Source organism: Nelumbo lutea, chromosome 5 (assembly GCF_056320005.1).
Source record: "Nelumbo lutea isolate HS-2025 chromosome 5, American lotus-T2T, whole genome shotgun sequence".
NCBI classification, from domain to species: Eukaryota; Viridiplantae; Streptophyta; class Magnoliopsida; order Proteales; family Nelumbonaceae; genus Nelumbo; species Nelumbo lutea.
The window spans coordinates 53,240,743-53,384,921 of NC_142688.1; the positions used below are offsets into that span (position 1 = coordinate 53,240,743).

The 144,179-nt window shown below is 38.9% G+C and overlaps 3 protein-coding genes and 1 long non-coding RNA gene across 5 annotated transcripts; 2 read left to right on the top strand and 2 right to left on the bottom strand.

Moving 5' to 3' along the window:
• Nucleotides 1–16,710: 16,710 nt before the first annotated feature.
• On the top strand, nucleotides 16,711–49,507 carry LOC148852439 (uncharacterized). The gene is made up of 2 exons (XM_088947327.1): nucleotides 16,711–16,850; nucleotides 48,955–49,507. The coding sequence occupies exon 2, from the start codon at nucleotides 48,957–48,959 to the stop codon at nucleotides 49,299–49,301; it is 345 nt and encodes a 114-aa protein (XP_088803453.1). The 5' UTR covers nucleotides 16,711–16,850; nucleotides 48,955–48,956; the 3' UTR covers nucleotides 49,302–49,507.
• A 1,410-nt stretch (nucleotides 49,508–50,917) lies between these two features.
• Nucleotides 50,918–77,975, bottom strand: LOC148852440 (uncharacterized protein At5g49945-like). Its single transcript, XM_088945124.1, has 3 exons — nucleotides 76,627–77,975; nucleotides 51,519–51,722; nucleotides 50,918–51,389 (listed from the first exon to the last, which is right to left on the bottom strand). Exons 1-3 carry the CDS (start codon nucleotides 77,671–77,673, stop codon nucleotides 51,159–51,161), a joined length of 1,482 nt encoding a protein of 493 aa, XP_088801250.1. The 5' UTR covers nucleotides 77,674–77,975; the 3' UTR covers nucleotides 50,918–51,158.
• A 23,099-nt stretch (nucleotides 77,976–101,074) lies between these two features.
• Nucleotides 101,075–130,718, top strand: LOC148852441 (Tmem18). Of its 2 annotated transcripts, XM_088944676.1 has the most exons (5): nucleotides 101,121–101,650; nucleotides 119,779–119,884; nucleotides 130,112–130,260; nucleotides 130,348–130,481; nucleotides 130,637–130,718. In XM_088944676.1, exons 1-4 carry the CDS (start codon nucleotides 101,510–101,512, stop codon nucleotides 130,441–130,443), a joined length of 492 nt encoding a protein of 163 aa, XP_088800802.1. In that variant the 5' UTR covers nucleotides 101,121–101,509; the 3' UTR covers nucleotides 130,444–130,481; nucleotides 130,637–130,718. The 2 variants fall into 2 exon arrangements, with proteins under 2 accessions (XP_088800801.1, XP_088800802.1); XM_088944675.1 differs by having other exon boundaries at nucleotides 101,075–101,650; nucleotides 130,348–130,718.
• Nucleotides 130,719–134,081: 3,363 nt separating this feature from the next.
• On the bottom strand, nucleotides 134,082–134,765 carry LOC148852442 (uncharacterized). The gene is made up of 2 exons (XR_016099237.1): nucleotides 134,629–134,765; nucleotides 134,082–134,546 (listed from the first exon to the last, which is right to left on the bottom strand). It is a non-coding gene; the product is annotated as an uncharacterized LOC148852442 (long non-coding RNA).
• Between the last annotated feature and the right edge of the window lie 9,414 nt (nucleotides 134,766–144,179).

Consider the following 144,179-nt stretch of genomic DNA (forward strand, 5'->3'; position numbering starts at 1 on the left):
CAATGACGGCCCCGCGCGTGCCACCTCAGCCTTGCCTATAACTGCTACGGCAGGCTGACAATGGTGGTTATACCTGCCCTGTCAGAGGCCAGTGGACCTGATGCAACAGAATTATGTTATACAGAGCCTATTCTCAAAGAACAGAGGTATCTTCTATCACTCGCGCTATCTGCACTCTTAGCCTTCATCCTCTCCTTGCTTCTTCCACAGAATACTAACTTAAGCGTCGGAGTGTTCCTGCCAGGCAAGCCCCTGGGATTCTTCATCTTCTCCATCTTAGGTACCTGTCAAGAGCCATGCCAGTGCCAGCTAGGAGTGACTGGATTGTGCACCATCATTTGGCGTTGTCTGTGGGAAACGCTTCTAAAAGCCTTCCTCTAAACCTTCACAGTTCTTTCTTCTATGAAAACTCAGCACTTATGGCTTCCTCAAGCAATGTCGAACGTAGCATGGAGATGGATAACACTAGGGAACAACCCCAGGTTCCCACGGTCTGCATCGGGCAGTTCACCATTCCCCTCTCGGTGGACGGAGTTCCCAGCCTGAACGTACTGCGAGCAATGACGCCTGTGGATGTTCCCCTTCCCTCTTCTGTTGAAACGACCTTTGCTGAACCAACTGTCATCCCTCTGGCGACCAGCCAGAACCAGCTCAACGACCTGATGCAGTGCATGCGATCCATGCAAGCCCAAGTGCAACAGCTCCAGCAACACCAGCTTTACTAGCAGCAAGTGCTGCACCACGTCTCCCAATAGCACTACTAGCAGCAATTCCCTCAGTTGCCTCAACCTCAGCTTCAGCAGCCGCAGCTCCCTCCTCGGCACCCAGCCTCACAGCGAGCTAGGTTTCGCCGCCAGGACGAACGCCCTTCTCGCCAGGGAGAAGCCTCCCAAAACCCCCCTAAGAGCCAGGCCTCCTCCCACGGCAAACAAGAAAGACTGGTCACCTTGGTCTCACCGCGGGGGGTCAGGTCGGGAGGACCCCAGCTCGCCAGGTCTACATCACCTCGGCAGTCAAAGTTCGAAACCCCGCTTCTGGAGAACCAGTTCGAGATCCTAGCTGCAAACTCCAAGTAGGATCCCTCTGTCCGCAGCCATCACCAGTGGCCCGAGCTACTTTCTACACAAACCATTCCTGACAGCATGGAGGTGAGCAACACAAATGCGAAGCCCGCCAAGAAGCAGAGACGCCACCGCAGAGCTCGCCAATCTGCTACCCACAACCTACCCGAGCTCGAAGGCAAAGAAGAGGTAAGCTCGGGCAAAGCTAAGGCTCCCCTGCTTTCAGTTCCATCCCCTTGTCTCCCGAGTTCCTGGCTGTTCCAATGATTAAGGACTTCAAGCTCCCCCCTTTCGACAAGTATGACAGGTTGTTTGACCCAAATGATCACGTAGACGCCTTCCAGTCGCAGATGCACCTGGCAAGAGCCAGTGAGTCATGCATGTGCGTGGCCTTCTCCACCACTTTCAAAGGAGTGGCCCACACATGGTACCAAAACCTGGCACTCGGATCGATAAGAAGTTGGGCACAGTTCATGCAAGCCTTCACGTCCCACTTCGTTACCAGCAAGCGGTGCCCGCGGACTGAAGAAAACCTCCTCAACATAGTGCAAAGAGAGGGAGAGTCCATCCGGAGCTATATCAAGCGTTTCAACGACACATGCATGTAGATACCGCGCTTGGACCCCGTCATGCGTCATGCACATGGTCGTCAACCAACCATCGACCATAACCGAATTCCTTAAGCTCGCGGACAGATTTATAGCCACGGAGGAAGAAATCAACCAGAAGGGCGAAGGTGTGCCCGAGAAGAGGAAAAGAGATGGAGAGCCTTCCAGCCAAGGGGACAGCTGAAAGAAAAAGGATGCAGCTCGGGGGGCGAAGCCGGGTCAGTTGTTTCGAGTCCCTGTAGCGGACCAAACTAATTACACCTCACTAAACACGATGCGGGCCAAAATCCTAATGGCGATCAAGGACGCCTCGTATGTGAAGTGGATCGCCCCGTCTGAAGGGGAATCCCAATGAGAGAAATAAGAATTTGTATTGTAGTTTTCACAGAGATCACGGTCATAGTACCAAGAACTGTAAAAACCTCTGCGACGAGATAGAGGAGCTCATCCGTCGTAGATATTTAAGGAACTTTGTACAAAATAATAATAATAATAATAATAATAATAATAATAATAATAAGGTAGGTCGGCAAGGGGAGCACGGTTAGGATGCTCTCGAGTCTAGTAGCAGGTCGGCCGAACAGTCACAGAGGCAGCCTCCGGAAGAGAGGCCGGTTCGGGGCACCATCCACGTGATAGTGGGAGGCTCGATCGCTACATGTTGTACTTCAGCAACAGTTCGGATGTCAGTTCGTGAAGCTGCTCGGGAAGAGCAAAATCTTCTGAAGTGGCCGAAGACAGAAGAACCAATTTTCTTCATAGAGGACGATGCGCGAAGGGTCCACTAACCCCATGACAATGCGCTTGTCATAAAGCTAAGGATCAACGACTTCGAGGTCAGGCGCGTCCTCGTTGACTCAGGCAGCTAGGCAGATATTCTCTTCAAAGCTGCGTCCGACCAGCTTCAGTTGCAGGGAAGTGACTTGAGGCCCGCGAACACTCCTTTGGTGGAAGTCGACACATGGCCTTGCGTAGTCAGACTCAACCACAACTTCCTAGTGGTCGTGACCCCCTCCTCATACAACGCCATAATAGGTCGACCGATCACCCATGTCCTACGGGCGGTGGTCTCCACTTATCATTTGGCAATGAAGTTCCCTACAAACTTTGGTGTGGGGGTAGCACGGGGTGACCAACTCGAGTCCCGCAAGTGCTATGTCGCTGCCCTAAAGGGAAAGACCAAGGTGGCCGATGATCTCGAATTGGAGCGGCCTACGGAGCAAGGCGAAGAACGAGCTGCACCCATGGAAGAAACAGTCGTTGTTCCGACCTCAGCAGCAGACCCAGCTCGGATGCTTCAGATCGGTGCTTCCGTCCAGGAACCTCTACGATCCGAACTGGTAAGTTTCTTATTTCAAAATTTATATGTTCTTTCATGGTCCGCGGTAGAGATGCCCTGGATAGACCCTGACCTTATAACTCACAAGCTCAATACCAACCCTGTAGTTAGGCCCGTTAGACAGAAGAAGGCAACCCCATTCTGGTAAAGAAGGCTAACAACAAGTGGCACATGTGCGTCAACTACACCGACCTAAACCGAGCCTGCCCAAAAGACTGCTTCCCGCTCCCCAGAATCGACTGCTTGGTGGGCACGACATCAGGGCATGAGTTGCTGAGTTTCTTAGACGCCTATTCGGGCTATAACCAAATCAAGATGGACCCGGCGGACGAAGAAAAGACTACCTTCATCACAGAGTTCGGCCTATACTGTTACAAGGTTATGCCCTTCGGGTTGAAAAACGCAGGGGTGACCTTTCAAAGGCTTGTAAATAAATTGTTTGAGCCATTAATTGGCAGAAAAGTAGAATGTTATGTAGATGACATGGTCGTCAAAACTCAATTTTAAAACGAATTAATACAAGACTTACAATATGTTTTTCAAATTCTGAGATGATTTAACATGAAATTGGATCCAAACAAGTGTGTCTTCGGTGTTACCTCGGGTAAATTCCTAGGATACATCGTTAACCGGCGCGGCATTGAGGCCAATCCAGATAAGATTAAGGCCACATAGCCGCCTTGAGCCGCTTCATGTCCAAGTCGGCGGACCGCTGCCTGCCATTCTTTAAGGCAATTAAGGGCAAAGAGTTCGAATGGACCCAGACTGCCAGCTCATGTTTGACGAGCTCAAGAAATACCTCGCTAGTGTGTCGATTTTAACCTGGCCCGAGGAGGGCGATGTCTTAGAACTATACCTCTCGGCAAGCGACGAAGTGGTTAGTTTGGCACTAACAAAGGAAGTAGACCGGGTCCAACGACCCATCCATTATGTTAGTAAAGTATTGTAGGGAGCAGAGACGAGATATCCGGAGATAGAAAAGCTAGCATACGCACTGGTAATTGCAGCTCGGAAGCTCCGCCCATACTTCCAGGCTCATATTGTTATCGTCCTCACCGACAAACCTCTGAGGCAAGTCTTACTTAAGCCCGAGGTATCTGGTCGGTTGACGAAGTGGGCCGTTGAGCTCAGCGAGTACGACCTCTAGTACAAGCCATGAACTGCTATTAAGGCCCAAACCTTAGCAGATTTCATCGTCGAGTGCACATTCAGCTCCGAAGTTCCTAGGCCGGTTGAGCATGAGGTCCCCAGTTCGGATGAGCCTGAAGCTCCTAGGCCGATTGGGTCCGAGCTCCGTGAGGTAGCAGCCAGTGTGGCATCTCTCCTAGTTAGGCCAAGCGCAAACTGGGATGAGGAGCACAGGATCCTTCACATAGATGGCTCCTCGAACCAACAGGGCATCGGAGCCGGAATAGTTCTGCACGGCCCAAGAGGCACAAAATTGGAGTACACGCTATGCTTTGAGTTTGCGGCATCTAACAATAAAGCGGAATATGAGGCGTTGATAGCTAGGCTAGCTTTAGCCAGAGAAGTAAAAGCCAAGCACATCGTTATCTACAACAACTCCCAACTCATGGTCAATCAGGTCACTGGAGAGTACGAAACTCGCGAGCCAACCATGGTCGCCTACTTAGCCAAAGTCAGAGAGGCCCTGCTCAACTTCCAGTCACACTTCATCAGGCAAATCTCGAGGTCGGAGAACGCTGAGGCCGACGCCCTGTCCAGGTTAGCCAGCACCAGCGACATCACCATGAGAACCGTGTACATAGAGGACCTGCCTTGGCCTAGCATTCTCGAGGGGGGGCAGAGGAGGTCGCTTCTGTCGTTCAAGCAGAGCCAAGCTGGATCGACCCGCTCGCGAGCTTTTTGCTACACGTGACCCTCCCTACAGGTTGCAATGCAACCAAAAGGGTGTAGCGCCAGGCAGCCAAATACGTCATGATAGACGAATGGCTATACCAGAGATCCTACACGCTCCCCTACCTACGTTGCTTGTGACCTACCGAAGTCGAGCTCGTACTCCGCGATACTCATGAAGGTTTGTGCGGCGGACACTTGCGGGGTAGGGCCCTTGCCCAAAAGGCACTTCGATAGGAGTATTATTGGCCAACAATGAAGGCAGATGCCATTGAGCTCGTTAGAAAATGTGACAAATGCCAGAAGCAAGCCAACATCCACCACCAACCCGCTGCCGACCTCAAGTATCTCACCAGCCCGTGGCCTTTCGCACAGTGGGGCATTGACATACTTGGACCGTTCCCGCCAGTAGTAGGCCAGAGGAAATTCTTAGTAGTAGCAGTGGATTACTTCACCAAGTGGGTAGAAGTCGAACCTCTTGTAACGATCACAACCCGGAATGTCCAAAACTTCTTTTGGAAGAACGTTGTGTTCCGCTTCGGGTACTGATTTCTGACAACGGCAAGCTGTTCGAGAACATCAAATTCCAGAACTGGTGCCATGACATGGGAATCCGACAGAATTTTACTTCGGTCGCACACCCTCAAGCAAATGGTCAGGCAGAAGTCACAAACATAGTCATCCTCTACGAACTGAAGGCACAGTTGGACCAAGCTAAAGAGTTGTGATCAGATGAGCTACCCAATGTCCTATGGGCTTACCGAACCACAGAGAAGACTACCACAGGAGAAACTCCCTTCAACCTCACCTATGGCACCATCACACCGAAGCAGTTATCCCCGCAGAGATTGAAGTACCTACGCTGCGACTGGAAGCATACAGTGACCAGACGAATGAAGATGAGCTGCGTACCAACCTCGATCTACTCAACGAAGTAAGGGACCTCGCGTACATCAGGACTGCAACTTACCAGCAGAGAGTAGCTCGGTACTATAACACTAGGGTCAAGAAGCGGAACCTCCGCGTCAATGACCTGGTCCTTCGTAAAGTTATGGTACCTGAGCCCGGTGTTGGCAAGCTCGGGTCCAACTGGGAAGGACCTTACCGAGTGAAACGAGTGCTCGGAGAAGGAACGTACGAGCTCGAGACCCTCGAAGGGAAACAAGTACCTCGAGCATGGAATATTGTCAACTTAAGACAATACTATCTGTAACAACTGAGTAGGCTACAAGCCACTCCCCGAGCCTAAGGGCCAAAATGCCGAGCTAACATGGTCTCGGCACTATAAGACCCTGTTGCCTCTTCGGCACAGGCGGACTCTAGGAGAATGGATTATAAGCCGCTCCTCCAGCCAAAGGGCTAAAACGCCGAGCTAATGAAAGACCTCGACACCATATAAGACCTAGTCGCCTCATTGGCATAGGCTAAGTACTTGTAATGCCTAAGGCCAGGCAGTTCGGGCACGAACCTTGTGACGTATAGCCCGCCCCGGCATGCAACAAGTTGAACTCGTTAAGGACAATTGATGTCAACTTAACTCGGGTGCAGACAGGTCGGGCATGTAGCCTACTATGTCACTCACCTTGGCGTACATAAGGCTACCCCTACTAAGTATTGGAACACAGTTCAGGGTCACGACAGTTGAGGAACCCTCACTTCGGGTAATTAGCCTGATAGCCTAATAGTTTAGGATAAAATGATCACTTCAGCAAGTAAAGAAAAATTGCATAAGTGTTTGGAGAAGTGAATATTTTATTATGAAAATTTCATTACAAAAGGCTTTGTTACAAGAAAAAGAAAAAGAGAAGATTAAGCTCGCAAATACAAGGACCGAGCTATTTTGGAGGCTCGTTGTCTTTACCAGGGACCTCTTTGGGGGCAGTAACTGGGCTAGTAGCCTCTGCTTCATCGTCGACGCTTTCGTGCTCAGAGTTCGGATCATCCACCGATTGACACACTATGTCATCGGTGATCCAGGAAGTGGTGATGGCGCTTGTGTCCAGATCGGGGTAGTGGTGCCTAATCAGTCACCGGCTGAGCTTGAAGCCCTTGCGGTAGACCTCGTTCATCACGTCATCAAACTTTGACGACTGGACATAAACAATAACAACTTGCACCTTGGTCTCCTGGAGGGCGTCCTCGAAGATTTCTGTCTTCTCTTTGATGTCAGCTCGGAGGAACTCCACCTTGTGCTCTAGCTTTCCTTTGGCCTCCTTAAGGCCCTGCACCTCAAGCTTCAGGGCATCCCAGTCTGCCCTGATCCTATCCCGATCTGCCTTGAGACTGTCTACCTCGAGCCTCAAAGCTTCTTGGCCGACTTTGAATCCATTCACTTCAGCCCTTAGTTTGTCCTTGTCTCGGGCCTACTTGTTCTTCTCCGCCAACAGCACCTCAATAAAGCTCTTCTGAGCTGAGGCGTCGTTTTGTAGGCGGTGGATCTGACCCCGAGCTGCCCTCAATTTAGTATGGGCTGCGCGGGATGACTTCTCGGCTTCCAGAGCCCGTCTCAGGTGCCAGTCAGACTGGAAGGTCAAGGCACGCACGACGGAGTTCACCTACAAAAAGGCAAGACCAATCAGTAAAAAAAAAAGAAAAAAAAAGAAGGGGGAAAGAGAACCCTTCACGAGGAACTCACCACCATGGTATGCGTGGCAGCTCGGGCACCGAGCTGACCGGGAGTGAGATCGGCCCATTCGGTGACCTCCGGATAAGCAGCCTCCTTGCTCTTCTGAAGACTGCACTGGGGGTTCATAATACTTTCATCCCCTAGCTATTCGAGCTCGATACGGTCACCTCCGTCGCATGGGCGGACTCCTCGGAAGCCTTGGCATTGGTATTAGCAGGGCAGGCCCCGACTGTAGCCTCTGTAGGGCGTGCCTCAGAGGTGGCTCCTATATCACCTCCGGCAACGGTCTCGGCAGGTTCTGTGGTGGGCTCTGTCGCTATCTCGGGACCCTAAGGCACCGTGTCCCCCTCCAGGTTGATGACAGGTTGAGGACAGGGGAGCTCGGGCTCCGGAGCGGGAGCCTGTGAAGGCTGAGCCTCGGCGGAGGCCTGCGGAGACTCAACACATGCCTTCTTAGCCACATTGTCAGACAAAAAAGGAAAGAGTACTCGGAAAAGAAAGAGAAGCTCGAGGACTCACCACAGGAAATGTGAACTAACTAGGGGAACAAATTGAGCTAGAAGACCCGAGATGGAAACCTCAGACGTGAGCTCAACACTAACGCTGGAGACTTTGTGGCGAAGAAATGGCCAAGGGTCCCCCACTATTTATAGCAGCTGCACCCGAGCATTAACGGTCAAGCTGGAAATGATCCAACAACTCTAAAAAAAGTAGCTACGGGTTCCTTGAGGTGAAATCAGTTTAGCGCGTTTTTTGGCGTTCGTGAAGTCCAAATCGCGTGACGTCCGCGCGTAAACTGAACGCGACCCGGGTTCCTTTTGATTGAGCCGAGAACTAGACCGGTCTAGCTGGGCAAAGCGCGTGTTGAAGTGGCATGAGTACCGAAGCCAAATCCACTCGGTGCAACATGAACTCCCCACGTTGGGTCAACACCGCCAACACAGGGAGTGGGGGCAATTGATGGAGGGTGATTTGACCCGATCTCGTAGCACGGGTACACGTGGGCGTGACCTTGCTCAAGCGATGACTCAGCGTGACAGCACAGCGAGCGCAGCCGCAACTCGGAGGGAAGGTCCCACCGAGTTCAACCCGACAACTTGGCAGGATAGGCTACTCATCGGGAGTTGCCTGGCTTGCACCTCCTCCCTGAGGCTAAGGCACCCCGAGCTACCTTCGAGCTCGGGGCCCCCCTGACCTTCTCTAATGCCCAAGCTCCTCCTAGTGAATCTCAGGCCACTCCCAGACAGGAACACCCCAATCCACCTCTAGGTACCCCGAGGTGAAGACACCTCGAGCCAGACAGCTCGACACAGCTTACCACTGATAGCTCATCGCTTGCGGGATAGCGCCGCACAGGGTAACTCGCAAAAGGGTAGTTCGGCATATCGCTGAAAGATCTCCTTCCTGACCACCGTACCCGACAAATCTGGGGACAACAGCCATGTCCCTCGTCAGACAGTGTCGTGCCTGCCACCTTTTAGAGGGTGACTTACACCTGATAGGCACGTACCCTGCAATGGCGGCCCCGCACGTGCCACCTCAGCCCTGCTTGTAACGGTTGCGGCAGGCTAACAGTGGCGGTTATACCTGCCCTGTCAGAGGCTAGTGGGCTTGATGCAACGGAATTATGTTATACAGAGCCTATTCTCAAAGAACAGAGGTTATCTTCTATCACTTGTGCTATCTGCACTCTTAGCCTTCATCCTCTCCTTGCTTCTTCCACAGAATACTAACTTAAGCTTCGGAGTGTTCCCACCGGGCAAGCCCCTGGGGATTCTTCATCTTCTCCATCTCAGGTACCTTTTAGGAGCCACGCCAGTGCCAGATAGGAGTGACCGGATTGCGCACCATCATTATTTAATGCCTCTATCAAGTTAATGTACTAGACTACTAGTCAATAGATACCAAGATGGTTCCTAAGTGGTGCCTTGTCTCGTGGTTTTGTTCACCAGGATCTCTATTGCTCCTTAATAGACCTACTCATCTACCCCGATGAGCCTGTCTTGACTTCAATGAATAATTATGTTTGTATTTACAACACAGTGCAAGATATGAATATCTAGGGTCAGGATAGGAGATGCGAATCTAGATCATGAGCCAACGGGTACGATTATGGCAAATGTGTGCCTTCAATGCTATAGGAGACAATGAAGCTTCATAGAACAAATGTGTGTCTTCAATGCTATAAGCCTCATTCTATGATGTAATCTTATTACACATTTTTGGTAGATATAGACTGCCAGGATGACATTGTTTTCCCTATTTGTTTTAAAAATGTCCTAGAGGTTTGCTTTGTTTCCTTGGGATTTCTAAGCCCATATATTTGGTGGAAAATGATGAACGTGGTTATAACACCAGCCTTGTACTTACTATTCACGCTGAGAAATGGACCTTAAGTGTCCTTTTACAAGTACATCCTTGATTATACCTGCTCCAAGACCAACCAATCGACTCAAGGTACTATTATACCAGCCCAAGAATTTTTAGCCCGATTCTTGCAACCATAATTATTTTGTTCATTATATATCATATATGAACAATAATTAAACTTGCCCAACAAACACAATTTCATGAAAGAATATTAAAATTCAGTGTGACACACAACTTACATGGAATCTTCTTTTTCCAGGCATTGGCAAGAATTTGTATATTGGAGAGACTAGCTCATCAAATAAACGGGGCAAGAACATTCTTTAAAAACTCCCTCTTTGCTTCAATTCTTGCAGATGAATCAGCTGTGATTGAAGCATTATCACCATAACGCATCTGTAGTTATTAAGCACGTTACAATATCTTTATGAACTTTAGAACTATTGCTTTGTTTTTTTCCTTTTTGGCTTATGTATCACACCTTAAACTACTTTTTCTATCCCTGCTTAATCATCCAATACGGTTACAGACTTACAATTTCTCTATTAATTTCTTCATTTCCAGTTTTTTCTTTTGAATTTATCATCATGTTTTTCCCCTACATAGCAGGGGCCCCTTGCTAGTTACAATCTAACAAACTTTGTAAGCATCGGTCCTTCCTCATTTATTTTACGAGAAAGATATATCTGACATCCATGGACGTTTTGTCCATCATGTTGATGAGGTCATTGCCAACCAAAACTTCTGTATTTATTTCTAGGCGAATATACGCAAGATTTTATCCACGTTATCCTTGCGTCAGAGAGAGAGAGAATTAATCATAGATTGAGTGCTTACATGCCAAAAAAAAGTAAAATGGAGGGCCTGTTTGCAAGAACTAAGCTAAAGATTCTGTTAAACTAGTTCAACTGTTTTCGAAAACTGTGGATAAAATATTCAAAAGTTTGAAACGAATCGACCTTAAAATGGTTGATTGGCAATCAGTTTGAGCTCTTTGGACTTTTTAAGCCAATAACAGTTGTCTCTGTGGAGTCCATCTAAAATAAAGTTTTGTTTTTTTTTTAAGCCAATAACAGTCTTAGCAACTTATGAAACTTATAATGAAGGGCACACTGCAGAAACTTATACCCTCTAAGCTATATGTTTACTGTGAGAAAGGAATTATGGAAGTATTCACTAATAAGGATGGCAATTTTTACTTTACCCAGTGGGTATCCGCCCCTACCCTCCTCTATGGGGTGGGTTTTTTTGCTTAAATGATGGGTTTGGGGATTTTACAATCTATATAGGTACGAGTAGGGTATGATATTAGGCTAAATCTAACTTGCATATTATTGAAAAGCATATAAATTTTATGTACTATGTGTTGAATTTAATAATATTTTAAATTTTATGTGAAGGATAATTGTTAGTTTATGTTTTTTTACACGTCTTAATCAAATAATTAGAAATCTTGATGTTTATTTGTGCTTTTTTACTTATTTATTACTTATAAATGATAATAAATAATAAAAAATTAGAGCAGGTTTTAAACCCAACCCACCCTTACCCTTGAATGCGGTGAGGTCGGGGAGGGCTTAAATTTGCAAAATCCAACCCGCTACAGGTTTTGGGGCGGATACAGGCTAGGAGCTTTAGGGAGATGGGTAAGGTCTAGAATTTACTAAACCCTCCCCGAACCCGCCTTACTGCCATCCCTACTCACTAATTACTTTTGTGTTTTTGAAGAGAAAACAAAAAATAAATAAAAAAAAGAGAGGAGGGGTTATGGTGGCAATTTGCATGGTATTCGGAAGATAAAAGTGACTAATAAAAAATAGTATGGTTGTGGTAATGGCAAAGGAAAAGGTTGAAGAGGAGGTAATTGGAGTGGTATTTGGCGAGAAGAAAGTAGGGGTTAAAGGGAGAGACGAAACAAGTGGTATATTGGCAATGGTGGAGGTCGTGTCTGAAGAAATTGATGAAAATAAATAACGATGACATAATGTGGTGAAGGTGAGTTGAATGATCTTAGGGAATGGCTAATATTAGAGGAGAAAGTTGTAAAGTAAACAGATGAAAATAAGAGTTAGTAAATAGTAATGATGGAAATGGTTGCTAGTTGAAGAGTTAATCAAAGGTAATGGTGGTAATGTCTGGTTTCAGTTACTTTGTGTTTGGTAGGGAATTCCTTCCCTTACCTTTTCATTCAAACTAAAATGGGAAAATCTATGATGCGGGAAAAATATGGTATTGTAAGGGTTTTGACCAATCAAAATTCATCCACGAATTTTGATAAATAACACCTGATTGACTACAATGTTTGTAATTCCAATTGACTGATGAGAAGGTTTTCAAATATCATATCTTTCCCATATTATAGTTGAACCTAACTAAAATACAACCTTATTGTTAGAACCTGGAAGATTCTACTAGATATGTGAAAACACCAATTTGACCAATTGGCTCAGTGGTTTAATTTGTCATATGACTTGGGGATGAGAATAGGAATGATAACGGTGTACAGTGCAGGGCCGGGTTTTGCCTACTCCATTCCTGTCCCAAACCCTGGCGGGGCTAAAAATCCTAATCTCATCTCCGTGTTGAGAGAAAATAGGAAGTACGAATAGATTGAATGCATTAAAACATAGAAGAAAAAAACTATTAGAATAAATCCCAGGTGGAAGGAAACATAAATCAGATTGGATATCTAGCTATTATCCAATTCGATACTAGGTTTAATTTCTTGTTGTAATCTCCCACTTTCGATTAAATCTGTGCTAAGTGGTAGATTTGAAAAGAGAATGGACGTTTTAGTATTTAGGAGAAATCTAAGGGGATGTATAAGTACCCTTTAAATTATTAAAATTATTTATTTTTATTAATGACTGGTTGCTAGGTACCCAACAACAACACTTACTGTTAACAACCGCTAAATAGAATTATATAGTGGTGGTTCTACACCGTCACTAAATCATTTGACGCCATAACAATTTTATATAGCCACCACTAAAACATAATTTATAGTGGAGTCTACATTTACTCCTTTATTACTTCTTTTAGTACATAGTCCTTACCGTGACAATAATGCTTGAGTTAGACTTGAACCAACTTGAAAATTTAGAGTTGTAGGACTCCTCCTTTAGTTTTGTTTAACAAATCCTATGCATCACACAAAGTGTTTTGTGCCTTTTGAAAATTAACTCCAGTCAATTCACATGGTGGCATTAAGGAAGATTCTTATCTCTAGATGGGCTCTAGATAAACCATAACAACAAACGTGTGATTGTCTTAGTTGAACGATTGGTATGACTGGTGGTAATTTTGGGTTTTGGTTACTGAACAGAAAAAACAAGGAAAGAAGAAGTAGAGAGAGAGAGAGAGAGAGGGAGGGAAGGGGGAAAAGAAGAGGAATAAAATAGAGGGTGATGATGAGAACAAAAAAGGAAGTGGGAATATAATGAGAAAAACAACACCCTCATTGTAAGCTTGAAGCTAGAACAGAGAAGACTAATGAACAGGGCTCTCCATTTTTCGGCTCTTCGGTTAGGGTTTTCATTTGTGTAGAAAAGAAATGATGTCAACATTCAAAATCTCTTTCATTTCAAATTTCAAACTGTAAAGAGAAATTTAATGAATGGATCTTTTTTCAATTTTTGATAAAATTACAAGACACAAGCAAAACAAACACCTAGAATATCTACAAGAACTATATAATGGTCCATTTGGTTGTGAAAAAGAATAGGACCGGAAAGGAAAATTTATTTTCTCATTTTGGCATCCTATGTTTGGTTGTTGAAACCAATTATCCTGAAATTTTTTTCTAGTGTTTGATTGTCGAGAAAATTTTGTAGGATACTTTATATCATTCACCTTCTATAAATCTATACATTCTCTGACTCCACTGCACAAACTTAAAAACCTTGAACATTACTAATCAAAACCTACCACATGACATGTTACTGATCGAAACTTGCCACGTTGCATGCTAACATGGCAAACTTAAAAACTCTTAACAAATAAGATTTTCAGATTAAGGAGCCATTAGGTTGGGTTAGTTGGATTTGAACTAAGAACTAATTATCCAACCACAAATTTGTAGAATATATAGAATTTCCATCCACATCTAGATCTGTTTCCATACTGAATAACATTAAGCACAAGAGGTGAAAATTCTAGAATAACAAATAGCAATTTAACATTAAATATAGTTCTACTGAATCTAATGCCCAAACAATTTAAATAGAAAGTAGAGAAAAGAGAAAGAGATGGAATAAACCCACTCTTCAAATAAATAAAAAAAATATCTACAAAGCATCATTCATATTGAAAATAGCCTCATCAAAGAGTTTACAAGTATTCAAAGTCCCTAATCATAAAAAAGCAATGAACAAATGGAACAAACTCACTACTTGAAGTATATGTACTCTACAAAGCATCATTCATAGTTTAAAATATTTCCATCTAAGAGTTTACAAGTACTCAAGTTTCATAATCATAAAAACAAATAACAATATGAAAATATAAAGCTATAGGTTAGAACATTAAGAAGAATAAAAAAAGATTTTAGAGAAACTTTACAAGTAAAGGGTGTTAACTAAATTGTTATCATGAACTGCTTCTTTCTTGATGGACTCAAAAAGACATTGAGAATCTGGAATGATACATACAGTCAAAGGAAAGAGGTTCTAATGGATTTAAGTAGACGGGCTAGCCTAAACTAAATTGTGAGGTGTCTGCACAACTTGTCTAGTATCTATTACCTATTCTTTTACAAATTAATAAAGATTTTGTTGTGTTAAAAATAAAAAAAAAATGTTACAAATGTTGGATAGTGAGAAATGTCTATTCATTCAAGTTAGGAAGGATAAAAGATTGGTTTGAAGTTCAAAATCATTTGCACCTTATGACATTTTAGATAATACAATCTTGCTATCCTATGTGCCTACCCAAAACAGAAAAGATCCTTGAAATATGGTCTGGATGATAAAGTTAGATTACTAGACAAGGTTATCTCCCATTTGTATCTTAAGCAACCACTATGTATTTGAATATCTATGGGGTCTGGTTGAAGAAATCAACCAACTTTTACAAGTTGGCTTTTTTTAAAATGTGTAAATGTAAGACATTTCTTTCTTTCAATGCCATAACATGGAACCGTGTCTACTGAAAACAAAGAAAATATATGGAGAGAATAAGATATTCAAACAAAAAAAAAAAAAAAAGTGAAGGGTAGGATACTTTTGAGGAAGAAAAAATAAACCATGGGTACTAGTTTAAGCATAAGACTTTTTTGAGTGCTTAATTTAATGGAAGATCATCCACCTTTAACAAGAAATATGCTAGCCTTCAGAATATCTAAAGCAGTCTATAGTCCTCCTACACATGACTATACCTAAGGATGAAAGAATATTTTAAGTGCCCAGAACATTTGAACTTCTTAACAAGAAAGATGAACCTAAGAATACATATGGGGAGAGAGGCTAATGTAATTGCTGATTATCTAGCAATGAAAATGATAAATAGGGATCAATTTGAAGGTTGTTTTCATTCCCATGTGGTCCTTTTAGCTCGATGGGTTTTGTTTAAATTGGTTTAAATTGTCCTTTTATATGCCACTTTTATATCGGAATCAAAAGGCCTCAAAACTGGATACACCAGTCGTAGCGTATCAGTTTGATACACCACCGATGCATATCGTATAGTATTATTGGCCAATACGGTCCGATGCTTAGCAATATGGTCCAAACAATTAAACACATCATTAACCACTAAGACCATTTTATGATAATACGTGAAATACATTAACTTTTATTAAATTTAATGTCCATAACCAATTCAAATAAATAACATATATTATATTCAATCACCCCAACTATAAATTTAAAAGAATAATATTAAAAAGTAATATTTTATAAACTAATAGAACAAATAATCTATCAAATCCACATTTATATTAAAATATGATTTTTAACCTTAAGGAATTTATACAAATAAAAATATTAGTACTAAAATAATTATTTTAGTACTTAAAATTTATAAATTTTCATATGATATGTATCTAAAAAAATTTATAAATTATTAATTAATATTTTAATTTGTATTGAATAACAATGTATTTGTTGTTTACAAAATAAAAATATTATTAACAAATTATTTGAGAATATAATATAAATTGAATCTATCAAATCTACTAATCTACGTTTATATAAAAAATTATAATTAAAAAAATAAAAAATATTAATAATTGAATAATTATTTTAGTAATTAAAAATTATGAATTTATATGTGATATGTATCTTCAAAGTTTTAATAGATTATATATTTTTGTTAATTATTAATTGGTATTTTAATTTACATATTATAATAACAAATTTGTTGTTTACAAAAATAAAAATATTATTTACCAAGCATTTGAGAATTAAATTTTAATTTGACATTTTTGTTAATGTTAAAAATGAAAAAAAAATAAATATAAAATAATTGATATAATAATTTAAATTTAATAGTTACATATATTTTTTTCCTTAGACTTATAGAAATTAAAATAATAATGGTTGTGTATGCATTAATTTATAAAAATCTATATAATATATGTCTTGAACTCTTAACTAATGTATTATCGATAAAATTGTATGATATTTATACATCCTATTATAATAAATTTAGTGATACTAATATACTATTTATATGTATTTTTCTAATATATTCATGCATTTCTATAATTTTCATCTGTACCCATGCTTTTCCAAAATATATGCTTATAGCCGATACCGACAGTAACCCTTGCCCCTAAATTAATTTTCCCTCTAAATAATGAACGCGTATGAGAAAAAAGGGTATGATTGTATTTTCGCATAAATTATCCCTCACTCCTCTCTCTATTCTTGCCGCCGCACTTCTCTTTCTGTTACTGCTAAAGCTTCCTGCATAACGGTTTGATTACATAACTCCAATTTTCTTCTCCGGCGACGACCACCTGGTTACAGTCGTCCTCAGCTTATTTATCGGTATGTAGATTAACTCCAATCGTCTTCTCTACATGTTTTGTGTGTTTCTTACCTGATTTTCCACTTTTTTTATTTTTATTTTATTTACATTTTACAAGATTAACTCCAAAACGGGTTCTACAAAGATATCAAAGCCGGAAACTTTCAAGGGTTCTGGTGAAATATACCCACTGTTAGGTCAATCAGTACACGCCGGTATCTGTTCTCTGTTTGTTTTGCGAACAGAGGACGCATCCTTGAATAATTCAAAATGTATATATGTTAAAACCATGGATACCCAATGTTTTCTAAAGTATAGCAGAACACCAGAAAACTTATTATTGCCTTGGTTTTCTGTGGATACCATCTCTAGCATATATAGAAGCCCTACATTGGCAAGAAAGAAATTGCTATGCCGACCCTAAGATCTAACTCATTCAGACATGCTTTAGGACATACTTTGTTCAGTACAGCTATGTCGAGTCCTGCCTTGGGACACATTTTGGTTAGCCTATTTTGGATCAAACCAGATTGTTCAATCTAGATTCCGGATTGCTTCCTATAAATAGATGTCTAATATTTTGAATAAGTCCCTCACCACACCGTAGTCAGGCTGGTTCTATTGTTTTTGTTCCGCAAAGGACCCCAAAGGGATGGCAAGTTTCCCCATTTCCCACCGGGGATGGGGATGATTTTCCCCGCAGGATGGGCATGGAGAAATTTATCCCCACCGGCAGGATGGGACGGGGCGGGGACGGGGAGAACACTTCTCGCGCCATGGGCCCAAAGGGATGGCAAGTTTCCCCATTTCCCACCGGGGATGGGGATGATTTTCCCCGCAGGATGGGCATGGAGAAATTTATCCCCACCGGCAGGATGGGACGGGGCGGGGACGGGGAGAACACTTCTCGCGCCATGGGCCCAAAGGGATGGCAAGTTTCCCCATTTCCCACCGGGGATGGGGATGATTTTCCCCGCAGGATGGGCATGGAGAAATTTATCCCCACCGGCAGGATGGGACGGGGCGGGGACGGGGAGAACACTTCTCGCGCCATGGGGTCTTCACTTAAATATCTGTAAAATATTTTTTAAATGTGGTTGAATATGTTTTGATATGTTTGGATCCATTTTAATAAGAGTGTAAATTGTAACTGAACAAGTATTTAAATATTCAAACAGAAAAGACAATTTGAGAAAGATCACCCGTTGCATTTCTGGGTTGATCAAGAATTGAATTTATAACTTACAAGATAGTTACAGTTACAACAGTCACAGTACATGTGTTTTGAAAATAATTAAAGTGGCAGTTACAGTATAACGGATAGAATTGAATGGATGAGAAGAAGCCAAGTAGGACTATGTTATCATCCCCCCTCAAGCTGAACAGGGGGTGGACCAATGTTCAGCTTGGACAGCAAACTTTGCAGGCGATTTGAGCCGAGGCGTAAATCAGCAGCCTGATCTATAGAAGACACATGATGAAACCTGGAGAAAGTTACAAAGCACTTGTTCTCGTACAAAGTGATAGTTGACTTCGATGTGCTTTGTGTGAGCATGAAACACAGGATTAGAGGTGAGTACAATTGCTGAAATGTTGTCACACCAAATAGTAGGACAAGAGAGGGTGAGAATGTGTAACTCCTTGAAGAGAGTGCAGAGCCATCGGCCATGTGATTTCAGCAGCAGCTTGGGCAAGACATTGGTAATCTGCTTCAGTGGAGGAACGAGCCAACGTGGGCTGCTTCTTAGCACACCATGAAATAGGATTTGGGCTGAGAAGAACACAGAAGCCACTAGTGGACCACCGGTCAAGTGGGCAACCAGCCCAATCAGCAATAACAGGCACTTAACTTCAGTGGGCCAGGTTGAAGATGTAGTCCAGTGGTGATGGTGCCTTTTAGATACCACAGAATTCTTTTCACAGCAGTATAATGAGCCTCAGTGGGTGAGTGTAAATACTGGCATGCCTGATTAACAGTGAAAGCAATACCAGGTCTAGTTAGGGTGATTTATTGAAGAGCTCCAACCAGGCTTCAATATGTAGAGGGATCATGCAACAATGGACTATCGTCATGTGTGATTGGGGAGGAAGAAGTGGGCGAGGATGCAGGTTCACAACCCCCCATATTTGCACGATCCAAGAGATCCATAACATATTTGGACTGATTAAGAAAGAGCCCGGTGTGAGTACAATGAACATGAACACCCAAAAAATAGGACAATGGACCTAAGTCTTTCATCTTGAAGTTGGTGTTAAGAAACACAATGGGTGTAGAAATTAGTGTGGAGTTGCTGCCTGTGATGATGATATCATCAACATACAATAAGAGGAGAGGAGGAGGATATTGTGTCCACGATGGTAAATAAAGAGGGAAGAATCAGAAGTAGAGATGGTGAACCCAAAATCTAAAAGTGTAGAACTGAATTTCTCATACCAGGCCCGTGGTGCTTGGCATAAGCCATATATGGACTTGCGCATCTTGCAAACATGTGTGGGTCGTAAAGGATTTGTGTAGCCTGGAGGTTGAGCCATAGACTTTTTCCTGAACATCACCGTGGAAAAATGCACATTCAACGTCCAACTGGTGAAGTGGCCATTGAAGAGTGACGGCTAGAGAAAGAACAACCCATATAGTGGTGTGTTTGACAACTGGGATGAAAGTTTCAATGAAGTCAATACCTGGTTGTTGATGAAAACCTTTAGCAACCAGTCTTGCTTTGAACCTGCTAACAGAGCCATCTGGGTTGCATTTAACTCGATACACCCATTTACAGCCAACAACATTCATGGTGGGTTGAAAAGGCACCAGTGTCCAGGTACCTTGGTGTTGAAGAGACGTGTATTCCTGATCCATGGCGTGATGCCATTCTGGGCTTTTGGATGCTTGTGTATAAGAACGGGGTTCCATGACGGTGGTGGCCCCAAGGGTAGTGGGGAGTGGGTATTTGGTAGAATATAGTTTGGGTTTAAAGATTCCTGATTGAGAGCAAGTTTTCATGGGATGGGTGTGCAAGGGCTGAGAGGACTTTTGGGATTGGTGATTACTAGAAGGCTGGACAGGGGAAGGTGATGACGGTGGGGTGAGACACGGTGGAGAGGATGATGCAAGCAGAAGATTATTGTCGGGTGCATGCATTGAGGAAGGAGAAAGGTGAACATCAGTAGAATCCTTTGACAATGGTGGTTCACCTGAAGAAATACATGCAGTAGCATCCTTTGAGATCGAAGTAACTAAGGGTATGGAGCCAGATTATGTCAGTGGGCTGTTGTTGGAGTGGTAGACATGGATAGCATAGGCAACCGAAGGACTTAAGATGACTATAATCTGGTGGAGAGTGAAAGAGTTTTTCATATGGGGAGAGAGTGGGGAGAGAGTGTGAGAGTGAAGAATAGGCATGCGATTAACTAAATAAAGTGATGTTTGAAAGGCTTCCAACTAGTATGTTGGTGGCATGGAAGCATGAGAAAGAAGAGATAATCCGGTTTCTACGATATGCCGGTGTTTCCTTTCCACCACACCATTCTGTTTGGGTGTGTGAGGACAAGAATGCTGGTGGGAGATACCATGGGTAGTGAGAGAAGTTGTAAATGGTGTGCTTGAAAATTCTCCCCCACTATCAGTTCTAAGAGTTTTGATTTTGCAGTCATAAAGATTTTCAACTAGTGCTATGCATCTTCATTTTTCTTAATATAAAGAAAAATGAGATTTTTCTTTGTTAAAAATAAAGAATAATGAGATTTTTCTTCCCTCTTCCTCCTCATCCCCCCCTCCTCTTAAGGAGGCTTACGCGTCTTACATTCTGAATTATGCCTCATGCCTCGAGGTGGTGGAATGCCTCGTGTCACGGCTCCATGTTTTAAAACATTGGTTGTGTCTGGGAAATAATTAGTCATTTTTTCATAGAAGACCAAGTATATGCCTGAAAATCTGATGAGCATAACTTTGTGCTTCCTATTTGGTAAAGCCTGATCCTTTGCACTTTGCTTCTTTTAATGGGCAGACAAAACTCTCCTTCCAGTGCTTCCTAGCAATGCACTAATGCAGTTGTAGGCCTTAGTGCTGTGAGAATGAGTTCCTCCTTTATATTACCAAAGGTCGAAGAGTCCTTCTCCTGCCCATATCTCGAACCCAAAGTCCTTAACATAAAACTCAATTTCTAATCCCTACTAAGAAACTCAGTGTTTTTTGCAGTATATCGTAACAGTTATTTTTAAGGTGTACCTTTCTATATCTCTGGTATTAGGAAATTTGTGACAGTCCAAAGTTTTTTGGTATCCCAAACAATGTTATACCTTAACAGTTATTTTTAGTTAATGAACAGGTGCATAAGAGATGTTGGATATGCCTAATCATATATGCAAATGCTGCCTGTGTGGGAACTTTAGTGGAGTGCTACTTCTCAAAACATATGTTCTATCATGAGGATAGCTTTAAGAAAAACAAGGGCTTCTTTGATTCCTCATTACTTCAAACTACAATGGCAATTTTACCGTTCTGCTTCATTTCTAATGAGTACCTTATCTCCCATTCTATGAAAAGGAGAGAAGATTCCTCCCATAAATAGATTCAATAGCGTGGTAAATCAGGCATCATTTGATATCCAAATGAGTGAATTCTATTTCTTGTTATCTAGATGAGTCGGTAATCATCGAAGTACTGAGAAAGCTGATGTTGTTTCCTATCATTTGCAGCTGTGAAAAGTTAGGGTTTCTTTCTCAAATGATGACATCTCTATATTGCTGATATCTAGGCTTGTGTTTTCTAAGGAGGAAGAATAAATATAGGAGAACAATCCCTAACCTTCATTAGATAAACCCCTCCCCTCCCCACTTTGTCAATTTTTATGGTATTATTCTCATACCATAATTTAGATGGTATTCTTCTGTTTTAATGGTATTTTTTATTTTGACATTTCTGGTTTATCTTTAATGGAATCACTCTTTATCTATTAGAAAAAATATTTCAAATTTAATATTAATTTTCATATTTTGCAATTCTTTAATTTGTGCTTAGCTACTGACTTCCTGCTAAGAAAGAAAGATTTTCACTGTTTTGAAGTGCTAGTAAATAAACAGTATGTCAGTATAATGTTTTTATCAATTTCTCTGTTTATCTAGAATTTCTGTTTTTTGAATGCAATATTTTTATTTTTAATAAATTTCTCTGTTTTTTCCAAGGTTCTATTTTTTGTCTGAATCATATTTTTTTTTTATCAATTCCTCTGTTTTCTGCAATTTCTGTTATTTTTTGTCTGAAATATACATTTATTATTTTTTATTAATTTCTGTATTTTTCTGAATTTTTCTTTTTTGGATGAAATATATGTTTTTTATTTTCCAATAATTTATGCGTTTTTCTGCAATTTCTTCTGTTTTTAGATTATTTATAATTTTTTATAGTCAACAATAAATTCATTAAGAAGGCAGCATGCTCAAACAGAAGCATTTGGAAGAAAGTAAGAAGCTTGCTCGAAGGCTTGGAGCTCAATAAACAATGCAACTAATGAATAGGAAAACAAAGCAGCTCAAAAAAAAGTTACAAATTGAAACCCAGTCCTGGACATTCCCAATCAAGAAGGTTTTTTCCCACCCCCACCGTTGCAAGAGAATCTGTAAACATTGGCACACCTAGGCACCCAATTGAATGAGCAGTTCGACTAGGATGCCGAAACTTGTACTTGTCTTTGTCTCACCAACACTTTGAAAACCCAAGGAATTTGGTCTTCGTTATTCATCCAGAAATTTCCAGTTTGGCAATCTCTCCTTCCACCTTTACTTCTTTCAGACAGTAGATGTTCAAGACTGCTATCAGCCTTGAACCCTAATAGATTTCAGGTTCGAAAATAGGAGAAAAGGTATAGAGGAGAGAGGAGAAAGAGTAGAGAGAGAGAGAGCAGTAGAACACAAGAATTGAAAGGAAGGACAAAATCTAAAATGTTCTACCGCCACCACTTCTATTTAGTATTTATGGGTTATGCTAATTACATGGAAAGGACAGATCTGCCCTTAGTATTTACATAACAAATAGAACAAGATAAAGCTGAAATAAATAATTACTGAAATAACAGATTGGCCACTAGCTAACCCTAGGATGAATAGAACACATTCTACCCTACGAACACAGTGGGACCATAGCTGTGGGGCCCACATCAGTGTTCTCTACACTCCCCCTCAAGTTGGGAATAAATGTTTATCATTCCCAACTTGGATAGATCCGCCTCTAACTTCTTCCTTGGTACAACTTTGGTGAGGATATCTGCGAGCTGCATGTCGGATGTGATGTACGGGAGACACACTTCTTGTGATGAGACCCTCTCTCGTACAAAATGTCGATAAACTTCAATATGTTTAGTTCTGTCATGCTGCACCGGGTTGTGTGCTATACTAATAGCCGCTTGATTATCACAATATAGCATCAGAGGCTTCTCATACTCAATACCCAATTCCTCAAGTAGTGATCTCAGCCATAGGATTTCAGCCACTTCGTTAGCCATTGACCTGTATTCAGCTTCAGCACTGGATCGAGAGACAATACTCTATTTTTTACTCCTCCAAGAGACGAGGTTACCTCCCACAAGGGCACAATATCCAAAGGTATACCTTCTGTCATCAACACTCCCAGCCCAATCGACATTTGTATAGACCTCCACCTTCATGTGTTTATTGTTCTTGAACAGTATACCTCTACTCGGGCATCTCTTCAAGTATGCTAATATTCTTTCTGCTGCAAGAAGATGTGTGGTCCTAGGAGAATGCATGTACTGACTGACAATACTAACTGCATAACTGATATCTGGCTGAGTGAGGCAGAGATATAGTAGCTTTCCCACTAATCGCTGGAACATAACCTTGTCTTCAAGAGGCTTTCCACTCTCTGCACTAATCCTGTGGTTCTGTTCAATGGGTGTATCCGCAGACTTGACACCTAACTTTCCAGTTTCCGCCAATAGATCTAGGACATATTTCCTCTGAGAGACAAATATCCCCTGTTTAGATCTAGCAACCTCAATACCCAAAAAATACTGAAGTGCACCAAGATCTTTCACCTCAAACTATTGATGAAGGAGCTGTTTGAGGGACTCAATCTCATGGCTATCATTTCCTGTCACAACAATATCATCAACGTATACTGCAAGTAGTGTCAGAGAAGACTCCACCCTCTTGATGAATAGGGTATGATCTGACTGGGCCTGTACATAACCGAACTTCCCAAGGGCTAGTCTGAATCTATCGAACCAAGCTCTAGGTGACTGCTTCAAACCGTACAATGCCGTATTGAGCCGACAGACCTTCTTACCTGCCTCTGTATCATAGAATCCAGGAGGCAATTGCATGTAAACCTCTTCCTGCAAGTCCCCATTCAGGAAGGCATTTTTAACATCCATTTGGTACAAAGGCCAAGTGTAGCTTGCTGCAAGAGATAATAGAACCCGAATGGTGGTCATCTTGGCTACCGGGGCAAAGGTCTCCAAGTAATCTATACCATAAGTCTGGGTGAACCCTTTTGCAACTAGCCGAGCTTTATACCTCTCAATGGAGCCGTCCACCTTGTGCTTCACAGTAAATACCCATCTGCAACCAACTGGTTTCTTTCCTTTGGGCAGATCAACTATCTCCCAGGTGTTATTTTTTAACAGGGCATCCATTTCAACCTGCATTGCATCTTTCCACTCCAGGACGGATAGGGCTTCTTGCATTGTTCTTGGAATAGGGACATTGGCAACGTAAGTAAGATAGGACCTGTAGGTGGGAGATAGGCGACCATAGGATAAAAATTGGGAAATACAGTGGGCTGTAGATGTGGTACAATGCCGTCTCCTCTTATGGACGACAATGGGAAGGTCAAGGTCATCTGCGGGAGGTGAAGTGGCAATAGTGGAAGAAGTCTTTGTGGACTCTGGGACTGTAATACCTGGACTTGGAGCCGCAGAAGAGATTGGAGCTGGCTTAGACTGTTGATGACTGGGATCAACCTGCCTGCATCGCCTGTGATAGACCTTCAACTCCTGATCCCTCTGACCACCCTCACTATGGTAGCCCTCATCACCCAATGGAATAGGTAAGGGAACAGCCCCAAAAGTATGAACCCTACCCTCATTGCGCTCCCCCTGAAGAAAGTGACCCAAATCCCGACTTGCACTGCTCTCCCCCTGAAGAAAGTGACCCAAATCCCGACTCGCACTGCTCTCCCCCTGAGGAGAAACCCGAGAATAATAGGGTGTCTCCTCAAAGAAAGTGACATCCATGGAGACAAATCTTTTCCCTGAGACAGGATCGTAGTAGCAATAACCCTTTTGAGTTTGTGCATAACCAAGAAAAATGCATTTGGAGGCTTTTGGTTCGAACTTGGAGTGATGGGGTCCGAGAAGCTGAACAAAACAGGTACAACCAAAAGTTTCAAGCGGAGCAATGAACAACTCCTCATCTGGGTATAGAAGGTAAAAAGGAGATGACATATCAAGAACCCGATTAATAAGATATACCGCCATGAGGATAGCATCACCCTAGAAGCGAATAGGGACATTGGAGGTAAACATAATACTTCTAGCTACCTCCAAGATGTGCCTATTTTTCCTTTCTGCAACCCCATTCTGCTGAGGTGTATGAGGGCAAGTGCTCTGGTGGATAACCCCATGATTAAGAAGGTAAAATGCCAATGGCTTAGCAAAGTATTCATTTGCATTATCAGATTTTAGAACTTTGATATTGGCATCAAAATGGGTTAGGATCACTTGGTGAAAGTTTTGGGTTAGGGCGGGAACCTCATCTCGTGAACGCATAAGATAAACCCAAGAAAACCGGGTATGGTCATCAACAAATAACAAAAAATATCTGTACCCATCCATAGAAGGGATGTGATATGGCCCCCAAACATCTGTATGCACAAGATCAAAAGGACGATTACTCCTTTTTATTACTCAATGAATAAGAGTTTCTACAATGTTTAGCAAGCTCACAGCATTCACATTACAACTGGGACAACTCAACAGACTCAAACAAATTAGGAAACATACTCTTTAAGGACCGAAAAGACAAATGACCCAATCGGTTATGCCAAAGCATAACCGAACTCACACTCTGGGAAATAAGTGACTTCTTATCCACTGGCTCTTCTCGACGAGAACTCTCCCTGAGCAGATAGATCCCATTCATCTCACGGCCAGTCCCAATCACCTTCTTCGTCTTCAGGTCTTGAAAAACACACCGGTCAGGGAAGAAGGTTACTGAGCAGTTCATGTGTTTGGTAATACTACTGACTGAAAGAAGGTTAGTATCAAGCTTAGGAATATGTAATACAGAAGACAAGGAGATGGTATCCGATAGTTTGATGTCACCCTTGCCAGAAATGGGGACAAGAGAGCTATCAACAATAGATACTTTATCCCTACCAGAAGATTAATGATAAGTGGTAAACAATGAAGGTAAGCTAGCCATATGGTCGGATGCACCTGAACCTATTACCCAACAGGGTTCAGTAGTACCTGGAGCTGAGGCATGGTAGGTTGAGGCTCGAGTACCTGAATGTGCGAAAGCAGATGTGGCAGGGGCTAATGGTGACTGCGGTGGCTGAGCTGAGTTCCCAACTTCCTTTTCCAACTGTATAAGGGCAGCCCGAACTGCGGCTAAGGTCTTTAAGAAAGTGCCTCTTGTGCCAGATGAGGATGCTGAATCAGTATTCAGGGCCACATGAGCATTACCCTTCTTGCTTCTCAACTTTGCCGGGACCAAACAAAGATGCAGCTTCCAACATGTTTCTTTTGTGTGTTTGGGTTTCTTAGAATGCTCACATACCACATAACTGTTGTTTCCAAAACTGCCTTTGGCCTGATTTTTAAACTCCATTTCAGTCAAGAACCAGTAGTCTCAAAATTAGTGTTACTACAATCAAAGAACAACACTTGGACTATCAATCACAACCAAAAATCAGTATAGAACCAATCTGTATTCACGGTATATGTGCATGAAACAGGTATAGCTGATGATCTGAAACCAACTAGCAAGCACAACAGCAACAGTCCGTACAGTTCTCACCCCTTAAGAGAGTTCGAAAACCCCCCAAAAAAATCTGAAAACAGCTTGGAAGCAGGTTTGATATGCTTAGCAGAATTAGGGTTTTAATCAGTCCTTAAAGAAAACATTTCAGTAGCACATTCCAATCAGTACCGTACAGATAGACTTACAGTAGGGTTAATATGAAACCCTAAAAGCTGATCAATGCTGGAAAAAACTTGAGAAGAGCTCTAGGTAAATCGCAAGGTTCAGCCTAACATTAGGGCTTGCCGCAAGCTTATTAGGGTTTGCCGCAAGATCACTTTCAATCCCTAGAGTAGGAGAAAAGTACCCTAAGCCAGTTTGGCCCAACAATAGGGTTTGCTATAAAACCCTAGAGAATAGAAGGGAGAAAACCCTAGAATGGTTCGGCCGCCCTTTCCAGATAGGTCCAACCTATCCTCTCTGTTAGTACTTCTCTTAGAAAATAAATAACTTACAAGAAAAACTGTTCGCTGCCTTCCAAGGTTACCTGAACCCTAGCCTTCTCTGATTCTTCCTGATCACCAACACTCTGCAACCGTGACAAGTCTTCAACAGCTGCTAAACCCTCTGGCGATCTCCAAGAATCAGGCCACGAGCTCCACTTTCTCAGCTTCCAGCCGTAGGATATTCTCATGTTGTCGGCTGGACTAGACTCACATGAGAAACCCTAACCTTGCTCTGATACCAAGTAGATGTTCAAGACCTTGAACCCTAATAGATTTCAGGTTCGAAAATAGGAGAAAAGGTATAGAGGAGAGAGAGAGCAGTAGAACACAAGAATTGAAAGGAAGGACAGAATCTAAAATGTTCTACCGCCACCACTTCTATTTAGTATTTATAGGTTATGCTAATTACATGGAAAGGACAGATTTGCCCTTAGTATTTACATAACAAATAGAACAAGATAAGGCTGAAATAAATAACTGAAATAACAGATTGGCCACTAGCTAACCCTAGGATGGATAGAACACATTCTACCCTACGAACACAGTGGGACCATAGCTGTGGGGCCCACATCAGTGTTCTCTACACAGACCTTGCAAATTCATTAAAATTAGCCCCTGAAGTAAATCCTGCAACTCAGCTTTTAAAGAAGTACCAGAGCCAATTGCGCCGGAAAATCTAAGCAGTATTAGTCCATTATAGTCCCTAACTACACCCCCAATGCCAGAATCCCCTGAATTCCCATGACGACATCCATCAAAATTAAATATTATTTTTCCTAACTGCCAGTGCACCCCACTCAACCAAACTTTCAGGCTTCCTAAGTTCCTAACTTGGAAATCAGCTACAATTTTTCATCCTCTTAACAGATAATTCATGGCAATGCTTCTGAAATCTTCACAAACCAATGCCCAATGAGCTCAATCAAATCCTCAGCCCTTATTACCTCTTTTCCTCAAAAATTCTAGCATTTCTTTCCATCCACAAACCTCACAGGACTGCTCCACGCATAAATTGCGAAGGATTCTCTCTCTTTGTAGTGCATCTCACTTTGTTGCTACCGAAAAGTTCCTTCTGAAATCTGAAGGTGCCATCCAAACACAACCAAACAAAGATGAGAAATGTTCCAAACCTGAGCCGCAAAAGAGCAATCCAAGAGCAGATGATTGGTACTTTCCCCAGTTCACAAACAAAGGATGCATACATGAAGTGAGACACCAGTTTTTTTTGCTTCCTTTGCAATCTATCAGAGGTATTACTAATGTAATTGTCTGCTTCCCAACAAAAAAGTTTACCTTGGGAGGGATAGGCCCACACCATAGTTCTTTACCGGGAAAAGGTTTCTATCAAAAGGTTGATAGAAAGTTTGGAATAAGGAAGCATAAGAAAAGGCACCATTAACATTTGGGACCTACACTCTCTCTCTCAGGACACAAGTTCACCTCTTGAAGGGTAGAAAGTAGGGAAGACATCTCATGCATCTCTTAACCCTCCCCCCCAATGGACACCAATTCTGCAATAGATTTGTTTTTGGATAGAGAAAGGTTGTAAGTTCTGAGAAAAGCTTGACGAAAGGTAGTCACCCCACCAAAGGTCTTCCCACAACTTCACCTTGGAACCCGAATTCACGTCATAAGGATGTGTTGCATGAAGTTAGGTAGAATGGTCAAAATTGTTTTCCATGGACATTGAGATGTAAAGTTTCTACCAGGACCCATATCCCACCGATTTGAATGCAGCCCATACATACTTTTAATAACCAAATTCTACATGCCTCCTCTCTAGGGAACCTCCACAACCATTTACATAATAGAGCCATATTCTTTTCCTTCACCCTCCCAATTGCAAGCCCACAGCCTCCTTAGATTTGCACACGTCCCCCTAGATCATAAAGTGATCTTTTATCTTACTTCTAGGGTCCCAAAGAAAATCCCTAATAATCTTCTCAATTCTTTCCACAACTCCCACTGGGGCCTTAAACACTAACAATAAGTAAACTGGGAGACTAGCGAAAGTATATTTAATTAAGGTAAGCCTCCCACCCTTAGAGATGTAGTTCTTCTTCCAGCTGTCAAATTTCCTTGTGAGCCTCTCAATAATCACCTCCCAGAAAGAACCATCTTGAGGATTACCCCCCAAAGGAAGCCCTAGATACTTAATTGGTCATTGCTTAACCTCACAACCCAAAATTTCCACACTCTTCCAACACTTTATCCCCCATTTGTATTCCCACCAAGCTACACTTAGCCAAGTTTATTCTCAACCCTTTTATTTTTTCCACAAACTCCAAAATTCTTTTAAGAGCCCTCACACCATGAGTCTCCCTGAATTCTCCAAAAATTAAAGTGCTATCCGCAAGTGCCTAAGAATAAAATATTTTTCTGAAATAGGTCATATTTGGGCATATGGGTTAACCTGGCCCAGTTTTGCCACATAGTAGTAGCTACAAGTGCCACACAATAAGATGCTATTTTCCTTGAAATAGATCATTTTCATTTTTGGGTTTACAGGTTCACCCAACCCAGTTCAAGTGTTCAGCTGATTCACACACACATACACACAGATGTCACTTTTGGCTAAACAGGTCAAAGTGTGTCGGTTAGGTTTGGGTTGCAACCTCAAAAATGCCTGTTTTCGGTAGCCTCAGTGCTATTCTACAAGGTATATGCCTCCTGCCTTTAACCTCTTGAAGTGTGAGGTAGGCACCTCAAATTAGTGCAATGGCAGCTACTGATTTGGAATTTTGCATCAAGCTTTCAAGAGCAAATATGAAAATTTCTTTTTAAATAAACAAAAGGACCAAAAGATTAGGGCTTTTGGTCAACATTGAGTTTCCTTTCTCCCTCAATCTCGTCTATTCTCCCTTGGACTCTTGGTCAGCCACTGAACTCTCTCAACCCTTCTCCTTAAAGCAAGCATTCAAGGTCAGGTCTCCAGCTTTCTAGAATCTTTACCATTGATTGGTCAAGGACTCAAGAAGTGGGGTTTGTACTTTGCAGGTATGTAAGCAATCATTCACCACAGGTGGATTTTGAATTGGCAATTATCTTGTTTTTTTTTTTTTTTTTGCTTTTTATTTTATCCAATGCATCTTGAGGAAATTTTGAACTTTATCCCATGGATTTTCTACTTTCAAGATTCCTTTTGCTTTGCTACTGGTGAGGAGGGTTAGGTTTTGTGCAGATTGTGGAAACATGTAGGGATATGTAGACCATGTCTGGGCGGAAATGGGAATTTTGATCAACCTGTTGAAATGTCTTGTAGATTATTTTTTGGTATGTGTTGAAGGCAACAAAATTTGTTGAGTGTTGTAATTGGATTATATGTTACTTGATAATTTGCACCAGAGTTGCTGACTTCGGTGAATCTTAGATCTTGCAGTTTTTTAGTGATCATGATTTGTTTGGTCAGCACTTTTCATTGGAATTTATGGGTTTGATCTGTATGGGATCTTTGATAGATTAGATGACATTTATTGTAGAGAGTAATTTATGGGTTTTGATCCGTATTCTTCGATCATTGATTATAATAGTGGAAAAAATCCACCTAAAAAGCAGGGAAAAGGCAGTACTTCTTTAGTGTATGTGTATACATAGTGTTGACACCAAAACAATCTGTTAGCTTGGTTAAATTTTGTCATAATAGCCACTGGCCTAACTTATATTCAATCACTAGCCAACTGCCATCCCATTCCGAAAGTTCCATAAAAGATACTCTTAAATTGAAATAGGTTAACATTGCAAAATAACGAGTATTGACTTCGCTTTTTATTTAGTGATTAAATTTGACACTGCTATATTCTATTTTTTTTATAAGTAAATAAAAGTTTCATGAAAAGGAAGAGTACAAATTTGTGGTGATAAGGCATCAACCATTTACATCAAAAAGAGAAAACAAGATACCCAGATTCAATACAAATTTTCCAAATTACATATTTGAAAACCCAGCACTTCCCCTAAGTTTTCCCCCAAGTTCTCCCTTGCGCATTTGATTGAATTCTGGGTGAACCAATTCCCAGTCAGCTACTGATTTGCTTACTGCAGCTACTATCCTGTCCAAATTACAGCTTTTGTCATAAAAAATTCTTCTGTTTCCCTCCTTTCAAATGTTCCAACAAATTGCAAACGGGATGCAGCTCCAAACCACCCTCACCTTCTTGCTACCTCTTAAGTTTGGCCATGAAGAAAATATTTCTGAGACTAAATTTGGATGAAAATCAGATACCCTAAACAATGCTGTGAACAATCTCCATAGAAAACTAGCAATCTTGCATTCGAAAAATAAGTGTTTGACATTTTCCTCCTGCTCTTTGCATAAGCAGAACCTATTGGCCAAGTGGAAGCCTCTTGATTTCAAAGGATCCACAGTCAGAACACTGTCCATAACCACCAGCCATGCAAAAGCTTCTACTCTTGGGGAAACCGGATTTCCCCACATACCTTCTAGTTGATCTGATTCTGAACTGCTGCTGCTGTGGGCTAAATAACAGGATTTTACAGTAAATTTTCCATCTGAGCATTCCTTCCACCACAGCTCATCCCTCCTCTGAGAAGATATTTTCACATCCTCTAATTTCCCCAACAGAGAGATGATTTCATCAACCTCTCTATCCAGCAAAGGCCTTCTGAATTTTGGGCTTCATATCAACTGATCTCCCCTTCTTTCAAGTTAAAGTAGTCGAGAAGAAGAAGAAGAAGAAAGGTTTATTGAAGAACTCAGGTGTGTTACCGTTCACACCCTGAAGAGGCTTTCTTAACATATGAAGAAAATTACAAATGGGCCCTTGAATAGGCGCCCAAATACAAAAAGGATGAAAGGACATAAATGCCCTTACATTCTTAACACTCCCCCTCAAGCTGAGCATAGGTATTTGTCATGCCCAGCTTGTTCAAATTGTTGTCAAGCTTTGATTTGGAGACACCTTTAGTAAGACAATCAGCCAATTGATCTTCAAACCTGACAAAAGGTAAACAAATCTCTCCACTAGCAACTCTTTCTCTAATGAAATGTCAATCAACCTCTATATGCTTTGTACAATCATGTTGAACAGGATTGTGGGCTATGTTTATGGCTGCTTGATTGTCACAATATAATATCATTGAAGTATCAATCTGCACTCCCATTTCTGTCAACAAGTTCTTCAGCCATAACAATTCGGAAAATCCATGAGCCATAGCTCTGTACTCTGCCTCTGCACTAGATCGAGCCGCAACTGATTGTTTCTTACTTCTCCAAGATACAATAATACCATCCACCAAGGTACAATAGCTAGAAGTAAACCGTCTACAATAGAACCTGCCCAGTCAGCATCAGAATAAGCATCTACCTCATAGTTTTCAAGGTGCCAAGGCTAGACTAGTCGCCTAGGCGATGGATTTTTTTTTAATTAAAACCATATATCCCTAAGGTAGTTCCCTAGGTTCCATAACCATATTTCCTTAATAATTATTTATAATTTTCATAAGAGAATTATAAATTTCATGTTTAAGTCTAGAAAGTCAACATTTTATGAGAAGAAAAACAACAAAGGAAAGAAAATTCAAAAAAATATAGGGGCTGAACCCCTACTATTATTATAGGAAAGAAGAAAAGAAAAGGTGGAAGAAGAAGAAAATGTGTTGATTAGACCAAATTTTAAGTTCTTCCCTTGCTTATTGGTTCGGGTTTTGAAAATTTGGAGGGTTCAATCAAGGATCAAAATTTCAATACGACACGCCCCATATCGGGTGTGTTGTATTGTATTGGGGTCCCGATACCTATTTACAGGTGTTTTCGGGGACCAATTTTTTTAAATAATGTATATATTTAAAAATGAAATTGAAAACCAAAGAAATAAAAAAAATAGGGGGAGTAACGTTATAAGTACTGATACACCTGTGCCAATACATAGAGGTGTATCAATACAAATGATACTTTGAACCATGGGTTCAATACAATAGTTAGCAATGTTTGCATTGATTAAATCCTAACAAATAAGAAAATAATAAAAAGAAATTAGTATATAAACACATAAAATGAATATTCTAGTTTAATAATGTCTATTTTATAATTATAATGTCAAAATATATAAAATATAAAAGTATTTTATAACCTAGTGCACAAAACTACTTGGCAACTAGGCGAGGCAAGCCTCCAAGGGTGCCTTGTCGCCTAGGCATCGCCTTGACAGCTATGATCTACCTTGAGATGCCCATGATTAAAATATAACATCCCTATTCCTGGGTATCCTTTTAAGTATGCTAGTATTCTATTCACTGCTTGCATATGAGATGATCTAGGCTTGTGCATATATTGGCTAACCACACTCACAATATGATATATCGGGTCCGGTCAAACACAAGTAGAGAAGGCGACCGACAAGTCTTTGATACACAAATTTGTTAGGAAGGACATCTCCATCATCAACTCCCAACTTATGATTGGGATCAATTGGAGTTTCAGTTGGTTTACAATCCAATTTCCCTACTTCCTGAAGCAAATTAAGGACATATTTCCTTTGAGAAATATAAATGCCCCTCTTTGACCTTGCAACCTCAATCCCTAGGAAATACCGAAGATTTCCAAAATCTTTAATTTCAAATTCAGTAGCAAGAAAAGACTTTAGTTCAGCAATTCCAAAGATATCACCCCCTGTAATAACAATGTCATCAACATATACTATCAACATAGTCACTTTTCCATTCGCTCTCCTGATAAACAAGGTATGGTTAGCTTGAGATTGAGAAAAGCCAATTTTTAAGATAGTTTTTCCGAATCTGTCAAACCAAGCTCTAGGGTACTGTTTAAGGCCATAAAGGGATTTCTTCAAATGACAAACCTTTCCTTCACTCCCAGGGATGTTCACTCTAGGAGGAAATTCCATGTAAACTTCTTGAAGGTCGCCATTAAGGAAGGCATTTTTAGCATCTTTGATACAAGGGCCAAGAATAATGGGCAACAAGAGACATGATAACTCGAATTGAGTTCATCTTGGCCATTGGGGCAAAGGTTTCCTGATAATCAATGCCGTAAGATTGAGTGTACCCTTTTGCCACGAGTTAAGATTTACCTTTCAATTGAGCCATTAGCTTTATGCTTCACTGTGTAAACCCAGTTACATCCAATAGGAACTTTGCCTACTAGAAGAGAAACATTTTCCCATGTCTGATTTTTCTCAAGTGCCTCCATTTCCTGGTTCATAGCATCCTTCCAATGAGGGAACTGGTTCATAGCATCCTTCCAATAGGAACTTTGCCGTAAGATTGATTTTTCTCAAGTGCCTCCATTTCCTGGTTCATAGCATCCCATGTCTGATTTTTCTCAAGTGCCTTAGTAACATTGTGACAGATAAAAATAGAAGCAATTGAAGAGATATAGGCACAATAAGAGGGAGATAAGGTATTATAAGAGACATAATTTGAGATATGATATTTGACACATGTCTTTTTTGCTTTACGAACCGCAATAGGAAGGTTAAGGTTAGAAACCACATTAGGAAGCTGAGTAACAGGTTCACTGCAAGTATCAGAAACAAGAAGAGGTTCAGAATCCAGATTACCTAAGTCCAGAAAGTCAGATTGTAACGGACATTCAATCTCTGGAGTCATCCTCTTTTTCCGTCTAACGAACCACTGGTGCCAAGACCGAGGAATAGGAGGCACAGGAGGAGTATTACTACCACCACAAGGAGGAAGAGGAGAAGGAAAAGGATTGACAATACCAGTTACAACTAGAACAAGAATAGACATACAAAAAGGAGTCCGGCCTTCACTAGCATTCTCCCCTTGAAGAGAAGGACGAGAAGAGGAAAAGAAGGGAGTAGACTCAAAGAATGTAACATCTTTGAACACATACCTTTTTCTAGAGCGAGGGTCATAACAACGGTACCCTTTTTGGACTGAAGAATATCCCAAGAAGACACACTTAATAGACTTTGGATCAAGTTTCAACCTAGAAGGACTCAGACTGACACATTAACCCAAACTTTGGAGACTGATCAAGAAGATAAACTCCATCGGCTTCATGTCCACTGCTAATTGTCTTCCCCATACTCAGATCCTAGAAGACACAATAAGATGGAAAGAATGTTGCAAAACAATTATGAAACTTTGTAAGAGAGCTAACAGATAAGAGATTTCTATGCAATTGTGGGACATGGAGAACTGATTTCAAATAAAGGTTGTTGGTAAGTTTAACTTCACCCAAATCCGAGATTGGGGTTTGAGATCCATCAACAACAATAATCTTACCTTTTCCTGAAAAAAGTTAATACGTGGTAAAGTAGGAAGGCATACCAGTCATATGATCATGGGCTCCTGTGTCAATTATCCAAGAGCCAGAGGATGAGGCATGACACGCAAGTGCAGTACCTGATTTTGCAAAGGCACTAGAAGGTGTATGTGAACCAGCAGATGTAGGTAACCCACTCTTTTCAAGATGGAGCGAGATGCCTCTCAATTTTTCCATCACATCAGAGGTGTCATGAGTAGAAGAATTTCCCTCAACCATGTGAGTTTGAGAATCATGACTAACTGTAGCAACATGAGCATATACCTTTTTTCCAGTTTTAAACTTCTCAGGCTTTAAGTGGGGATTTAGTTTCCAACACCTATCCTTGGTGTGCTTTGGCTTCTTGCAATATTCACAAACTACATCTTCAGGTTTACCAGAACTCAATTTGGGTTTTGTAGACACAAGAGTTGTGTGCTCACTGACAGGAACTTGCATTAATGGCAATCCTCCTACTCTCTTCATTCTGCACCAAAGAATATGTTGTAGAGAGTGACAAAGCACTAAGGATGTGTTGCTTGGTGAAATCATAATCGGCATTCAGTCCAGCAAGAAAATCAAAGCCTTGAGTTTTTTCAATGCACTTCCTGTATTGTTTAGCATCAATAGGATCCTTCCACTCCAAAGCTTCTAAATGATCAATTTCTTCCCAAACTGATTTGTAAGGAAGAGAAATACATGGCCATTGAGTTCTTCTCCTGTCGCATATTACATGCTTCTCTTCACAACTGATAGATTCTAGTCGTGTTCTTCATTTGAGAATAAGTTGAAGTTACCCTATCCCAAATGTCCTTAGTTGTTGGAAGGAACATATACTTGTGGGCAATGTGAGGCTGCATAGAGCATACCAGCCAGACATAACCAGCAAATTATCCTACTCCCATTTGGAATAATTTGGATCTTCAGGCTTCGGCTTAGCTTCCTTACCAGTAATAAACCCAAGCTTACCTCTTCCTCCGATTGTGAGCTTAGCTGATTGAGACCACTCAAGAAAATTTGTTCCATCAAGTTTTATAGTAGTAATTTGTTCTCCAGCATTGTCATTACTTCCCGGGAGGACATGTATGTACACATCCTTGCATGAGTCCATTGATCACCGCCCCTCTAAAAACACTTTTCTCACCAACAACACAATCTCCCAACACTAGCTGAACACCCAAACACTTTTCCTTGAAGGTTAAACACGGGCTACAACAATAAACAAAAGAAAAGAAGGTGCTAGTGGCAAAATAGGGGAAGAAAAAAATTCCCACAAAAAGTTTTAGGGCTCCAAAAAATCTGAGCTTCCTGTAATCTCAGAAATTTACCACACTTCAAACACAAGTGGGTTTAACAGCAACCAACCCACCATGCTAGCATGCAAGCCCTAAACTCAAAATCTGTAATTTTCGCCAATTTTCATCTAAAAAACCCAAGAAAAATGTAAAAGAGCTTCAAATCTCCATGAAATGTATATCAAAATTCCTCTAAAAATGAGGTGCACCAAGGGGTTCCAAAACTGCAAATGAACGCTGCCGACTGTATGGGCTGCTGACGTCAACCGGCGGTGTGCTGACATCAGCAGGTTCGTCTGTGAGTCACGACCAGCGGCAGATGCTCTCCTTGATCTTCCGATGCTCTGATACCAGGTTAAAGTAGTCGAGAAGAAGAAGAAGAAGAAGAAGAAGAAGAAGAAGAAGAAGAAGATGGTTTGTTGATCAGGTGTGTTACTGTTCACACCCTGAAGAGGCTTTCTTAACATTTGAAGAAAATTACATATGGGCCCTTGAATAGGCACCAAAATACAAAAAGGATGAATGGATATAAATGCCCTTACTTTCTCAACCTTTCATAACAGCAGCTAATAGGCACTTCAGCCTCTGGTAGCCTGTATAGTCTTGGACATACCTCACTTAGCTTGCCAAACCTGCACCAATCATCCTCCCAAAACATCACTTTTGAACCATCTCCTACCGCAAAACTTGTTAGACTTCTAAACTCCCTATTGAAATTCACAATCCCTTTCCACACACTCGCTCCATAAGAAGACCTGACCTCTCTAGGTTCCCATCCAAACCTTACCACCCCATACTTTCCCACCACCCCTCCACAAAGAACCTTCCTCTGTCCCTAACCCAAACTTCCACAACTATTTTCCCATTAAGGTCCTATTAAAACTCTCGCTTTTCTAAGCCCCAGTCCTCCCTTCTCCTTCAGACTTTGTCCCAATTCACCAAATGAAATTTCTTTTACCCTCCCCCTACACCCACACCCTCCCATAAAAAATCCCTCTGAAGCTTCTCAGTCCTTTGAGCCACTTGAGATGGGATCTTCAGCAAGGACATATAGTAGGTTGGTAGACTTGAGAGAACACTTTTAATTGAAGTTACCCCCCCAGCTCACCAATCCTGCATTCAAAAGCATTGGCACATATCAATATTTTCAACTCCAATCCGTAGACTCTTTGAAAGGTTAACTTTTAGACCTGATAACAGTTCAAAATTTGCCAATACTGCCCTCAAATTTAACACTTGCTCAGCCGAGGCATTCAGAAAAATCTAAGTATCATCTGCACATTGCAAATGAGATATACAAGGACCATCCCTTCCCACTTTAAAACCCTCAATTAACCCCATTTTCCCAGTTCTCATTAAAAGAAGGTTCAGCATCTCCATAACCAAGACAAAAAGCATAGGAGATAATTGGATCTCCTTGTCTCAACCCCTTGGATGCTTGAAAGAACTCTGAGGATACGCCATTTAGCAGAATAGAGAAGGAAGCAGTAGACATACATGCATACATCCAAGATCTCCATGAAGGAAGGTAAGATCCATCATATGGATAGCCGAACCATGCTAGATGGTTTGGTGAAATTTCAAAAATTTCTTTCTACCTTCTGGGAATCGCATTCCCTGGTTTCAAAAAAATTGCATTTTCTAGAATCATTCTTGCACCAAAACCGGGTCAGATTTGAAACCAAAAGGAGGGAGATGTATACATGATACGGATTCCACAAATGTAGTTCCCAAAGTGGTAGTTCACACCCAAACTAAATCCCAAAACCAGCTTCCATTGAAGATGGTGCAGCTTGGAATGAAGTCGGTTCAGCAACGCAGTTTTCAGAAAAACTGCAATCCAACTATATGGATCAAACAAGGGAGGTGACCACGATTTTTCTCTACAATTTTCTTGCAAAATTCAGAGAAGGAACTGATCAAAATTAGTCCAAGAATAGGAGATCAAACTAGGGTTTTTGGGCGGCAAGAGCAGAGAGAGAAAGAACTGATAGTAGAGTTATTTGTAGTTCGATCTCTCTTTCTTAAACCTTAAGAAGCACCACTCCTAATTGAATTAAGAGGTTTGTAATCCAAATCTTTATTTGGATCTGGACTCTATCAGTGGATAAGTCTTGTCCTCTTATGAGAATGGGTGCTCCAAACTCATATTCGCCCAAGTCACATGACAGCTTAATAAGTCATGTGACAGGTTGATTAATCTCATTAATCATGGGCTTTAGGCCTATTAAGCAAGTGGCTCACGTCCCAAGATAGTTGCTGGCCCATTTAGGTTCAATTTGTATGGCGTGGGACCCCAACATCGACACTCAGTGCAGTACCATAATCAAGTCTAGGGATTATGTGTAACTTTTCAGTTTTTGCCCATCAGTCTCCTAGGTCCAGGGCATAACTGGAAAATGGTTCGGATTCAGTGCTTCAAACGAACACACATTGCATGTACTTCGAGTCTAACCCTAGTAGCCGAGACAGGCTGCCCCATCTTCTTTGGCAGCACATTAGTGTCAGCCTTGGTAGAATAAACTCCCCAAATCTATCCAACGGCTTATTCATAAAAAAGAAAGTCTATCCAACGGCTGAGAACATTCTAAGCTAACATGAGTCTCATAAGTGTCCAATTTAAGGGGTAATTACACAGAAACACACCAATGATAACATGAAACAATTATGTACTTTTATTCATTTACAATAAATGTATTTGTATGGCAATCTGATTGGAGCTAAGGGCATACATTGTCTAACACTCCATTTCTCACCGAAGCCCATCAGCCTTCGAATTTCTTCTACAAAACCACACTCCACATGATCGTAGGCTTTCTTGATATCAATCTTACATACCAAACCTGGTTTACCACTCCTTAATTTGGAATCAAGACATTCACTTGCCACTAAGACTCTATCCCAAATTTGCCTCCCTTCCACAAACGCCATTTGGGAATCCCCAACAACCTCATGCGGAACTTTCCTCAACCTTTTTGATAAAACTTTAGCCATCAACTTGTACGGGATACTAATCAAGCTTATGGGTCTAAAATCCTTCAGATCCACTGCTCCCTCCGTCTTTGGATTCAAAGAGATGAAAGTAGCATTCACCATCTTTTCCAAGATTTTTCTCTATGAAATTCCTTAAACAGCAAATCAAAATTGTAGAGAACACCGATATGGGCCCCACAGCTACGGTCCCACTGTGTTCGTAGGGTAGAAGGTGTTCTAGTCTTCCTAGGGTTAGCTATTGGTCATTTAGTTGTTTCAGTTATTTATTTCAGTCTTATTTTTGCTCTATTTGTTATGTAAAGACTAAGGGCAGATCTGTCCTTTCCATGTAATGAGCATAACCTATAAATATTAATCAAAGTGGCGGCGGCAGATGATTAAGCTTTTGCTCCTCCTTTTCAACTCTTGTGTTCTACTGCTTCTCCTCCCTCTTCCTCCTCTTTTCTCTTTACCTTTTCCTTATTTTCGAACCTGAAATCCATTAGGGATCAAGACTGATAACAGTCCTGAACTTCTACTTGGTATCAGAGCTAGGGTTTCTCATGTGAGTCTAGTCCAGCCGACCACATGAGAACCATCTAAGGTTGGAAGCTGAGAAAGTAGAGTTCGTTGACTGGTTCTTGAAGATCTCCAGAGGATTAGCAGCTATTTGAAGATTTGCCACAGTTGCAGCAAGTTGGTGATCAGGAAGAACCAGAGAAGGCTAGGGTTCGGGTAACCTTGGAAGGCAACGAACAACATCCTATTGTAAGTTTTTTATTTTCTGAGAGAAGTACTATCAGAGAAGATAGGTTGGACCTATCTAGCAAGGGCGGCCGAATCACTCTAGGGTTTTATCTTCCTATTCTCTAGGGTTTTGTCCTAATCCTGCAGCAAACCCTAGTACTGGACTGAACCTTGTGATCTAATACTGCGGAAAACCCTAATAGTTCTCTCCTCAACATTGATAAGTTTTAGGGTTTCATATTAACCCTACTACAAGTCTTATCCGTACGGTACTGTTTGGAGTGTACGACTGAGAATTTGCTTTTAGGACTGATTAAAACCCCAATTTGGCTTCAGCATATCAGATTGTTCTTCAAACTGTTTTTCAGTTTTCTTTTGGGGTTTCGAACTCTTCTAAGGGGGTGAAAACAGTTTGGGCTGTTGCTGTTGTGTGTGGTTACTGATTTCAGATCAGTTTTATACCTGTTTCATGTACATCTAATGTGAGTACAGACTGGTTCTATACTGATTGTGTGATTGTGGTTGATAGTCCAAGTGCTGTTTTTTTACTGTAGTAACCCTACTTTTGAGACTTCTGGTTCTTGACCGAAATGGAGTTTAAGAATCAGGCAGAGGGCAGTATTGGGAACAACAGTTATGTGGTATGTGGGCATTGTAAGAAACCCAAACACACAAAAGAAACATGTTGGAAGCTACATCCTTATTTGGTCCTGGCAAAGTTAAGAAGCAAGAAGGGTAACGATCATGTGGCAGTGCATACTAATTCAGCATCCTCGTCTGGCACAAGAGGCACATTCGTAGAGACCTTAGCCGCAGTTCGGGCTGCTCTTATACAGTTGGAAGGGGAAGTTGGGAACTCAGCTCAGCCGTCGCAGTCACCATTAGCCTCCACCACATTTGCTTCCGCACATTCAGGTACTCGAGCCTCAGCCGGCCATGCCTCAGCTCCAGGTACCACTGAACCCATCCGACCATATGACTAGCTTGCCTTCATTGTTTACCACTTATCATTTATCTTCTGGTAGGGATAAAGTATCTATTGTTGATGGCTCTCTTGTCCCCATTTCTGGCAAGGGTGACATCAAGCTATCGGATACCATCTCCTTGTCTTCTGTCTTACATGTCCCTAAGCTCGATACTAACCTTCTTTTAGTCAATAGTATTACCAAACACATGAACTGCTCAGTAACCTTCTTCCTTGACCGGTGTGTTTTTCAAGACCTGAAGACGAAAAAGGTGATTGGGACTGGCCGTGAAACGAATGGGATCTATCTGCTCGGGGAGAGTTCTCGTCGGAAAGAGTCAGGGGATAAGAAGTCACTTGTTTCCCAGAGTGTGAGTTCGGTTATGCTTTGGCATAACTGATTGGGTCATTTGTCTTTTCGGTCCTTAAGGAGTCTGTTTCCTAATTTGTTTGAGTCTGTTGAGTTGTCCCAGTTGCAATGTGAAAGCTGTGAGTTTGCTAAACATTGTAGACACTCTTATTCGTCGAGCAATAAAAGGAGCAATCGTCCTTTTGATCTTGTGCATACGGATGTTTGGGGGCTATATCACATTCCTTCCATGGGTGGGTACAGATATTTTTTGTTATTTGTTGATGACCATACCCGGTTTTCTTGGGTTTATCTTATCCGTTCACGAGATGAGGTTCCCGCCCTGACCCAAAATTTTCACCAAATGATCCTAACCCAGTTTGATGCCAAGATCAAAGTTCTTAGATTTGATAATGCAAAGGAATACTTCGCTAAGCCATCGGCATCTTACCTTCTTACTTATGGGGTTATTCACCAAAGCACTTGCCCTCATACACCTCAGCAGAATGGGGTTGCAGAAATGAAGAATAGGCACATCTTGGAGGTGGCTAGAAGCATTATGTTTACCTCCAATGTCCCTATTCGCTTCTGGGGTGATGCTATCCTCACGGCGGTATATCTTATTAATCGGATTCCTTTCGGGTTCTTGATATGTCATCTCCTTTTTCCCTTCTATACCCAGATGAGGAGTTGTTCACTGTTCCCCTCAAAACATTTGGTTGTACCTGTTTTGTTCAGCTTCTCGGTCCCCATCACTCTAAGTTTGAACCCAAGGCCTCCAAATGCATTTTTCTTGGTTATGCACAAACTCAAAAGGGTTATTGCTTCTATGATCCTGTCTCAGGGAAGAAGTTTGTATTCATGGATGTCACTTTCTTTGAGGAGACACCCTACTATTCTCGGGTCTCTCCTCAGGGGGAGAGTAGTGAGCGTGGAGATTTGGGTCATTTTCTTCAGGGGGAGTGCAGTGATGTCAGGGTTAATACTTTTGGGGCTATTCCCTTACCTATTCCAGTGGGTGATGAGGGCTGCAGTAGCGAGGGTGGTTAGGGGGATCGGGAGTTGAGAGTCTATTACAGGTGATGCAGGCAGGTTGATCCCGGTCATCAGCAGTCCCGACCAGCTCCAACCTCTTCTGCGGCTCCAAGTCCAGATATTACAGTCCCAGGGCCCACAGAGACTCCTTCCATTGTTGCTACCTCACCCTCTGTAGATGACCTTGACCTTCCCATTGCCATTCATAAAGGAAAACGACATTGCACCACATATACAGCCCACTACATCTCCTAGTTTTTGTCCTATGATCGCCTATCTCCCTCCTACAGGTCCTATCTCACTTCCGTTGCTAATGTCCCTATTCCAAGAACAGTGCAAGAAGCCCTATTAGTCCCGGAGTGGAGACGTGCAATGCAATTTAAAATGGATGCCCTGTTGAAAAATAATACCTGGGAGCTAGTTAACTTGCCCAAAGGAAAGAAACTAGTTGGATGCAGATGGGTATTTATTGTGAAGCACAATACGGATGGTTCCATTGAGAGGTACAAAACTCGGCTAGTTGCAAAAGGGTTCATTCAGACTTATGGTATAGATTACTTGGAGACATTTTCCCCGGTAGCCAAGATGACCACCATTCGGGTTCTATTATTTCTTGCAGCAAGCTACACTTGGCCTTTGTACCAAATGGATGTTAAAAATGCCTTCCTGAATGGGGACTTGCAGGAAGAGGTTTACATGCAGTTGCCTCCTGGATTCTATGATACAGAGGCAGGTAAGAAGGTCTGTCGGCTCAATAAGGCATTGTATGGTTTGAAGCAGTCACCTAGAGCTTGGTTCGACAGATTCAAACTAGCCCTTGGGAAGTTCGGTTATGTACAGGCCCAGTCAGATCATACACTGTTCATCAAGAGGGTGGAGTCCTCACTGACACTACTTGCAGTATATGTTGATGATATTGTGGTAACAGGAAATGACAGCCATGAGATTGAGTCCCTCAAACAGCTCCTTCATCAATAGTTTGAGGTGAAAGATCTGGGTACTCTACGGTATTTTTTGGGTATTGAGGTTGCTAGATCTAAACAGGGGATCTTTGTCTCTTAGAGGAAATATGTTCTAGATCTGTTGGCTGAAACTGGAAAGCTGGGTGTCAAACCTGTAGATACACCCATTGAACAGAACCACAGGATTAATGCAGAGAGTGGGGAGCTGCTTGAAGACAAAGTTATGTTCCAGCGGTTAGTGGGGAAGCTCCTATATCTATGCCTCACTTGGCCTGATATTAGTTATGCAGTTAGTGTTGTTATTCAGTACATGCACTATTCTCCTCGAACCACGCACCTTCTAGCAGTAGAAAGAATACTAGCATACTTGAAGAGATGCCCGGGTAGAGGTATACTTTTTCAAGAACAATGACCACCTGAAGGTGGAAGTCTATACGGATGCCAATTGGGCTGGAAGTGTTAATGATAGGTCTACCTCTAGATATTGTGCTCTTGTGGGAGGTAACCTAGTCTCTTGGAGGAGTAAGAAACAGAGTGTTGTCTCCCGATCTAGTGCTGAAGCTGAGTATAGGTCAATGGCTAACGGAGTGGCTGAGATTCTTTGGCTGAGATCACTACTTGAGGAGTTGGGTATTGAGTAGGAGAAGCCCCTGATGCTATATTATGATAATCAAGCGGCTATTAATATAGCACACAACCCAGTGCAGCATGACAGAACTAAACATATTGAAGTTGATCGACACTTTGTACGAGAGAGGGTCTCATCACAAGAAGTGTGTCTCCCATACATCACCTCCAACATGCAGCTGGCAGATATCCTCACCAAAGCTGTACCATGGAAGAAGCTAGAGGCAGATGTATCCAAGTTGGGAATGATAAACATTTATTCCCAACTTGAGGGGGAGTGTAGAGAACACTGATGTGGGCCCCACAGATACGGTCCCACTGTGTTCGTAGGGTAGAAGGTGTTCTAGTCTTCCTAGGGTTAGCTATTGGTCATTTAGTTGTTTCAGTTGTTATTTATTTCAGTCTTATTTTTGCTCTATTTGTTATGTAAAGACTAAGGGCAGATCTGTCCTTTCCATGTAATGAGCATAACCTATAAATATTTATTAAAGTGGCGGCCGCAGATAATTAAGCTTCTGCTCCTCCTTTTCAACTCTTGTGTTCTACTGCTTCTCATCCCTCTTCCTCTTTTCTCTTTACCTTTTTCTTATTTTTGAACCTGAAATCCATTAGGGTTGAAGACTGATAACAGTCTTGAACTTCTACTAAAATCTCTTTCCATCACACTCCAGCATACCTTGTTATAAACAAAGTTAAATCCATATGGACCTAGGGCTTTATCTCCATTCAAATCTCTCAAGGCTTCTATGATCTCCTCCATACCAAATTCATTTTCAATCCATGATGCAGAAGCATCGGCCAACTTAAGAATCATCTCCCCTAGGGAAACCCAGCTCCAAAGTCCAAACTCTAGAGGTGTATAACCTCTTGTAATAACCAACCACCTTCTCCTGAATTTCACTCCAGTTTTCCACCATCTCCTTCTCGCACTAGCATAGGTGTGAAAAAAAAGGCTGTATTTTTGTTGCCTTCTTTTAACCAAGATAATCTGGACTTTTGTCTCCAGCTCTCCTCTTCTCTATGAATTAGATTTTTAACTCAAAACTCCAACCTATCTCTTTCCACTCTCTCTTCCCTTGATAGGGATCCCACCTCCTCCAACATGTCTAAGCTGGTCATTTTCTCTAATATTTCCTTTTTCTTGTTCCCCACATTACCAAAAACCCATGCATTCCACTTCTTTATTTCCTCCAGCAGCTGCAATTTCCTGATCAGCTTGAAACCTGTAGTTCCTTCCACTTGCAGTGCTCCCTATTTCTCTTTCACCCAATCCAAAGCATCTGGATGGTCCAACCACATTCTCAAATTTAAATGGTTTTGGACATGAAAGCACTGAATTGTCTCAACATCACTGGCTTATGGTCTTACATGATAAAAGGTAGAGCCTCTTGGATCAAATCATCTACGTGTTCCTCCCAATCTCCAGAATATAGAAATCTGTCCAGTCTTCTTAAAATAGGTGGAGAACTGGAGATTGGCCGTTCTTCCAGGTGAACCTACAACCACTCATGGGAGGATCAATTAAACCATTTCTCCTGATAAAATCCCCAAACCTCTTCATACCCAGCTTTTCACTTCCTCCCCCCTTTCATTTCCCTCAATCTTCTGACCCTGTTGAAATCCCCCCCGAACACCAAGGACATCCCCACTCCCACCTTGCTTCCTCCAGTTCCTCCCACAAGTCCGCCCTCGCCCCTTCTACATTTGGGCCATATACGCTTGTAAGTCCCCATTGCCACCTCCCATCTTCCATCTGAAAACAAATCAAAATAGAAAACCTTCCTTTTTTTTCTCCAATCTTCCTAAGCCTCCTAGGATCCCAAATTATCACCAAACACCTGAAAGACCCACTGCATTCCACTCCACCTTTCCCCACTATTAAAATCCCATATTTCATTCTTTAAACTAGGAGTATCAACGGCATTCGAAAATCCGGTTTTGAATTTGATATTTGACATAATCAAATCAAATTTGGATAATTCAAATATCTAATTGGTCGAATTCGAATATGACCTGATTTGATTCGATAAATATCTGAATTTGACCGATTATTTAATTCTTATATATAATATATAAAATATTTAAATGTTTTATATAATTTATATATATAATAGTTAAACCAATATAAATATTTTATATATTCATATACTTTATATAAATAAAATATTTATTTTATATATTTATTAATTATTTAAAATAATTAATTAGTTGAATTTGAATTGAATCGTATATTCGAATATTTAATCGAATTCAAATTCAAATATTAATTTTCAATATCTGTCAGATATCAGATTTTCTAATTGGATTCGAATTCGGATATTGCCATATCCGATTCGAATTTGATCCGTTTACACCCCTACTTCAAACTCATGTCAAATGATTCCAACTTGGTTTCTTGTAGCAGAACTACATTAGAACTGTGTTTTCTTAGGAAGTTCTTTACAATCTCCCTCCTTCCACCTCTTAACCCTCTCGCGTTCCAAGTAATCAATTTCATCTTTCAACACTACCTCCCCCTGCCCCCCTACTCGTCAACCAATTCCTCTTCTTCCTCTTCCCCGTCCTCCCCACACTCCCGCTTCTCCACAAGTAGTCATTTTAAGTTGTTCTTCTCTTCTATTCCTCTCAAATTGTTCTATAGCCTTCCTTACTACCCCTTCTCCCAAAAAGAATAATCCCAAAGATTTGCCCACCTGTACTTGCCTCTCCATCAATCTGTCCATCTCCACCTTAAGACTCTTCTTTGTTCCCATTTTTCATCCTCCTCTGAAAATTCCTCTTTCTCTTTTTCTTTTTCTTTTCATTAGATATCCATCACCCAACCATCAGTATTTTTTTTGTTGCTTTGGTTTTTGTATTTAATTTCTTGACTTTCATTAAGGACCTATGGCTTCAAATCTTTGGATAATTATGCTACTTCCCTTGGATGTATATAAATTCAAAATCTGGACTCTTTCTTCAACTGAATGAAGCCCACCTTGTATGTTTTCCAAGAAAAAAGTTCACTAAGCTCCCTTACTGTCATCTGAGTGGAAAATGTATATAGCATTAATGTCCGGATGTTTAGTTGTCTGAGGAATAAGATTATCAAAAACACATGTTTAAATGCCTTGAAAAAGTATTGTAGATTACATAAGTCTTCAGTTATTTGTCTTTTTTATGTTTTTATGTCTTTATGTCCATAATTTTTATTTTTTTTAATCTAGAGGGTTATGCCTTGCCTCTCCAAGACCCAACTGCCTTGCTACCACCTTTAGTCTTTTAAAGCCTTGGTTGCAACCCATTAATATGTATTTGGCATGGGTGTTTATTGGTTGTGAGTGATTAATGGATAGGTTTGGGGGTGTTCTTGTTGCGTGATACTATCTACCAAACCCTAGCCATTTGGGGGTGTTCTTGTTGTGTGACACTCCTATGCTTCATTTCAACTATTACTGCTGGAGCTCAAGATCAAACAACCTGTCAGCCAGTTTTGTAAATCTATGTTTGTTTTTTTTCCTTTTTACGGAAAACAACAAGTGTACAAACGAGTCTTTACCTGTGATTTCTTCCTCTTCCTTGTTTAAGAATGTATTTCTTCTTTTCAGTGGAGCATTTACGAGTGAGCCTAATCTGATTCTTTCCTTGTTTTCGTGTTATTCCTGGTGAACTGTTAACCATCTCAATTGCATACTTGTTAAGCTCCAATGAGATTTTTCTGTTTGCAGCAACTAGAGAATTTATTCAACCTCATGGCAGCTTTCCATTTACAAGAAAATGAGTTCGCTAACTTTAGTAGTTACATAAGATTGCCAATACTTCACTAACTGTTTGCTCTCTCACTCCCCACCCACTCAAATAGGAACCTTCTTATCTGCATCTTCCATACTGCCTGGTCCACCAAATCTGAGTTACTAAGTTGCAGATATCAGTTAAATGGCTTTGGTCTTGAGTAAATATTTGAATCTCATTTCTCACAAGAGTTATTATTTGTGGGTAATATTTAGAGCTGACACCTATTATCTTTTCATTTTTTTTTTTCTTTTAAATAATTTTTTATTATCATATAAAAAATGGTTAAATTACAACCAATGACCTAAAAAGGAAAACTAAAAGAAGGATGAGTTTTTCTATTAAAAATTCTTAATATTTTGGGGACAATCCTACTCTTAATCTTTCTACAGTTTTGAATTTTTACAATGTTGCGCCTATAATTCTACATTATGAGCCTCCAGGAAGTTGTCACACCATATTTGTGTGTGTGTGTGTGTGTGTGACTTGTATACATGTTAATGTGTAATTGCTTTGAAAATTGTTGAAGATCTGATATTTTGCTTAAGAAATCTTAATTAAGTGGAATGACCTCAACGTTCCTATTATACATTTTCTGCTATTTCTGTCTATGTAATCTAATCTGTAATGTTCCTGGCTGCTTTAATTCTTGTGAATGTTTGATTTTGGAAGCAGAGATGGTTATCCCTCCACCTGTCAGGCCACCCAGAATTACAAATTTTCTTAAGCCATATGTGCTCAAGATGCACTTCACAAACAAGTATGTCAGCGCACAAGTGATCCACTCGCCAACAGCAACAGTAGCCGCCTCTGCGAGCTCACAAGAGAAGGCATTAAGATCAAGCATGGAGAATACTCGAGATGTTGCTGCTGCAGCAAAGATTGGGAAGATTCTGGGGGAGCGCTTGTTGATTAAGGACATTCCAGCCGTCTCTGTTATTTTAAAAAGAGAACAGAAATATCATGGCAAGGTGAAGGCTGTCATCGACTCTGTAAGGGATGCAGGTGTGAAGCTTATTTGATTGGGAACGGTCTCCTACGATTGCTTATGAAAAGTTGTTCCAATAGAGGTCTTCTTGTTGCAAGGAGTTATCTTCTGGTTGTTCTTTGAACTTTAGATCAAAGAATAATTTCTGTTATCTTGGGCCATGGAAGATTAACAAATAGATCAGCTAGTGTGTGGGTATCAACAAAAAAAAAAAAAAGCGTGTTTATATTTTGGGCTGAAGATATTGGATTAAGGCGAGTAGATCAGCTGGTGTGTATATTCTGGGCTGAACTGAAGGTATTGGACCCAGGTTCGGCCTACAACGTCTTGGGCTTCGTAGAGGCCCAGGTTGGGTCTGGATGCAAAACCCAGGCCTAAGCCTGCATATTTGCAGGCCGGGCTGGGCTACTTGACTGACCAAGTGGCTAAGATTTTTTTTTTTTTTTGGTATTTTGGTGATACGCCTGAATCCTCCGTTAATGATGGCAATTTTTCTGTCCCCTATTGGGTGCCCAGAATCCCCAACCCCTAGGGAATGGAGATTGCCTTGGAGATGGGTATTGATATGATACTCAACCAGGAACAGGGACAGGAATGGAGAGTGAAATTGCTGCCCCACCCGACCCCAATATATATATAATTTTAATTTAAAAATTTTAGTAATTCGGATCCCCCATGGGGAATACGTCTCCATGAAGGATTGGGGGTGGAGAGTCACTTTTATCCCCGTTGGGGGTTGGGATTGGGGACCTGAATTTGTTTCAAAGTAGGCGTGTGGGATGGAGAATAGGATTGCCACCCCAAACCCGCCATTCCTAAGCGCAGCACCACACTAATCCTCCTAATGTACCAACTGAGCCACCCCTCAGTTGGCACCAAGTGGCTAAGAATAATCATCTATAGTTGCAACCCTTCAATTTGAAATTCGGGAATTGCTGAATTAATATATTGATCATGGTTGAGGTTAGTACCAAAGCAAAGACGATCCATAAACAGCTTCAAAGTTCAAAATACCAGCAAGATTAGCATGATGATTACCTACAGTGCCCGGTAAACAGAATTCAAAAAATACCAGCAAGAGCAGAAAGTCTATTGCTTTGTCCTTAAATGGATAAAATAATTAGACAATATTCAAGGTTACAGTGTTCTACCCAACTTCAGCTTCAGAGTTCAGACCAAGGAATCCACAATAACCGCTAAAAAAACTTGGTTCACTAAAAAATCAAAGCAATAGGTTTTCCAGTTCAGCCACTTCAACTGATACTGAACTACCCCTTATCAAAATCAAATGGCAATTTGACCTGCCCCCATCAGGGCTCCAGCCTGCGACCGCTAATCAGGTTCAGGGCAGGTTTCAGGGGAACCCATATCTCTTGTAACTGGATATGGTATTTGTCCACCCCACCCCAACCCCAGACCTGAATCCCCTCCAACTGAAAGTAGAAATGACAGAGGGTGGGACAAATTCGGGGATCCCTGGTCAGGGACAGAGCATGGAAAACCAGCCCTGCCCTGCCCTGCCCGTTTTACGTTCCTAATAAAAACACAAGTTGGAGCTTGTTGACATTTAGAAGCAGCAAAACTTTAGATGAGGGGGCCAGAAACCAATCGAATCACAAGTGGAACCCTATCAGACTAAATGCAAAAACGGAAAAAAGAAAAAGAAAGTTGCATTAAGAACCCGCAGGGATATTTAGGTCTAAAATTGGGCTGGATGCTAGTCTGTAAAAGCAACAACTATAAGTACATGGTTTGGGCTGAGATACTAATCTTAGATGGGGGACATATAGTTGATTGAAGAAACCCTGGTAAAAATCTGACTTAGAGCACCTGAGCCTGTGGGAGAGAGCCCAAAAGTTTCATGAGCTTCCATGAAACTGACAATGTAGAACTAGTGAGCACGGGTCATCTTCACTTTTGGCATAGCCTTCCTCATCTGGCGAGAACGTTCTTTTGCTTCTTTCTTGCGAAGAGCTTCTGCAGTAAGTTTTGCCTCAGCGTCCTCCATCATCTTTTTCTTCTCCGCCTTCCTCTTCTGCAAAGCTTCCTGCCTAGCATTCATGAATTCTTTGTATGCCTCTTGAGCAGCCTTTGTTCTGGCAGCCTCTGTTTTAGAATGGACCTGCACTTAACATGGAGGGAAAAGCCAGAATCATGAATGACCAGTTTTTTGCAGTCAAAATCATAAATAACAATCATAACTCGAAATAACAGATTAAACTACTGCCAGAGAGAAGGATAACTAACCCACCTGTGAACTGACTTTATACCGTCCAATTAAATCAATGTAGTAAGGTACAAGTGCAACCAATCGTGTCATGTCAGCCATGTGATTGGCATCTGGAAGAGCAAATTTGAACAGCAACATCTTCCTATGGGTGCCTGGGTGTTGATCAGAGAAATGCATGGAGATGAAACCCCTACCAAATTTCTCAAATGCTTTATCACCAAAGACCTGTATTTATTAATCTAAATCAGAATCTCCACAAAACTCCTAAATCATAATGTATACAATGAAAGAAACGAAGTTCAGCTCCTTCATAAAGGTAAAACTTCTATAAAGCAAAACAAGAAATTACAGGTTCAGAAATTACCAAGATTCTAAGACTACCCAATAGCGGTCATTGGCCCCCATAATTAGTTTTTATTTTCCAGTTCAAACCACGCATAGACAAGGAGATTTATCAAATGCTAATTTATATAAGAGTAAAATTAATTCATTCGATCTTTTTTTACCAGATAATCTCTTATCCTCAATAAGCAATTGATGCATTAGCATTATTTAAACAAAAAAAATTGCAATTTTCTATCCAAAAATTATGCAGAGCACTTGCCAACAATGTTTTAAAAAACGACCCGGAACTGGAACTGTTCTAGCCACCAGTTTCCGGACCAACAGTTCGACTGTCCAGTTTGAATGGATGGCCCATTCTGATAAAAATAATTTAAAAATAATTAAAATAAAAAACAGCCAAAAACCATTGAATGGGTCGATGGTTTGACCGCCTGTGTCAACAGGTCGTTGACCAATTCAACGGTTTTCAGCCAGGGACCAGGTTTGGGGTAAAACGGAACCGGTTTCCTGGATGGTTCCCGGGCCAAACGGTCCGACTGTCTGGGTCAATGGCAGTTTGAAAACATTGCTTGCCAATCTCTGATGGATGGATTGACCTTGCTGAAAGATTCTCTGATTGAGAATTATCCCCTATTTTGTGTTTGACCAATGCTGAAGCATTACAAAGCATTGGAATATGAATGATGAATTATTCCCTATTTTGTGTTTGACCAATGCTGAAGCATTACAAAGCATTGGAATATGAATGATGAGACAACTCTGGATTTCAAAAAAAGGCACAAGTACAGTTATAGAAATATAAATAGTCAATAGAATATGACATGGAGAGTACTCTGAATTTCTCAATCCCAAAGAATGAGCATCCATGTAAAAAAAAAAAAGGCACAAGTGCCGATCGTGCTTTAAAGTTTTTTTTTTATGTTTTCAAGAAAAATATCTTTACTATATAATGCTGATCTTCGTGTCCAAACTATCATGTGAAAAATCAAATCCATTTATTTTCCTCTCTCCGAACTATATCCATCCCCCCCCCCCCCTTGCACATCAGCACATGCACTTAGCATGTGACATTCAGCTAGTCAGTTATAATCTTCACAACATGCCATTTCCCCATATCCTTTCTCCTTTCCTAAATAGTTAAAGGATATCAATGCTGATCTCGTTTTTTGTTTAGAAATTAACACTGCAAGTATTCTATAATACTCCCAATAGAAGATCCATTTTAACCAAAAGAAATGCATACCAACTTTCAGATTATCCAATATCATAGCTTATGCTTGTAACACAGCTGTTTATCCTGAAGCTTTTTATGAACATAGATCCAAATTCAGAGCAAGACAAACGTTCAAAAGGGAGAAGTAACTTGAATACTTGGATTGGGTAAAATTGTGGTCAAGATCAAATTACACTTGGAGCTCAATGCCAATATGACAATTCTGTCAATAATCAACTTCAGATACCACACAATAAACTTTAATATTATGAAGAAGATCATTAGTTACTAAACCCTTGCATAAAGCAGCAAAATGATGGGTTGAAGCAGGACAAAAGGTGGATCTCTGTGAGTGCAGCATAGGAATGAAATTTTAATGCGTGTGCATTTTCAGCATTGAACCTGTGATACTGAGATACCTATACAAGCATATCGTATCTTATCTTTTTTTAGGAAAAGGTAAAGTAATTTTATTCAACTCAAAAACATACAACCTAGGATCAGACCCAGAAGGGCAGTCTGAGGACTACAGCAGTTACACTTTCCACCAGAAATCAGAACAATAAAAAGAAGACAAATTCAGACTTTTAAATTCCTCAGATACAGATATCCAAGAAATCAGTTTGCCCACAGCTCTCTGAATGGTATCTTCAGGACTTTTGCCTTCCTTATTGAAGATTCTACTATTCCTCTCAGCCCAAATGGACCATAAAACAGCAGCAGGAATAGTCCTCCACACCAGGCTCCCTTTCTTACTAAGGCATCTCACCTTCCAACAACCGAGGAGATCCTTAACTGATCTAGGCGTTACCCAACTGAACTCCAAGACTCTGAGAAAGTATCCCCAACACGATACTAAGGGTATTGTATCTTATCAGATACTTCAACTTTTTTTTATTAATCTTATCATATACTTCAATTTTAGTGTAAATTTCAGATTCAATATCATATCCAGCTCAGTGCTTTAAAAGCACAAAGCACAATAAAAGCACAAGGGCCTTTTAGTACCCTAGGTGCAGTGCACAACGCGAGGTGTGCACCTTTTCAAAGCAAGGAACACAATTTTTGAAAAAAAAAATCAAGGAATAATAAAAAATAAAAAAAACGAAGTTTGAAATTTAAAAGAAAATAATGTTTTAAAAAGCCTATTGGCTCAAACTAAAATATATAAACTGATAAACAAAACATATAAAACATACTCTAGTGAAAATGTGGAAGTGAAAGCAAATATACATGGATTGTATCAAAATGTTTCAAGCACTCAACAATTCAAGCATGTGAAACTTTCAATTTCCTAGTTGCATTACTTCAAACAGCTAGTGTGATGTTAAACATCTTGCATTCCCAATCCTAGGAGATCAGCCCTCTGGTCTCCATAAAAGACACTTGAGGCAAGCGAAAACAAGTCCATACTAGGGTTTGGGCCCCAACCTAAACCTTCAGCCCATATGTAAAGAAATTAGTTTTGCGATTTTAGTCATAGTTCATTCCATTTTAGGATTAGAGACCACACATTAGTTGTATTATTATTGCTTCTTTAGTGGAATTTTTGTTTTTAAGAAGTACTTGAAAGATCTATTTTTGTTTGTTTTAAAAGTTAATAGACCTTTTTTTTCTCTGATAGGCAAAAGTGAACAGACCATACTAGTGTACAAATAACAATAAAAGGTAATTCAGTAGTTGACGAACCATTTCAGAAGTTCAAAATATGAAAGAATGAAAAAAAAAAGGGGACAATTTTGAAAAGGTGCATGCTTAGGCTGAGGTGAAGGGCGAACCAGGCATATGACTTCTTTTAAAAGGAGCTGCACGTTGGTTCAGCAAGGTGCATACCCTCAAATTGCACCCCACCAGTGTGCCTAAGCACACCTGAGACATACCTTTTAAAACACTAATCCAGCTGTATCTTTGCCATATCCAGGTAACATAGCATAGAATTAGCAAAGGTAAGTTTTGGTTGGGTTGACACAACCTGACTGAAACAGTTTTAACCATGTCCTAACCACCCAAAATATAGGAGATTAGCATTTTCAACTATCATTAGGTCTAATATTATATATGTGGTAGGCACTGAAGGGATTTTGTAGTTCTTAAATATCAAGATTTCAGCAATCAGGGGCATCAGATTATAAGGGAATATGGCTTTTAAGGAATAGAATGCTCTACATAATTGATCCTTTTGTAATTTGTACATGTCATCCTCTTGAGGAAGCCCTTCTCTCCTTAATACAATTTATACTTTTAGCTTCCAAAAGAAAAGAATATTATAAATATGGTAGTGATCATCAACAATATTATATATGTGGTAGTAGTATGTGTAGAGAGACTGGACCAAATGGGCCCTAGCCCATTATTATCTTATTGATTAGTTCGTTCTTGTTATTTGTTCTTAATGGGCCCTTTTCTTTATAGGCCTTTAATCCTTTTTTATGTTTTCTAAGTATGCTGATGAGGTGGACACCCACTTAAGGGCAGACTTGTAATTTATGTAATCTTGGTAAGATTAATAAAAGATTAGAGTGGAGAAAGAGGAGATTATCGAACTCCTTCTTTCTCCCTTCTCCATTCTTCCTTCTTCTCCTCTTCCTCTTTTGCTATAATCTGAAATATTTTACTATTTTTTATTGGTCTAAATCACATCTTGGTATCAGAGCAGGTCTTCCTTCTCTTTTATTTTTTTTCCTTTTCTTTTCCCATACACTCTTCTAATCGAAAGGTGTATGGAGATAAAAGTTGCTGATTATAAAGAGAACTTGTATGCCTAGTTGGTAGAGGGTTTGGAAAGTCAGAATCTGGTTGTAGATTGCCAAGAAAGTAGGGTTGCTGATTTGTTACCCAAAACCCTACCCGACTAAAGAGTTTCCAGTTATAGGTTAAAGAGATTGTTTTGGGTGTGGCGCTCAAGGCTTGGAGGGTTCCTTTTGATCTCCAAAAGTGGGTGGTTGCAATTAGAAGAGGTTTGGGAAGCTCTAGTTGGAGTGGCTACTTCTCTCTTTCTCCCTGGAGGCTAGGTAAAATGAAACCCTAGTTTTGAGATTTTTAAGTGTTGGACTGACCTCAATTAGGTCTAATTTGAAAACATTGTTCTTTTTATTTCCGTTTGATCAATGAAGCAATTTGGAAGTGAGATGAAGCAGATCCCAGTGTCGAGGGTTGGTCCTCTAGATTCCATTTTGACAAGAGCGACTACAATCAAACTTTCTGGAACAAATTATTTAGCTTGGGCAAAATCCATTTTGATAGAAGATTTGAGATAGTGTTACAAAAACATATTCTCAGAAATTGAATGTTGCAAGGGCCTACAAACTGAAGAATGATGTGAAAAATCCAAAACAGGGGAAGAAGAGTGTAGCTGTCTACTACTTAATGTTGAAGTCTCTATGGCAGGAGATTGATGTTATAGAAGCAGTTGTATGGGAAAGCAGCAAGGATGCAAAGATCTTCAGGAAATTTGTGGAAAGAAACAGGGTGTTTGAGTTTCTTATAGGACTTAACCTTGAATTTGATATTACGAGGTAGAATATTCTGGCCAAGGATGAAGTAACACTTGCTCAGGCTTATTCTATGGTGAGCAGTGAAGAGAGCGGGCGACAGGTACAGTTATAGGGTCCACCACCTTCAAAACATTTTGCACGTGTTGTAATAAAACCAAAGAGGTCAACTAAGAAGAAAGAGGTAATATGTGAATACTGCAAGAAACCAAAACATACTAAGGATACTTATTGGAAACTTCATCTAGATCTTCCTCCAGAGAGGTTTCAGAACAACAACTTTAAGAAAGATGGTCAGTCTAAAAAGCCTAAGAGTGCACATGTTGCTAACTTGCTACAGCATCTGAAGGTGAAGAAAAGCTTGTTGTGGAGCAGTTGTAAGCAGTGAAAGAAGAATTTGAGAGATATGGGAGGTTAATTAATCACTTGGAGACTACTATTCGGCTTCCTCCTTAAGCAATACCTCTTCATCCACATTTGCCCACTCAGGTATGCGTGCATGCTACAGCCTCAGGTAATCGTAGAATTCCTTGGATTATAGATCGTGGTGCATCAAACCATATGACCAGCATATCTAACCTTTTCTGTTCATACCAACTCTTCTCTGATAATGAGAAGATTTCACTTGCTGATGGCTCTCTTGCTCCCATCTTTGGCAAAGGGAATATTAGAGCCTCTGACTCCCTTGTTTTGTCCTTTGTCCTTCATGTTCATAAACTTAGCACTAACCTTTTATCTATTAGTGGCTTAACAAAATAAATGAATTACAGCATAACCTTCTTTCCTACTTAATGTTTTTCAGGACCTAAAAGCTCAGAGGATGATTGGGAGTGGCCATGAGGTGAATGGAATATATTTGCTGGATATCTCTGATCGAAGTCTTGGACCGCCTAGTGGAATAGCCTTGCAGTCTATCTCATCAGAGTTAATCGATAGTCATGATATGGCATTTGAGATTTGGTCATTTGTCTTTTTCATCTTTGAGTCATTTGTTTCAAAAAATGTTTAATGGAATATTATGTGAATTGCTGCAATGGTTGGGTGCTAAAAGAGAAGGAAACACAGAAAGGAAGCAAATTTAGAGAGAGAGGATTGGGAAAGTAAACTGATAGTTAAAGCATCAGCTTGGATTGTAGATTGGAGGAAAGTTGCAGATTTGTTAACAGCAAGCTTGAAGTTGAAGAGTATGTTTATCTTAACCCCCTTTGAAGTAGAAGCTAAGGCTTTAAATATCCAAACTGAACTCGGGAATTTCACAATATCGAGATGGTGTCCAGGGTCAAACTCCAAAGATTTCTTTGTTGAAGATGGGGTGCTGGTGCGACTCTTAGGCCTACCTTTTCACTTGTGGAAGCAAGAAACTACTGAAGACATTGCTCTAATGTGTGGAGGAGACCTCTATTCAGCTTCCATTTTACTAAATGGAGTAAAACCTTAGGAGATACCTCGGAAGATAGAGGTGCGAGTTGAAGAACAGTTTTACTCAGTTTGGTTGGCTTCATCCATTGAAACTGTGATTTGGAAAGAGGCTCGTAGGGAGGGAGATGAGAAAGGTTGAAGAAGAAGAATTGCGTGACAACAAAGGATTGGATGGTGGCAGCAAAGGATTGGGGATCCTGCAAGGAAAAGAAAGTTATACAAAAAAGGGCGAACATAGCTTGAGAAGTTCAAAAGATTTGCAAAAGGAGGAAAGTTTGAAACGTTCTCTACAAGGTAGCTATTGGGCCTCTGACAAATCTTATGTCCACGCAGTTACAAGTGGCGTCAGTCCTTAACTTTCAATTGCACATGCTTTTCTGCGAGAAGACCAGAAAGGGTTAGGAAAACATGCTAAAGATGGGAAAATTAAACAAGTGGGTCAGGGAGAAAAAGACAAAACTAGATTTGGGGGCCCATAATTCAAAAAATTGGGCCGGCTAAATCGGGAGTGGTGAAGAGGCCCTCATAAAAGACAAGGGGTGGAAGTATTCAATGGGCCACAAATTTTAAGCCCATATAAGGTGGGCAGGTGAACATAAGGAGCCCATTTCAGGGGCCCAACTTAAAAGAGAAAGTTTTAAAGAGGCACGTGACTAAGGGTGTGCCTTCGATAGATGGTAATAACCATCTATCTTCTTCCTCTTCGAGCTCAGCAAACCAAATAGCAGGAAGTTCGACCTCTGCGCAAGCAGTGATTTGCGACGACAAGTCTAAAACAATCGTCGCTCAAAAAGCGTAACCCAAGATGTGTTAGACGAAGTGATTCAGGCGAAAGAAGAAAGGACTTCCCTGAGTTTGAAGATTCTAAACGATTTTGTGAGTTTGGGTAGCATCGACCTAAGCAGATCGAAGGACATCACTGAGGAACACAACTTCGGAACGGAAGTTTTATTCCAGGAGGAGGAAGGAGATGGTTCTCAAAGTTATGAGGGAGACCCGAAGCTTATGATGGAGTGGCAGAAAGCTACTACGGATCGGACTCAGATTCTGTCTTTACTTGCAAGGGAGACCAGCCCGTTAGCCCAGGAAGAACAAGTTTTTGGTTTGGAAAGGAAAGACTCTAACGGAATAGTTTGTAATGTATCGCCTGAAGCCAGACAGCAATGGAAGACTAACTCAACTGTAGAAGGTGGCAAGGTGTTGCTCTCCTACGAAAAATCTTCTATGCAGATCAGACCACAGGAAACATGATTAGACTTGCTTTCCTATGCCAGTCTCACTCCCTTGGAAGAATCTAACCTGGTCCCCAACAATGCAGGTATTTTTGTTCATTTAGTTTTAGTTATTGATGCTCTTCCTGTGGTTGAAACAGATACTCCAGCATCCCGAGATGAATTATTAGGCGGGGGGGAAGCAGAGAGATCAACACTGGTGTAGGTGAGAGGAGTGAGTTGGAGGTTAAAAAAAATGCGGGAGAAAGAGTTAGAAAGAATATGGGAGCAAATCTGTGCATTATTCGAGGAATATAAAGCAAAGGAGAAGGGACTAGAAGGTGGGGAACATGAAGCAAACCCTCAGAATAAGGAGTGTTATAGAAGCCCTAGGTTGGGGGGGAGGTGGCCCAGGTGGGTGAAGCCAGTGGGCCGGCTAAAAAGATAGAGGGGAATGTACAAAGGAAAAAGAAAAAAAGATCAGAAGTGGAGAGACTAATCTCAGATATAGAGGGTGATATCAAGTTTAGTGGAAGGGGAGAGAGAAGGAAGGGTTTTGTGTGAGATAGAACCGGGTTAGAAAGGGGCGTCAGAAAGGAGTTTTATAATGAAAATCATTAGTTAGAATGCGAGAGGGTTAGAGAGTGCAAGAAAAAGAAGGGCAATTAAAGACTTGCTGAGAAGAGAGAAACTTGACATAGTCATGTTACAGGAAACCAAGTTGGCAGATTTGGGATGGGTCAGAAGTGTGTGGAAATCAAGAGGAGTTTGTTGGACTTTTAGCTCCTTGGGGAAACTCAAGAGGGATAGTTACCTTGTGGAGGGAGGATGTTGTAGAATCGGTAGAACCTATAGGGAGATTCTCCATGTCTTCAAAATTCAAAAATGTGGAAGACAGATTCACTTGGGTGTTAACTAATGTCTACGGGCCAAATAGTTGTAGAAAAAGGAAAGGAATGTGGGAGGAGTTGTATGAAATACAAGGCTTGTGGGATGGTTCGTGGTGCCTGGGGGGTTTCAATGTAATCGGGTTTTGTAATGAATCAAATAATCCCCAAAGAACGATTACTACAAGCATGAGAAATTTCAACGACTTAATTAACACTTGTGGGTTAGAAAGGGGCGTCATAAAGGAGTTTTATAATGAAAATCATTAGATGGAATGCGAGAGGGTTAGGGAGCGCAAGAAAAAGAAGGGCAATTAAAGACTTGCTGAGAAGAGAGAAACTTGACATAGTCATGTTACAGGAAACCAAGTTGGCAGATTTGGATAGAAGATGGGTCAAAAGTGTGTGGAAATCAAGAGGAGTTTGCTGGACTTTAGCTCCTTCTTGGGGAAACTCAAGAGGGATAGTTACCTTGTGGAGGGAGGATGTTGTAAAATCAGTAGAAGAACCTATAGGGAGATTCTCCGTGTCTTCAAAATTCAAAAATGTGGAAGACAGATTCACTTGGGTGTTAACTAATGTCTACGTGCCAAATAGTTGTAGAGAAAGGAAAGGAATGTGGGAGGAGTTGTATGGAATACAAGGCTTGTGGGATGGTTCGTGGTGCCTGGGTGGATTTCAATGTAATCAGGTTTTGTAATGAATCAAATAATCCCCAAAGAACGATTACTACAAGCATGAGAAATTTCAACGACTTAATTAACACTTGTGGGTTAGAAAGGGGCGTCATAAAGGAGTTTTATAATGAAAATCATTAGATGGAATGCGAGAGGGTTAGGGAGCGCAAGAAAAAGAAGGGCAATTAAAGACTTGCTGAGAAGAGAGAAACCTGACATAGTCATGTTACAGGAAACCAAGTTGGCAGATTTGGATAGAAGATGGGTCAAAAGTGTGTGGAAATCAAGAGGAGTTTGCTGGACTTTAGCTCCTTCTTGGGGAAACTCAAGAGGGATAGTTACCTTGTGGAGGGAGGATGTTGTAAAATCAGTAGAAGAACCTATAGGGAGATTCTCCGTGTCTTCAAAATTCAAAAATGTGGAAGACAGATTCACTTGGGTGTTAACTAATGTCTACGTGCCAAATAGTTGTAGAGAAAGGAAAGGAATGTGGGAGGAGTTGTATGGAATACAAGGCTTGTGGGATGGTTCGTGGTGCCTGGGGGGATTTCAATGTAATCAAGTTTTGTAATGAATCAAATAATCCCCAAAGAACGATTACTACAAGCATGAGAAATTTCAACGACTTAATTAATATTTGTGGTCTAAAGGAATTACCCCTCCAACAAGCTAATTTTACATGATCTAATTTCCAAGAAAACCCCATGTGCTCCAAACTTGATAGGTTCCTTTTTAATGTAAAGTGGGAGGATCATCTGAGGAATTTGGTGGCTAGAACTCTCCCTAGAGTTATGTCTAATCACTGCCCTATCCTATTAAGTCAAGAAACTCTAGGCTTTGGACCACGACCCTTCAGATTTGAGAATATGTGGCTGACTCATCCGAATTTTGAACGGTTGGTGGGTGAATGGTGGAATGAAGACTTTAGAGGGGTAAAGTGGAAAGGTGTAAGGTTCCACAAAAAGTTAAAGGGATTGAGAGCCAGGATTAAAGAGTAGAATTGGGAGCAGTTTGGAAGGATAGAGGATCAAAAGAATAACTTGTTGTCCAAGATTGAGGATCTAGATTCCAAAGAATCCCAACAAATCATGAATGAGCAAGAAAGGAATTTGAGAAGAACCTTAAGAAAGGAATTGGAAGAAGTTCTTAGAGAGGAGATTTCCTAGAGGCAAAAGTCAAGACATAAATGGATCAAAGAAGGGGGCGACAATACAAAATTTTTCTATGCATTGGCTAATGGGAGGAGAAGAAAAAACTATCTGGCCAAATCAAAAGTGGATGGAGAGGAAGTAACAAACCAAGATGAGATAGCCGAAGTGTTGGTGGATCACTTTAAATCAATTGTAGGGAAGCCATTGAATAATAGACCAAGGCTGGAAGGCCTAGATTGGCCCAGACTGTCTGAAGAGTAAGCAATCCGGTTAGAGAGGAGTTTTGAAGAAGAGGAAATTAGGTAAGCAGTGTTTTCTATGGACAGATCCAAAGCTCCTGGGCCAGATGGATTCACCATGGCTTTTTATCAAGACTGTTGGAATGTGGTAAGAAAAGACCTTTGTGCTATGTTTAAGGAATTTGAGGACAATAACAAAGTAAGCCCAGGAGTTAATGCTACTTTCATAGCTCTAATCCCTAAGAACAAAGAAGCAAAAAATCCTAAAGATTTCAAGCCAATTAGCTTGGTGACTAGCATTTACAAAATCCTAGCTAAAGTGTTATCTTTGATGATTAAAGTAGTGCTCCTCCATCATTAGTCAAGACCAAGGAGCATTCATGCAAGGAAGACAAATAACAGATCAGATCCTAATAGCTAATGAATGTGTGGAGGATATGAGAAAGTCTAGAAATCAAGGTTTGGTTTGCAAGCTGGATTTAGAAAAGGCGTATGATATGGTGGATTGGAGTTTTTTATTAGAGGTCCTAGGGTGTTGTGGGTTTGGAGTAAGATGGTGTAATTGGATAAAGGGTTGCATAAGTTCTTGCCATTTTTCAGTCTTGGTTAATGGGGTAGTCAAGGATTTTTTCCCAACTTTTAGAGGATTAAGGCAAGGTGACCCCCTTTCCCCTTTCCTTTTCACCCTAGTTGCAGATGTGTTCAGTGGTTTGATTTCTAAGGCAAACTTGGAAGGAGTAGTGAGAGGAAGGAACGGAATCAAGGTGACCCACTTATAGTTTGTTGATGACCTAATAATCTTTTGTGAAGGGGGTGATAGGAGAACAGTAAGGAACCTTAAGTCCCTGATAAAACACTTTGAGAGAATATCAAATCTAAAAATAAACATGGATAAGAGTTGCGTGGTGGGTGTGAATTTGGATGAGAGGGCTATTGAGTCTGTGGCTGAGTGTCTAGGTTGTCCCATTTCCTCTTGGCCCTTGCAGTATTTAGGTCTACCCCTAGGAGCCAACCCTAAGGAGAGCACCTTTTGGGGCCTAGTTTTGGAAAAGTTTGAGAAAAGGTTAGCCTCATGGAAAAGGAACTATATTTCGCTAGGGGGTAGAGTAACTTTACTGAAAACTTCCTTACCAAATCTATCGATATATTACTTCTCTGTGTTCAGGATTCCCATTAGGGAGGCCAAGAAGTTGAAGAGATTAATGAGAATTTTTCTTTGGGAGCCAGGGGAGGAAAAAAAGAATCATTTAATAAATTGGGGAATAGTATGTAGGAGGAAAGAGGAGGGTGGGCTGGGATTAGGGAACTTAGTTTTGAAGAACAAAGCTCTCTTAGGTAAATGGTTGTGGAGGTGGCCCTTAGAACAGGAGAGGCTGTGGCATGAGGTAATAGAGAGTATACATGGTAGTTCAAGAAATGGATGGGATGCCGGTGTATCGTATCAAGCCACGTTGGCAACTCCTTGGAAAGCAATTCAGAGCATCCTCCCTTTTTTCCTCAACTTTATCAGGTATAATGTCAATTCTGGTACTTCTATTTTATTTTGGGAAGACATCTAGGTGGGCAATTCTACCCTCAAGGACAATTTCCCTTCTCTTTATTCCCTTTCTTGTTACAAGAACAAAGCAATCTCACACTTTCTTCCAACATCTGTTTCTCCTTCCTCTCTGAATTGGGACTTCGGGTTTCGTCGGGGCTTGAGGGATTATGAGCTCTCTTGTGTTTCAGACCTTTTGTCACTACTTGGAAGTGTCTTTTTGGACCCTCTCATATCTGATGTAAGACTTTGGTCCCCTAGTCCAAAAGGTTATTTCACGTGTGCCTCCTTCTTTAAGTCCCTTTGCTCTTCCTTGGGATAGTTGGGTTTTCCAACTAAGGAGATCTGGTCTAGACCTATACCTCCTAAAATTATTATTTTCTGCTAGGAGGTGTTCTATAGGAAAATCAACACTTCAGACCTATTGCAGAAAAGAAGGCCTTTCATGTGTTTGTCCCCTAACTGGTGTGTACTTTGCAGGGCTAATGGTGAGAATTTCTTTCACTTACTTTTAACCTGTTCCTTTTCTGATGCTATTTGTAGCTGGATCTTTGCCTTGTTTGGATGCAGGTGGAATTTGACTACAACTGTAGATTCGCTCTTTGACCATTCCTTTTTGTGTGGCTCACAAAAATTGGTAAAACAATGTGGAGAAACATTAGAGCTGTTGCTCTGTGGACAATTTGGGAAGAAAGAAATGTGAGGATTTTCCAAGAGAATGAGAGAAATATTCAGAACGTAAAGGATTGCATTTTGACCAGGTTAATCCATTGGTTAAGATCATTGGAACCCTTTAAAATATACTCCTTTGATGACATATAAAGGAGTTGGATAGTTGTGGCTAGTAGCAATACTAGGAAGAGCAAGGTACTAGCTGTGTGGGTGCCTCCTTCTAAAGGCTGGACAAAGCTGAATTTTGTTGGTAGCAGCCAAGGAAATCCAGGCCCTTCAGGGATAGGACGGGTGCTGAGAGACAAAGATAGCAATATCTTAGCTTTATTCTCAGGCTCCATGGGTATAGGAGACTCCATTAGAGTTGAGCTTCTAGCGACAGTACAAGGTATTCAGCTTGCAAATCAGTTAGGAGTTCAAAATTTTCTTATTGAAGGAGATTCTAAAGTTGTTGTGGGTTGGTTAAAAAATCAATATTCAATTATTTGGTGCTATAGGGACATTATGAGGAAAGTTAATTGGTTTTCAAGGAACATGACTGTTAATTCTCAGTGGGTGGGTAGAACAACTAATGCCATAGCGGATGGGTTAGCTAAGCAAGGGGTATCAAGGGAACATTTATTCTAGGCAGCTCTGTAAACTTTCATTTTCGAGCCTAATGTAGTACTTTGTTGTTGTTGTTGAGGAGAGGTACTAGCTCGTGCCTCTCCTCGAGTACTCTGTATTGTAACATCGCTTTGTTTCCTTTGAATAAAATACCATTCATTTATCAAAAAAAGTATCCCTATCAAGTCTTCATTGTGAGTCATGCGAACTTCCAAAACATTATGGACAATCTCTTTCAATGAGTATAAAATATCAGCTTCTCCTTTCCATATTGTGCACTCTGATGTGTGGGGGCCATATCATTTATCTACTATGGGGGATTACAAGTATTTCATCATTTTCATTGATGATTTCTCTCATTACACCTGGATTTACATTATGAGATCCCGGGATGAAATGCAAAAATTGTACAAATTTTTCATGAACTTATTTTTACTCAATTTAATACTCGGATCAAAATATTCCAATCTAATAATGCAAAGGAATATTTTGAGAAGAGCCTTTTCTCTTACATTGATACCCTTGGAGTTATTCATCAGAGTTCTTGTTCCTACACTCCACAACAAGATGGAGTGGCAGAAAGGAAGAACCGACATTTGGTTGAGGTTGCAAGGAGCCTCCTTTTTGCTTCTCATGTTCCCGTTAAAATTTGGGGGAATATTGTCCTTATAACTACATACTTGATAAACCAAATGCCTTCCCGAGTTTTGGGTTTTATTAAAACCCCCTTTACCTCCTATTTCCAAATGAGGATCTCTTCTCTCTTCCTCTCCGAGTGTTTGAGTGCACTTGTTATGTTATGCTCATGTGTCTTCTTGGGATATGCTTCCACACAAAAGGGGAATTGTTGTTTTGATCCGGTTCGTGGCACTCGCTTTGTTTCCAAAGATGTCACATTTGTTGAGCCTGTTCCTTTCTTTGGTACTTCTCCTGAGGGGGAGCATTCAAAGGAGTTGTTTGCGATTTCACCATTTTTTCCTCTTCCAATTCTCATTGAGTCTTCTATTGAGTCTCTTCCCATCGAGTCTTCTAATGGGTCTTCTTCTCATGTTCCTGCTCCCCCTCCTCTTGCTCATCTTCCCACATTTTCTTCCCATCTTATTGTCCAAAGGTGGTACCAAAACAAAGACTCAGGGATGTGCAAGTTGTTTCCACACCTTCAGGTGAGCCTCTTGCACCTCCCATCACTACTAAGGTAATAAGTCAACCCTCTTCTACCATTTCCGATACCTTTCCTAACCAATGTTTTAAAAGGCATGGGAGGTGTATGCCTGGAGGTGCACCTCCAGGCGAGGCACCCCCAAAACGCACGGAGGTGCATGATAGAAGTGGTCAGACCTTTGAGGTGTACGCCTCATGTACAGAGGCATGGACAAAGGCATACGCTTCCAGGGAGGCATACACTTTTGGCACACCTTTGGAAAGAGGCTTACGCCTCCCACATGTGGCATTTCTAAACATTTACAGATTATTTGTTTTTAAGTTTTTTATGTTCTTATGGGTGGGGCCACGATTATATCATGGTCCCCATTGTATACAATCATCTTTTAAGTGTAAAAGAGGGGGAATATCCCTCTTTCGATTATGTTCTAACCCAAACATTAGGGCTCGAAAGAGAACTCTGAAGTCTGAAGACTCTGAACTGTGTATGTGCGAACTGCGAAGAACAAGACTCACTCAGTTTCAAGTTTCAACCTTAAACTTTGAGTTCGTGCAATCTGGTATGTTTTTTTTTTCTTTTCCTTTCTTCTTCTTCTTCTTCTTCTTCTTCTTCTTCTTCTTCTTCTTCTTTTTGCACTCTGCAACCTGCAAGTTCGAGGCTTTGAGCAACCTGCAATTTTTTTCTTTCTTTCTTCTTCTTCCGCACTTTGCAACCTGCAACTTGTTCTTTCTTCTTCTTCAAGCAACCTGAAATTTCTCAGATGCGGTCTTATTTTTTTTTATTCTATTTTAAATTGCAACCGAAGAGAGGTTGGAGGCTTGGAGCTGCTGAACCAACTGACCAACCTGGGCGGCTGTGAACTGTGACAAAGCTGCAATGGTTTTTTTGGATAATAAGCTTCAACAGTTAGTTGTTATGTTCTCCATTTCTTTTTTCCTTTGTTTATTTGTTTCTTTTTTTTCTTGATTTTAGTAGCTCTGTTTCAGCCTTCTTGAACAGAGCTGCATGAATAAATTATGCCACACAGCCATGTTTAGTGGACCGAATAGGCCAACTGGACAAGACCCAACTGCTGGCTGTAACTTCATCAGTTCAGCGGTTCAGCCTTCAAAATTTTGCAGTGTTGAATTTGATAAATTTTGCTTCTTTTGAATTTGATAAATGGTTTATTAATTTTTCTTGTGAATTGTAGAAAGTGGAAACTGAATGCTCATAGAAAGTAGAAATTTGAAGTGAATGATATAAATTATAATTTGTGAATTTTAACTAATACTCTTTTTTTTTAATTTAATTAGGTGCTGCAATTTGATATTTTGATCATTTCTTTGATCCATATTTCATCAAGATCCTAGAATGTCTAGAAAGGATTTTGCTTGGGAATATGTTAAAGAAGAGAAGGGGAAAAAAGGTTATATTTATTGTGCATTTTGTAGTAAACTGTGCATAGGAGGTATAAACCGATTAAAACATCATTTGGCCGATACCAAATATGGAATGAGTGAGTGCAAACAATGCCCTGAAGAGGTGAAATTAAGATGTAGAAATGCACTTACCAAATTTGAAGTGGAGAAAAAGAATAAATCTGATTTTGTGGCTAGTGTTGGGAGGTTTAATCGGACACCTATGACTTCTCAACATGGGAATTGTATGGCTCCTAATCCTAGATTTGAGGAGTCTATTGTGGGAAGTGGAAGTGGAAACCAGAGTGGAAGTGGGACTTCAATCACTCCACAATCATTTTCACCACGACCAGTAGGCACAGTGGATCAATTTATTTCATTTGAGACACGGCAACAAACTTTAAATTCAAAATGGAAAAAGATCAAAAAAAAGATGTTGATAGGGCTATTGGAAGATGCTTTTATGCCAATGCATTGTCTTTTAATTTGGCAAATAGACTTTATTTCAAGAGTATGTGTGAGGCAATTGCAAATTTCGGTCCAGGTTATAAGCCTCCATCCATGCATGATCTTCGCACTAGGATTTTGAAAGAAGTGGAGAATATAGATAAATTGATGGATGAGTATAAAAATTCATGGAAGGACTATGGTTGCACAATTATGTCTGATGGATGGACTGATGGAAAAAATAGGTCCATCTGATTCAAGTGGGACAATGTTTTTGAAATCTATTGATGCATTTGATTCAATTAAAGATGGTGAGCTTCTTTTTAAATATCTTGATGATGTTGTTGAAGAAGTGGGAGAGGATAATGCAGTTCAAGTAATCACAGATAATCATTCAAGTTATGTGCTTGCTGGAAAAAAGTTGATGGAAAAGAGGACAAAATTGTATTGGACTCCTTGTGTTGCACATTGTATAGATTTAATGTTAGAGTCCATTGGGAAGATGAAAATTTTTAATGAAACAATTGAGAAGGCAAAGCAGGTTACAAAATTTATTTACCGCTGTGGATAGGTTTTAAACTTGATGAGGAGTTTTACAAAAAACCGAGAGCTTTTACGTCCAGCAATTACTCGGTTTGCCACTGCTTACTTGACATTGCAAAGCATTTATAAACAGAAGCAACCTCTTCAACCAATGTTTGCTTCTGAAAAGTGGAATGGAAGCCATTGGAGTAAGCATCTTGAGGGTGTCAAGGCAAAACAAACTATAATGTTTGATAGTAGATTTTGGCCCCAGGTGGCATTTTGTGTAAAGACCACTTTGCAAATAGTTGTAGTGTTGAGAGAAGTTGATTTTGAAGTAAGACCCTCAATGTTTTATTTATATGAAATGATGGATTCAGCAAAAGAGCAAATTGTATTTGCTTGTGGTGGGATAAAGAGAAAATACATGCCTATTTGGAATAAGATTGATGAAAGATGGACCCCTCGACTTCATGTCCCTCTTCATGCAGCAGGCTATTATTTAAACCCACAGCTATGCTATGGGCCAAAATTTTCAAATGATCGTGAAGTAAGAGAGAGATTATTTGAACGCATGAAAAGGATGGTTCCTGATAGGCATGAGTGTGCCCTACTAGATTGCTAGTTGGATATGTATGATAGACATGGCAATCGATACGATGAAGAGGCAATTTCCTGGTACATGATTGTTTGTTTGACAATTAGTATGCAACTATGCACAATTACTAATGTCTTGTTAAATGATATTTTTGTAACTAATTGGTGGGCACGGTTTGGAACCCAAACACCAGAGTTAACAAAATTTTCCATTTGAGTTTTGAGTGTTACATGTAATGCTTCTATTTGTGAAAGAAACTGGAGCACCTTCAAGCAGGTTATTATTTATTTTCTTATTTACTTTTTAGGTTTCTATGAAATAGTTGTGTTTTTTTTTGTTAATGTTTTTAATAATATATATTTTGTCATTGTACTACATACACACAAAAAAGAGAAACAAATTGGAGTAACAAAGGTTAAATGCTTTAGTTTTTGTGATGTATAATATGAAGTTGAGGGAAAGAAACATGAAGAGGAGGGCAAGTGCAAGTATTGATCCCATTTTGACACAACATGTGGAGGAGGAGGATGAATGGATTACTGAAATTGAGGATCCAGTTCTTCCAACTAATCCTTCTTGGGTGGATAATGACTCTTTGGGCCTTGAAATTGCCATAGTTGAAGATGCAGATACAAATTTAGTAGAACTAACAGCCCCTACCAACAAAGTAGGATCAAGTGGAAGAAAGAGGGCTCAAGTGATGATGGAAACAATACATTTGACCATAGAAATCAAAAAGCTCAAGCTACTAAATCTCTAAGTCATAATTAGTGTATATTGATTCTATTCTTCTAGTGTCCAATTAATTTTCTAGTTGAGGATTATTGAGTGAGGTGATAATTGCAATTGGATTTTGTTTGTAGGGGCAAGGAAAGGGAAGAGTGTTGAATTAAATTTGATTGATGAGGATGAAGATGATGAAATAGGGAGAAATGAACCATGCGATGTGGATGCAACTCTTGAAGCAGATGATGATGCCTTTATTATTCTAGAAGAAGATGATTTAGAGTCTTTTGATTGAGTTTCAGTCCTTAGAGTTTTGTTTTTTTGTGATCTATGTTTCAACTTTCAAGAATTGTATTTCACATTTTCACTATGCTATACTGCTAGTTGGAGTTGAAAACTTGAGATTTGGAACTGAAATATTGATTGAAATGAAGTCATTTTAGTGTTATACATGTTTTTATGCTTAAAATATCTATTTTTTATTAGTATAACCACTATAATTATAAAAAAAAAATACATAGTTGAGGCATACGCCTCCCTGTGCTCGGGAGGCTTACGCCTCTCGCGTTCTGAACTATGCCTCACGCCTCTAGGTAGTGGAACGCCTCACGTCACGCCTCTGCATTTTAAAACATTGTTCCTAATCTTAATCTCCCTATTGCTCTTCGCAAAGGAAAACGGAAATGTACAGCTCATTGCATTTCCAAACACCTACCCTACAACCTTCCTACTATTCCTTTCTTGCCTCTGTTTCCACACATGTGACTCCTAAATTTGTGCCATAAGCCTTATCCAAACCAAAATGAAGGGATGCTATGATGACTGAATTAAATGCTTTGCAAAAGAACAATACCTGGGAAATTGTGGATTTGCCTGAGGGAAAGGAACCGGTTAGCTGAAGGATGCTATGATGACTGAACTAGTGGTTGTCTAACAACTATCCCTGCAAAGAGAACACATAACAGAAAACAAACACCATATTTTGAATGAAATCACAAGTGTTGATTTACTCATGTACCACTTTCCAACAGAAGGCCTTTACTTTAGGAGGAATAGGGCCATGAAACTGCATAACCAAAAAATCATGGCTTAAGAAAGAATTCAAAGAAAGGGCATCAAAAAAGACATGTAGGAAAACACACCCTAAGCACGAGCAACCCAAATCCTACAATCCCCTCTAACCACATTCAAGTTAAAATCCCCTAAAGACCCCAACAAATAGATATAGCACTAAACTCCTCATCTTTAGTACCTCTCCTAAAGCTAAAGTTCCAAGATAAACCAGTGAAGGTCAAGGATAAGCAATCTGGAACCAAAGAACTTTTGAATGCAAGAGAATACAAAGAAGGGAATCAATCCTTGGGAGGCAAATCCTCCCACCACAAACCCAATAGAACTTTGTTTTGTCCCCAGAATGAACCTCCAGCCTAATGAACCAAAAGAAATCTAAAGATAGAAAGGAGATAACTTTCCAAGGAGCACCATGAGTTGATCTAGGGGTCAGCCCCACATCCCAACCATCAGCCAACATCCGTGATAAGCAATCTGAAACCAAAGCATTTTGAATGCAAGAGAGTGCAAAGAAGGGAATCAATCCTTGGGAGGCAAATCCTCCCACCACAAACCAAATAGAATTTTGTTTTGTCCCCAGAATGAACATCCAGTCCAATGAATCAAAAGAAATCTAAGACAGAAAGGAGATAGCTTTCCAAGGAGCACCATGATTTGATTTAGGAGTCAGCCCCGCATCCCAACCATCAGCCAACATGCCACGAATGGGAATCTCCATAACCATTTCCCCAGAGGAGCTTGATTTTTGATGGCCAATTTGGTAATCCCTAACCCCCCTTTCCTTTTTCCGTCTACAAACAATGTCATAACTAATTAAATGGCCCTTCCTACTAGCTCCTAGCTCCCAAAGAAATTCTTTCATAATTTTTACCAGTTTGCAATAAAGGATTGGACCTTGAACACAAAGAGAAAATAGAAAAGTAGGTTAGCTAAAGTGAACTCAATAAATGTCATCCGACCCCCAAAAAGAGAAAACTCTTTTTCCAACTGGTCAATGTTTTGGAAAATCTATCTACAATGGGATTCCAAAAGCTATGACTTATAGGAATTCCTCCCAAAGGTAGCCCTAGATATTTTAGTGGGCACTCCCCCCTCTCACATCCTAATAATCTTGCAATTCTCTATACTGATGGAACTTTGAAATTCAAACACACTAAACAACTCATACTCCAATTCACCTTTAACTTCAATATCTTTTCCATACGCTTTATTAACAATTGAAGGTTTCCAACTCCTTCCTCACCCATTTTCTCATAAAAGATAATAACATCATCAACAAAACATAAATGAACCACCTTTACATTCTCTATCTCCAAACCTCTATCCTCTCATCAAGACCAACCTGTCTAACCCTAGTAATGCGTCTACTTAGGACATCTAAAATGATTGTAAATAGGAATGTGATAGTAGATCACCCTACCTAAGGCCTCTTTTAGCAGGAAATAAGTCTCTAACTACCCCATTGATCAATATAGAATAATGACAAGAGGAAAGACATCCTTTTACCCATCTTTCCCATCTAACCTCAAAACCATACCTCTCCAATGTCAAATCTGAGGACCAATCTACAATGCCATAATCTTTTTTGAGATTCGGTTTCCATACCCATCCTTTCTTTACTCCCCTCTTCAAATCTTGCACACGCTCATTAGCCACCAATATTTGGTCCACAATTTGTCTTCCTGAAACAAAAGCCCCATGTGGTTGGGAGATTATAGCAGGCAGCACTTCCTAAAGCCTCAAAAATGAGACCTTAGAAATAATTTTATAGAAACTCCCCACAATGATGATAGGTCCAAAATCCTTAGGTTAAGCTGGCTCTCTAATCTTTGAATCAAAGTCACAAAAGTTGCATTGGCCCCAGTATTTTTTTTTATAATGCCTCTATCAAAAAAAAAAGCACCAAATACTTCAGCTAAGTCATCTCTAATGATCTCCCAACAATCTTCATAAAAGACCATTATATACCCATCGGGTCCAGGCCCTAATGCTTTGTATCTCTTCATTGAAATTATTGCATTTTTTATTTCAACCTAAAACAACTTTTTCAATCTTCAGCACTTTCCCTAAGGTTGGCCACTCTAGACGTTCCACATCTAATCTTTGTTGTTGAGGGGTGCTAAAGAAATTTTTGAAATGATCGACAAAAATTTTTGCTATTTTATCCTATTGATTAATTTCTCTCCCCCTACAACCAACTTTGGGACTAGATTCCCTCTCCTAAGTCCTACCATTTTATATGACGTGGAAATATCGCAAGTTACCAACACCTTCTAGTAAATGAGGTCGGGTCCCCTCCAGCTACTGGGTGGAAGAATTTTTTTTTGTTTTGAAGGATCAGTAGAAAAAAATTCATTAAACTGAAAAAGAGGTACAATACAAGTCATTTTGTTGTCAAATTGACAAACCAAACAAAGTTACACCACTCAAAACTGAAAATAAATCTTCATTACAGAGATGAAACTCAAGAGTACTCCAAAAGTTTTCTAACAAATCAGCTTTGTTTACTTCATCTAACTCTGGAAACTGTAGAACCCAATCTGCTATCAGATTACTCACTGAAGCTACCAGAAGATCAATGGCTTTTGACTTGTCTTCAAAAAGAAGTAGTGGAATAAACAAATAGACTTGACAAAGTCTGAATCCCCCACAGAATTACAAATGAGCCCAAAACATAGATTGTCTTTGAACCCCTTGCTTAACTAGACCATCCGCCAAGCTGTTTGCAGACCTTCTAACCCAACTAACTTGAATGAGCATGTCCTTTGAGAGACAGTTAAACCGTCTGAGATCATTCCTTAGATGCCAAGACACTCCTTCCCCCTTCTTTAACCAGTCCACAACTATTTTGGAATCACCTTCAATAATTAACCAGTCCACAACTATCTTGAACCACCTGAATACATTTCTGAATTGCCATAATACCCCTTCTCCCTTTTTCAACCAACCAATGACAATTTTTGAATCCCCTTCTACAAACAGTCTTGTAATTCCCATTTCCTTAGCTTTTCCTACCCCAACAATAAAAACCAAAAATTCAGCACCCTAATCAATAGGCCCCGAAAACAGGCCACAAATGTTTCTACCGCCATCTCTAATCACTCTCTCCAATTCCGGCCAGTCCCGGATTTCCATGAGTACTTCCATCAAAGTTACTTACACACCTTGACAACTATTCTCACATATTTGTTTTATATATCTCACATATTCTCTTCATATTAAACAAGATTCTGCGGAATAAATATCATAGATAACATTCAAATTTCTCTTGATATTGGAAAGAAATTCCTACATTTGTAAGAACCACCACAAAATTTAAAACCCTGAACTGTATTAACCAAAGGATGAAGGGCGGGACTTCCTTTTAAATTTCAGTCACCTTCAACTGTGTAGCCAATGACCCAATAGTTGAGACGGTCACTCAGCATCCCTACAAAAAAAGGAGGCATGGGATTAAACCGGCAGAATTGCAGGCTCTCCATGGTATGGCCAGGGGAATTAATGTGCACCCCTCTCTGCCCCACCCCTGAGTCCCTTTGTATTGTGCACAGTGTACTACATAATACACAAAATAAAGTGGATACTTTTTATCCTAATTCTCAGTATTTGTCTTGGTCAGAACCAGGAAAATTGAAAAATGACTTGGAAACAGCCTCTTTGTATGTGCAAGGGAAAGGCTGTGTACATCTGTCCCTCCTCAGATCCCACATTGGCGGGAGCCTCATGCATTGGGTTGTCCTTTTTTAGAGTCAGGAAAATCCTCTGTTCTTTCCCTTTTTTTTCTCCATAAAGGGAAAAGACAATTGAAAAATGACTTCAATAGGGATCTTCTACATTTATCCTTTTGTACAAACAAATAAAGCAGATGGTCCTATGCCACAATTGCAATATTTTTTTTTTTGAAGGATAAAAGAAAATTTCATTAAAGAAAAGGAGATTACATGAGAAAGGTGACAAGAAATCACTCGAGAGGGAAACAGACACTAACAAACTTACACCCAGGACCGCCTAAAACATAAAATAAACATGACAAAATACTCCACATTAATGATTAACCACTTTCAATCAACTCCATACTCAAAGAACTTAATCAGAAATCATACACCCGATCTCTCTACATCACCTCCTCAAGACTTTCCTTCTCCCTGTCAATTTCTTCATCCCATAGCTCATCCCTTTTCTTGATCTCCAATTCCTACACCTCTCTTCCATCCTCTTTCTCGCAAACACCTCAAAAGCCTTTTTAGTAAACTCCTCGCCTCCCCCAAAAAAATAAGCTAAGACTTTTACCAATCTCAACTTGTCACTCAACAATTGTCTTGATAGGGACTCTTCTAGATCCCTCCTACTCCTCAAGACTGCTATCAGCCAATCTCACTTCGGAACTGACAGCAGATTGGATTTCTTTTTCCACCTGATAACCTGAACTGCTGAGAGCCCGACAATCCACCTCCCCAATCTCTTCAAATGATGATGCTAAAACCTTCCTCCCTCCTTCCCGTATCCACACGAAAACTACCAGTCAGCTCTTCCTTAAATTGCCATTGGATAGAATCATTTTTCTCCGCTTGGGTAGGTGAGCAGCAAACCACATCCAGACCAACATTTCCTCCTTTGAAATTTCCTGAAATGCTTCCTGAGTCAGCCACAATAGACTCTTTCCAGACCCTGTTTTCCTCCAGCCCGAGCTTCTCTTCTTTACTGTCCTCATTTGGGCCACTGGACAGAGCTTTATTCTCCTGAGGAGTTGAAGATGGAGTACCGGCATCCTCCGTTAGAGCCGCCCCTTCAACTTCCACCACAAATTGCTCGCAGCAAACAGGTGAATTCTTGCCTATGCCAGAGCTCCAGACATAATCGCTTCTTGTGTTCTCCTCCACTGTCTTCATTGTGTCTTCCTTTTTCTAACCTGAAAGTCACTCATTCCCAGCGGTCGTCCTTTCCCCTTCAAGCTCTAACTGTAGAAGGTTTGCATGTCTTGTCCATCTTTTTGGACATGACAAAACATCTCAGAATATATGTGACAAAACATTGCAATATCAGTTCTAATAATCTCTCTTTTACAATTTGTACGTTACAAAACATCTCAGAATAAGAACCTTTTAAAGCTCAGGGCTAAGTATATAAATCTACCCTTTTCACACTTGAAAAGGTCACAAGTGGACATAATAAAGTAAGAAAAAAAAGGAAGGCAACATGTGGTATTTACATGGACTCCAACCTCATAATCAAGGATTCTCCATTATGTATCCGTATTAATTATGGTTCTCATAATGCATAAGAAATATATTATTATGCAAAGTTGAAATAAGAGCACCATCATCCATCCTTTCTGTCTTTTCCTTCTCTACCTTCTCAGATAGTCTCCATGTAGTTGAAACAAGGCTTTATTAAGCAGAATCATTTCCCCTCAATTAATAAAATCCATGGGCATCCATACATTAATAACATGACCTACGAATTATTGAGTGATACTTCTCAATTAATAAAAGTCATGGGCATCTAAACTTTCTTATTAATTCATGGAGTACTAGTATAAATCCCTTGTCCATCAAAGCACTGAAATGCATTGCAATATTAAATTTTTCATCACTGTAGTACCAAAGAACCACAGAATTCTAGCAACTCCAGCCACTTTTCTAATCCAAATACACAAAAAAAAAAACACGAGCAATCACAATAATGTAAAAAAAAAAAAAAATCAAGAAACAATTGAAAATCCAAAGACAGAGGAAAAAAATGCAGCAAACTGTACCTGATCAAGCACAGCCTCAGTGATAAGGTCCCCAGCCACTTCCCTTGACTCCGAAATAATAGACAAATCCTCTACAACCCATTTTCTGTTAGTTGGTTGTGAGACCAAATTCGCAAACCTCTGAAGATCCTTAGTTTCTTTCTGCATCACCTTAGCAGCCTTCTTTTTGGCAAGCGCGAAAACCACCTGATCCATGGCATCATCATTCATGCAAACCTCAAAAGTAATCTCATCCTTACATGGCACAATAAAATTGTAAATCCTCGATATCAAGTCATGACGACTCTGAAGCTCCATCGTCGCCAGCAAACTCTGGCAGTATCTTCTCCCGCTCGCATAGAATTTAAACACATTCTGCCCTTCTTTCAACAGCAGAGGCGTGTCTTTACCGTCCCCAGTCCCCAAAAGACTGAAGTTCTTATCAAAGATCGAATCCTTGGTGGCAAACATCGCCGCCCAAGCCAATGCAATATTCTCATTTGCTCTCCTTCCGGCGAAGTAATTAATTATAAATGCAATCAAAAAAGTCCCGCAGAGGATCTCGACAGTGTAAGATCGAACAGTTGGCGGTGGCTTCTCCACCGGCTTGGAATCAGATTCGCCGGGGGACGATGGGGTGACGTTCTCCGGCGATTTTTGGTCTTGCTGAGGTTCTTGAACTGGGAGACCCTCGAATTCATCTTCATCCCAGTAATCGAAGGCGGTGGATGAGGGTTTCGGGGTGGGATCGGACGGTGGAGATGGGACGGCAGGAGATTCAAGAGGAGGACCATGGTCGGTTTCGAAGTCGGATTGAGTAAGAGTTGGGGGAGGGAGAGGAGAACGAAAGGGTAGATCGGTGATTTGAGGGGAATCAGAAGTTTCTTCTTCTTCGCCTTCGTCACCGAAACCTTCGAAATCAGCCGCGAGGGCGGAGCAGCGAGTGAGTTCTTGGCCGAGGAGGGAAAGCACGGAGAGTAGAGCTAGGCAGTACCAGAGAGTGTCGCCCCGTGGGGCCAGAAGAGAATACATGGGTCGAAACCAGACTGAGGAACTGGGTTTCGCCATGGCTGAGAGAGAGAGAGATGCACCTCCAGAGATAGAGAGGGGTAATAACCAATGTAGATCGTGCCAGTGAGAGGGATAACCGAATTTGCTACCAAGAGATGGTGTCAACTAATAATAATCCAGGAAATGTTCGGATGCTGGGGCAAGAAATGATGTCAGCTAATGTAGGAAATATTTGGGCCTCGGAAACAATCTACGGCCGTTTAGAGGGCTGAGCGAGTGAGAGGAAGAATGAGCTCAGCTGCTATGAAGATAGGGCTAGCAATATTTGATATGATATGTGAATGCTACTTTAATATGATATAAAGCTAGTTGATTTGGGTTTATTTTAATATTTTTTGTTTAAAAATTGTACAATGATTAATAAATGTGTCAATTATGGAATGACCCATTAATTTGAAAATAACCTGTTTATGACTGGAAATATATATTTGGATGAAACACTATAATGGTAAGTATGACACTGAATAGATTTTATGAATTTACTTAGATAATAGATGATTGAAAGTTTATTTTAATATTTAAATCTATTTATTATTTAAAACATGTTAACTGTGTTGATTTAGTATTAATTTGAGTTATATGCATCCATGGTTCAAAGTATCGATACGATATGCCCCATATCGGGTGTATCGTATCGTATCTTTTGAAAACAATATGATTTGAAATGCCTGTTTCTAGATGTTTGAGATCCCCAATTTTTTATAATAATAAAAAGCATGTTAAAAGTTCCCAAAAAATCAAAATTAAAAAAAAAAACTAAAAAAATAAGGTTTCCGTCTTTTCTAAGTACCGATACGATATGGCCGAAACTCATACTGATGTTAAAAGTTCCCAATTTTTTAATGTATACATATTACACTTGTGTACCCATACCGTTATCCATATATCCCCCAAATCATTGTACTCAATAACTTGTGAACAATGCACATTGGAAGTAACAATGGTTGATAGTACACATGGGGTAGACAACAACCTAGCAGTTAAGGAAGTGATTGGTTATGAATTTACAACATTTCTCGTATTTAATCATCGAGAAATCTATAAAAGTTTCAAACTATATGGGCATTATACAAAAAGTTAAGCATTACCTACGAAGAAATTGACCTTCTTACGTTAAGACAATTTATTAGTTATTGAAAGAAGGCCTTTACATTTTCTTTTGTTATGTTTATGTTCATTGTTTTTGCTGTGGTCCCTGATTCAAAAGTGTGTGGAAGACCGGTCCCACCTAGGGTCGGAGCACTTTGTTGGGAAATAGTTTTGGAAAGAATTAATATTTGCGGTCATCTTAAAAAAAAGAAGCCTTTTTGGTACTTGCCCCCGCACGGGTGTATCCTATGTAAAATCGATGGTGAGTCTTGCTCTCATTTACATATATCATGCCCTTTTTATTATATTTGGGAGTGGTTTCTCTCTTTATTTGGCTGCAGGTGGATTCCTCCATTAATCATTCGAAGCCTCTTTGCCTATTTAGTTGGGAGTTGGATCAAAAAGAGGGGAAAATCTTGTGGAGGTGCACTAGGGCAGCAGTTTATTGGATGGTTTGGGAGGAAAAGAACCAAAGGATATTTGCTGAAAAAAAAAAGTAGGGACACAATTATAGAAGTGATTTCTTTGAGGGTAGCACAATCGGTAAAAACAATGGACCTATTTGAGGATACTTCAATAGAGACCATCATGAACAATTAGCAACAAATAGTAGTCTCGGCTCCTAGCAGAATCAATGTCCATCCGTTGTGGCTTCCCCTGATGGAAGGTTTTATCAAACTCAACTTTGATGGAAGCAATGAAGGAAACCCAGGGCCATCAGGGGTTGGTAGTGTGTTCAAAACAAAGACGGGTTCAGTTATAGCCCTTTTTTTAGGACCAATAAGAGTTGGCGATTCATTGAGAGCATAAATTCTAGCCCTCTTGGAGGGGGTAAAAAGGGTTAAGGAGTTGAATATAAGTAGGTTGATTATCATAGGAGATTCACAATTGGTAACCGGTTGGATAGAGAAGGCAAATGATGGGTTATGGTCATGCATTAATGAACGGAGGCATTTCAAGTGGCTAACCCAAGGAATGGATGTGCATGTCCAATGGGTTAAAAGATGTGCTAATTCATTTGCAGATGCTTTGGCCAAACAGGGGGTGGGAAGAAATCAATTGTTTTGGGCTACTTTGTAAATTTCCTTTTGGGGTGTGGTAAGAGGGTTTACCTCCCCCCACCATTGTATTTTAAAGTTTTTTCTTAATTAATGAAAGTTTTTTGTTACTGATAAAAAAAAATCACCTAACATTACTTCCACAAGATGATAAATTAATCTTATTTTCTTCTCTTTGCCTATTTTTGTGTAGTCCACCAGATTTTTTTTTTTGTCAGATGGTCTTATCATGTGCGTATTAGTCTTAGGTCATTGCTTACTTATAAAGATTGCATGCATCATATAGCCGTAAACTTATAGATAAGTAGTGTGATAGAATACATTGTCATAATAATCTTCATCCTTTGACATATTGTAAATGATGATTGCCAAAGCATGCATACATGTAATACCATTAACATCCCACACTCAACACGTGCACGATCATTCATCAATCTTTATCATATGATTTTCAAAGTCCCTACCTTATTCCTTCAATTGACTTGACCTTATTCCTTTAATAGATGTGCAGGAGCATAAAATTAGTATTGCATTACAATATAAGAAACAAAACACAAACGGATATGAGAACTTATTACCTAACCTCTTTCATTCTCCTATCTATTATTTTCTATATCTTTGGTATTAAAACAATAACACAACATTAAATTCCACAATCCATTAATGCTTTCAAAACAACGTGTTCATCCATCTCTTTCTTATACCATCTAACAAACCAATGATTCAGTTAAACCTTGTTGCACCGACCTTTGCATTTAATGACAATGCATTCATCCAATTATTCTTATTATCATCTAATTTGATCCAATGATCAAAGTATGGATATCAAATATCATATTGGATGACTTAGATGCAAACACAAATACAAATACACATTGAAAATGCATGGATACAGATGAAAGATATGAAAACACAAAAATGCACTAGAAAAATATATACAAATTTTGTAAATACAACAATTACACTAGCTTTAAAGTCAAAATAACCACAAATAAAGTATAAATACATAAAAAAGTATAGTTTAGTGATATATATGTTTTATCATATTTAAGTCCAAGATACAAAACATATGCAATTTATTGTACTTATTATAACAATTATTTTCTATTAGGTAAAAGACTTAAAACATACCCTAAGTTTTTATAAATTGACTTAAACATACCTTGGGTTTTATAAAATGACTTAAATATACCTTGTGACTTTTTTTAACCTTTATTTTCTTTTAAATTTTCAAAATATGCCCAGAATTTTTCAAATTTATGTGGATGGTACGTAAATCCTTTTACAATTACACAAAACCAATCAGTATATATTTAACAAAAAAAAAGGTATTGTATATCCTCTTTTTTTCACAATTCAACTTGATTTAAGTGATTGGAAGCCCTCAAATAATATCAAAACAAATTAACACAAAACATATAAGCCTCTTTACAACTAACAAGAATAAACACTAATGAAACCATTGTTTTTGTTTGTCCCATAAATCATTCACCATTAGAAAATAAATAGTAAACAAATTGAAACTCAACCCAAAAGCAAACAAAAAGACAAAGAAGAGCAATGAATACCTCCTTATCATTGTTTATGAGCTACTAGTTACCATGACCAAGTATTGAGTACGTGGCAATGATATACTACGACTGTACAATCTATGCATCAATCCTTTACAACTAATAGAGAAGAGTTGCATTGCATAAGCACACAACACAAGCTGAAAACAATTTCTCGCAAAGCAGATAATCGATATATTGGTTTTGTACTTTGCATTCTGATAGGAACTAACTCCATCCCCTGCACCTCTGGTTTCACTTTTTGCCACGACTATTAATTCAGGTTATCACCACTGTCCCAGTATCATTATTAGGGTTCAAATCGGACAAGTTGTGAGACATTGCAACGACAATCATTAAATCACTCAACACAAAAACATTGTACCCATCACCCACATCATTGGCATTCCATTAAAGAATCAGTCATCAATCAAATATAGGAAAGTATCGTCAACATACTAATTCTATTACCGAAGAATTGCGTTGCTTAGCCAAATCCGAATTGGTTTTCTAGTATAGGAAATTGCCATCAACATACTTCTTGAGTGTAGGCTTGACAAACAATTTCCAGCAACTAAGACAAGCTTTGAAATGTACATTGAGGGTGATTCTCGTTGGTGATATAGTCCTAAATCTTCTAGGATGCTAGGAAACTGATATTTTAGACTTGGCTATGTGTTAGGAACGAGATTGGGAGAGCTGAAGTGATTTGTATGCCTTTTAAAACCCTAGGATTTCCATTTACATGGAGTTTGGATCTATTTTCACTAAAGATCGAGTTTCTTTGAATCATGGGTGCTCTATTCCTCCTTTTCCTTTCTTTTCCCTTTCAACAAGGTTCTATTTATAGAGGATAGAAGGCAAACAAGGTCTACAATTTCTTCCCCATGCATCCAAGGTTTCATAGGGCTCTTTCCATGCGTGAAATCTCGAAGATTTTGCTTGTAGAAGCTTCTTATCATCATTTATAGTGGTTCCGATCCCCATGAAATATTGAAGAGATTTTGGGGTTTTTATCCCCCATTGAGGTGTTTTTTGTATCTGACCTTAAAAGGCTTAAATTAGGCTTGCTAATGGCAGAAAACAAAAATTAAAGATGGTCATAATGATCTTTATGTCATTTCCTAATAAGTCCAAGATGGTTTTGGGGGTTATTTGGCCTATTAAGAGCATCATAATTGGTTCAAATGGTTAGAGGGGCTTAAGTGAAGGACCAACATTAGCCACCGCCTCCTTAAAACCCTAGGTCAAGGCTAATTAAGGGCAATTTCATCCAGTGCACTAAAATAGAGTGTTTTCAGTTAAATGGTCAAATGGATGAGTTAGGTTGTAAATTTTTTTGTATTGGGGTTTTTGGGTCTTTAAACATGGTGGTGAGGTTTGATTGGTGCTCTAATCAATGAAATTCGTGGAAAACAGAATCCTAACTTAATGGTGGGTCAAATGAGGGAATCTTGAGATAAAATTTGGTGGATAGGCATTATTAAACACCATGTCCTAAATCTGAAGGAAAAGATTGATCTTTAATCAGAGGTGTGATTGAAAGATTTAGTTCAAATTAAGGTTTCAACTTACAATTTATCAACCAAATGGAAAGTGATGAGGGAAATTTTGGCCCTCTACTAACATGCAAACTTGGTCAATTTCATGCTCTCCATTGACCTTGTCAGCTACTGGAGACCTACCTTCGGAGACCTACTAGAGACCTGGCTACCTACCTCCGAAGACCTGCTAGAGACCTGGCGACCTATCTTTGCCGACCTAATGGAAACCTAACTGGCGACCTCATACACAACTCGGGCAACTCAACAAAGCGGCTAGAGGCACCTCATCCAGGGCCAGCCTGTAGTTCCTCATTGTTACCAGTCCAAGGGATCTCGACATGAGGAGCAACCTCCTCGAGGACTTTCCAACTTGACTAAAGTCCAGGTGGTGACCTGCGAGACGTGCTCGTAGACCTCTTCCTTAAGCAAGTTACAATTTTTGACTTCTCCGGGACCATGACGCTCGACCATTACACCCATTTTGTTGTATCGTCTGCATCAGAGTTGATTAAACAGATTCTATCCCTCTCCTCTGAACATGATGAACATGGTTTCTTGTGAATCTCGGATGCATTACAAGAAGCTCCCGATTCCTTATGCCTATATAAAGGTCTCATTTCCAACCTCAAAAGGTATGCGCGATTCAGCTCCCATAGCTCTCTAGCTCTCTCACTTTCAGCTCTCTCAAAAATCTCAAATTCGCTGACTTAAGCATCAGAGTGCCCACCCCGGGTAAAGAAACAGGGGCACTCTAATACTATTTCCTTGCAAGTCTCCTAGAAAATTGCATAGCTCACCTCATACTTAGATCTACATCTGAGCTACCTCTTAGCTCGATCCTACTTCGCTTGGCATCCAAATCACTTTCAAACAGGAAACTCTCCAGCTTGGCCCTATGCAACTGTCCTGCATAATGCTACATTCAACCCTTAGATTCTTCTAACTTGGGGTGCAAACTGGACTAACGCTTATGAACTCATCAAACTAGTCATTCCGGGCCAAAGGACCTATAGCAAGCTATTCCCTTTGCCGAGCTGACCTTAGCTCAGGAATGGGGGGCAATTAATGAGGGCAAATTTGGCCCTCCACTGACATCATGACACATGACATCTCAAAATAGTTGGATGACACCTTGACACCGTGTTGGCGATGACTTGCCTTAGCCAAAACAATGGAGGAATGGGGGGCAATTGATGAGAGCAAATTTGGCCCTCCACTGGCATCATGATACATGACATCTCAAAATAGTTGGATGACACCCTAACACCATGTAGGCGATGACTTGCCTTAGCCAAAACAATGGAGTCCCAACTAGCGGCCTACCTTGGGAAACCTATTAGAGACATGGCGACTTACCTCCGGAGACCTACTAGAGACCTAGTGACTTACCTCCACCAACCTAGAGACTTACCTCCGGAATTGAAGACCTGGCGACCTACCTCCGCCAGCCTGGCGACCTACCTTTGGAGACTTGGCTACCTACCTCCGTTGACCTGGAAACCTACCTCTGAAGACCTACTAGAGACCTGGCGACCTACCTCCGCCAACCTAATGAAAACCTAGCTGGCGACCTCATACATAACTCTATCAACTCGATAGAGCGGCTAGAAGCACCTTGTCCAGGGCCAGCCTGTAGTACCTCATTGTTACTGGTCCAAGGGACCTCGACGTGAGGAGCGACCTCCTCAAGGACTTTCCAACCTAACTGAGGTCCAAGTGATGACCTACGAGACGTGCTTGCCGACCTCTTCCTTAAGCAAGTTACTGTTTTCAACATCTCTGGGAACACAACGCTCGACCGTTACACCCATTTTGTCCTATCATCCGCCTTGGAGTTGATTGAACAAACTTTATCCCTCTCCTTTAAACATGACAAACGCGGTTTCCTAGGAATCTCAGACGCATTACAAGAAGCTCCCGATTCCTTATGCCTATATAAAGGTCTCATTTCCAACCTCAGAAGGTATGTGCGATTCAACTCTCGCAACTCTCTAGTTCTCTCACTTTAGTTCTCTCAAAAATCTCCAATTCGCTAACTTAAGCATCGGAGTACCCATCCCGGGTAAAGAAATCCGAGCACTTTAATACTGCTTGCCTATAGGTGTCCCAGAAAATTACACAGCTTGCCTCATACTTAGTTCAGCATCCAAGCTACCTCCTAGCACAGTCCTACTCAGTTCGACATCCAAATCACTTTCCAGCAGGAAACTCTCCAGCTCGGCATCTGAGTCAACACCCAACAGAGTGTTGCAAGATCGCACATCATTAGAAGGCTTGAAACAAAATCTTGTTAGCTTCAAAAGAAAATGGGGGAATTTAAGGGCTGAAAATAAATGGGTGAATTATTTTTAGGGTTTTAAAATTACTAACAGGGTTTAGTCTTTAGGAATGTAACTCTTGGTGTGGTTTAATCGTAAATGCTAAATTTGAATATTTATCAATGGGATGGTCAACTAAAGAGATTTTGAGTTGAAATTTAGTATGCAAGCATAAATTTAGTTGTTAAATTGTGTAAGGAGTTTAGATCTGGTGTAAGACATATAGATCTTAGTTATTTCAATAATGTCCACTTTGAGGTCATTAAAATGAGATCTTATCAATTTCTATGGTTGACTGTTGGGATTTGGTGGTTGACGTATCTAAATAGTTTTAGTGTGTTGGAAGTGAGTACAAAGATGCAAAAATTGGGTGTTGACACCCATAATCCTCTAAAATGACACATATGATGTTGGGATTAGGCAAGGGGGTCAACAATAGGTGAGATTGGGTAGGGGTGGGTGGCTAGATAGAGTAGAGTAGGGAATAGGGGGAAGTGAGACATGTGTAGTTGAACAGGGCACACCTAACCCTGTCTTGCTTGCCCACCCACGCAACATGCCAAGGCCAGCTTGGGAATTCCGTCGAATACATTGTGTCATATTAAAACACATTTTGTCCTTTTTAAAAATGTGAGTTCACATATTTACTAGAACTTTGTGTAAAAAGTTTTAAATATTAAAATGTATAGAAAATTCACAAACAATGATAAAAAGCAAACAAAAGATAATAAAAAATTCAAAAAAAAATGATAATAACTTGGAGATCTTGAAAAGGTCCCCTCAAAGATAATAAAACTTGTACTTCTCAGTATGCTTGCAAAAGGACAATGAAAGTAAATGGCATTAACATTAGGCTGACTTTAAAAATTACAAACATAACTATCTTAAAGGCTTGAATCTCCATTAAGAAACGACTAGCATGTTAAGGAAATAATCATTTTTAGAATGTTGGGGGTTTAAATACTTACTAGTTTCACTGTTATCATTAGAATTGATGAAGAATATATCGGAACAAGGTTGGGTTCTACATGAAGAAGACAATGAATAATAGTAATGCTTTTATCCACATAATAGGTGAGTTAGTAAATGGTATACTTGGAATTTCTTTAATTTCATTAGTTAATGGTATATTTGGAATTTCATCAGTTTTGTTAGACTTAACCATTGAATGAGTCAAGAAGGCATATATAAGTTGTTTTTTTAAATTTTAGGGAATATATAAGTAATTATCACCATATATAACCAAAACTTGATGTAATTAATTGTATGATGTACTCCATAGGTGCTTAACAAAACTGAACTAAGTCATTTATCCTTAAAAACCACAATCCTTATTGGCTTTCTTGAACTTAAACATTTGCAGAAAGCCAATTGAAGAGTTTATAAACCTTAAGACTTAATTTTCCAAGGTTTTTAAGTATTGGGTTGTTTGTCAAGCAAACTAGGCCTAATTGTAAAAAGTGGTTGACTACCCAGATAGATGTTTCAACTAACTATGACAATCGAGGCATGAAAAGTGCCCTATCTAAAAGATGTGTCAACTACCTACAAAAGATGAATTAACTATTTAGATAGGCTGAGTTCAAGGCGTACTAGTCAACTGTAATAAGGAACTAGTTGACTAGGAGAAAAAAGATTCCTCCCTTTATACTATAATTGAATATCAAATTGCATAGTCGACCACTATGAAGAAAATTTGACCGTTTGAAGGTTCCAATGACAATTGCTATTCTCGGAAACCCTCTTATTATGTTGGAAGAATTTTGACTCATTTCCCAAAGAAAGTAAAGTCCCTCCAATGGCAAGAAAATGGGCACTTTCTCTCAATTCTTCTATAAATATATGAGTTTAACTTAATTCAAAGAACAACAGGAAAGAGCAAAGTTTTGAATCAAGGTTTGTGAAAAATAATCTGTGCATTCACTTGTACATATTGTAAATAGTTGTTTTACACGAAGAGCAATGTAGGCTAGAGTCATTTTGAGGAAGGGATCCTTGTACTTTAATAATGCTATAAGTGAGCTTGTTCGAGAAATCTTTAAGTTTATTCTCGCTCATCTATTGGCATCCACTTCCCTAAGCTGAGCATTTGTAGAAAACTCTAGAAACTGATTTCATTAGTTTGTGATTGTATTGTTTACATCTACCTATTAAGAAATTTATCTTGCATGTAAGCCTATTATTGTTCTTATGAAGTAAAAAAAATATTGGTGAAGACTTATCAAGGTCTTGTTGGCACCCCTATTAAACCCAACTACAAGTTATTGTAGGCGCCTCAAAAGCCCTACTAGTTTGGATCTTATTGGCACCCGTGTAAGTCAATTGGTTCACGTATTGTGGGAATTCATGAAGTCTTATTAGTTGTAAAGGCTTGGTTAGCACCTAGGAAGTCCAGTTGGTTAGTGGAATTTCTCAGTGGTGGTCATAAAAATCTGATGTGCTTTATGTTTTTGTTTTCTGTTGCTTTTCCTTTCAAGTCTTAATAGTTTATTTTCTTTGTGCTATGATTCTCATAACTACAATACTTGATTCCTTGAGATCTTGTAGATTTGTTCTTTACTTTGTTTTTTCTTTTTCATCTACAAGATAGAAAGTCACTTAGTGTAGTTATTGAATTGTAACATTACGAACCCTACTAATTACTACTAATTGTTTTACATTTATTACTATTTTTATTTATTTTATTGTTCATTTATATTTCAACAACATTTATATTTCAGCAGTTAGATATGTCCTTGAGATTTTAGAAGCATATGATCATTACTTAAATCTCAAGTTGATTGTAAATTAAATAGCTGGTCCATACCTTAGCTATCATATTGTAGGAAGTCCATCTCTTTGTTATTGTTAGTGGTTGGTCCTCTCTCTCTAACTGCTAAGGCACACACTACCAGACATGGTTTCCATTAGTATTTGGTGTTCATTTACTTTTAGCTACTTCTTTTTTTCTACAAGTATCTACTTTCATTTTTATTACTCTTTTATTATCTATAGAACCATTAATTAGATACCAGGCTAATGTTCTTAATTATTGTATTTATCTTTAAGTTATTATCATCTTGTTAGTAGTCTTGTCTATCTATTGACTAATAACCCATGTAGCTCTTACTATTATATTGTTTTTTTTTTGTAGCTACATGTTTTCTAGTTCAACAATAAGGTTAACCAAAGAGTAACATCTTGATTAACTACTTATCCAAATTAAGTAAGCCTAAAACTTCCATTGCATCTTGATTGTTAATAAGGCTTAGGTTAAGTCTAAGGGGAAGGGTAATCTCCAATGACATTGTGACACATGGCATCTCAGAACAACTAGATGACACCTAGACACCACCTAAGTGATGATTTGGAGTCCTAGATTGTGGCTTGTCTTTACCCCGACTGGCAACCTGGCGACCTGCCTTTATGCCGACCTAGAGACCTCGACCACAACTCAGGTAAGCTAGAAGCACCTTGTCCAGGGCCGATCTGCAACACCTCGTCACTGGCCGAAGTAACCTCGATGCAAGGAGCGACCTCCTTCGAGAGCGTGTCGGCCTGACTGAGGCCCAAGTGGCGACCTACGAGACGTGCTCACCAACAAATTTGGCATGCATATCCTGACACTCCCATGATTCTTGGAAGTTGGCTCACATACCGAACATTCCGGAGGATGGTCAACGTGCATGGCGGTTGCCTCCGAGGATCTCAGACCAGTTAGGTACGACCTCCCATAAATCTCGGATGGGGTGCGTGAGGCCCACACCAAACAATGCCTATAAAAAGGCACCAACCACAATGATACAAGGTACGCGTGATTTTTCTACTCTCTAGCTCTCTAGCTCCCAAACTCTCAAAGCTTTCAGCTCACACCATAGTACACTAACTTAAGCATCAGAGTGACCTCGCCGGGTTAGCCACCCCGGGTTCTCTGATCCGTTGTCTTGCAGATTCACCTAGCTCACTACTCAATTGGAAGCTAGATCATCCTCCAACAGGGAGTAGTCAGATCGTGCTACATCAATTGGCACCGTTTATGAGAAACGCTACAAGAAGCTAAGTTCTCACCTTCTAAAAGGCTAAGTCCTCTTCTTCCAGAAAGCTAAGATCTCACATTTTAGAAACTAAAGTTCTCACTTTCTAATTTCCATTTTTTATGAACTCAAAGGCACCTTTGAGCAGCATCAACACTCAAAGCGAATACCGATTACTGGGGGGCAAAAACATCTACGTTGAACCTAGAGAACTCCCCTGTGATAATCAGACAAGTTCAAGCCGAACTTAGCATCCCCAGTGCCCTAAATAAATACCATGCTACCACATGTGAACGCCCCTCTCCCCGTGGTAGAGCCATCAGCAGTTCCCGTTGGGATCGAAGAGCAGCAGTTCCATGAGATGAAGCATGAATTTCCAGATGTGAGCATGGGAGCAACTCGACATATTCATGTCGATGCAGAATAAGTAGTAGTAGAATGACCTTAACAACTAGCAGTCCGACGACAGGCACCTCGGAGTAAGGCTGCCCTCGTAGGTTGAGCCAATCATGGTTCCCACAGGAAGTTGATGGCCAATAGACTAAGCAGCTCTACCGACTTTATTTTAGCTCGGATAAGCCTCATTAGTCCTCTTCGCGACGTATCCTCTACAAGATGAGCTCTTTGTGGCTTCTGCGGGAGTTGAGATTGCATGGACGCACTTGCAGGTCGATCCTTCCAAGGCTCCCGTGCGAGCTGGTGACCTAAAGTTAGTAGTGCTACCCCCGTAGGTTGAGCTCCCAATGGATTCTTGTTGGAGTGGGTGACCGGCATCACTAACAAGGCTGATGCAATGCAGTCGTGGCCCTAAACTGTCGACTCACACCGACAACAACATTATTCCCTCACAAGGGGGGCAAAACATGTACGATGTGGTCTCGCAAGCTCTCACCCAAGAAGATAATCCCACGGGATGATGTAGAAGCAACCATACCAGAAGTTACTACAGAATGACCACCCGCTTAGGCGAAAAGGTCAGGTCGCACGTCGGCTAATCAAGGATAAGAAGAGTGGATTGTGAGTCGCTCCTAGAGCCTAAAGGCTAAGGTGCCAAGTTGATAAAAGACATTGGTACCACATGAGACCTAGTAGCCTCTTTGGCATGGGCAAAATCAAGGATAAGGAGAGTGGACCGCAAGTCGCTCCTAGAGCCTAAGTGCTAAGGTGTCGAGCTGATAAAAGACCTCGGCACCACATGAGACCTAGTAGCCTCTTCGGCATGGGCAAAATCAAGGATAAGGAGAGTGGACCGCGAGTCGCTCTCAGAGCCAAAGGGCTAAGGTGCCGAGCTAATAAAAGACATCGGCACCACATAAGACCCAGTTGCCTCTTTTGCATGGGCGAAATAAAAAACAATTCGCATTCGGCATGAGAAAGAAAACAGAGGAAAGACTATTTTGCTCTCAACACCATGATGGATGCAAAATTGGCCAATTTCTTCATAGTCGACCTCCACCTCGGTTGTAGGCTCTGCATCGAACTCACTGGTTAGAACCAGCTCGAAGGACGCTGTATCGAAGTCTATCTAGGTGGAGTAGCCTGATAAAGTATTCACACAAAACCCCCTCTTGAGGATGGCATGATGGGCTTCACTCTTGAGGTACTTATCCGAATTGCATAACCTCTTGATGGTCACATCCCTAATAAGGTAGATGTCCTTGGGGTACCTTCTCCACCTCTCCTCGAGTAGATGAATTCGCTCTTGTGCCCCGAATATAAAGATGGTGAGGTCCTATATAAGGTTGCAAACACTTGGACTCTTCCAACCTGAGAAGCAAATTGGATCGACACTTACGAGCTTATCGAATCAATCATTCCAGGCCAAAAGGAGCGATCTACTCCCTTCGCCGAGTTACTTTCAGCTCGGGAGTGGGGGGCAATTGATGTGGGCGGATTTGGCCCTCTAATGACATTGTGACACATGGCATCCCAAAGCAGATAAATGACACCTAGACACCACCTAAGTAATGATTTGGAGTCCTAGATCGCGGCTCATCTTTACCCCGACCTGGCGACCTGTCTTTACCCCGACTTGGTGACATGCCTTTATGTTGACCTAGCGACCTCGACCACAACTTAGGTCGGCTAGAAGCACTTCATCACAGGCCGAAGTGACATCGACACAAGGAGTGACCTCCCTAGAGGGTGTGCCGACCTGACTGAGGTTCAAGTGGTGACCTGCGAGACGTGCTCGCTGACAAATTCGGCATGCATATCCCGACACTCCCATGATTCTTGGGAATTGGCCCACGTACCGAACGTTCCAGAGGATGGTCAACATGCATGGTGGTTGCCTCCGAGGATCTCGGATTAGTTAGGCACAACCTCCTAGAAAATATCGATTGTAGTGCGTAAGGCCCACACCAAACAATGCCTATATAAATACACCAACTGCAATGACACAAGGTACGTGTGATTTTTCTACTCTCTAGCTCTCTAGTTCTTAAACTCTCAAAGCTTTCAGCTCGCACCATAGTACACTAACTTAAGCATCGGAGCGACCTCGTCGGGTTAGCCACCCCGGGTTCTCTGATCCGTTGTCTTGCAGATTCACATAGCTTGCTGCTCAACTAGAAGCCAGATCATCCTCCAGCAGGGAGTAGTCAGATCGCGCTACATCAGGTCTTGAGCTTGATCTGTTAAGAGTCGAAGAATTCATATTGAATTCCAAGACAAGCATATCTTAGTCCTAACATTACTAAGATAAGCATATTTCAAATTCTTAACACACTTAAGAATACACTTTCTTGACATAGATGCTTTAAATTATTCATGTAAATAGTAATATCAAAAGACAATAATGTTAAAATGCTCATTTATTAAGAAAATGTGAATAGTACAAAGTTTTCCTTCTACAATGTCAAATTATTGGTTTTATGACATACAACTACCATTATTCACCAAGGTATCCTTTATTTGGTGTTTATTGGCTCAAAGCCCTTAATTAGAATGAAAATCAAGGCTTGAGTGCACGAGTGGGAGGGATGAGTTAAACTAGTCCATGGACTATAATCTATGGAATACAATAGAGATCTAGAAAGTTTTATCCATTGGAGAAATACTATTAGATTAGATGATTTAATTTTTTTATTCATATAAATAAAATTTAATTTCTACTTTATCAACACTTAATTTTATAGTTGCAATTACTTCTAATATTTGGAATTTTAAATATAATTTAAGTTATATTTGTGTTATTGGACATTTTATTACTGAAAATTGGCTTTTACAGAAAAGAACTTTAAGTTTTAATAAGCATGAATGGCTACATACTAGCCCAACAATTTCTATAAGTATTTTAAATACTTTACATAATTATGAAATTGAAAATAAATTATTCTATGAGTTTTGGTAATGATAGTAATAATGATTCAATAATAAATATTTTAAAAGCTCAATTAGAACTATGTTTAAATGGTAAATTATTTCATATTAGATGTGCATGTCACATCTTAAATTTATGTGTTTAAGATGATTTTAATATTATTTCTCATTATATTTTTAAAATTGTAAATTGTATTATATATGTTAGTTAAAGTCTAAGGAAGAGAAAAACAACAATTCTAAAAGAATGGGTCGAACTTCATTAACTTGATTCGATTGTACAAAGGTATTATATACAAAATAATAGTGAATAAATCTAGAAAATGATTACAATAATAGAAACACATAATCAAGGTAATTAGCCTAGCTAAGAAACTTCCTAAGGAGAAAGTTTCCTTTTCATTCTAGTTGGTCTCTCTATAGTAACCATTCTCTCTTTGGTAGGAACTCTTTCTATAGTAACTACTACATTTTTGGTAGGAGCTCTTTCTAGAGTAACAATTCTCTCTTTGGTAGGAGGACTAGAGTTGGTCAATTTCTCAATATCGTCAATAATATTAGAAGTTCTAGAATAAGAAAACATGAATTTAAATATTTATGCCAAAAATTTTGTTTAAAATATAAAAATTTTATATTAGATGTTCAATATAAGTGGAATTTTACCTATCCTATGTTAGAAAGTTTGTATTTCATACAAAGACATTCTTACTAATTTTTATAATGAAAAAAATGCCACATGATTTTATAACTGAAGATGATTGCTGGGAAATGGCGGTTTATATAAAAGATTTTTTGTAATTTTTTATGATACAACTAATAAATTTCCAGGTGTTTATTACCTAACTTGTTGTATTTAGTTAATCATTTATTTATGATTAGTGAGTGTTTTGCAAAATGTAGAAATAATTCAAAATTTAAAAGTATTATTGAAATAATGAGACTTAAGTTTAAAAAATGTTGGGATAAAATTTCTCCTCTTTATTGCTTAGCTACAACATTAGATCCTAAGATATGGAAAGACGATTTAGATGTTTTACTTGAATCATATTGTGAAAATATGAATATTGAAATTGAAAATAAAAAAGAAGAAATTAAAAAATTATTTTTTGAAATGTATAGTTTATATGAATATCAATTATTAGGGCATAAGAAAACTTGTACAAGTGCAACTTTCACTTCTAAAACATCTAGTAGTAGTGAAAGAGAAAAATTTTGGTCTCTAATAAGTAAAAGGCAGAAATCTACAACTACTTCATCAACAAGTTCATTTACTAAACTTAAATTTTATTTACAGGAAAATTTTTGTAATTTAAATGATTCCTTTGACTCCGAGGAAATAAATAATTATGATATTTTAGCTTGGTGGAGTGAACATGGAAGAAATGATTCAATTCTTGTTGCCATAGCACATGATCTACTAACCCCTCCAATGTCTATAGTTCCATCAGAGTCTTGTTTTAGTGGGCAAATAGTAGGGTGCGAGATGACAAGAGAAAATGTATGAACAATAAAAGCCTAAAGATGTGCATGCTTAAAAGATTGGTTAGATGTTGAGAATAGATTTCAAGATAAAGGAGGGCAAGGCACTCTACCTAATGTTTCATCGGATGTAGATGATATAGATCAAGGTTAAGGAGATGGAGATGGAGGTGGCACTTGACGAAAATGAAGTCAATATTTTTTTTTTGTATACACAATAATTGTATAGCATTTTTATTTTTAAAGTTATTGTAATTTTTTTTCAAAATTTTAAATTATTTGTTATTTTTCCAACAATACCATTATAGTTTTTTATTTTCAAATTATAATTTTATTACATTGCTTTTTATATTTTTTCCATTCATTCATTATATTGTTTAAATTTAAATGAAATAAATTTTCTATTTTTTTTCCAATTGATTTTCTATTTTGTATTTTGTTATGTATATGTTGCTAAATTTTTATTTTTCCAAAGTTTGTATCACTTTACTTAGCAAAAATAAAAATAAAAAAAAAGTCAAAAAAAGACTAGCCCAATTTGACCTAGTTCTAAGGCCTGACCCAAGCCCACACATGGCCTGTGGCCCACTCAACCCAAGCTTGCGTTACGGTATGACACAGCCTGGGCTCATGTTGTAGGCCGTGTTGGGCCAAACCTTTAAGTATCCCAAAGGAGGAAAGCATGGCATGGCTCGATTTACACCTCTAGCTAAGAATAAGTTGACAAATTATCGTCATGCACATCCACTCATGAAATTTTGTGAGTACCTTAGAATTACCTTAGAAGTGTGTGATGATAAAACTTCTTTGGTATGACAATTCTCTATCCCTATAAAGGGATTGTGTAAAGAATGAAGCCATCAAGAAGTGATCAACTATCGTCTCTAAAGACAAAATAGGATGAGGTAGCAAATGATCCAGAAATTAAGTTCATTACTGATTATGGTCATTGAAAGATAGAAGTTGTTGGAAGCATCCTAAAGATCCAGTCAAAAGGGAAGGCGAGAAGAGGGGATGAAATCAACATAAAAAAAAAAAACCAAGTAAGGTCTAACACTAATCCTGTAGATACAAATCTTCTTAATTCTCATTCAAATTTGGAGATTTTTCTAGAAATCAAGATCCTAATAGAAAACTTAGTTAATCAATCAAATTATTTAAAAAATAGAACCATCCTCTTAACCTCAACAGTTTCAAGATTAAAAGAGCAAAACAACTAAGGAAGGAAATCACTTAAGAAAACGAGTACATTCAAAATTTAGTGAATGAGAGTATATGTTTGAAAATCAAAAAGGGGGATCTAGTAAGAATAATAGAAAAATTCACCAATGGAACAACTAATCTCAATAAGATGTTGGGAGTTTGTCAAGGAAATAATGACAAAAGCGGTTAAGATATATTGAGGGCAATTCATCTTGAACCACTAAATTCATAAAAGCAACTAGCCTAAGGGAAGACCAATCATGGTGTACCAATTGCAAAAGATTGAGACACACAATATATCATTGTTGGTATAAAAAAAGCCCCATGGAATACAAATGGAAATGAAAAAGTCAAACTAGCAAATCAAGTTTAGAATAAAGAAGGCAAACAGGTTGATTGTGACAAGAAATTAGTTTACTATTAAACAAAGTTATATAGTCTATTCCTAAATGGGACAAACACAACCATAGATGTTTATCCTTCCTCAACATCGCAATCACATGTTGATGTGGAAAAGTATGTGTTTACATACAATCATCCATTGGTGACCCCAACTAGGGGTTTGTTGGCTGGGTGGTTAGTTGGCTTTAAGGTCAACCTAGACACTTGACCCTTTTGAACGAAGTCTTTCAAGTACCTTTTTCTTATGAGGGTCCCTATTTCATTCTTCAATTCCTAGCATTCATTTGTATCATGATCGACACCACGATGATACTTGTAATACTTGTCTTAATTGCCTTTCTTAGTGTTTTTTTTCATCTTCACCAACCATGGCATCTATTAGAGCTTACCGACTTGCATGAGAATGTGGTTTTGGGAGGAATTAAGGGGAGTTTGATTGTCATATGATGGTAGGGCTTATTTAGATGACCTGTTCTTTTTGTTTTATGAGCTGCTAGGCCTTGGCCCATCTCTATCCTTCCTCTTCCTATTAGCTTGTTCATCTCTCATTAGGCACTTGTTAGCTTCAACTTCCTCTATGCTTATGTACTTCTTGGCTCATGATAAAAATTTTACCATGTTCCAAAGTGGTTTCCTTACAAGAGAGAAGATGAAGGCTAATGATGTCAAGCCGTTGGTGACAGTTGTGACAACAACTTAGATGAGAACTTTGGCCCAAGCATTGGATGTAATCTCATAGAGGCTCATCCGGTTTCTATCTAATCACCATTAGGGCAGCTGAGATCTTTTTGCAGCGCTTGTTGCTCATAGAGTAAGAGAGGAAGAGATATACAAATTGGTTCAATGAGGTGATGGACTGAGGAAGGAGACTTGAGGACCACTGTTGGATAACCTTCTTGAGTGTGGCCTAGAAGGATCAACACATTAGGGTATCAGAGAATATGTGGAAAAGCATGACTGCGTAGAAGCTCTTGATATGGTCATCGAGTTGGTGGTACTGTCATATGTCTCTAAATGGAGCCTTGAAGTTTGGGGGAAAGGCTTTGAAATGATCTCATCGACAATGGCTTCCATTGTACTCACTGAGTTGTAGTGACTAGAGGGGGAATCTATCTTATCCTCCTTTACTTCTCGATTTTGGTGCAAATAACACCAAGTTGGCTTATTAGGTTGTTGATCCTCCTTTCAAGGTCCCTTTGTGAGACGTCAGCCATGGGTGTCTCCTTGATCTATGAGAGATTTGGGTCATTTTGGGAGTGCCCTAATGTTGTGGGGTTGGCTCCTCTTTGTGTATGGTGGTTGTTAAAATGGTCATGCAAAATCGTTGGCATTTAGTGGTATGGTCCTGGTTGCCCCTAATACTTCTTTGTTGTCCAAAGGCATGATGGCTGGTGTAATAACCAATATAGGTGCGAGAGCATTGTTAGCTTCCCAAATGATTGTTGCTTTTTGCCTCAGAGTTGATCTTTTTGTTGGATCAAGGATGGAGGGTTAAGGTGTCTTGTCGAGGTGATTATTGGCATCAGTGGATCGGCCATTTTGATGTTGGTTGTCTATTAATTGCCACATATGGCATACTTTATCAGTGAGGAGGGTCACCCATTCCATCAGTTGTTAGAATTGCTCTTGAGTAATGTGAGCTTGAGGTGCTAAAGGGGAATTGTCTTTTGAAGATGAGCAATTCCTCATTCTCAAATTGTCTTGTTTATTGGCCATAGCGATTTAAATGTGTATCTTTCCTATAGACGTTGTCAATTAATGTTACCGAAGATTGTAACAAGGGTAATTTGGGAACTGTCGAGGTTATTTGTCCATAGATCTTGCCTATTAACTCAAAAGGCATTAGATTCCCTAGGGCGTGTTTCTACGGGTGAGGATTTTAATGATTAAGTTAGCTAAGGTGATTAAAAGAACTAAGGTACCAAGGTGAGAAAAGAGCAAGAACAAGAATGATAGTTGGAGAAGTATAAGAGAGTTACTTGTGGCTCTTTGTCCTTATTTATAGGCGAGGTCCCATTATTGGCTGCATTATGGGCTCCTCCAATATAATAAAGGTTGATGTCATTAAAATGGTAACCACATGCCCGAGCACTACTTTGACAATTAATGAGTCTAAGAGCTCAATTGAGGGCATAATGTCTCCAAGAGTAACATGCCATTAAGGCTAGGTGTGAGATACCAGGGATGCCCCCAAAGTCTGTGAAGTGACAAGATTTGCCCTTGGGTGTGTCACGTGTTTGTTAAGGATTGGACAGACAATTACAACTATATCAATATTGATCAACTAGAAACATTTATGAAGAAAATATATCTCACACAAATTTGTATTAATCCACCCTAAACGGAATGGCAATACAACACCATTGTACCAAACACCCTTATAGAAAAGGAAACATTTTCTTTTTTGGTGTATTTTAGTAAATGTGCATTTAAAAAAAACTTGTGAATGGTAAATTTAGTAAATGGTCAAAGCATGAGGAATGCTTATAGGATTGTTCGAAAACTTATGGGAGATTTTTTTTTTAATTTTCAACCCACGTTTTTTTAAATGTATGTAAGTGAATATTAGTACAAAGTCTTCACTTCGATTAGTAATTTACTATATTTACTTAGTTCCAAGCTGTTTTTCTAAATGTATGTAATTGAATATTAGCACAAAGTCTTCACTTAGATTAGCAATTTACTATATTTACTTAGTTCCAAGACTCTACACAATGGGGGTAGCCCATTCTCCTTTCCTAAACCCCCACCCTGGTGGATCCTAAGTCTCTGCAATGGAGTCATGTCCTACCAACTAGGCCACCAACTAGTTGGTATGCCAAGCTTCACGATTAACTTTGTTTGAACTGAATGAATGTATAAACCAAAAAAAATTGTTTTTCTATGAACTTTGAGCATTTGATCTTAGGGTGCCATTGGTTCACATGAATGGGTGCTTGGAATCGGAATTGGAATGGCCCATTCTAGTTCTAATAGTTTGATTGACTAGAAAAGGATTCCCATTTCCTTCCTAAGCGAAATGGGGTTCCTCCATATAGGGTAATGGCCATTCCGTCACCTCCCCTTAGAATGCCATTCCCATTCCTCCTCCCTATTTATTTTTTTTGACAACATAGCCATCATTTCCTATTCAACCAAAGGCTTCAACTTTCACAAGCCTTCCTCCATCCAATGTCTGTTGCCAACGACCATAATCTCTAGAAAGGTATGACCAGTCATTGGTCGACTTTCCTCCATCCAACGTTTTATAGGCCCTTTTCCCATTACTCCTCTTCTTTCTTCTTCTAGCCCCATCTTCTTTATCTCCCTTTTCCTCATTCCCTTTTGTCACTTCCACTATTGCTAATACCACCGACGGTATTAGTAGTGATGGCTTATTTTTCCTCTCTCCTTTTGTCTTTTTTCTTGTTTGTTGCTGCCACTATTACTAATATCATTAGTGGTATTAGCAAGTGGAGGCTTCTTCCTCCTCTCTCCTTTCTTCTTTCTCTCCCTCTTCCTCCTCTCCTTTGTCGTCGCTGCTGCTTCTAATATGTCATTGACGGTATTAGCAATGGCAACTTCTTTCTTATCTCTCCTTTCTTCTTTCTCTTCCTCTTCCTCCTCCCCTTTGTTGTTGTTACCGTTGTTAATACCACCATGACTTCTTCTACCCCTCTCCTTTCTTCTTTCTTTCTTTTCCCTATAAAAATAGAGAATTTTAGTTAATTCCCACTCCATCTTCTAATTGAACCAAACAATAAAAATCGAAATCCAATTTCAATTCCCAATTGAACCAAATAGGCATGGTGATTCCGATCCTAAGCCAAAGGACTCTTAATTTTCTTTACATTGAGAGCAATATTTTCAATTTATCGTTGATCTATATGGTCAAATTGTTTGAACTATCACCCAACCCATTTCTAATTTTAGTTTTCTTAAAACCCAATATTTTGATAAAAAATTGTTGACTTTGTCAATGTCTTGTCATCTAATCAGATGACTTGAATGGCAGTGGATGGGTCATGACTTTTAATAACTCTTTTTATTTTCAATTTTTAGGTTTAAGAATTTTAAATCTCACATATATTTGTTAAAATCTCCCATATAGTTTGGTAATTGCAATTACCTACACTTAACTTTTTGACATTAGATGCAAGGAGAACCCCTTTGCTAAAATCCTCTAGCAAGAAACACAAAATATCTAAAATACCTATGCAATTACTATCATGGCTGGTTTCTACAAAAATAAAAATACAAATTTTATAAACAACAACAACAAAAAAAAAAGAATTTAAAATTGTAGCTTTATCATTGAGCGATTGATATTAAGGGCAAATTTGGAAAAATAAATTAAACTTCAGGGGAGGTCATTACAATTACCAAACTTCATGGGAGGTTTAAGCAATTTGCGCTATATTTGAAGTCCCTCAACCTTTTTTGCTTGATATACCCTACATCTCTTTTTGTTTTTTCTTTTTTTGGGTAAAATATAAAAACCTCCCTTATGTTTTCACTTTAACAAAAGCCTTTCCTGTATTTTTTAGAAAACATGCAACTACCTCTTTTTCTTTATCATTCCATATGAAAAATGATGATATAATACATTTATTTTTTGAAAATACCTTTTTTGCCATTATATTTATCCACTCAAATATAAAATTACCAAAATACCCAAGAAACGCTGTTTATCTTCTTTGCCTAATAACTAAGAACTAGAGGTGGCGAAGAAAACCCAATAGGTCCTCCGTCCTTCCATTCCCCCTCTCTTCCTTTTTCTCTCTCCTATCACTTTCTGTTATTTTCCAAAACCACATTATATTGTCCAAACCCTAAATAACAAACATATGAATCCAAAGTCATCAAACAATTTCTTCAAATGTTTTCCCTTATCCTTTAACTTTGGGATGATATTTAAGAAAGAATAGCAAAATCAAAAATCCCTAGGATAAGTAAAAAGGATGGGAAAAAACAAAATGTAGTGAACCAATGAGTCTTAACTTAAATTCCTCAATCTTGCGGAGTCTCAACATTGTCGTCGGTGATCTCTTGTTGTAGATCTTTTGGGTTCTTACCATTGACCATACAACCGATGGAAACACAGGTGTCGAGAATTTCCTTCATAGTTTCAGACAATGTTGAGTTTGGCTACCACCCTTATGATTTTAGTTGATTGGTCACAAGTTTTTTTTAGATATCACATCTTTTTCATATCATAGTCGAATCCTTTAATAAATCTACATCTAAATAGATAGACATAAGGGTAATATAGGCATTTAAAAAAATAAAAAGTATTAAACTCGCAAAAGCGAGGTAGTTGCATGTTTTCTGAAAAATGCATAGGATATTTTTATTAAAGTGAAAACATAGAGAAGGTTTTTATGATTATTAGAAAACTCAAGGGAGGTTTTTATATTTCGCCCTTTTTTTCCGATGTTTGGGCTTTGAGGCTGAGTTAAGAGAAAAGACAATAACTGTCTCGAAGAAGGCGGTGGAATGCGGAAAGAAGGCTCAACGGTGGCGAACTGCATTGCTATGAAAGACCTGTTCGGTTTGAACCGAATCGTGGGCGGACCGCCACACTACTCCGGTTGGGGAATTCTAGATTGTAATAGGTCTTACAGTTGTCACGTGATGGTGCACGCGTTTTGGTTTGATGCTTTGAAGAACACTCGAGCAAGCTCTGCATAAGCTATCTCAGTCCTCAGATTCTGTGTCTTTCGTCTTGAAAAGTTGAAGTTAAGTTTTCGAATTTTCCCTTATTGATTGCGGGAAAGGCTTAAGATTTTCTTTTCTGTTGTGTAATCCTTTGTGGGGAAGTTGTCCACAAGGATCAATTTTGAAGTGTAATTCTTTGAATCGGGTTTTGGCGCCATGGAAGACCTGAAATCTGCGTTTAACGATCATATAGAGCAAATGGCGGGTCTCATAGAGAGATTCTCGGCGGAAATCCGAACTGGGTTTCAGCCAGCTTATGAGAATTTCATGGGTTTCTTCCATGCCATTGATTGGAAGGTTCTGTCTCTTCTCTCACTCTGAAACTTGTATTGCTTTTACTTTTTGAAGCTTAAAGTCGCTCAGTTCGTGCTGAATGTCTTTGGGCTTATTTGATTCTTCTTCCTCGTAATTTTTATTGATCATTGAACGCTGGATCTATTGATTTGTACCCTTTGTCACCATCAAAACAGTTTTTTTTTTTTCTTTTTTCTTCTTCCGAATGTTAATTGCAAGCTAGCAATAGATTTGTTCTACCAGTTTCCATTGGAACCAAAAGAAGAAAGAAGGTTTCTCTTTTTGTTTCTATTTTCCTTATATTGTTAATTTGATCTGTTATACATCCTTGTTTCTTTTCTGACAATGATGATAAGGATTTTGTACACATTGTACTGCAGTTGTGGTTTTAGTGGAGAGTGCAATATGGAGGCTGGACTGATTAGTAGTGGCATATGGATCTGATCAATAGCTATAATAAGTGGGAAGTGATGCTAGGATAAATGGGACAATAATTATGGCTGTAAACTAGTAGAAAGTAGATGGAGGTTAAGTTGTATTAGTATACTTTCTAGAACAGGGTAAATTTTCTACTAGTCTACTTTCGTATCAGATGAGAAGTTCATCCAAGGCAACATTTTAGTGGTAAAGCAAAGAAAAATTAATGGTACAAGAACAACAATGATTATATCTTTGAAAAGGAAGTTTTGATTGAGTCATATTAAAGAACACTCAATCCGTTCTACATAATCTGTACAACTACTTCATCTAAAAAGCAATATCTATTAACATAAAGTAGTGCTTCTTTCCATTCAATAAATAGATACAACATCTGCTTCATGCTCTTTGCAGTATTTTTGGTTAATTAGTGATAATCTGTTCCATTCACGAATTGCATTTCTCACTGATCATTTATTCAATTCTGAGATTGTATTTCCTATTTCTGTGTTAAGAAAACGAACATTTTACATAAGGTAAAAGTAAATCAGGTTTAAATTTTACTAGTGAGCATTCTGAGACTTTCTAAACATAGAATCTTCTTGTCTGTTAGCCTTAGTCAATATCTTGCACTTTCATGAATGTGGTTCAATCTACTATGGTTTAAGAATCACCATGCCAAATATATCTCCCCTCCAAATGCATTTAGTCATTTGAACTCTCCAATTCCTATCCATATGGCAGACTACCAACTATATAGATGCCCTGCTAATATGCCAAAGATGTTATTAATGGTAGTTTAATAATTTATGAGTTATGGAGAACTTGATAACAAGTGGGAGGACTTGATAACAAGAGCTCTACCTAGAGTCACATCTGACCATTGTCCCATTGGCCTAGGGCAGGAGCCATTTAGGCAAGGACCCCGACCCTTTAGGTTTGAAAACATGTGGTTAACTCACCCGGATTTCGTAAGGAAGGTTGAGGAATGGTGGAGAGAAGACCTAAGGGGGGTGAAGTGGAAAGGAGTAAGATTTCTTAAAAAGCTAAAAAGTTTGAGAGCACATGTGAAGGATTGGAATAGGGAGCATTTTGGAAGAGTAGAAGAATTTAAATCCTCTTTGATGACCCAAATAGAGGAATTAGATGCGAAGGAATCCCAAAGAGTCATAAACTCTCAAGATAGAGATTGGAGATGGAAACTGAAAAGAGAGTTAGATGAAGTCATTTTGAGAGAAGAAATTTCTTGGAGACAGAAGTCTAGATGCAGGTGGCTCAAGGAAGGAGATGGGAACACTAAATTTTTTCATGAACTAGCCAATGGAAGGAGAAGGAAAAACCTAGTTTCCAAATTGGAAGTGGATGGACTAGTCCTTGATTCCCAAGCGAGGATAGCCAATTGTTTCGTTGACCATTTCAAATCCATATTAAGGAAGCCCCTAGGTCCTAGTGTGGAGTTGGAAGGTGTGACCTGGCAGAGGCTTCCAGAAGAGAGTAGAAGCTAGCTAGAAAGGAATTTTGAGGAGGAAGAAATAAGAAAAGCTGTCTTCTCCATGAACAGATCTAAAGCACCAGGGCTGGACAGTTTCACAATGGTTTTCTTTCAAGATTGTTGGGACATAATCAAGGAAGACTTGATTGAGGTCTTCAAGGAACTTGAGGATAATTCGGTGATTAGTCGTGGAGTTCACGCTACTTTTTTAGCCTTAATTCCCAAGAAGAAAGAGGCCAAGCATCCAAAGGACTTTCAACCTAATAGTTTGGTGACTAGTGTATACAAGATTGTGGCTAAGGTCTTATCTTTGAGGATTAAAAAGGTGCTTCCTTGTCTTATCAGCCAAGCCCAAGGAGCTTTTGTTCAGGGGAGACAAATAGTAGATCGGATCCTAATAGCAAATGAATGTGTGGAGGAGATGAGGAGATCGGGTTGTAAAGGTTATGATTGTAAACTAGATCTTGAAAAGGCTTACAACCTAGTGGATTGGGGATTCTTATTACTCGTGCTAAGGAAGTGTGGGTTTGGGGATAGATGGTGTAAATGGATAAACGGTTGCCTTTCCTCTTGCCATTACTCCATCTTAGTCAATGGGGTAGTTAACGGTTTCTTCCCAGCTAGCAGGGATCTGAGACAAGGTGACCCCATGTCACCTTTCCTATTCACTTTAGTTGCTAATGCTTTTAGTAGACTTCTCTCAGAAGCGGATAGGGCCGGATCCTTAAGAGGGTGGAGAATAGGTAGAGATGGAGTTTCAGTAAACCATCTTCAATTTGCAGATGACATAATACTCTTTTGTGAAGGTTGTGATCTGATGGAGGTAAGAAATCTGAAGGATTTGATAATTCACTTTGAGAGGGCGTCAAATTTGAAGATAAATTTTGAGAAAAGTTGTGTTGTGGGAATAAATTTGAGTAGAGAGGAGATGGAGTTTATAGCAGTCTCGTTAGATTGCACATGGTCTTAGTGGCCTCTATCCTACCTAGGACTTCCCTTAGGCGCAAATCCAAAGGAAAGTAGGTTTTGGAACCCGGTGGTGGAAAAGTTCGAAAAAAGATTGACAACTTGGAAGAGAAACTATATTTCCCTAGGGGTAGAGTTACTTTGTTTAAAGAAACTCTAACCAACTTGCCTTTATACTTCCTGTCAGTCTTTAGAATTCCTAAAAGGGAGGCAAAGAGGTTGGAAAAACTGATGAGGGACTTCTTATGGGAACCTGGGGAAGAGAAAAAAGATCACTTGATTAGGTGTGAGGTGGTGAGTAGAAGCAAAAATGAAGGAGGCCTAGGCTTAGGGAATGTGGTGAGTAAGAATGAAGCTCTTTTAGGTAAGTGGCTTTGGAGGTGGCCCTTGAAGAGGGAGAGGTTGTGGCATGAAGTAGTGAAGAGTATCCATGGCTGTTCTGAATCAGGTTGGGAAGCGGAGGTATCCCGAAGGGCTTCGCTCACAATACCTTGGAAGGCTATTTATGGCATTCTCCCAAAGTTCCTCAGATTTGTAAGGTATGATGCTTGTTCTGGAAACTCCATTCTTTTTTGGGAAGATATTTGGGTGAGCACTCAACCCCTAAAATACCACTTTCCTTCTCTCTATTCCATCTCCCTCTTTAGAAAGAAACCAAGTTCCCCCCCGGTTCGCCCTTTGGATTTAAACTGGAATTTTGGGTTTTGAAGAGGGTTAAGGGATGAAGAACTTCTTTGTGTTTCAGAGCTCTTGTTGCTTCTAGACTCAGTGTGCTTGGACCCCCCCTAACCTGGATAAAAGGGTTTGGTCTCTAACCTCGGTTGGCTCCTTCACTTGTGCTTTTTTCTTTAAAGCCCTTTGTTCCAATCCCTCCTCTCAGGTGTTCCCTGTTAAAGAGGTCTGGTCAAGGCCAATTCCTCCTAAAATAGCAGTGTTCTGTTGGGTAGCCTACTTGGGTAAGATCAATACAGTGGAAAACTTGCAAAAGAAGAAACCTTACTTGTGTTTGTCCCCAAATTGGTGCTTCTTGTGTAAAGTGAAGGGTGAGGACTGTAACCATTTACTGATATCGTGCTCTTTTTCTGCCAATATTTGGAACTGGGTTGTTGCACTATTTGGGTGCAGGTGGAACTTGCCCTCCGAAGTAAAGCTGCTGTTCATTCCGGCTGCTTTTGGGAGATTGACAAAAAGAGAGAAGCTAATGTGGAAATGTATAAGAGCTGCTACCTTGTGGGCTTTATGGGAGGAGAGAAATGCTAGAATATTTCAAGAAAAGGAAAGAAGTCTTGCTGAAATTAAGGAATGCATAATGACAAGGACAGTCTCGTGGCTAAAATCTTCACACTAGTTGGCAGATTAGTCCTTTGATGACTTGAGGAGAATCTGGGTAGCAGTGGCTTCTACAGTCTTCACAAAGAACAAATCACAAGCTGAATGGGAATCCCCACCGGATGGAGTGGTAAAACTGAATTTTGATGGTAGCTGCTAAGGCAATCCAGGGCCATCTGGAATAGGAGGGATTCTGAGTGACAAAGATAGCAACATGTTGTCTTTATTTTCAGGATCAGTGCTTGTCGGTGATTCTGTAAGGGCAGAGATACTAGCAGCGGTACAAGGTATACAGATGGCCAGTCAACTTGGAGTGAATAATTCGATAGTAGAAGGGGATTCCAAGGTAGTAGTGGGCTGGTTGACAAGTCCAGAGACAGCTTGTTGGGGCTACAGGGCTCTGTTAAAGAAAGTTAAATGGCTGACAGGGAATATGTCAGTCAGGTTTCAGTGGGTCAGCAGATCAGCAAATGCAATGGCTGATTCTTTGGCCAAGCAAGGGGTGTCAAGGGGAGATCTGTTTTGGGCCACTTTTTAACTGTGTTTTAGGCTTGTGTTTGTTTTGTGTTTATGACTCAGTCCTAGGGGGAGGTAACACCTTGTGCCTCTTCCTAGGCTGAATGTACTACTATTTTTTGAATTAATAAAACTACTCTCATTTATCAAAAAAACAAAAAAAAATTATGAGTTATGGAGAATGGTTATTCTGCTATAAAGATGCCCAGCAAATTAGATACACTAAAACATGGTGTAAGTTTTTTGAGGATTTGAAATATATATTTCCCCCACTCCTGCACCTGAATTATCCTTCTCTTCTTCCTTCTAAAGATGATAATGCTGAAACTTGCACAACCTTCAAAGTTTTACAGAGGATAGACTTGTTTGTTCCTTTCAAGTGTTGTGTTTCTGAAACATGTTGAGTGTATCTTCTTTTTTTTTTTTTTTTTTTGATTGCAAGACAGCAGAGAGGGATAATTCAGCTGCAGGAGTGGGGGAAATATATATTTCAAATACTCAAAAACTTACTCCATGTTTTAGTGTATCTAATTTGTTTCAGATGTGCATGAGCCGCATGAGGCGTACGCCTTAGAGGTGTCAGCGCCTCTGGCATACGCCTCAGGGCGTTTTGGGAGCGCCTTGCCTGGAGGCACGCCTCCAGGCATATGCCTCCCATGCCTTTTAAAACACTGCTCTTAAATTACTAAACTACTATTAATAACACCTTTGGTATATCATTAGGGCATCTATATAGTTGGTAGTCTTCCATATGGATAGGAACTGGAGAGTTCAAATGACTAATTGCATTTGGAGGAGAGATAGACTTGGCATGGTGATTCTGAAACCATATTAGATTGAACCACATTCATACAAGTGCAGGATTTGACTAAAGCTAAAAGATAAGAAGATTCTATGTTTAGAAAATCTTAGAATTCTCACTTATAAAATTTAAATTCCATTTACTTTTACATCTCTATGTATACTTTTGACAAATCATATGGAGGCCCTTCTTTATACCAAATTTGGATAGAAACATAAAAAGAGAAAAAAAAAAACAAAGAAAAGGGAGTTCATGACTAAGATGGAAAAGTACTACCCAAAGTACCAAATTTAGAAACATGTCACACATTTGCACACCTAGACAGGTCATGTAGATGCTAACTAGACTTTTCATAATACAGTCTAATTCTATACATATCCAAAGTATTTTACAGTATTCTACGTTGTGCTGGGGTTGTCTATAATGTCCTAGACACACTTTAGAGAATTATGAAGGAAAGGTCTAGGAAAGGAAGTATCTGGATGCAGAGATATCTAGAACTATTCTGGATATTTGCAACGGTTATATTGATGACAAGTGGTGTAATCCTAACTGACCCTTTAGGAGGTGGATATTCATAAATAAGAGTACCTCCTCCATTTGTAACCAGACAAGTACCATACAAGTTCCCTTTTCTAAACTCTCTTGTGTGCTCTTTTGTTCTCTTCCCCAACTAATCTTGTTTAGTCAAGTCTGTTGTAATTTAAGGATTACTCTACTCAAGGGTGGAGTGTTGCATGGCTAAGGCTAAGGCATAGTCAAGCAGTGACAAACAACATTTGCATACAGGGATATGGTTAGTACACACAAGGAGGTAAATGGAAAACAATATACTACCAAATGATTACTTAACCTAAAAGAGAATTTAAATTTTGGAAGCATCTTGAATTAGTAAATTAGCAGAAACTTGCTTATCCAAGCAGGAAAAAATGGGAACAGAAGTGAAGCATTTCACAAGCATCTTCAGAACAATAAGAGATCAACATAGAAGTGAAAGATCAATCAGAAAATTCTCAATATGCATTTCCACACTTCTAAAATCATGGTGGAACTTCACTACAAGCTACTCAACCAGCTGATTCTATGAAAAAAGACACTTGTTATATAGAGGTAAGTAAACCAAACTTGAACAGTGATAGAACTAAATTGGCAAGAAAAGAGAAATGTATGTGGGATTTTTGGTGGGATCCAGGGGGGTATAGAACGGACCATCTGATTAAGTGGGAGTTGCCGAGTTGGTTTGTAGATGTAAGGAACAAGGAGGGTTGGAGATAGGAAATTTGGTTCTTATAAACACTTCTCTACTTAGGGAAGTGGTTATGGTGATTACCTCTAGAAAAGGAGGGGCTATTGCACAAAGTACTAGTAAGTATTCATGGTTCTTTGGACAATGGCTGGTTGTGGCAATAGAGTCCTTTGGAGGATCTATGGTTTGGCAATTCTCCTCTTAAAGATCAGCTTCCCCTTATTTATTCATTGTCCAACTTTAAGAGGCACCTATTTCTAAATTTTGGAATCTCTAGTTTTGGGATAAATAGAACTTTGGGTTTATAAGGGGTATAAGGGATAGGGAATGTGAGTCCATGATTGACCCCTTATCTTTACTTGGTTTAGTTTTCTTGGATCAACTCTTGGGACTTGGATAGTAGGATTTGGAACACTTCACCCTCTAGTATCTTGTGCATCTTTCTTTAATACCCTTATTCATGCAAATTATTTTGGGGGAGAACTTTTTGGTGAAAGGGATATGGAGCAAACCTGTCCCACCTCAAATACAGGTCTTCTGCTTGGAAGTGTTCCTAGGACAGATTACTACTTGTTATGTGCTTGAAAAACAAAGACCCAATAAATGTTTTTGTCCTCGTGTGTGCACTCTTTGCAACACAAATGGTGAGACCATTCCCTACATACTAATCTCCTGTCCTTTTGGGAATTGTGTTTGTTCACTTTTTGGTTGTAGATGAGAACCTCCTTAAGATGTGGCTACTTTCTTTAGTCCTAATTTTTTAATGCCGCCAAAGAAGAAAGGAGAATTATGTGGTGAGCAACAAGAGCATCAACATTATGGGTTATATGGGAGGAAAGAAATGAAATAATTTTCATAGAGAAGATTAGATCTAAAGAAGATATTGTTGACAACATAAAAATATAGGCTGCTTGTTGGGTAAAAGTAATGTAAGGGCCTGTTTGTTTCCTCTTAACTCTTATCTTTTAAGAGGAATCTTACAACTTTAATAGGAAAATTGGTGTTTGTTTCCTCTTATCTCTTATCTCTTAAAGAGGAATCTTACAACTTTTTTGCTTTCCAATGATACCCCCAAAACATAAACAAAAATTCTCATTTATGGGGTTAAAATGGATATTTGACAATTTTCAGAATTCAGAATTCAGAATTCAGAACAACATTTTATGCTTCTAGAGTTCAGAGGAAAGAAAAGTTCACCAATACCAATATACCTCTTAATGTAATTATTGTACTTTTAGATGTCAGATGTAAGAGAAAATGAACAGGCCATAAGCAATCAAGGTGGTCTCGATGGATGACTTAATAAGGGCTTGGAAAGAAGTCACAAACTCCACATAATTTTTTTTTTCTTTATTTATCTTCGAGAAATGACAAAATATTGATGGAGTGGAAGCCACATCTAAACGATAGAGTGAAGTTGAACTTTGATGGAAGGTCATTAGGCAATCTAGGCCCTTTAGGTATTGGGTGTGTGTTTAAGGATGCAAGGGGAAAGGTGGTGGCAATGTACTTAGGTCCAATAGGAGTTGGGGACTCTTGAAAAGCTGAAGTAATGACACTATTACAAGGAATGAGGATAGCTAAATAATTCGGGTATCATTATGTGGAGGTTGGGGGTGATTCAAAAATGGTAATCTCTTAGATAGGTTGTAGCAATCCATGAGCTTGGATTTACATGCAAGGTCTAAGAGAAATTGGGAGTATTGCAAAGGAGGTAGGGGCCACTTTTAGTTGGGTCAAGAGAACTGCAAATGGGATGTTAGATTCATTTCCCAAGTAAGGGTTTTTTAGGGAACATATTTTTTGGGTATAGCCATAATTTGGATTATTTAGAACTGTGAAGGTTGGCTTGGTAAATATGCCTTGATCCTGAGTTGTATCTTTTCAATCTAAATTAATGAAAATTTTTGTTGTTGGTAGTTGTATGCCTTTTCTTTCTTTTTCTTTTGAATTATAGTTAGTTATTAATGAATCATACCAAAATAGTTAGCTAATCATCCAACCACCAAATCTCTATTTGTTCTTTTAGGAAAAGATTTAAAAAAAAAATCGATGATTTTAATGGAACATTGAAAAATTTCTAATAATATTCTAAACTGATAAGCTTTAAATATATATTCTATCAATGAAATTTAAAACATCGTTGAAATATCGGAGATATTAGTAAAAAATATTGCTGCAAAACGTTGTATTGTCACTTAGCAAAATGGGGAAATTTCACCAAATCTTTTCTATATTGCGAACTGTGGGTATAACCTCATTTCATTCCAACTTCCTTCAATTCACTAGGGTGGAGGTTCACTTGGGGTAAGGCTAAACTTTGGACTGATTTGTGGTGAGGAGATCTACCTCTTAAAGATAAATACTCCTCTTTTGTTATCAAAAAAATTCTTTTCCTAGAATGTTTTTCTTTGTGCACTCAATGGATAACTTGGAATTTGAACTTAAGAAGATGTCTTGGAGGGTGAGATATTGGCAAACTCTCTTATTGAGTCCTTGGGGGGGTTCTTGTTTAATGAGTCTAAAAGGGATTGCAAAATTAGGAACGTTTCTAGTTTGGAATCTTTTTCTTGTGCTTTCTTCTCAAAAACATTTTCCCTTGATTTTTCTTTGAACCATGACTTCTCGATTGAGGCAGTTTGAGGTGGCCTTATACCACTGAAAATTAAGGATTTTTTTTGGGAGGTGGTACGTGAGAAAATTAACATGTGAATCCTTCAAAGGAATAGGTCAAATTGGTGTGTTTCTCCTAACATGTGTTCTTTGCAGAGGAAGTGGTGAGATTGTCTCACATTTAAAAATATTTTGTCCCTTTTTCTTTGTTTTTTGGGAATTTTTCTTCTTTCTTTTTGGCTGCAGGTGGAACCTTGCATCTAATTTGAGGAGCCTGTTTAAGATGTCATTTTTCTTTCCATCTAGGATGAGGGGAAAAGCATTATGGAGGTGTTCAGGAACAGTTATACTGTGGACTGCATGGAAAGAATGGAATCGGAGGATTAATGGAAATAATTTTGGCTAGGGTGGTGCATTGGGTAAAAACTTTACCCATTTTTGCTTATGCTTCCTTTGATGATCACACTAGGAGTTGGCAATCGTTGCTAATTTTTCCACTACAAGACTACAAGAGCTAAAATTTACACCCTATGGATGCCACTAGCCATACCCTATGTCAAAATAAACTTTTTTTTTCGATAAATGATGATGATTTTATTAAATCACGAACAAGTTTGACATTGAAAGCTCATACAACAACCCTCAGAGAGGTGCGAGTTGCAACCTCCCCCAACAGAGTACAAGGAAACTAAAAAACAACGAGAATCAAAATTGAGCCCAGAAAATGTCTTCCCTGTTTGGCCCTTGCTTGGCTAACACATCTTCCAAAGCATTTCCTGATCTCCCCACCCACTGTGTAGAAGTAGACATATTTCTTATCAGCCATTTGAACTTATTAACTTCATTTTACCAAGCAGCATTCTGGGGGTTGTTCAGCTAGTCCACCACTACCTTAGAATCCCCTGCAATCATCAATTGCTCTACTCCCTTCTGGTTTGCAAAAAGAACCCCTTGTACATCGGCTAGTAATTCTGCCCTAACAGAATCTCCATGTCTTAGAGGACCTGAGTACAGAAGGATTACCTCTCCATGCTGATTTCTCAGAACCCCCCCAGGGTCCTGGATTGCCCAGGATGCTCCCATCAAAGTTCAGCTTCAAAGATCCTGCAGACGGGGGAAGCCACCCCTAAGCTTAGTGGAGGAGCAACTTGCTACTATTATCCAGTTTCTCCAAAGATCAATAAAGAAGAAGTGCTGAAAGAGCTCAATGGTTTTTAACTAGTGTATTGCCCTGTTCAAAACACAACCCTTCAAATTTAGGCTGCTCCTCTCCTATTCTTGGAAGATTCTAGCGTTTCTTTCCTCTCCACATAATTCTCCCTCTTTTTTTGGGCCAAGAGAAGGTAGAGTGGTAAAAAATTGTGCATAAATCAGCTGCTAGGTTTCAACTACACCAAACAACTCTGCCAAGAATGGATAAGAAATCAGTAAGTGATAGCAATCCTCCCTATGAGTTCTATAGAGAACACATTAGTTGGGAAAAATACACGAGAGGTCTTCTCTTTTGTAGGTTATCTAGTGTTTAATTTCCCGAGGTACACTTCCCAGCAAAAAGCCATGACCTTTGGGGAAATTGGTCTACACCAAACTTCCTTAGAGGGGAACAACTGATGACCAGAAGGAAGGCAAAAAGACTTAAAAGAAGAGGCACCAGTGAAGGTCCCTTTGGGAATCTTACATTTTGGATGAGTCTTTAGATGACATAAATGGAAAAATATTGACACTTCACTCAGGGCTGATTGGATCACAAAGATTCAACTAGGGCAGGAGTGATGGTGGTTTTATAGGGCCCAAGACTAGCCAGAAACTTGAACTAGAGGAATATTATAGTGGAGGGGGGGTTCTAAGGTAGTGGTGGGATGCATGAGATATAATGCTCCAGGGACATTCAAATACTAAGGGAAGTTAATACATTGGAAGAACAACTCAATATTACTTGCCAATGGGTCTGAAGATCTGCAAACAGCATTGCTGATTCCTAAGCCATGTAAGAGGTGAATAAAAGGGTCTTATTTTGGGGAGAGATCTCAGGAGGAGCTTGATGTAGCAAGGGTAGACAGTGTATGCTGGTCTACAGAATACATACTAGTGTAAAAAGGTATACTTGTACATTGTGTGTGTGTGTGTTTTTTTTTTTTTGCTAACTTGTACATTCTATTTAAAAATTAATAAAATCTCTGATTATTACTGATCAAACAAAAAAAAGGAAACAAGTCAGTTTTTGGGACTTTAACAAACTACAAAGTAGTTTAGATTAAAGATTAGCAACTAAATAAAAAGCTCTTCAATAAATAAGAAAGGAGAGAAGAAGAAGAAGAGAAAGAACTTATGCATTAGGATACAAAAGACAACTATGTCCTTCACTAGAGAGAAAAATCATCTATTTTCAACCAACCCACCTTGTATTTATAACTTATGCATTAGGATACAAAAGACAACTATGTCCCTCATTAAGTATGGGACACACAACTTAAACACAGATAAAATAGACAACTCACTTCTAATTATATGACAATATGATCAAACTACCCCTTATTCTGCCAACTCTAACACTCCCCTTCAAGCTGGTGAGTATATATCATCTAATCCCAGTTTGTTACACATGTAATCCACTCTCCCACGACTCAGCCCTTTAGTAAACAGATCTGCCCACTGATTTCCTAAACTTACATGTGCTGTACTTATCACTCCACTGATAATCTTTTCTCTTACAAAGTGACATTCAACTTCAATATTCTTTGTTCTCTCATGAAAGACTGGATTGGAAGAGATGTGGACTGCGGCTTGGTTATCACAGTATAGGTTTGTCAATTGAGAACCCCATCTCTTGCTAAAGAATTTTCAGCCACAGTAGTTCACATATAGTATGTGCCATGGCCATGTATTTTGCTTTAGCATTGCTTCTTGCTACTATAGTTTGTTTGTTACACTTCTAAGTCATCAGATTTCCCCCAAGGAAGGTACAATACCTTGTAGTGGGTCTTCTGTCAGAAATAGATCCAGCCCAATCAGCATTTGTATACCCCACTATCTCAAGAGTTCCTCTATTCTTGTATAACAATCCACAGCTTGGAGCTCCCTTCAAGTATCTAACAATCCTCAGAACTACATCCCAATGTGGAATCCGAGGATGCTACATAAACTAACTCACCACACTCACTACAAATGATATGTTTGGCCAAGTAATAGTCAGGTAATTTAACTTACCCACCAACCTTTTGTACCTCCTAAGATCTTCAAACTCTTCACCTGCATTAGTACTCAGCTTGACACCTGGTTCCATAGGTGTTTCAACTATTTTGGCACCTAGTAACCCTATCTCTTCAAGCAAATCGAGGACATGCTTTCTTTGACACAAATTAATACCATGTCTTGATCTTGTAACATCTATTCCTAAAAAATATTTTAGCTTATCCAGGTCTTTTGTTTGGAAGTGTTCATGCAGAAAAGTTTTCAACCTGTCAATTCCACTGGTATCCCTACTAGTGATAACAATGTCATCTACATACACCACTAACAAAATTTTTCCAGCCTTTACTTCATGGTTGAACACATAATGGTGGACTTCGCACTGTTTCATGCCAAAGTCCCTTACCACTTTACTAAATCTACTAAACCACATGCATGGAGATTGTTTCAACCTATAGATCACCTTCTTAAGTCTGCAAACCTTACCATCCTCCTCCTGAGCAATAAATCCTAGTGGTTGCTCCATACATACTTATTCAAGGAGATCACCATGTGAGAAGGCATTTTCAATGTCGAGCTGAAAGAGAGGCCAAACACACATTGCTGCTAAAGAGATCAACACCCAAATTGAACAATCTTAGCCATGGGAGAAAAAGTTTCTGTGTAGTTAACACCATACAACTAAGGGTATCCTTTTTCCACCAACTGAGCCTTCAACCTTTAAACATTTCCATGTAGGAGATACTTCATTGTATACACCCACTTACATTCGACAACATGCTTACTAGGAGGGATAGTGGTAAGCTCCCATGTGTGATTGTGTGCCAGTGCAAACAATTCATCTTCCAAGAAAGATGCATTTTGTAGCACGTGCATGATGCATCTAACTTATCCAATCCAAGCCCTAGATTATGAACCAAACAAACACAACAAAAAACTCTAGGAGTAAGAGAAAACAAAGATAGTAGTAAACAAAACTAAAAAGGCTGACTGACTTGCAATGATAGACATGGGCATCCGATTGATGAGAAAACATGATGTAAGAACAACATCACTCCAAAATTGCTTGGGAACATTCATATCATGCATAATGGATTGAGTAGTTTCAAGTAAGTGTCGGTTCTTCAGTTCAACCATGCCATTTTGTTGTGGGGTATAAGAATAAGAAGTTTGGTGAATCACCCTTTGTTGTTCTAAATATTGTTGAAATGGTGTTGAGTTGTATTTCTTTTGCATTATCCGAACGAAGAATTTTAATATGAACACCAAATTGAGTACGAATTTCAACATGAAATTTTTAACAATTCACTTGTCTTTCATAAGATAAAGCCATGTCATTCTTGAATAATTATCAACAAAAATTTAATTTCAACGTTCATGTTTTCTCTATTGTAGTTTGTGTATTTGCTGTTTGGAGAGGCTGCTCCTCGTGCCTCTAAGGGGATCTTCTTGTATCTATTCATTATTTTAATGGAATTGATGTTATTTATCAAAAAAAAAATTATCAACAAAAATTACAAAGTACTTGTAGCATTGTACGGCACTACTTTATTTAAACCCCAAACATCTGAATGAACTAATGAAAAAAGACTCAAAACATGACCATCAACTCTACGACTAAAAGAGACTCTATGGTGTTTTCCAAATTGACATGACCCACAATCCAAAGAAGAAAGATGACTTAATGATGAAACAAGTAACTTCAGGGCATTGAGAGATGGATGACCAAGTCTATAGTTCCACTAGAGAGGAGAAGACTGAAGTGTTACTTTCGAACCACCACCATCAAGGCAATATAATCCACCCATTTCATGCCCTCCACCAATCTTCATCCCCATCTTGAGATCCTGAAACACACAAGAAGAGGGGTAATAGGTTATAGAACAATTTAAAGATTTAGTCAACCTACTAACAAATATGAGGTTAAAAGGAAATTTGGGTACATATAAGATAGAGGATAAAGATAAAGATGTGAGGTCAACATCACCAACACCATAAATGGGAGAAATAGAACCATTAGCAAGTGTCACTATTTGAGACGTGGAAGATTGGGAAAGAGAGGAAAACACACCTGAAGTCCCAGTCATATGATTAAAGGCTCCGGAGTCAATAATCTAATGTGAAGGTTTAGATGCCAAGCAAGCCATACCTGAATGAGCAAAAGTGGCTGTATTCTACTGAGAGGATGTCTGAAGAAATTTCCCATATTCATCACGTGGGACACCATTTCCTTCCTAGAAGCACCTGTAGATGTGGAGGGTGTCTGATCAACCTGTTGGTTTTCATTAATTGTGCCACCACTTGTAGTCACTGCATGATTGGCCCAAGTATTGGGTGGACCATGTAATTCATAACAGAAATCCTTCTAATCCACAATATGTACACCTCTTAGGACCATTACACTATCCTCTACCTTGATCTCCCCTTGAATCTCGACCTCCACCTCGGCCACCAGTATGGTTGAACATAGGACCACTTTGGTTCCCTAGAAATCCACATCCACCTCCACCACCTCTATTTCCATGATCTCCCCCTCTTGCCACCACAAAATCAGACCTGCCCGAGAGAGTGGAATGCTCCGAAGGTTCAATAGTAATCTTCCGGAGTCGGGCAAATACATCCTAAGAGAGGGAAGACCAGACCCGCCTAGTATTTGTGCCTTAACAGGTTCATATTCAGATTTCAATCTCACCAAAAAACTTGTCAAAGGGTGATTCTCATTAAGTTCATTACCAAGGTTTCTCATATTAACATAATACTCCTCTAGGCTCTGATTTCCTTGCTTCAATTAAAGTACTCTTGATACAGTTTGTATACTCTAGTGGTGTTATCTTGGCCAGAATAAAATTTCTTAGCATGGTCCCATATCTCCTTGGCTGTATCCAAGAACATAAAGTTCACCATGCTATTCCACAACCATGTCATAATTTGTACATCCTCCTGTTTACACTCACTAAACCCCTGAGAGTCAGACAAGGGTTTCTCCTCCTTCACGTGTTTCACCCCCTTCTTGGCTCTCAGAAACACTTCCACCGACTTAGCCCATGGCACATTTCTCACCATTTAATTTGATGGAGGCTATTTATACATTTAGGTAATCAGGGGAAATCATTACACTAGTTTTATTATCACTGCCCTCTCCTATTGTGGCCATTATATAAAAAAAAAATTAATCACAAAGAGATCACCCTTCACTATTCAGCACTCACAACACCACACACCACACCACAATTAAGCAACTGTTTCTGAAGCACTCACTGTCATAGGGTTCAGCACTAAAAACCCTACTGCTGTTACACACATTCAGATATAAATAAGAAACAAACACAGTCCCTACACATACCTATCAATCAGCACTGCCACATAGTCTAAACCCAGTCCAAAAGAGAGAGAAAGAGAAAATGCAATGCGATCAGCTCACCATAGATTTCTGTTAACACCTGTCCACGAACCAGCCCTCTTCAAGTTGTCGAGTAGAGGGTTTCTAGTACACCATCAAGATGAACACCACCACAAGAACTGAAGGCATAGCTACCTCCTAGAAGCAAAAACGGTCACTCCTTTTTGGCCCCTTATCGATCCTCCAACTGATTGATGAGAACTTTCAGAAAAACTCAAATCTGATATGGCGATCCAAGGAGAAAAGAAAGGAAGGAAGCAAACTGATTTCTGGACTGATTTCTAGTGCTCTGATACCACATTTGTGGATCGATTGACACTTCAGTACTAGTTCAGAAATAAGGAGAGAAGAAGAAGAGAAAGAAGAGAGGAGACACAGAAAGGGTTTGTCCAGAGACAAAAATCATCCTTTCTCAGCTGACCCACCTTGTATTTATAACTTATGCATTAGGATGCAAAAGACAACTGTGTCCCTCATTGAGTATGAGACACAACTTAAACACAGATAAAATAGACAACTCACTTCTAATTATATGACCAAATGACCAAACTACCCCTTATTCTTCTGACTATAATAGCATAACAAGGGTAGACAGTGTATGCTGGTCTACAGAATACGTGCTAAAGTGTACAATGTATGCTTGTACATTGTGTTTTTTTGGGGTAACTTTTACATTCTATTTAAAAATTAATAAAATCTCTGATGATGGCATTCTTAGAAATTGGCAGCTGCTGGTGAGTTCATCCTTGGCAAGAAGTTCTTCTATTTCTTCATGGTCTCCTCTGGCTTTAATATCATCAAACTGAATTTTGATGGTTGTAGTTTGGGGAACCTTGGATTGGATTTTAGGTGGAGTTTTCAGGAGTTTTGGTGGCAAATATTAGCTTTCTGCTTTGCATGCATGGCTATGGTGGTTTAGCTTGAGCTAAACTTATGGTAGTTTTAGTAGGGTTTACAGAGATTAGTGGTAGAAGGGGATTTCCATCCTGGTTCATTGGGCATTAATGGGGTCTTAGAGGTCATTCATGTAATATTCTGATGAACTTTTCATGCACTGTGGGAGAGGGGAGGGAACATCACTTAGAGCTGAGATGTTTGTGCTCCTACAAGGTCTAAAGCTGGCTTTCTTATCTTATTGGAGTAGTGTTGTGGTTAAAGGTGATTGCCAATTTGGTCTCGTGGTTTGGAAGGATGTTGGGCTTTAAGAATCTTAAATTAGAAAAGGCAAGGTGTTGGCTGGCTGCTTGAATTTTGGATACCCAAATAAGCTAACACCTTGGTTGATTGTCTTACAAGGGAAGGAACCACATGAATTACTTTGGGGAGTTCCTGGGCTGGGGGCACCGTTACAGGGCTGATTTTGTTTTGTTTCTGTTTCGCATTTATGCACTTTTGTTCTCTGTCAGTAGTTATGATGCATTATACTTTTGTATTGTTGTATGTTGTAAAACACTAGGGGAAATCCATCAAAAGAATATCTTTTTGATCAGTGTTAATAATAAAAAAATATAAAAAAATCTATATGGATTAAGAGCTCTTTTTATTATCATTCTTCTATTTGAATTTCTTTGGTTCTTTTTATTTGAGTTTATTTTTGGAAATATTATTTTATGTGATATATTGTGGAATAATGTTCCTTTGAAGGGTGATTCTCCATGAAATTGGCTATTTATCATTGATTATTCCAATATGTTTTCTTTAAAATATTAAACCTTCTCAAATTGTACTCCTATTAAATAATCTTGAGCTTTTCTATCATACATGCTTTTCTTATTTGAAATTGCCATTGATCTTGGATTTCTAATAAGGGTAATCATTAATTCATGGCTCAATCTAAGCCACGAATTTAATAACCTATTATAAATACAAGCTTATAGGCCCAAAGTGCCTGGCCTGAGCCTGGGATGCAGGCTGGCCCGGCCCTTGATCACCCCTTGCAATGCATATCAATCATCATTGAAAGGGAAGAAAAAGGTATGTGTCTGAGTGGTGGTGGTGATGGTGGTTGAGGTTCCTTTTGCATATATGTATCTGTATCGAATAATGCCTATAAACTATTGGAGTCTGGATACAAATGAATAAAATATTGAAGATCTATCTTTGATCTCTTAAGCCTTAGTTGTGGTCTTATTTTATGTTCTCTTGTTTCTTGTTTCTGCAGGAACCTTGGTTGATATGCTTGATATCTTTTCATATATTTTTGCTGCTAATAACTTTTGTCACAAGGAAAAATGTCAACTTCCAGATGTGTCTGTTCCTTATGGCATGTAAGTTTTTTATTTTTTTTTCATTTTTAATTTTTACTCCTTTGCCTGATTTTAGTATCATGATTTGACAGTTTGACAATAAAGTTTCCAGGAACTACAGATTTAACAGTCTGCTCCTTGTGGCCTACATGTATTGCAAGCAAAAGCCTTAAATTTCTTCAATACCTGAAGCATGGTTATTTTGAATTTTAGAATTCGAAATACATAGTATTATCTTTTACTTTTTTATGGTAAATTAAATTCATTAAAATAAAAGAAGTACAAGAGAAGGTGATAAGAAATCACCCAAGATGAAAAAGAACAAAGCAACATCAATGACAATCTACCCATTAAAATCTCTCAACGTGTTGTGAATATCAGATGGATTTCTATAGGACTAAATAGTATACATAATGCCTCAATCCTTAGTTATCACCGTAGTCTTTTATGTTCTATGTAGTTTTGTCATTGGTTCAACCTCCTACCAAAGTATTTAGTGAAGGCTTCTTTGCATATGCGCAATAGCTAATGCATTAAAGCTACATTTGGTTGCACATAAAAGGAAGAAGAAAATTTCTTTTAAGGAAATGAACCATTTTTGTATTTGCCTGGTATTTTTCCATAGCTTGGGAAACTGAATTTCATTTGTTTTACTTCTTGGTGTTTGGCTTTAACTTGGTATAATAAACTTGACATATTTTTATACATTATTTCATAAAAATTGCTCAATAAACCATAATATTTTAATAATAAAATACATGTAAAAATAGTAAATGAAGTCTGAACATTGTCTAATCAATATTGTGTAGAATAACAAATATAGGCACTGAATTTTTGTCAGTAGAAGAGGAACTACTTATCGTTAGGAGGGAGGGTAGCTCTGATAAGGGCAGCCTTAGCAAACCTGTTAGTCTACTTCCTTTCCACCTTTAGGATCTTAGCTAGGACAGCCAGACAGTTATAGAAATTTATGAGGGACTTTCTTTGGGAGGGGATGAAAAAAGGGACCACCTAGTAAATGGGAACAAGTTAGCAAAACAAAGGAAAAGGGGGGGGGGGAGGCTAGGAATGAGGAACCTAATTTATAGGAATACATCTTTGTTAGGGAAGTGGCTTTTGAGGTTTCCTTCGGAAAGAGGCAGAAATACATCTTTGATATGCCTTATCCTTTTGCTACTAATGTTCTAGATATTCTTATTACTAAGAAAAGGGTGTTAGATCTTGCACTATTAACCATCCTATCTTCCATATTGTTACCTATGGTATGGTCATGTTTCACCTTCATTTTGTGCCCCTTTCTTATCTCTATTGACAGCATTTCTATTCCTAAGAGTGTGGAGTGTGGTAGAAGCTTTATCCAACTTGAATGGATAGATGCAATGTAGGAAGAAATTAATGCCTTACACAATAATGGCACTCGGGAGTTCATAGATCTTCTTAAAGGAAAAGAACCAGTAGGGTGTAAGTGGGTGTTCATGGTAAAGCATAGGGATAATGGTACGGTTGAGAGATACAAATCCATATTGGTAGCAAAAGGGTTCACACATGTGTAGTAGACTATGCGAATACTTTTGCCCCTGTATCCAAGATGAAATCTATTAGAGGAGTCCTTCCACTTGCAGCTAATTTTGACTAGAATCTTCACGAATTGTACATCAATAATGCCTTCTTGAATGGTGATTTAGAGGAGGATGTGTACATGACTTGGCCACCTGGCTTTTGTGCTAAAGGTAGTGAGTAGAAGGTGTGCAAGTTGAAGAAACCCTTATATGTGTTGAAACAGTCACCTTGGGCATTTGGTTGTACAACAGATGGGGCTTAAACAATTGTAGTCAGACCGTACATTGTTTGTAAAGAAAGGTGATGGAAAAATTGCAGCCCTAATAGTGTATGTTGATACATAGTGGTTACAGGTGATTGGAAAACTGAATTACAAAAGTTGAAGGAGTTTTTAGCTACTTCGTTTGAAGTGAAAGATCTAGGTCCCTTGTGCTATTTCCTTGGGATTGAAGTTTCCCACTCACAAAAAGGAATCTTTATTTCTCGGAGTAATGTGTCCTAGATCTATTAGAGGGCACAAGCAAGTTAGGAGTGAAGCCAACTGATTCACTCATTAACCCTAATCATAAGTTGGGTGACAGTCAGGGGGAGGCTATAAAAGATGTGAAGCAATTCCAGAGACTCATAGGAAGACTTGTATATGTATCCATGATCAGACCTGACATTGCTTATGTTATCAGTGTCCTTAGTTAGTTTATGCATAACCTCAGAACCACTCATTGAGGCTGTTGAGAGGATTCTTGAATATCTCAACAACTTTCTAGGGGCTGGTTTGTTATGACAGAAGCATGGGCATTTGAAAGTTGAAGTGTATACAGATGCTAATTAGGCAGGGGCAGTAGATGATAGAAAATTTACTACTGGATATTGTACCTTTTTGGGAGGAAACTTAGGCCCTGTTTGGCATTAATTCTGAGGATTTTTATTTTCAAAATCCTTTAAAAAAGGATGGATTCTGAGAATTTTCATCTAGAGAATCATCAGATGTGTTTGACACAGTCATCTGATTCCTATTTCTCAAAAAAATAATTGTGTTTGGCAGCAAACAATTTCTTCGAATCAATTTTCTAGATGACTAATACACAAAACCATGGCAATTCCAATAAATAAGTTCAAATGAAGCTACATTGTACTCTACTATGTTCAAATGATGGGACTCAAGTTATAACAAAATCAAGTAAAACCTTTTATAACATTTGATCCTAGCTACAATTTGGAAACCGGGTTTGAACTACTGGGCTGTTGAAAACAATTTGGAAATCAGGTTTGAACTACTGGGCTGTTGAAAACAATTTGGAAACCAGGTTTGAACTCCTCTTTCTTCAACATCCAATTTCCAAAAAAAATATTTCCAGAAAATGAAAATTGTAGCCGCTTTGTGCTATAAAGGATTCTAGAAGTTAATTGAACATCCAATCCACCCTTGTCTATTTCAAAAAATCAGATACAAACATTTTGCTTTCACCATAAATGGGTCTCTTCTCAATATATTCTAGTCTGATGTAAAAGAGTAGTGTTTAAATGCTAAAAACAACTTAACATTCGTGAATAACATTACACACTACACAGTAGATTTTGACCAATTTAAAAACACCTGGAATGAAATGATTTAATTTGATTTTCAATTGCTTTAGCAAGAACAACTTCAGATAAGATGGAGCCACTTCCATTTTCAAATCATAGAAATGAGCTAATTTCAGGACTTCAAGAAACCGATACACGTTCATTTTTTTTCCTTGAGAACCATAAATGAATTTACTAAAGGTGATGATATTGCGCTCTTACTAGAAACCAAAATGAAATCATCTAACAATGCTAGCTTTCCAAGAGTGCAAGCCCACCTAAGAGATTCCTAGACCCCATCCCTGGCATACCCTCCCAAATCACAAAAGGTAAAGCTGAAGAAGATAAACATGCTAAGACAAAACAAAAGGAATGAAAAATAATTCTGGATCTCTCACCTTTCTCTCAGATTCATCATTCTTCATTACACTTCTCACAGGGAAGTGATGTTTCATATTGAAGTTCAACCTTCTCAACCATTTTATGTAAAATGTTTTATTCTACCTTCAATTCAACCTTCTTGTCTTTGTTGTTGTTAAAACAAACACCTGATTTTCAAAATGATGAATTTAGACCAGTAATTTCTTAATATAATAAGCCATTACCAAATGCTGGACCTGGCTATATAGGACCTTGGGAGGAGTGAACTGGATGCATACCTAATCTCAGTCACGGTTGGCAGCTCCTTCTGAACATGAGTTCTCAGCTCTTGGTATTCTAGAACAGAAAAAACTTGTCGAGCAAAATAACATAATCCAATAGATCTTTCTATTCTTAGCAGATAACATACTTCAGCACAGCCTATTGAGAAATTGTGCACAAGGGTCTATGATTTTTAAGAAACTGAAAGCAAATAAAGTTAATAAAGAGATATCATGAACAATGAACAGCCATGCCTAGTTATAGATTTCATGTTTGAACACCTTCTTTCTTTTCCGCCAAAAAAGGGAAAAAATAATGCCTTCAATCTTCTTTACTCACAAACGCAGAAAAGGATACAAGAAAGCCAAAAGAAAAACTTAACCAAATTCATTTTCAAACAAAACCCATAACTATACTGTGTTTCTCAGCCATAAAAGCATGGATGAGAACAATTTTAATGACAAGAATAGAAAGAAAAACTTACCCAAATTCCTTCTTGAACAAAACCTAGAACTATACACTGTTTCTTAGCCCTAGAAGCATGGATTTCTTTATGAGAACAATATTAAGCACAGATTTCTCGATGAGAACAATATTAATGACAGGAACAGAAATGCAAGAGCATAGAGGGGACTGTTGAGCGAAGATGAGAGAAGAGAGAACAAGGGCTTTAGGGCTTTTCCCGTTCCATGTTATGTTTTGTGGAGAAATGACCAAAAAGCCCATGTTTTCACGTGTATGAGGATCACACATATTTGTAATTGCATTGAGGACGTAGTGAGAATTGAGCAGATGAAAATTTCTCATCTTGAGAAATTCCATCCTAAAGTGGATGGATTCTCCAGAGAAAGCAAATCCAAACACGACTCTACTCTAAAGAATCACAAGAATTGCTAGAAGCGATTCTCCGGAGTGATGCCAAATGGGGCCTTAGTCACCTGGAGAAGTAAAAAGTAGAGTGTGGTGGCTAGGTCTAGTGCAGAAGTAGAGTACAGAGCTATGTCCCACAATGCTGCTGAGATTATGTGGATAAAGAACTTGTTAGGTGAATTGGGTTTTATAGTTAACGGTTCCATGTCACTCTATTGTGACAACAAGGATACCATCAGTATTGCAGCCAACCCAGTTCTCCATGGCAGGACAAAACGCATTGAGGTGGACAAGCATTTTACTAGAGAGAAACTTGTAAGTGGAGAAGTGTGCACTCCCTATGTTAGCCCAGAAGAACAACTTGTAGATATCTTGACAAAGGGCCTTCATCGCTTGCAGCACAATGACTTGTATGACAAGTTGGGCATGATTGACATCTATGTCCCAACGTGGGGGGGGGGATGTTAGAAATACTAATATTTTATGGAATATGTGCTACAGTGGCACTAGTGTCATTTTACATTCTTTTATTATGTAACCCTATATATACTAATAGAGCTGGTGCTGCCAGTTGATTTTTGACCTCCAACACTTCCCTTCTCTTCTATCATCTCTCTTCACTATTTTTTATTTTTTTTTTCTTCACTGATAACAAGTGTCATTATTACATTTGTTGCAGAAGGATCTATATAAACTGAACAGAACCTTGCAGTCCAGGCACTTCATTTCTGGACTGTCATTTCTAGTTTCTGCAATTGTTGTATGTTCAATTTTGCAACTTCTGTAGTCCTACTGTGCTTGCTTGTGGGTGACATTTCTCTCTCAGTTTCTACACTAGAAGCTGTTCGGGTTTCACATTTAAGATCTACTGTAACTCTATTCCTCCTTCTAGACTATCACTGGTTTGCTGTAGGACCTGAAATCATACTAATTTCAAGCTTGGAGATTGCAGCCATTACAAGTGCAGGTTCTGTTAATACAGAATGCTGCATCAGGTTTGGTCAGAGCCTGTGCTTCTGCCAAATTACCTCTTCATCAATGAACTGGAGAGGCAGAGGTCGAGACAATCAGGGCTTACCAGACTGAGTTGGAATGTTGGAAGATCAACTAGGACTTTTGAGTCAGTAGATGAATCAAATAGCTGAACGTTTGGATCTTCATTATGAAGAAGAAGATGAAAATTCTAGTGAGAGTGAGTCTAGCTATGTTCCATCTCTTCCTAGCGGAAATTGTCACACCATGGGTTTCAAGGTTCAGCTTGAAATTCCAAAATGCCATGGTAGCCTATGAGGAGATGATTTCATGGATTGGTTGGATGCCGTGGAGAAGATATTTGATTACCAAGAAGTTCCTGAAGAGAAGAAGGTAAAACTTGTGGCCATGAAGTTAAAAGGTGGTGCTTCAGATTGGAGGGAGCAGACCAAAGATACAAGAGAAAGATGGGGAAAATCCAAGGTGAGGACTTGGGAAAAGATAAAGGAGCCATTCTTCTTGTTGATTATGTGCAATCCTTGTTCAAGTGCCTTCAAAGGTTATGACAGGGTGATCGATCTGTTGAAGAGTATGCTGAAGATTTTAGGCAATTAGTTGCTTGTAATAATCTGACTGAAACAGATGATCAACTAATTGCGAGGTTCATGGAGGGGTTAAAACCAGCCATTGCTGATGCCGTTGGAGTATATCCAATCTACACTTTGGGAGAGGCCTGTAGACAAGCTAACCTTATTGAAGCCAGATTAAGAAAAAGTGTAGCAGGTGCTGGTCCATCTTTTAAATGATTTGAAGGTGTTGGTTCATCTTCAAACAGAACAGGAAGTGCCAAGAACTATACCCTGAAGCTAAAGCAACAATCAAGAAGAGCCCAACAAATCATGGCAATTCTGTCCATGGAGATGGGGCACCAAGGACCTTAAAACGCAAGGAATTGAGGTGCTTCAAATGTAATGAATGGGGCCATATTTTATCTGATTGTAGAAAGAAGAATCTAAATATGTATGGCCATGAAGAAGATTATAATTATGGAGATGGGCAAGAAACTCTTATCTTGCAGAAGGCTCTCTTTGCTCCAAGGGCTGCACTGGCTGAGGACTGGCTTCACAACAATATTTTCTACTCCACCTGCACCATTAATGAGAAGGTGTGTGGAGTAGTTATCAATGGTGGCAGCTGTGAGAATGTAGTCTCAAAAGATGTTGAGAACAGGCTTCAACTGAAGATGGAGAAGCATCCTCATCCTTACAGTCTGGGTTAAAAAGGGGCCATGAGGTAACTGTTTCTCCCAAATGTTTTGTTTCATTTATTATGGGCAAGAACTACAAAGACAGTGTGTGGTGTGATGTGGTTCATAGCATGGATGCTTGCCACTTGTTATTAGGCTGGCCATGGCAATTTGATTGCAGGGTCCTACATGATGGCTATCAAAACACATACACTTTTCACAAAGATGACCAGACCATGTCTCTACCATTTATCTCATTTTTTTTTTGAAGAAGAATATAAGGAGTTGTTTCTTGATGAACTACCACCAGGATTGTCTCCTATGAGGGATGTGCAGCATCGTTTTGATTTGGTGCAGGCTCTAGACTCCTAAATAAGGCTGCATATCGTATTAGCCCTAAAGAATATGAGGAGCTACAATGACAAGTACCATTATGGAATAAATGGTAGACTTTGTACTTGATTGGGACAGAAAATTCATCAGCCACTTCTGGAGGACATTATGGAAGCGCTTGGGAACTGAGTTGTGCTTCAATAGTGCCTTTCATCCTCAAACTCATGGGCAAACTGAAGTTGTTAATAGAAGCTTGGATAATATTCTTTGTTGTATAGTGAAGGATGGGCCTACACAATGGGACTTAGCACTTTCTCATGCAGAGTTTGACTACAACAGATCTGGAAATTGTATCACCACCATGTCTCCATTTGAGGTGGTCTATGGAGCAAATCCCAACAATGTTCTAGACTTGATTCCTGTTCTAAGTCTAAGCAAACCAGCTGAAGAAGTTGTTGAGCTTACTGCCATCATAAAGAAGATACATGAGCAATTCCGTAAACAAATCGAGAAGAGCATTGCATGGTACAAAAGAGCAGCAGATTTGAAGAAAAAGAAGTTAATTTTTTATGAGGAAGATCTTGTTTGAGTTTATCTTTGCGAGGGTAGAATCAAGATGGGCAAGTTGGAGCGACAAAAGGTTGGCCCATGCAAGATTCTAAAGAGGATAAATGATAATATATACAAGGTGGAGCTACCAAACACCTTCTGCCGTGTTCAATGTTGCTGATTTGACTCCCATACTTACAAGATGATGCCAATGCAGACTTGAGATCGAGTCTCTCTCAACCCGGAGAAAATGATGGAGATCAAGATAGGCCAAGCGGACAGAATTTAGAACAGGAAGTGTCAGCTTATGCAATTCAAGTTCTGGACCCTTCTACAACCTGGATTCTGGGCCGGCCTTGTGGGCCTTGAGCTACTTAGTGATTTGGATCTGTAAGTGGTTGGGTCCAGTTGATGAATCACTTCTGGAGTCAAAGATATCATTAGTATCATATTTATATTTAGCAGTTGAGAATGCATCTAGTAGTCCTATGTCTTGTAAGTTGTGACTGCATTAAATAGTCAATGCCTTGTTAGTTGTGTTAGTCAAAGAGTCCTTTGGAAATCATAAAATGTTGGGATATGTGGGAGTATTTATAATGTTGGCGAGTTCCTATGTAAGTATCATTATTATGGTTGTTGTAGAAGTATATAAACTGACTGGAACCTTGCAGTCCAGGCACTTCATTTTTGGACCGTCATTTCTAGTTTCTGCAATCATTGTGTGTTCAACTTTGCAACTCCTGTAGCCCTACTGTGCTTGCTTGTGGGTGACCTTTCTCTCGCAGTTTCTACACTATAAGCCGTTCAGGTTTCACATTGAAGACCTACTGTAACTCGATTCCCCCTTCTAGACCATTGCTGGTTCACTGAAGGACCCGAAATCATACTAATTTCAAGCTTGGAGATTGCAGCCGTATCAATTTCAGGTTCTGTCCATACAGAGCACTGCATCACTCTCTCAGGGTTCTTGGGGTAGGAGCCTGCTGAATTGGGCTTACAGCTCCAACAAAGAATGGTGGAGGAAGAGGTGGTCCACTGTTTCCTGCTCTGCCCCACAAAACCTTGGCCACTTCACTCTTTATTAATGTAAGAACAAGGATGATGCGGTTAGTTGGATGCTATCCGGTGTATATGGACCAAATGAAAACAATCATAAGGCAACCTTTTGGGTAGAGTTAGAGGGAATCTCATACAGATGGGATGTGCCATGGTGCAACAATGGAGATTTCAATATTGTTTGATATCCAATTCATTTACAAAATGAAGGGAGGACCTTAGCTAACAACAAACAGGCTGAAGTTTGGAAATGCTAAGATCAGTGAGTGGAAAAACTATAAATGATAGGATTAGGATTGCCGTCATCTGTAGGAACCTAGGAGTAACTCTAATAGGTGATAAAATGGGAGTGGACTAAGATGGTTTAGTCTGTGCATAGAACATCATCAACAGCTCCAGTTAGAAGAAGTGATTTGTTACAATTGGAAGTGGCTAGAAGAGCTATGGATAGACCAAAAAGGACATGGGTATTAGTAAGAAATTATTTAAGCACTAATAATTTTAACAGTGGATATGGCCTTAAATAGAACAGATTGGCAAAACAGGATTCATGTAGCCAACCCCATATAGTTGGGATAAGGCATAGATGATGATGATGATGAACTCATAACTTTATTGATTTATGGAAAAGAATGTAAATGTACAAATAATATATCAATCACCCCAATGAGACCTGGTGTTCTCTTTTACCAACCCAAATACACCCTTCCACAGCCTCTTTTTTGGCTAAAGCATCCACCAAATTGTTCCCTCCCTTGGTGTCTACTGAATTAGCTCCTAATTCCTCTACCGTCTTGTGTCTCTTACATATTTCTATGTTTATTTTCTCTTTTGAAAGGTAATGAGGAGATAGATTTGTTATTTATAAGCAGGCCATAGTTATTTTTGAATCTCCTTCCACCATGGTATTTTTGAGGATTAATGAGCATTTTATTAAGAAAGAGTGCATCTTACACATAAGTGGGACCTTTAACACCTTTCCTGTGGTTTAATATTTGGTACGTCCAGCCACAGCTAAAATTTCTTGCTTGTCCCTTGTGTAATCTCAAACTGCATTATTTTCTGTATACCAAACTCTAGTTCACAATTAACCTTCAATATTTTATTAATGAAGATCACATATTACATGTAAGTGCAACTTTTGGAAAATGGTCTTTTCCATGGTTAAGAATATCTGGTACCTTCAGCTGCAATTGAAATTTCTTGGTTGTTCTTTGTATAATCTCAAATTGTATTGTTCTGTATACCTAGTCTAGCTCCAGTTTTCAAGTTGCAAGTAAACATTTACTATGCAGTCTAGTGAAAAATTTGGTGACTGTTTATTTAACCTTGAAATGTATTATTGTTTGTGGTTTTGCATACATGACACATGAATGTGCATGTCTGTTGTACATGCAACTTGTCTTGAGTAGTCATGACATGCCAGTATCCAGTTCTGACTTTCCTGGTATTTACAGTGGGTGGTGTATATCTTGCTGAGAAGATCAATAGTCTCTTGGGTCAGAACTGGAAAAGCTTTGCAACCCAGAATTATTTTGATCCGCATGGACTTTTCCTCTCCGTTCTCTGGTCTGGGCCTCTTCTCATAATTGCAATCATAATCTTGGTCAGTGATCTCAACTACCTGTTATCTGTTATTTTCTCTTTTATCTAGATGGATGCGGGCTCAATATTTTCATATATTCCATTGCAGATGAGCACCCTTTTTTCACTATGCCATCTGATCGTTAGGTGGAAAAAGGCTGAGCTCAGACACCGAGCAAGGCTCTCTCAGAGCAAGCAGGATTGATTTCCTCTGCAGTGCTATGTGTCTTTTGTCAAACATGGGTACCAATTTGTTTGGATTTAAAGCGTTTTGTAGTGTTTCTGGGGTTATGTTTCTCCAAGGTCCACTGATTTTTGGGGCCCTTTTGTTGACAGTTTAGGTTCTATACTTATATGTTCAGCCTTTTAGCGCTTAAGATTTTGGTTTTGCTGTTCAGGAATTCATGGCTTCTTGTGGTTTATGTACTCGAACGGAATACACTGGCTTTATGGTTTAATGTTCAAAGGTATTGCAGTTAAGCAGTTGGGGTTCTGTATTGTCACCTTTTGTTTGTTCACCTCCTTAACACGGTTCCTAGTTACTTGGCTTCAATACAGTCCTAGTCTTCTGTGAAATCCTCCTGATGTAACCTGAGACCTTGCACTTCATTACCGCTTTACTGATGCTTTTCGATGAAGCTGGTTCCTTGGTGTTTGTGTTCCTTATGAGACAAGTGATGGCATTTTGTTTTCTCTGTTGAGGATAACAGAGAGTAAAGGAGAACCAGGGAGGGTTTTCAATTTCTTTAGCGAATTTTGTGACTCCCTTTTCATCAATCATTCAGTAGTTGAATTCAATTGGAACAGAATTATTCAAGGTTCTCAGTTTTGGGGTTTTCTTTATTTTGTTCTCTTTCTTTTTCCTTTGTGAAATGGGTATGGCTACTTATCTTAAAAAAATGGGTATAGCTCCTAACCTGAAGTGATGATCCTAGCCATTTCCTTGTGACAAATTTATTGCTTTTCTTTCTTCACTTTCTTGGTTGATTGAGAATAGTTTTTTAAGATGATGGTATGATCGCTGGGTATGGTCCATGGGCTATGTAAACGGCAGGTATATGGCTGGTCTATCCACTTGGATGAGAGATCTAATTTCTGGACCTGCTTAGTAGTTAGTTTCCCAGTATGAGAACCCCTCTCATTGGTTGGGCTATAGACCTATAGCTTGGGAAGCTAGTTTCTACATAACTATTAGATCACCGAATTGGGATTTCTGTGTGGGAAAAAATGGTTCCGGGTTTACTCTTGGTCGAATAGGTTTAACCAGGATATGGTAATTGCTGCATAGTGACTCGGCTTTAGAATCATGGAAGAAAATTGTACTTAATTGATCAGATTTATATAGGGCAGCTTTCGAATGGTGTCGATTTATCTAAATTTGAATTCAAATTTGATCCAGTTAAGGGTGATCTGAATTCGATCATTTTAATTGAATATGGATACACCCTATATGATGATCCCATTTGGGTTAAATCTTATATGCTTGTATACTTAAAATTTATATTGTTAGTTTGAATATTGTGTTTTTACAAAAAGGGTCATTGGTTAAAGACTTAAAAGTTTCATAATTTTTTTTTTCAATGTATTTTGTTCATGATACATCAAAACCAGTTTTGATTTATTTATTAATAATAAATAGTATTTTGATCATTTTTAGTTTAATTTATGAATGTTGTTCAATATCCAATTAATCCGAATTCAGTTTGACTCTGATATAAATCAAAGGCAAAACCTATAGTGCATGAACTGCACTGTGAAGCAAAAACTTAAAATAGTGATAAAGCAACATACCACAGTTTAATTTTGGAAAAATTTATGATACGGGAAAGATATGATATGGAAAGAGTTTTATCAATCAAAATTCACTCATGAATTTTGATAAATAACACCTGACTCGCTATCAGGTTTATGATTACAGTTTATTGGTCAGTTGTTTTTTGGATATTATATCTTTTTCATATCATAGTCGAACCCTTGAATTTTTAATGCTGTGAAATTCTTCAACGGTAAGTACACCTTATAAAATGTGAAGGTATATATGAAACGGCTAAGTACACCTTTTAAATGTGTTTGTTTAAAATTTTGATTCGTGTAGCAAATATTTAAAATGCTTGGATTCTAACTCCACGCGACAATATTTGATTCTAATCTAAATGCAAATGAATCAAATTATATATATATTCAATTTGATGTAATCCATTTGTAACTTTAGGGTTACGCCATTCTGCCCATTGTTAAGACATTAACAATGTAACATTTATTGTGCCCAACCAGAAGGGGTAGAAAAAGATACTAACCAACCCATTAGTCACCCATCTACCAAGATAAGAATGCTTCTAACCTAATGTAAACAAGATTTAAAATATTGACATGATATAATACGTATCATATAACAGCTATAGCTCCATGACCGTTAACATAGGCCAAAAAATGTTGACTCTTTTTAACTTTTGACAATTTCTATATGCTGTACCAATAATCCATAGAAAATCATAAATGATTTTTTGTTTGTTTTAAATGATTTTAATTGCAAAAAAGAACTATAAATGAATCTATCAATGATGCTTTAAACTCATTGATATAACAATAATTTATGTCAAATAATTTTTAATTTTTAAAAAATTGAAAAAAAAATCAGTTATTTTTTATATTCTAAATGACTTTCCTAGTAAGGAAGAACTATATAAGAAGGATCGTTTGGGTTTGATCCACGCCATGATGCAAAGAACATTTGTTTGAGGCATAACTTAGTTCAGTCCACACTATAAGTGGATTGAATTGGGCCATATTTCAATTTATCATCCATTCTTACGTAGACCAATCCACGCCATAACAGATGCAATCGTTCACACTGTTAACACCAAAGTTATCTATAAATTAAGGTGATTTATTCAAAATTTCCCTGATAACCATTCACACTGTCAACATTAAAGTGTAGAATGCCTTGACAAAGTGTGATGTCGTTTCCATAGTGTGATTTCATGCTACAGTGAGGCCCAATGGATTGAAAAGATCCATGTTTATTGAGCCACAGTACCAAACAGTCCCTTAGTGTCTTCTAATGAACTTTTTGTAGATTAGAAGAGGCAAAATTGTCTGATTAATTATTAGTAAAGTTATTGTATGCCAATATAAACCATCAATGTCTACATTTTTTTATATGTTTATAGTGAAGGTTATTTCAACATTGGATTTGTTATTGATGTATTTGTAAAATTTGTAAGAATTTCCTCAATGTATTCAGGTATATCCATATATTTCCACTGTATCCATGTATATCTAAAACGTATCGTGATACATATCTATATACAAGCTTACTATATGATATGCGATTCCAATATTTTGAACTTTAAATTGATGCTCTCCTATTTTCTCCACCTATGTTTCCATGTATACTTTTGCACAAAAGCTCAAGAAAGATGTATTATGGTGATCATAAGATTGGAAGGAGTTCAAATCTGCGTCCCACGGCTGGACGCTCCACAAATGCCCCCACTCAATCGGAAGGTGCCAAGTGTCCTTCCACACGATTCCCCATTAACGCGTGTAGAGCTAACATGACGGACGTTAGCTCATCCCGTTAGCTCCAAATTCCCGCTACTCTCAAGTCTGAACTCTTGACCTGCCCTCGTCTCTTGACCCTTGCACTCCTCCATCCGAACTAAAGTCGAGAACTCCGACAAATACACCGGAGGTACTCCCCGTTCCTCTTATCTCATCCCTCTCTAACATCCTTTACATGTTTTGCCGAGTTATTTTTTATCTTATTTTTACTTTTTTCAATACGAAACACAGAAGGGAAGGGAGATCACCGGCGACCACCTGGCCATTATACAGGTTCAGTTTTTCCCTATTCATTCTCATCTATTTTTTCATTGCATCAAAACTTGGATTTTCTAATAAAAATAGAAAAAGTGAATTCTATGTAAAAATACCTACATTCAAAATTAAGAATATCCATATTCGATGAATGCCTCAAATTTTGTGCAGAAGAAGAAGATCACCCATATTCAAGTAACGCGCCAAAATATTGATTTCTAGTGATTCAATACTCCGACTTATGTAGATCAATTGACGCTCACCTGCATCGGCGATGGAACCAGAGCCTGGCGAGAGAACTCTCACTAGGGAACACCAAATCATTCTCCTCCGAAGCAAGTGCTTCCCCAAGGATTACAGCATGCGAATACGAGATCTTCCGGACGCTGGATAGTAGAACCGCTAAGGATTAAACATACCGGAGATAGTTCGACGTCTTTAGTTTCTTGGCCCCGTCCGGCATGGCCATCGAAAACAAAAGGTTTCTCCCTGGAGTAGAAGAAGAAAAAGAGCGATTGATGAATAGAAAGTTGGAGGAGAGAAGTAGAGACTACTGGCAAACGGGGAATACCTCCGGTGTGTCGGCCGGAACAGTCTTCGTCGCTGGAGTTCTTGCCGTTAGCTCGGATGTAGAAGTGTAGGGATGGGTCAAAGTTAGATAGAGGAGGCCAGGTCGAGAGTTGAGAGTAGCGGGAATTTGGAGCTAACAGCCGTCCCGTTAGCTCCACGCACGCTGAGGGAGGAAATCGTGCGAGAGGACACTTGACGCCTTTCGATAGTGTGGGGCGTTGGTGGGAAGCCCAATTGTGGGGCACAGATTTGAACTCGATTGGAAGTATTTAAGGGATGTACCACCATTGATTTGAACCATTCAATTGATCTTATGATTCCAGTTTGGTTCCTAATGCTTCTATTCCAAAGTAATGGGAGGTGGGCCCTTGGTTCATTTGGTTATATCTATTTTATTAATTAGATATTAGCAGTGGGGCCTTTGGTTCATTTCGCATTACTATTTGTTACATTTAAAAGACAACGATTTTTTTAATAAGAAACTTGCAATTATAAATAATCAAGTCTTGAAACTCATATAAAGATTTAAAAGAGATTATCATGTGCTTATTTCTTAAATATTGCTTCAACAAAGCATCTTATATAAAAGAAATCGGTTCCCTTTTAACCCAAACCTAGTCCCTGGCCAAAAATCGTTGAATCAGTCATTGACTCATTGACCCAGGTGGTCGAATTGTTAACTTTCGACCCATTCAACAGTTTTTGGCCTTTTTTTTTTTAATTTTTGTTGTCAGAACGAGCCATCCGTTCAAATTGGACGATTGAACTGTCAACCTGGAAGCCGATGGCCAGAATAGTTCCGTTTTTGGGTTGTTTTTTCTAGATGTCAATAATTAGACGAAATAACTTTGTAGTCATAGTCATGGGAAGGGTGGACATTGCAAGGGATTCCAAAACCTTAAAAGATAAATCCAAAGTGACCATAAACACATAAAAAAATTGGTGATAAATCCACCAAAATGGATAAACCAAGGAAAAAAATTAAAAAATCGAGTTCAAAGTTTTGCTTTGAGATAGAGCTAAACATACATGCAATCAAAGAAAGAGACAAAGGGGATTGTCTTGTTAGAAAAAAAAAAAAACATTGCACAAGAAAACCCAAGGAAAAAATAAAAGGGAAGAAATAAAGTGGTGGTAAATCCTAGATCGTTTTGGAGGATCTTGAAAAAGACCAAATACAAAAAAAAAAATGAAAGAAAAAAAGAACATTCCGTACACACTCGAATAAAACCCACAATAAAAGAAACCTTTGAATAGTGAAAATCCAAAAGCATAAAAAACCATGGATTTTGAACAACTGTTGACCTGGACAGACAGACATTTTGGCCCAGGAACCGTCCAGGCAACCAGCAACGTTTTACCCCAATCCCGGTCCCTGGCAAAAAACCGTTAAATTGGTCAACGACCCATTGACCCGAATCGTTGACCCATTGACCCATCCAATGGTTTTTGGCAATTTTTTATTTTTTCTAATTGGGAATCGTCTAGGCAATTGGTTCCATTTTATCCCAATCCTGGTCCCTGGCCAAAAATCGTTGAATCAGTCAATGGCCCATTGACTCGAAAGTTGAAACGTCGGCCCGTTGACCCACTCAATGGTTTTGGCCGTTTATTTATTTATTTTTATTTTTTTTGTTAGAACGGGCCATCCGTTCTAACCAGATGGTCGAACCTTCAACTCGAAAATCGGTGGCCAGAACGGTTCTATTTTCGAGTCGTATGAGTCACACGCTTGAATGAGGTAACACGTATGATACTACTTAATGGACCTTACACACTCAATTTTTTGCTTATAATTTTTGTTGTTAGAACGGACCATCCATTTGAACCGAACGGTTGTACCACCATTTTTCTAATTTTTAATTGGGAAACCACCATTTTTTTTATTTTTTTAATTGGGAACCATCCAAGCAACCGGTTCCGTTTTACCCCAACCTCGGTCCCTGGCCAAAAGCCGTTGAACTGGTCAACGATCCATTGACTTGAGCAGTCAAACTGTCAACCCTTTGACCCGTTCAATGGTTTTTGGCTGTCTTTTTATTTTTTTTTTATTTTTTGTTGTTAGAACGGGTCGTCCATTCAAGTAGTTGACCCGAAAACCAGTGGCTAGAACAGTTTTGTTTCCGAGTTGTATGAGTCACACACTCAAATGACATAACATGTATGATACTACTTAATGGACCTCACACACTCAATTTTTTGCCTATAATTTTTGTTGTCAGAATGAGCCATTTGTTTGAATCGAACGACCGAGCCACTGTTTTTTATTTTTTTAATTGGGAGCCGTCTAAGAAACTAGTTCCTTTTTACCCCAATCACGGTCCCTGGCCAAAATTCGATGAATTGGTTAATGACCCATTGGCCCAAGCGGTTGAACCGTCGACCCATTGACCTATTCAATGGTTTTTGGCTATTTTTTTTTTTAATTTTTGTTGTTAGAACGGGCTATCCATTCGAACTGAACGATCAAACCGTTGACTCGAAAACCCATGGTTAGAATGGTTCCATTTTCGGGTCGTATGAGTCACACATTCGAATGACATAACACGTATGGTACTACTTAATGGACCTTACACACTCAATTTTTTGCTTGTAATTTTTGTTATCAAAATGGGCCGTCCATTTAAACCGAACGGTTGAACCACCATTTTTTTTATTTTTTTAATTGGGAATCATCCAGGCAACCGGTTCCGTTTTACCCCAATCCTGGTCCCTGGTAAAAAAACCATTGAATCGATTAACAACCCATTGACCCGAGCGATCGAACCATCGACCCGTTGACCTATTCAATGGTTTTGGCTATTATTTTTTTTTAAATTTTTGTTGTTAGAATGGGCCATCCGTTTGAATCGGACGATCAAATCGTTGACCCAAAAATCGGTGGCCAGAACGGTTCCATTTTCTTGTCGTATGAGTCACACGTTCGAATGACATCTGTAATTTTTTGCTTGTAATTTTTATTGTCAGAACGGGCCATCTATTCGAACCGGATGGTTGAACCATCAATCCAAAAACTAGGTGGCAGGCAAGATAAATGAGATTCCTTATGTTTATTTCTTGTAATTTGAGAATTTATATATATATATATATTTAAAAAGCATGAATGACGATAAAATTTACCCTTCTATATTTAAATTTATGATAAAAAATGAGGGCAAATAGGGTAATTAGTTCTTGATATTAAATGAGTTGAAAAGAGTTAATTTAAAGATATTCAATGCTTTCAATTCTCTCTCATTAAATCCAACACTTAAGTTATTAACTTGCATTCATGTTTATTAAATCATATATTTAAGTCATTTTTGTTTCTTTTCATCATTAAGTTCTATTAATTAAATCCATACTTAACAAATTAATAATTCTAACAACATAAAAGCTTATACTTTTAAAATCCAACTAGCAAAAATAGTGTTTTCATCTAGGTGGTGGTAAGAAGTTAAATCATTTTGGGTCAAATGGGTTAATCCATGTTGCCACAATTAAATAATAAAATAAAAAATAGACAAAATGAAAAAATAGAAATTAAAAAATTAGGAACATTTTTTTACATACATATTGAACAATAATAAATATGATAAATAATAAATGTTTTTATTAATGATGGAAATGGAATGTAAAATTTAAAACTAATTGAAAATAAAAGTATTTTCCTATTCTCTCTCTCATTAAATCCTATATTTAAGATATATTTTTCTCATCATTAAATTCTTGTAATTAAATCCACAATATTAATTTTAATAGTGTAAAATAAATATTTTGAAAAGTAATTTGAAAACAAAGCCATTTTCTTCCCTCATGGTGGTGGGTAAGCAATTCAACCATTTGGGTTCAAATGGATTAATAAATAATGCCATAATTAAATAATAAAAATTAAAATAAATAACTATGAAATGTAAGAAGTATTTTTATTAATGATGAAAATGGAATGCAAAATTCAAAATCTCGTAGAAATGAAAAGATGTCATAGTCAAATAATAATTCTTTTTAATGATAGAAAATATAAAGGATCACAAAAATAAAAAAAAAAGATAGAGAAAATTTTGGGCACATTCTAATGCTATATATTTATAAAAAATCAAATATTGGGTACATCTCTAATATTGTGCATTCATTGTATTGAACAAAAATAAGTTTTATACATCAGAAATAATTTTATCAATGATGGAATGTAATACAAAATTTAATGTCAACCTCGAAATCAAATAATTTTTAATTTTAGATTGTGGGTTAGTGGTTTGGGTCAAATGATACCATAGACAAACAAAAATTAAGTGTGATAAGTAAAAAATATTTTATATAATGTATATGAAATATGTAATTTAAAGGGAAAATTATAATCAAAGTCGGTTGTACATTTAAAATTAGGTTGCAGGTTGGTCCAGAAACCAACGAAACTCTAACAACCGACTCTAATTTCAATTTATAAAAACCCCCTGCCATGTCATCGGAGGCTTATGTGGTTGTTACCAATATGAGACTCTTAGTCCATGTTGGACATAGCAAAAAAAAAAAAAACTATATCGAAAGTAGGTTTTCAGCTCTCTCCCATTTCCTCTGTCTCTCGATCTCCCTCTCTGTCTCTCTCTTACAGTCATCTCTCGATCTCCTGCTCCTTCTATCTCTTACAATCATCTCCCTCCCTCCCTCCCTCTCTCTATTGTTCTCCCTCAATCTTTCTCATTCTTCTCCCTCACTTTCCCTCTCGGTCAATATCTCCTTATCTCTCTATCGTTCTCCAATTGGTGTAAATTTCATAGCTAAGAGCTTCTTGTGAATTTTTATCAAATTGGTGTAATAATTTCTGAACCATACCAAGTTGATCTCATGTTATTTTATACGATCTGATTAATACCATATAAGTGTGTAAGAAAATAAGAAAAAATGAGAGAAGGAGCGAGAAAGAAACTGAGGAAGAATGATAGAAATTAAGGGAGAATGAGAGATTGACTGAGAAAGAGAATGAGAGAGAACGATAGGTAGAGAGAAAGATAATGAGAGAAATTGATATAAAGAACATAAATACAAAAACCAAAAACCATTTTTATTTATTTTAAAATCACATAGTCGTTGAGTAGATAAAGATGATTGTGAGTGAGAGTGTGAGGGAGATTGAGAGAGAGAGAGAGAGACAGTAAAAACCCTTTTTTAATTTTTCCAATCACCCAACATTAAAAGGCAATTTTAGTATAAGCTTTTGGTTGTGTACAAAATGGATTAAGAGTCCCATGTTGGCAATAACCACATAAGCCTCTGGTGACATGATGAGGGTTTTTATAATTTGAAATGTAGAGCTGGTTGTTAGAGTTTTGTTTGTTTATGGACCAACTTGTAGTCTAATTTTAAATATACAGTCAGGTCTGACTATAATTTTCCCTAATTTAAAACTAATCCAAAAACAAAGCTATTTTCTTATCTAGATGGTGGGCAAGTGATCTAACTTTTCAAAGAAACCCGTGATACCAGAATTGAATATAAATATTTAAGTTAATTTTTAATACATATTGTTACTTTTATTAATTTTCAATTTCTATCTTAATTATGATATATCTAAAATTCAAGTAATTAATATGAAGAAAATTTTCTCATGTGCAATGCATGTGCTTAATTACTAGCATATATTAAAGGGAAATAATGCTATTTGATGAAAGGGGAGACAACCCATTTTCCTTTAATATATATATATATCTTAAATGATTGTTTGATGTCATTTAGCAAAAGCACAAAGTACTGCTTTTTTTCTATAGCATTGAATCACAAAAAGTTCAAGCTAATAATAAAACTATCGCTCAGTTTGGAAGGAGTACAAATACAAATAAAATAATACAAAATACAAGATTTTACACTCTATATAATTGTATTTCCTGATTCCCCATTGTTCTCTTACTGTCTTGATCGCTCTCTCTTCTAGTATAATTCTCCTCCCATTGAAGAGCTTTGGTCTTCACGAGGCAACTCAAGTTCGAGTCACTACAAGTTCACCCATTCTCTAAAATTATTTGGCTGCATGAAAGAACTAGGAGACCACGGAGAAGAAAAAAAATATAAAAGTCTTGTCAGCTAATTTTTCTGAAAATGAAAGCTTCTCATTTGGGTTCCCCTTGTTTATTCCTCCAAGTTTTTTTGTTCAACCATATTTAAAAATCCTCTGTGCCATGAGAAGTGTTATTAGAAGAAAAGCACCAAGAGGGAGAGAAGTGATTCCTTCCTTTTGTGGGTTTCTTTGGCAAACTCCATAGATTCCCTCATCTGTTCTTGCTATCCACTCTCTTTCATTTAGGATCAAATTAAGTGTGAACATCTCTCCCCATTCCTTGGACATCTATCATTTTTCTCTTGTTTCTTTTAACTAGGAAAAGAAAGAAAATGAAAGAGATGCAGATGGAAGAAGCACCTTGTATTTCAGCTTCTCACCATGAAATTAAATTTGTAATAATGTAAAAGAAGAAACCACCTTCAACGAAAAAAGGACAAAAAACCAAGGCTCAAAGTTTGACAAAACAACTTGAAATGCTGTTCAAAGTTTGACAAAACAACTTGAAATGTTGATAATCTTGATCCAGAAACTGTAAAGTCCAATATGAGAGAGAGAGAGAGAGAGAGAGAGAGAGAGAGACCCGGTTTTCATACCTTAACAAAACAAAAGTTTCAAAGAATACAAGCTACATCCTAAAACAAACCTAAAGCCAAAATGTTAAGACAAATTCTAGAAGAAAGAGGATGTATGTGGGTGTGTTCAATCTAACTACAGGCCCAAAGAGATTGTATTATATACTTATAAGATACTAAAGGTATTAAATGACCATTATGTCCTTCATAAGTACAAGAACATGAAAAAAAAAGAATAAAAGAACAATTATATGGTACATACAATACACACTATAATGGTGCTCCCGAATAATAGATCAACCCATAGATTCTCTACACCCCCAGAAACTGATTCTCTAGTGGTGAGGACAAGTCATAGTTTTAGTGAAGATGTCTCCAAGTTGAAGGCTAAAGATGCGAGGAAGAGAGATGTCGCCCACTAAAAACTAATCTCCAATGAAGTGGAAATCAACCTCAATATGCTTTTGTATGCTCATAGAATACAAGATTTGAGGCTAGCTATCTTGATTGTTCTTACATTATTAGCATGAAGGAGATCCTTCAACCATATTATCTCATTACAAATAAATGAAATAGCATGATACTTTGCTTTTAGTAGAATTAGAAATTATTTGTTGTATTTTACATTTCCATGAAATAAGTGAATCACTTAGGAAAACACACAACCAAATTGTAGATTGATCTCCTTGTGTCTGGGCATTTTGCTCAATCACCATCAACATAAGCAATTAGGTCTAAAGATGATAATGATAAGAAAAACAATCCATGAGACAATAACTCGAAGATATCTAACAATATGAAGAACAACTAACATATGTGGTTGTCGAGGAAAGGAAGCAAATTGATTAACTGCTCAGATGACATAAGAGATATTCAGGTACGTCATGATTGAGATAAATCAGGCTATCCATAAGCTTTTGACATAAAATAACATCTATAAGAGGTTCAACATCATCTTTGAAAGCTTAACTTCAAAAGGGGTATCAACTTGATTATCATTAGTGAGATGAGCCAATTTCCCAAATCAGTAACATACTTGTGCTAGTTTACAAAAAATCCTCAAGAGGAATGAGATACCTTTAAGTGCAAAAAGTAGTTAAGAGAACCAAGGTCCTTCATCTTAAAAGATTGACTAAGAAGACTCTTCAAATAAGTAATACCTTTATGATCATCACTAGTGCTAAGAATATCAACCACATAGTAGTAGGAGAGTGATTCCTGGAGGTTAAATATGAATAAAGAGTGAATAATTTGAAGGGCTCTAGAAAAGTCTTGCATTTGTAATGACAAACTGAAACATCTTAAACAAAGATCAAAGAGCCTACTTGAGGATGTATAGAGATCTCTTAAGGCAACAAACCATAGAAAGATCATTACAATATCTTGATGGGAAATTTATAACCATCTCCTTCAGGTGGTCATGCAAGAAGGCATTTTTAACATCCACTTGATGGATATCCCATTGTTTGATGGTAGAGATTGCAAGCATGATACAAACTATTTTAATCTATGAAGCAGGGGCAAATGTCTCATCATAATTAATGTCATATTCCTTATATCCTTATTCCACCAAACGAGCTATGTACCAATCATTACTGTCATCAAAATTTAGTTTTACAGAATAGACCCATCAACTAACAATGGTGGAGGCATTTTGAGTAGAATAATCATATCCTACTGGAAAATCTTAGGAATATCTATGGAAAACAAAATGGTAGAGAAATATCTATGCCATGAATGGAAACCATAACGACATAAGGTGGAGGAGAGGAAGGTAAAGCTATAAAAGAAGAGATATGTAAGGAACTTATAGTGTCAGAAGAAGAAGAAATATCTTGAAATGGTAGTGTTGGGGGAAGGGTAGTTGTAGCTGGAGTAGCTATCCACTTCCTAGCATACTGAAAGAGAGATGGAGTAAGAGCTAATGTGGAGTCCAAAGAGCCTATAGTATCAAAAGAATATAAAACTAAGATAGAAGTAGTAAGATGCTTTGCAATATGACTAAAGAAAGAAACATCTTCAAGGAACATACTATTTTTAGAGATTTTGATTTGATAGGCTTAAGGGTCATAACAAATAAATCCATATGGTTAGAGTTGTACTCTATAAAAGCACGAATGGCAAACTGTTGAGTGAGCTTAGTTCGTTCATGAGGAAGATGGACTAAGCACACACACCCAAACACATGAAGAGAGGAAAAGTTTGGAAAATGGAAAAATACTCTAAAAGGAGGAGGTGTTACCAAGGACTAAGGAATTGAGTTGATGAGATGTATAGTTGTGTTGACTACCTCCACTCAAAAGGAAGTAGGGGCAAGGGAGTTCAGCAACAGTATTCTCAAAATACTCAATATATGTCTGTTCTTGCTCTTTACTACCCCATTTTGTTGTGGTGTTCTTGGACAAGACTTTTGTGATTGTATTCCTTATTTTCTTAAGAAAGTTTAAAAGTCGCCATCAATGTACTTCCCCTTGAATTTAAATGGAGTATTTCGGTAGTTATATCAAATTACTTTTTTACCATAGGTAGAAAAATTTAAATATTGAAGGAACTTCTGATTTTTATCGAAGAAAATATATCCAAGTATGGTGGGCACAATTATTAACATAAATCATAAAGTAGTTGTAGCCTAAATGTGAAGTTATAAAGAACATCACAATATGCAACAAAAATAGGAAAAAAGAAAAATATGACTTTTACTCAAATCACATAAAATATATGATTTATTAATACGAGTGAATGAAGTCGCTTTAGTAGACACAACCAAAAGAGAATAAAAATTATATTTTATTAGCAAAAGGGTGGACTAAGCGCTTATGCTATAAGTGTCGCACATTATTTTTGCAACTAGGAGTGGTGGAAAGTAAACAAGATGAAATAAATGAACCTAGTGTCTTCTCGAACTCTAAGGAAAACAATCGTCCAAGTCTATGCCCCTTCCTCTTC

What these genes read in the sequence shown, in the direction of transcription:
- LOC148852439 (XM_088947327.1), top strand. Translation starts at nt 48,957, where the DNA reads ATGGTTATCCCTCCACCTGTCAGGCCACCCAGAATTACAAATTTTCTT.
- LOC148852440 (XM_088945124.1), bottom strand. Translation starts at nt 77,673, where the DNA reads ATGGCGAAACCCAGTTCCTCAGTCTGGTTTCGACCCATGTATTCTCTT. An exon ending in CTGAGGCTGTGCTTGATCAG is followed by an intron (nt 51,723 to 76,626) that starts GTACAGTTTGCT and finishes TAATAAATACAG; the next exon opens with GTCTTTGGTGATAAAGCATT. An exon ending in GGTATAAAGTCAGTTCACAG is followed by an intron (nt 51,390 to 51,518) that starts GTGGGTTAGTTA and finishes TGTTAAGTGCAG; the next exon opens with GTCCATTCTAAAACAGAGGC.
- LOC148852441 (XM_088944675.1), top strand. Translation starts at nt 101,510, where the DNA reads ATGGAAGACCTGAAATCTGCGTTTAACGATCATATAGAGCAAATGGCG. An exon ending in TCCATGCCATTGATTGGAAG is followed by an intron (nt 101,651 to 119,778) that starts GTTCTGTCTCTT and finishes TTGTTTCTGCAG; the next exon opens with GAACCTTGGTTGATATGCTT. An exon ending in GTGTCTGTTCCTTATGGCAT is followed by an intron (nt 119,885 to 130,111) that starts GTAAGTTTTTTA and finishes TGGTATTTACAG; the next exon opens with TGGGTGGTGTATATCTTGCT.